This window comes from Haliotis rufescens, unplaced genomic scaffold (assembly GCF_023055435.1).
Source record: "Haliotis rufescens isolate VD_foot unplaced genomic scaffold, xgHalRufe1.0.p SCAF_51, whole genome shotgun sequence".
Classification (NCBI taxonomy): Eukaryota; Metazoa; Mollusca; class Gastropoda; order Lepetellida; family Haliotidae; genus Haliotis; species Haliotis rufescens.
The window spans coordinates 1,696,168-1,818,063 of NW_025964235.1; the positions used below are offsets into that span (position 1 = coordinate 1,696,168).

General features: G+C 43.4%; 6 protein-coding genes across 18 annotated transcripts; 3 read left to right on the plus strand and 3 right to left on the minus strand.

Moving 5' to 3' along the window:
- Positions 1 to 1,704: 1,704 nt before the first annotated feature.
- LOC124140724 (acid phosphatase type 7-like) lies at positions 1,705 to 31,104 on the minus strand. Of its 7 annotated transcripts, none has more exons than XM_048384893.1 (13): positions 30,968 to 31,104; positions 21,410 to 21,616; positions 16,888 to 17,010; positions 15,361 to 15,432; positions 13,213 to 13,395; positions 11,989 to 12,014; positions 10,203 to 10,300; positions 6,585 to 6,650; positions 5,529 to 5,757; positions 5,035 to 5,160; positions 4,674 to 4,745; positions 2,523 to 2,660; positions 1,705 to 1,977 (listed from the first exon to the last, which is right to left on the minus strand). In XM_048384893.1, exons 2-13 carry the CDS (start codon positions 21,528 to 21,530, stop codon positions 1,894 to 1,896), a joined length of 1,338 nt encoding a protein of 445 aa, XP_048240850.1. In that variant the 5' UTR covers positions 21,531 to 21,616; positions 30,968 to 31,104; the 3' UTR covers positions 1,705 to 1,893. The 7 variants fall into 7 exon arrangements, with proteins under 7 accessions (XP_048240850.1, XP_048240851.1, XP_048240849.1 ...); XM_048384894.1 differs by lacking the exon at positions 15,361 to 15,432 and adding an exon at positions 16,504 to 16,575; XM_048384892.1 differs by lacking the exon at positions 15,361 to 15,432 and having other exon boundaries at positions 16,816 to 17,010.
- Positions 31,090 to 41,288, plus strand: LOC124140628 (translin-associated protein X-like). The gene is made up of 4 exons (XM_048384903.1): positions 31,090 to 31,219; positions 34,585 to 34,768; positions 37,549 to 37,682; positions 40,562 to 41,288. Exons 1-4 carry the CDS (start codon positions 31,204 to 31,206, stop codon positions 41,074 to 41,076), a joined length of 849 nt encoding a protein of 282 aa, XP_048240860.1. The 5' UTR covers positions 31,090 to 31,203; the 3' UTR covers positions 41,077 to 41,288.
- A 9,912-nt stretch (positions 41,289 to 51,200) lies between these two features.
- Positions 51,201 to 55,678, minus strand: LOC124140620 (suppressor of cytokine signaling 5-like). Its single transcript, XM_046508277.2, has 2 exons — positions 55,593 to 55,678; positions 51,201 to 53,946 (listed from the first exon to the last, which is right to left on the minus strand). Exons 1-2 carry the CDS (start codon positions 55,600 to 55,602, stop codon positions 52,475 to 52,477), a joined length of 1,482 nt encoding a protein of 493 aa, XP_046364233.1. The 5' UTR covers positions 55,603 to 55,678; the 3' UTR covers positions 51,201 to 52,474.
- On the plus strand, positions 55,049 to 93,358 carry LOC124140619 (WD repeat and HMG-box DNA-binding protein 1-like). Of its 5 annotated transcripts, none has more exons than XM_048384820.1 (27): positions 56,420 to 56,592; positions 57,544 to 57,655; positions 58,323 to 58,474; positions 59,004 to 59,112; positions 61,015 to 61,115; positions 61,258 to 61,303; positions 61,478 to 61,567; positions 65,849 to 65,955; positions 66,509 to 66,593; positions 67,266 to 67,304; positions 74,009 to 74,225; positions 74,348 to 74,517; positions 76,670 to 76,854; positions 80,343 to 80,424; positions 81,351 to 81,516; positions 83,260 to 83,377; positions 84,368 to 84,476; positions 86,097 to 86,158; positions 87,871 to 87,985; positions 88,186 to 88,302; positions 88,577 to 88,767; positions 90,237 to 90,355; positions 90,904 to 90,986; positions 91,159 to 91,302; positions 91,671 to 91,777; positions 92,633 to 92,768; positions 92,976 to 93,358. In XM_048384820.1, the coding sequence occupies exons 1-27, from the start codon at positions 56,528 to 56,530 to the stop codon at positions 93,150 to 93,152; spliced, it is 3,204 nt and encodes a 1,067-aa protein (XP_048240777.1). In that variant the 5' UTR covers positions 56,420 to 56,527; the 3' UTR covers positions 93,153 to 93,358. The 5 variants fall into 5 exon arrangements, with proteins under 5 accessions (XP_048240779.1, XP_048240777.1, XP_048240778.1 ...); XM_048384821.1 differs by having other exon boundaries at positions 74,027 to 74,225; XM_048384822.1 differs by lacking the exons at positions 56,420 to 56,592; positions 57,544 to 57,655 and adding an exon at positions 55,049 to 55,156.
- A 3,132-nt stretch (positions 93,359 to 96,490) lies between these two features.
- On the plus strand, positions 96,491 to 110,890 carry LOC124140625 (ras-related protein Rab-4B). Its single transcript, XM_046508282.2, has 7 exons — positions 96,491 to 96,747; positions 99,282 to 99,362; positions 102,041 to 102,155; positions 103,300 to 103,362; positions 106,823 to 106,977; positions 107,266 to 107,361; positions 107,983 to 110,890. Exons 1-7 carry the CDS (start codon positions 96,732 to 96,734, stop codon positions 108,090 to 108,092), a joined length of 636 nt encoding a protein of 211 aa, XP_046364238.1. The 5' UTR covers positions 96,491 to 96,731; the 3' UTR covers positions 108,093 to 110,890.
- Positions 110,891 to 111,029: 139 nt separating this feature from the next.
- Positions 111,030 to 121,685, minus strand: LOC124140617 (centriole, cilia and spindle-associated protein-like). 3 transcript variants are annotated; one of them, XM_046508268.2, is made up of 5 exons: positions 121,448 to 121,685; positions 114,602 to 114,774; positions 113,765 to 114,165; positions 112,578 to 112,879; positions 111,030 to 111,865 (listed from the first exon to the last, which is right to left on the minus strand). In XM_046508268.2, the coding sequence occupies exons 3-5, from the start codon at positions 114,150 to 114,152 to the stop codon at positions 111,608 to 111,610; spliced, it is 948 nt and encodes a 315-aa protein (XP_046364224.2). In that variant the 5' UTR covers positions 114,153 to 114,165; positions 114,602 to 114,774; positions 121,448 to 121,685; the 3' UTR covers positions 111,030 to 111,607. The 3 variants fall into 3 exon arrangements, with proteins under 3 accessions (XP_046364224.2, XP_046364225.2, XP_046364226.2); XM_046508269.2 differs by lacking the exon at positions 121,448 to 121,685 and adding an exon at positions 116,570 to 116,587; XM_046508270.2 differs by lacking the exon at positions 114,602 to 114,774.
- Between the last annotated feature and the right edge of the window lie 211 nt (positions 121,686 to 121,896).

Here is a 121,896-nt window from a genome sequence, read left to right on the forward strand (position 1 = left end):
GTTAGGTGAATATAGACGACATACAGAGGTCCGTCAGGGTTAGGTGAATATAAACGACATACAGAGGTCCACCAGCGTAAGGTGGATATAGACGACATACAGAGGTCTACCAGCGTTAAGTGGATATAAGCGACATACAGAGGTCCGTCAGGGTTAGGTGGATATAAACGACATACAGAGGTCCACCAGCGTAAGGTGGATATAAACGACATACAGAGGTCCGTCAGGGTTAGGTGAATATAAACGACATACAGAGGTCCACCAGCGTTAGGTGGATATAGACGACATACAGAGGTCCGTCAGGGTTAGGTGAATATAGACGACATACAGAGGTCTACCAGCGTTAGGTGGATATAGACGACATACAGAGGTCTACCAGCGTTAGGTGGATATAAACGACATACAGAGGTCCGTCAGGGTTAGGTGAATATAGACGACATACAGAGGTCCGTCAGGGTTAGATGAATATAGACGACATACAGAGGTCCGTCAGGGTTAGGTGAATATAGACGACATACAGAGGTCCGTCAGGGTTAGGTGAATATAGACGACATACAGAGGTCCGTCAGGGCTAGGTGAATGTGGACAACATACAGGATTATGTAAATATGGTCAGATAGGAGTTTAAGACATATGCCATTCTGCGTAAATGTTTATTTCCTATCTACAAAGTTTCTCCATATCATCACGTGTTTACAGCGAATCGTGGCGTCTCAGACGACTGGGCCACCTGTATCCCCGTATATCATACAGCTGCATCATACTGTATATCCTATAGATGCTGCATGGTAATGTATATCCTATAGCTGCTGCATGGTACTGTATATCCTATAGCTGCTGCATGGTACTGTATATACTATAGCTGCTGCATGGTACTGTATATCCTATAGCTGCTGCATGGTAGTGTATATCCTATAGCTGCTGCATGGTACTGTATATCCTATAGCTGCTGCATGGTACTGTATAGTATATAGCTGCTGCATGGTACTGTATAGTATATAGCTGCTGCATGGTACTGTATATTATATAGCTGCTGCATTGTACTGTATATAATATAGCTGCTGCATGGTACTGTATATCCTATAGCTGCTGCATGGTAGTGTATATCCTATAGCTGCTGCATGGTACTGTATATCCTATAGCTGCTGCATGGTACTGTATAGTATATAGCTGCTGCATGGTACTGTATATCCTATAGCTGCTGCATGGTACTGTATAGTATATAGCTGCTGCATGGTACTGTATATTATATAGCTGCTGCATGGTACTGTATATAATATAGCTGCTGCATGATACTGTATATTATATAGCTGCTGCATGGTACTAAATATCATATAGCTGCTGCATGGTACTATATATCATATAGCTGCTGCATGGTACTGTATATCCTATAGCTGCTGCATGGTACTATAAATCATATAGCTGCTGTATGGTACTGTATATTATATATCTGCTGCATTATACTGTATATTATATAGCTGCTGCATGGTACTGTATATTATATAGCTGCTGCATTATACTGTATATTATATAGTTGCTGCATGGTACTGTATATTATTTAGCTGCTGCATGGTACTGTATAGTATATGGCTGCTGCATGGTACTGTATATCATATAGCTACATAGTTATGCGAGTGTTATTTTAACTGGTGTGGTCTGGTTTCTCTACCGCTATGTTCTGAATCCAAACAATCACAGAAAAGAAAAGATTCATTATTTATTGATCATTTAAAATACATTGCACCATTATCAAAATTGTAAAGCGAATATATACAATAAATTGTGTCACATGATATAATAAAATTAAGTTATCGTCGCCTCGTGTCGCCTGGGTGTATCACTGGAGTACAGATTCTTGATTTCTTCCGAAGACTTGGAGAGACCTCCGCGCGGCTACCTGGGAACCGCCTGACAGTTGAACTGGCCGGCCGAGTGAGAGTCACGTACTATCCACGCCTTATCAATAACAGCACCCTTCTGCAAGAAAAAAAACACAACTTGAATCAACTTCTTCACATTTCTGACGGCCAACCAAGTAATACCCGCCAAGTTAAATCCACCCGACTGAAAACTTGTTGTCGTCATGCAAATGCATATATTACACAACCGCCTGACTGTCTGACGGACAGTATAAAGTCCTTTTCAGAGATCACGTGTTGGGCAATATATGTACACGTGTGTCATAGATCACGTATTGGGCAATATATGGACACGTGTTTGTCATAGATCACGTCCTGGGCAATATATGACTCCTACATGTACTTTTCAGAGATCACGTGCTGGGCAATATATGACTCCTACATATACTTTTCAGAGATCATGTGCTGGGCAATATATGACTCCTACATGTACTTTTCAGAGATCATGTGTTGGGCAACATATGACTCCTACATGTACTTTTCAGAGATCACGTGTTGGGCAATATATGACTCCTACATATACTTTTCAGAGATCATGTGTTTGGCAATATATGTACACGTGTTTTTCAGAGATCATGTGCAGTGATTCCTGACGGGACAGACCTTGTCAACCGACATTTCCTCCAGGTAGAGATGTGTTGTATTCTGCACTGTCATCCGGGTGTACCCATAGTCGTCTGTGTGGAAAGCGGTCCAGGGGAACAGTGTATGTTCAAATTTGGTCTGTCCTTCTCTGTCACCCTGAAAAATAACAGTCATGTAATTATGTCACATCCCTTAATCTACATATGCCATTTCCCCATATTACATATATCATTGCCCCCTTATTACATATATTATTGCCCCCAGTATTACATATATCATAGGCCCCCATATTACATATATCATTGCCCCCTTATTACATATGCAATTTCCCCATATTACATATATCATTGCCCGCAGTATTACATATATCATTGCCCCCTTATTACATATATCATTGTCCCCAGTATTACATATATCATTGTCCCCTAATTACATATATCATTGTCCCCAGTATTACATATATCATTGACCCCTTATTACATATATCATTGACCCCTTATTACATATATCATTGTCCCCAGTATGATATATATCATTGCCCCCTTATTACATATATCATTGTCCCCCTTATTACATATATCATTGTTCCCAGTATGACATATATCATTGCCCCCTTATTACATATATCATTGTCCCCAGTATTACATTTATCATTGCCCCCTTATTACATATATCATTGTCTCCAGTATTACATATATCATTGCCCCCTTATAACATATATCATTGTCCCCAGTATTACATATATCATTGCCCCCTGTTTACATATATCATTGTCCCCAGTATTACATATATCATTGCCCCCTTTTTACATATATCATTGTCCCCAGTATTACATATATCATTGTCCCCAGTATTACATATATCATTTCCCCCTTATTACATATATCATTGTCCGCAGTATTACATATATCATTGCCCCCTTATTACATATATCATTGTCCCCAGTATTACATATATCATTGTCCCCTTATTACATATATGATTGTCTCCAGTATTACATATATCATTGCCCCCTTATTACATATATGATTGTCTCCAGTATTACATATATAATTGCCCCCTTATTACATATATCATTGTCCCCAGTATTACATATACCATTGTCTCTAGTATTACATATATCATTGTCCCCTTATTACATATATCATTGTCCCCAGTATTACATATATCATTGACCCCTTATTACATATATGATTGTCTCCAGTATTATATATATCATTGTCTCTAGTATTACATATATCATTGACCCCTTATTACATATATGATTGCCCCCAGTATTACATATATGATTGCCCCCAGTATTACATATATCATTGTCTCTAGTATTACATATATCATTGTCTCCAGTATTACATATATCATTGTCTCTAGTATTACATATATCATTGCCCCCTTATTACATATCATTGTCTCCAGTATTACATATATCATTGACCTAACATTACATATATCATGGCCTCCGTATTACATATATCATTGACCTAATATAATATATATCATTGCCTCCGTATTGCTCATATCATTGCCCTAATATTACACATACCATTGCCCTAATATTACATATATCATTGCCTCCGTATTACACATATAATTGCCCTAATATTACATATACCATTGCCCCCTTATTACATATATCATTGCCTCCGCATTACTTATATCATTGCCTCCGTATTATATATATCATTGCCTCCGTATTACTTATATCATTGCCTCCGTGTTACATATAGCATTGGTCCCCCATATTACACATATCATTGCCCTAATATTACATATACCATTGCCCCCTTATTACATATATCATTGCCTCCTTATTACTTATATCATTGCCTCCGTATTATATATACCATTACCTCCGTATTACTTATATCATTGCCTCCGTGTTACATATAGAATTTGTCCCCCATATTACATATATCATTGCCCCCATATTACATATACCTCATCTATCTAAACCTTTATTTCATCTGCATTGAAATGTAACAACATTTATATCTTTCAAGTGTTTCGTGTTGATTGAAGTGTTTCATCTGCATTGAAATTTGGCGACATTTATATCTATCAGTTGTTTCATCTTCTAAGACATCTGGCAACATTTATATCTATCAATAGTTTCATATACATTGAAACCTTGCAACATGTATATCTATCACATATTTCCCCTGGACTCACGGCAGATCCAGTAACAATGTGCACGGGCGCCTGAGGGTTGACGTAGGGCTTGTCAATGCTGCCGTTGCAAATCTGAAAAATATACCACGCAAATAATTTGTACATCGTCCTATCATGTAATATTCCAAACCATTTCAAAATAACCTCACTAAAAATCGCCGACTTCCAACATTAATATCTGAATAAGAACAAATAGTTGAATTGAGTTGATCGCATGTCACATGCCACTAGGGGGCGCTGCTCAGTGAGCCGGATGTAGAATGATTGTATGGACGTCCAGAGATGGGAATGTCCTGTGCAGGATGTGGACATGCTAGGTTTGTGGATGTAGGCAGGTTCGCGATGCAGACAGTGTACCCACCTTGGTCTTGTACACTGGCCACAGCCGCTCGTACGAATGTTCATGGGCATAGAACTCCAGGTCAACGCCATACTTGTAGAACAACTCCTCCAGACTAGCAGGGTAGTACTTGTTTCCATTTCTGATCTGTGAACAGACATATATCTCAAACTAGAGCGTCAAAGTACGGCTTGGCCTTACTGCAAAATTCGATTGCAATTATTTGGTCACTTCTCGCAAATGATCGTGATATAGTCGGAATTGTACAATTGGTAGACCTTTCTTATGAAGATGGAAACGATTTTTCGCTTTTATTTTATGAAACCACCATCGACGTGTAGTAAATACGTCATTAACAAATAAAAAACTCTGACGATCATCACAATGTCGGGAAATGTTAATTCACTGAAGATGAAATTCAATCAAATCCGTTTGGGGTCGCTTTCATTTGTTACAATTTGATGATGACGGTGGTCGATGATGACGGTGGTCGATGATCACGGTGGTCGACGTACCGGGTTGTTGACGTTGTCACACAGGTTCTCTGCATCCTTGTTGGAGCAGTACATGGGTTTGTGGCCCATCACGATGATCCATGGCCGAGCTGCTCTGTTGCCCGGTAGGTTGGCCGCCTGGAGGTCCTTCTCCAGCCACTCGTACTGGGCGCGGATGCTCTCTGTACTCACGCCGTAGTAGTACACCTCAGTGGAGAAGCTGATGATGTGGGCGGGGCCGATGTTCCAGCTGCAGATGTGTGGAACACTTGTCAATGTGTGTCTGTGTGACACTTGTCAATGTGTGTCTGTATAACGCTGTGTGTGTATGCTTCACCAGTAAATGTGTGTCTGTGTAACACTTGTCAATGTGTGTCTGTGTAACACTTGTCAATGTGTGTCTGTGTAACGCTGTGTGTATGCTTCACCAGTAAATGTGTGTCTGTGTAAGACTTGTCCATGTGTCTGTGTAAGACTTGTCAATGTGTCTGTGTAAGCCTTGTCAATGTGTCTGTGTAACACTTGTTAATGTGTCTGTGTAAGACGTGTCCATGTGTGACTGTGTAACGCTGTGTGTGTATGCTTCACCAGTTAATGTGTGTATGTGTAAGACTTGTCAATGTGTCTGTGTAAGACGTGTCCATGTGTGACTGTGTAACGCTCTGTGTGTATGCTTCACCAATAAATGTGTGTCTGTGTAAGACGTGTCCATGTGTGTCTGTGTAACGCTGTGTGTTTATGCTTCACCAGTAAATGTGTGTCTGTGTAACACTTGTCAATGTGTGTCTGTGTAACGCTGTGTGTGTATGCTTCACCAGTAAGTGTGTGTCTGTGTGCATGACTTGTGAGTGTGTTGTGTGCATTACCAGTGAATGTGCTGTGTATGCCTGACTAGATACTCTGATGTTCAATAATATTGCATAAATTGAGAACACATTCACGTTATCTATCTTTTATGAAGATATGTTTGAAGAAATTAATGTGTGATAAGCAATACGGTTACCATGGCATGGTCTTGAATGTATAAATCCTACTAACTACACAAAAGAATGGTTTGTAATGATTAAATATTCCTACCTGAAATACATGCCCTCTCCATCACCGCCAGGCATTGTGAATCTGTTCCTGTAGTTGGAGAAGTTGCTGAAAGAGGAGGCATGTGGTATATGTGAAGATGCTGCAAGTTTAGGAAATTCCGTGTATATCACATTGTTCAACACACGTCCTGTTCACTGCCAACATATCTATTAGTTGTGAGGAAAACCCTATGCATACGTCACTTCTTCAACTAGATACAGATATACTGAGAGGGGCGGACTCTTGATGCAATAGAGGTAGTATTCTTAATTTTATTACAAGGATAACTATTGTTTGATAATTACTTTGAATACATTACCTTTATTACATGATATACCATATACACCAAAGGGACCGGTGGGATCGAGCATCTAGTATAATATATATATATATATATATATATATATATATATATATATATATATATATATATTCCTTTTGTTCCAGATGTGGCATTTTATGACGTCAGTTGTATTGCCTTTTAGTCGTTTTATCGCCCTTCTGACGTCACGTATGACGTCACTATCGGTACATATGCATTTTCCTGTCTTGGGTAGACCATTTTCCCTGTAGTGTGACGTCGACCATGTGATCTCCAGTCCCACGCCTGACGCATCGTTGTAGAGGAGATGCTCTTAGTATTTGAGAGTATGTAAGGTATACCTGGCACAGCATTGTGGCGTCGTAGCCGACAATGTAGTTCTTGGCTGTTGGATGGGGGCGCACGGGTGGCCCAGTTGTAAAGGGTTGCGCGCCAGAAACCTATGATTGTGGGGTTTCCCCAATTATGTTTTTTAGGTTTGTCAGCACCATACCCGTGCCCCTGGGTTTCACTGAAGTGGTAAACGTCTGAGACCTGCATCACTTCGGGCTTTCCTCCCACATTAAGCTGACACGCCATGATGTACCTGGGATACTGTTAAAAGCAGCGTTAACCCCAACTCACTCACTCACTCTGAGCTGGTGGGGGTCGAGTCCTGCTCTCTGGTTATGTTCCTCCAGGCCTAGGACATAACTGAAGCCGGCCTCTGTAGGTTAAATCCCGGAGGGATGTAAGCATACCGAGACATTAGATCCACTTGTCGCACGAAACAAAGACTTGACTTGAGGTTTGGAACGTCTCAGTAGTAGACCAAGCGATATCATCCTTGACGGACTCCAGTCTGCCGTTGAAAAACTTTTGGGCTGTAATAGTCCATGACAGGATGCTCCTGGTATGTGCTGGCATGTCTTCTGCATGAGATGAAGCCTTCCATACCTGCTCTGAGTAGATATCATCTTGCATCTTGCCTATAAGGATATGGTCTGAGGAGCTGTGGACGAAACATGACTGTTCTACGCCCATGCCAAGGGTAGGGATGACATGTCTGGCACCGGCAGCAACTGAGTCTGGCTTGCAGTGAACATGAATCTTGGTCACCAGCTTCCTCACGAGTTTGTGGTAGTCTTCATCGAGGGGCAATCATTCGTCCTCACTGATGGCAGGAAGGCCGAGCCTAAAGCTGTTAGCTCTGGACCTGTTCATTTACGTATCAATCATCTTGGTGACATAGTCGGTAAAGGATGGATTGTATGGGAGCGTTGAATTCTTCAAACTTCGTCACTGGCTCCACATAACCCGCCAACTCAATCAATGGCTTGGTGGGCTGATATTCCGTTACAGTAGGAACGCATACCGGTTTTGGCTTTGAATACGTCCTCTGGGATAGTTTCAACGTAATAGGAAGAGGCAGCTTTAGTGGCAGAATCACACCCCGAGACAAGCTGCATGGCGACAAAGGGTTGTGCTGACTCGGTTTCCTGATCTGAGGCTTGAGCTGCATGAGGCACAGTAACGTTGATAAGGAGATGACGTGACCTCATGTGAGCACTTGGCTGTGTCACGGTATGCAAAGAGATACGTCTGCTGGGCCGGACATCATTTGCAGGAGATTTCTCTCCTCATCTGGAGTCATGCTGATGTCTGTCTACATGCCTATCTACATGCCTGTCTACATGCCATCTGGGATGATACACCCTTGAAGCTTGATCTCTCTCACGATAATCATGGTAAGACGAAGACTTACGAGACTCGTGATGCCTGCTGGTGACTTTTCTATTGTCAGGACTGCACACTGACTCGGCTTGACTGGGTGAATATTGATCCCTGGTATATGATGCCCTGTCATAATCTGATTTATCCGGGAGTTTTGAAGTAATGTCTTATTGCTGAGAGTTGCAAGACGTTTGTCGTTTATTTTTGTTATGGATGAGGTAATGATTTCTGAGAAAGCATTTTGGTTAAAGGAGGCGTGTGGTATCACATGGTACTCTGAGGCTTCTTTACCCTCTTTACCCTGGGGACTCTTTACTCATCAGGTCCAGGCGTACGTCAGTGGCCCAAGGACCAGATTGGTACACCTGCTTGGCATCTATGTTGATGGGCGATGGAGAGTCCATCTCCAACAATATGTTTCAAACTGACTACTTGCGAAAACTATCTTTCTTCTGCCCTAATCTGTGCAATCTGATCTCAGTTTGACTTTCTGGTCATTAAGACGATCACACGAAATTACGGGGTATAATTGCAAACCAAACGTGATCAGGTGTGATCAAAAACATTTTTAGGTTGGGTTTTCCTCACAACTCACAACTAATAGACATGTTTGCAGTGAAGAGGACGTCTGTTGAACATCTAAAGATTTTACTGTGTGGCTGACAGCCAAAACAGGAATTTATGTCTATGACGAAAGAGATCAGCAAGAAGGGTAGCACAATTGGTGCCCATGGGGATGCCTACCTTTTGCCAAAACGTTTTGAAAGTCCAATATTTCAGAATGCATTTGCTTTCATTTTTGACAGGTTGCCCTGAACCTCTGAAGATAGATATGTAACTATATCCATGGTCACCACGTTTAGTAACAAATGCCCCATGGATCAAGGAATGTTTGTTATGTGGGATAGTGCTGTACAAAGTTGGCAAATCAAATATTTTGACAGAATTGATCTGGTTTCATTTCTGAGATTGCGAAAGTTCAAGCAAATTCCACTTGTCTCAAATAGGTTTTGTGAATATAAAGAAAGTCCTTCCTTGGTAGTAGTGTGGATTATGGTGAATCTTTACTTGACAAGGGCTTGGTGGTACATCTCTCTTTGTAGGAATCTTTACGGAGCTTTGGAAGCCAGATTGTCAAATGTACATGACATTGGAAAGTAAACAAGCCCAACTAAGTATAATAGTGCTGATTTATGAAGTAATTGTGTTAACGTAATTAATTAATAGTCACATACTTAATTAAGTTCTTTCTATCTGTTACAGTTAATCTAATGTTTGTTCTTCACAAGAAACGAGAATGGGAATAAAGAATCAAAGAAGTTCGAATTTCATGTTGTTATCAACAATGTATTTTCTGAAAAAACAGTTTCATTGAGGCTGGATAACATCACTCCCGACAGAATTTGCTGTTTGACACAATGAAATATGTATTTTATTCGGATCAAATGTCCAAATGTAATATATAAATATATAAGAAAATATCGTACAACATAAATGAAGATGAGACACGACCCTCAGGTTATCGACAAGATAGTATGTATGAGGCCAGTCATTTGATAATGGCAGATAACGGAAGTACTCACTATGCGTTTTCATGGTTGCCAACACACACCATATACGGCACCATGGCAGCGACGGGCTCCAACTGACGCATGAACTCATCTCCGAGTCGGGCATTATCCTGGAAACAGAACAAGTTATATATTATGTTCCTACAACTCTCCACCTTCTCCCACTACCCACAGACAACACTCCACCTTCCCCCACTACCCACTGACAACACTCCACCTTCCCCCACTACCCACTGACAACACTCCACCTTCCCCCACTACCCACAGACAACTCTCCACCTTCTCCCACAACTCACAGACAACACTCCACCTTCTCCCACAACTCACAGACAACACTCCACCTTCTCCCACAACTCACTGACAACACTCCACCTTCTCCCACAACCCACAGACAACTCTCCACCTTCTCCCACAACTCACAGACAACACTCCACCTTCTCCCACAACTCACAGACAACACTCCACCTTCTCCCACAACCCACTGACAACACTCCACCTTCTCCCACTACCCACTGACAACACTCCACCTTCCCCCACTACCCACTGACAACACTCCACCTTCCCCCACTACCCACAGACAACACTCCACCTTCCCCCACTACCCACTGACAACACTCCACCTTCCCCCACTACCCACTGACAACACTCCACCTTCTCCCACTACCCACTGACAACACTCCACCTTCCCCCACTACCCAGAGACAACACTCCACCTTCTCCCACAACTCACAGACAACACTCCACCTTCTCCCACAACTCACAGACAACTCTCCACCTTCTCCCACTACCCACAGACAACACTCCACCTTCTCCCACTACCCAGAGACAACGCTCCACCTTCCCCCACTACCCACTGACAACACTCCACCCTCTCCCACTACCCACAGACAACACTCCACCTTCTCCCACTACCCACTGACAACCCTCCACCTTCCCCCACTACCCACTGACAACACTCCACCTTCTCCCACTACCCACTGACAACCCTCCACCTTCCCCCACTACCCACAGACAACACTCCACCTTCTCCCACTACCCACTGACACAAAACCTTCTCCCACTACCCACTGACAACACTCCACCTTCTCCCACTACCCACTGACAACACTCCACCTTCCCCCACTACCCACAGACAACACTCCACCTTCCCCCACTACCCAAAGACAACACTCCACCTTCTCCCACTACCCACTGACAACACTCCACCTTCCCCCACTACCCACAGACAACACTCCACCTTCTCCCACTACCCACTGACAACACTCCACCTTCTCCCACTACCCACAGACAACACTCCACCTTCCCAACTACCCACAGACAACACTCCACCTTCTCCCACTACCCACAGACAACACTCTACCTTCCCCCACTACCCACAGACAACACTCCAGCTTCTCCCACTGCCCACAGACAACACTCCACCTTCTCCCACTACCCACAAACAACACTCCACCTTCTCCCACTACCTTCCCCCACTACCCACTGACAACACTCCACCTTCTCCCACTACCAACAGACAAGACTCTTCCCCCACTACCTTTCCCCACTACCCACATACAACACTCCACCTTCTCCCACTACCAACAGACAAGACTCTTCCCCCACTACCTTTCCCCACTACCCACAGACAACACTCCACCTTCTCCCACTACCAACAGACAAGACTCTTCCCCCACTACCTTTCCCCACTACCCACAGACAACACTCCACCTTCTCCCACTACCAACAGACAAGACTCTTCCCCCAAACCCACAGACAAAACGCCACCTGCCCCAACAACCCTTAAGCTGATACTCACGGTGTCAAAGTCATAGGCGAAGTCCCCTGTAAAGAAAAGCACACATTGATGTAAAGGAAGCATGTAAATCCCGGGAACATATAGAGGTAAGTTATGGGAAAACACAAGCACAGGTAACTTACACAGGTGTTGTGAAGTGGGATTTTATTATTTATTGCACTTACGTAGTGCTAATGTGTGTGGATGCTTGTGCACGCACACCCACGTGTATACAGCATACATACGAGGGCTGGTCAAAAAGTTCTAAGCCTGACTAACATTCAACTACGGGCCATAACAAAGTAAACTACATTGTTTGAGTACTTCATTTGGTCATTTCTTTACTTTAGAGAAAAGTATTCCCCAAGAAATTCATTACGGCATGTCAAAAGTGTATGGGGATAAGTGCTTTAGCTATTCCACTGTTAATCGTTGGGCAGCCATGTTTAAGCTGGGAGAACAAGCCTTGATGATGACCCTTGGTCTGGACGTCCCTCAACTTCCATCAATGAAGATTCAATCAAGGTGATAGAAAAACTTATACTGTCAGATAGACGTATTTCCATTGCTGAACTTGAGGAAGACACAGGTCTAAGCCATGGATCCATTGTAACGATTATTCATGAACATTTACAGTTGAATAAGATATCTGCTCGTTTGGTGCCAAAGCTTCTAAATTCTGATCATAAGGAAAAAAGAGTTGACATTGCCAGAGAAAATTTAGAGCTGATTGAGGAGTGACATTAGTAACGGGTGATGAAACTTGGGTCTACCACTATAATCCCCAGTCAAAACGTCAATCCGTGGAATGACACTGTTCCACTCCTCCGACACCAAAGTCTTCAAGATCAGTGAAGAAGGTTATGGCCACTGTATTCAGGGATGCAAATGGTGTGATGACCGGTGACTACTTAAGGATTTGATTTATCGCCTGAGAGATTCTATCAAACAAAAACGCTGAGGAATGTTGACTGCTGGAGGTCTACTACTCCACCTTCGTGGACAGCGCCACGACGACAACGATTACCTCAAAGCTGCCGTGAATGGGTATTTCAGGGTGGCTTCAGAAAACTTCTTCATGACTGGAATTGAAAAGCTTCACGATTGATATGAGAAGTGTATTAAAAAGCAGCGAGATTATGCTGAAAAATAAGATTAAAAAGACTTTCACAATTGTTGGTTTTGTTTGTAAGCCTTAGAACTTATTTATCAGCCCTCGTACAACTACACAAGCTTGTCACGTACCCACGTGCATAATGGCGTCAAAGTGTCCAGCCTCTGCCTCTTCTTGTAGATAAGGCAATGCACGTGGGTTCTCATTGCCAAGGTCACCAAAGACAGCAAGTTGGGGACTCCAGTCACTGCCCCCTTTCATCGCCCTGAAGGTGAAGAGGGAGCTGTAGCCGGCGTCACTCCCGCATCTGTAGGCTGGAACATAGAAGCACGGTCTTGAGCATCTTGTCCACGCATGCGCACGGTAGTCAGGTATCTTAAACAAGTACACGTCTAGAATACATCAATACATCGGTAGACACAGGATCTATATCTACTCACTGTATTGGTGGCCAAGGTTCAGGCCTGACAGTAGTACACGGTGTATGTAGAGTACACGTTTCTCTGTGCCACCATCAGGAGACACGGGATCTATATCTACTCACTGTATTGGTGGCCCAGGTTCAGGCCTGACAGTAGTACACGGTGTATGTAGAGTACTCGCTTCTCTGTGCCACCATCAGTAGACACGGGATCTATATCTACTCACTGTATTGGTGGCCCAGGTTCAGGCCTGACAGTAGTACACGGTGTATGTAGAGTACACGTTTCTCTGTGCCACCATCAGGAGACACGGGATCTATATCTACTCACTGTATTGGTGGCCAAGGTTCAGGCCTGACAGTAGTACACGGTGTATGTAGAGTACACGTTTCTCTGTGCCACCATCAGTAGACACGGGATCTATATCTACTCACTGTATTGGTGGCCCAGGTTCAGGCCTGACAGTAGTACACGGTGTATGTAGAGTACACGTTTCTCTGTGCCACCATCAGGAGACACGGGATCTATATCTACTCACTGTATTGGTGGCCAAGGTTCAGGCCTGACAGTAGTACACGGTGTATGTAGAGTACACGTTTCTCTGTGTCACCATCAGTAGACACGGGATCTATATCTACTCACTGTATTGGTGGCCCTGCCAGTAGTACACGGTGTATGTAGAGTACACGTTTCTCTGTGCCACCATCAGGAGACACGGGATCTATATCTACTCACTGTATTGGTGGCCCAGGTTCAGGCCTGACAGTAGTACACGGTGTATGTAGAGTACACGTTTCTCTGTGCCACCATCAGGAGACACGGGATCTATATCTACTCACTGTATTGGTGGCCCAGGTTCAGGCCTGACAGTAGTACACGGTGTATGTAGAGTACACGTTTCTCTGTGTCACCATCAGTAGACACGGGATCTATATCTACTCACTGTATTGGTGGCCCTGCCAGTAGTACACGGTGTATGTAGAGTACACGTTTCTCTGTGCCACCATCAGTAGACACGGGATCTATATCTACTCACTGTATTGGTGGCCCAGGTTCAGGCCTGACAGTAGTACACGGTGTATGTAGAGTACACGTTTCTCTGTGCCACCATCAGGAGACACGGGATCTATATCTACTCACTGTATTGGTGGCCCAGGTTCAGGCCTGACAGTAGTACACGGTGTATGTAGAGTACACGTTTCTCTGTGCCACCATCAGGAGACACGGGATCTATATCTACTCACTGTATTGGTGGCCCAGGTTCAGGCCTGACAGTAGTACACGGTGTATGTAGAGTACACGTTTCTCTGTGCCACCATCAGGAGACACTGGATCTATATCTACTCACTGTATTGGTGGCCCAGGTTCAGGCCTGACAGTAGTACACGGTGTATGTAGAGTACACGTTTCTCTGTGCCACCATCAGTAGACACGGGATCTATATCTACTCACTGTATTGGTGGCCCAGGTTCAGGCCTGACAGTAGTACACGGTGTATGTAGAGTACACGTTTCTCTGTGCCACCATCAGGAGACACGGGATCTATATCTACTCACTGTATTGGTGGCCCAGCTTCAGGCCTGACAGTAGTACACGGTGTATGTAGAGTACACGTTTCTCTGTGCCACCATCAGGAGACACGGGATCTATATCTACTCACTGTATTGGTGGCCCAGGTTCAGGCCTGACAGTAGTACACGGTGTATGTAGAGTACACGTTTCTCTGTGTCACCATCAGTAGACACGGGATCTATATCTACTCACTGTATTGGTGGCCCTGCCAGTAGTACACGGTGTATGTAGAGTACACGTTTCTCTGTGCCACCATCAGGAGACACGGGATCTATATCTACTCACTGTATTGGTGGCCCAGCTTCAGGCCTGACAGTAGTACACGGTGTATGTAGAGTACACGTTTCTCTGTGCCACCATCAGGAGACACGGGATCTATATCTACTCACTGTATTGGTGGCCCAGGTTCAGGCCTGACAGTAGTACACGGTGTATGTAGAGTACACGTTTCTCTGTGCCACCATCAGGAGACACGGGATCTATATCTACTCACTGTATTGGTGGCCCAGGTTCAGGCCTGACAGTAGTACACGGTGTATGTAGAGTACACGTTTCTCTGTGCCACCATCAGGAGACACTGGATCTATATCTACTCACTGTATTGGTGGCCAAGGTTCAGGCCTGACAGTAGTACACGGTGTATGTAGAGTACACGTTTCTCTGTGCCACCATCAGTAGACACGGGATCTATATCTACTCACTGTATTGGTGGCCCAGGTTCAGGCCTGACAGTAGTACACGGTGTATGTAGAGTACACGTTTCTCTGTGCCACCATCAGGAGACACGGGATCTATATCTACTCACTGTATTGGTGGCCCAGGTTCAGGCCTGACAGTAGTACACGGTGTATGTAGAGTACACGTTTCTCTGTGCCACCATCAGGAGACACGGGATCTATATCTACTCACTGTATTGGTGGCCCAGGTTCAGGCCTGACAGTAGTACACGGTGTATGTAGAGTACACGTTTCTCTGTGCCACCATCAGTAGACACGGGATCTATATCTACTCACTGTATTGGTGGCCCAGGTTCAGGCCTGACAGTAGTACACGGTGTATGTAGAGTACACGTTTCTCTGTGCCACCGTCAGTAGACACGGGATCTATATCTACTCACTGTATTGGTGGCCCAGGTTCAGGCCTGACAGTAGTACACGGTGTATGTAGAGTACTCGCCTTCTGTGCCACCATCAGTAGACACGGGATCTATATCTACTCACTGTATTGGTGGCCCAGGTTCAGGCCTGACAGTAGTACACGGTGTATGTAGAGTACACGTTTCTCTGTGCCACCGTCAGTAGACACGGGATCTATATCTACTCACAGTATTGGTGGCCCAGGTTCAGGCCTGACAGTAGTACACGGTGTATGTAGAGTACTCGCTTCTCTGTGCCACCATCAGTAGACACGGGATCTATATCTACTCACTGTATTGGTGGCCAAGCTTCAGGCCTGACAGTAGTACACGGTGTATGTAGAGTACACGTTTCTCTGTGCCACCATCAGGAGACACGGGATCTATATCTATTCACTGTATTGGTGGCCCAGGTTCAGGCCTGACAGTAGTACACGGTGTATGTAGAGTACTCGCTTCTCTGTGCCACCATCAGTAGACACGGGATCTATATCTACTCAATGTATTGGTGGCCCAGGTTCAGGCCTGACAGTAGTACACGGTGTATGTAGAGTACTCGCTTCTCTGTGCCACCATCACTAGACACGGGATCTATATCTACTCACTGTATTGGTGGCCCAGGTTCAGGCCTGACAGTAGTACACGGTGTATGTAGAGTACACGTTTCTCTGTGCCACCATCAGTGAACACGGTGGTTTTTCCGTACTGGGTCTGGTCGAGTTTCCCCTCGCCGTAGTTGACGGTGGCGGTGCTGGCCTCGTCGAGTGTCACCCACGTCACCACCATCTGGTCGGGAGCGGCTACAATATCAAAATCTACATGAGCAATATCCTACATTCAAAGTTACATATGTAAATTTAGTTGTGCGATTGTCTAAAGACGTGTGTGTATAGTCGCATACTTGTATTGCGTATCCTTGCCATTTTAGGAGAAGTCGTATGTTGGTTGTGTAACATTGACAGGTTTAGGAGAAGTCATATGTTTGTAGTGTAACATTGACAGCTTTAGGAGAAGTCATATGTTTGTTCTGTAACATTGACAGGTTTAGGAAACGTCATATGTTTGTTGTGTAACATTGACAGGTTAAGGAGAAGTCATATGTTTGTTGTGTAACATTGACAGGTTAAGGAGAAGTCATATGTTTGTTGTGTAACAATGACAGGTTAAGGAGAAGTCATATGTTTGTTGTGTAACATTGATAGGTTTAGGAGAAGTCGTATGTTGGTTGTGTAACATTGACAGGTTTAGGAGAAGTCGTATGTTGGTTGTGTAACATTGACAGGTTTAGGAGAAGTCGTATGTTTGTTGTGTAACATTGACAGGTTTAGGAGAAATCGTATGTTGGTTGTGTAACATTGACAGGTTTAGGAGAAGTCATATGTTTGTTGTGTAACATTGACAGGTTTAGGAGACGTCATATGTTTGTTGTGTAACATTGACAGGTTTAGGAGAAGTCGTATGTTGGTTGTGTAACATTGACAGGTTTAGGAGAAGTCGTATGTTGGTTGTGTAACATTGACAGGTTTAGGAGAAGTCATATGTTTCTTGTGTTACTGTCCCAGGAGGAAATGAGGATATTTTCGGACACATTCTGATCCGAATAGTTTTAATATCCCGCTACGAAGTGGGACGTGGATATAGACATGACGTGGGTGTTACGTTTCCGTTACGTTTCGTTTCCGGAGCATAACTAGGAAACCGTTTCATGCTTTATTACCGAACTTTTCAAAGGTATCAAACACATTCTCAAGTGGTTACTTTTGATGTTTCCTTAGCAACATACCGGAATTAGACTCCTGTACCCGTAGTGTTCGTTTCCGGAGCTTGACACATGTTGAACTGGTGCCCTTTGCTGTTTCCTTGACAACAAGTTGGACTTTAAAACCCAAATACCGGCCGCTATCACTACCAGAGTGTAAGTTAAAAACAGATCGGTTGTTGTGTTCATTTCTGGACCATATATTCAATATTTAAAAAATATAATCCATGAAACTTTATACCCATATTAACAGAGTACTGACATTTTCATTTTATTTTGGATTTTCTATAAAAAGATTAAAGCAGGGGGGTCTGATTACCTAATTGTGATGTTGAACACTTGCCAAGGAACTTGTACAAGGTATATGGTGAAGTGGAAAAAACACAAACCACAGTTTACAGGAGGCGCCCGAACCAGCCAACTTCCTCGCAGTCAGTTTAGTCCTTTCCAAACATATCCAGTGAACTTGTCAAGTCTGAGTTAACAAAGTGCTGCCGTAAATTATTTCATTGTTGTTGTTGTTGTTGTTGTTGTTGTTACCACAACTACGATGGCTGATTAAAAAGTTCTTAGCCTGACTAACTTTCAACTATGGACCACAACAAAGTAAACTAGTCAATGTAGTACATTGTTCGAGTACTTCATTGCAAGTGTATTTGGTCTGTGGGGGCCATTTGTATATTAGTGATAGGGGTCCGAATGATATTGTTTATCTGTATGTGTATATGGGCCAATGGCCTTGCATACAATAAAGATTGATTGATTGATTGAATGGACAGAGAAACAGAAAAGAATGAGTACCGAGCTGTCAAGTTTTTGACTTTAGAGAAAAGTACTCCTCCAAAAGTTCATGACCGCATGTGACAAATGTATGGGGATGAGTGTTTTAGCTATTCCACTGTTAAGCGTTGGGCAGCTATATTTAAGGCTGGGAGAACAAGCCTTGATGATGACCCTAGGTCTGGACGTCCCTCAACAGGTCTAAGCCATGGATACATTGAAACTATTATTCATGAGCATTTACAGATTAATAAGATGTCTGCTTGTTTGGGTTAATTGAGGAGGATTTCGTCAAGCTAAAAAGAGATTAGTAACGGGTGATGAAACATGGGTAACTATGATCCCGAGTCAAAACGTCAATCCATGGAATGACACGATGCCACTTCTCCGACAACAAATATATTTAAGTCTTCAAGATCAATGAAGAACGTTAAGGTCACTGTAATCTGGGGTGAAAAGGGTGTGATCCTTGTTGATTACTTAGAAAGTCAAAAGATGCCTATTATGCTGAATGACTTCATCGCCTGAGATTCTATCAAAGAAAAGCTGCGAGGAATGTTGACTGCTGGAGATCTACTATTTCATGACAATGCCTCTTCTCACACCTCTCGACTTGCAAAGGCTGCTGTCCAACAATGTGCTTTCGAAGAGCTTCCTCATCCTCCATAGTCGCCAGACCTAGCACCAAGTGTTTTCCCCTGTTTCCTAAACTGAAAGAACATCTTCATGGAAAGCGCCATGACGACAACAATGACCTCAAAGCTGCCATGAATGGGTTTTACAGAGTGGCTTCAGAAAACTTCTTACTGACTGGAATTGAAAAGCTTCACTCTCGATATGAGAAGTGTATTGGAAATCAGGGAGATCATGTTTAAAAAAATAAAGACACCTTCACAATTATTAGTGGAGGATTTGTGTTTTGTGTTCATGTGGAGCAAACAATAAATTCAGACGTGAAAATGACGTCACAGCGCCCAACTAAAGACACAAAGTGCGGATCACCCTGCATGACGGGCTCTCAATGGCACGTGCACCTTCCCGCAAGTCCGGATGTACTGTCGGTCGATGAGATGATGTGTGGAGCTCTGATGGACAGCTGTCAACGAGATATCATTGTGATATCGCCTGCTGCGGCCACTGTTACAGATGTCAGTTACCCTTTGGTTACACATACGATGTCATAGATTACATCTGTTTGGAATACACTCACATCTACCTCCATTGTTTTTCTGTCATCGTTTCTATATCTGTATTGAAACTGTTCGAGGCAGGAAAAGTAATTCACAAACAGAGACACCCTCCACATGGAAACACCCTTCACATAAGGACTATCTCTATATAGAGGCACTCTCAACGCTGACACTTTGCATGTCACCCCCTCATCTAAAGACCCCATCTATATAGAGACACTCTTCTTATAGAGACACCCTGCAGATAAGGACCACCTTCATATAGAGACACCCTGCAGACAAAGACCAACTTCATATAGTCACCCTGCAGATAACGACCACCTTCATATAGACACCCTGCAGATAAGGACCACCTTCATATAGACACCCTGCAGTGAAGGACCACCTTCATATATAGACACCCTGCAGATAAGGACCAACTTCATACAGAGACACCCTGCAGAGAAGGACCACCTTCATATCGAGATATCCTGCAGATAAGGATAAATTCTCGGATAATATGTCAATGATGACTGTTAAAGGCTCTGTCTGTGTGAGTGTGTTGTATCTGTGTTTGGCTTACTGTATAAAAGTCCATTCACATAATCAGACACGTGGAAGTCATGATATTGGTCTGAGTAACTCTCAATATCTTCCTGCAACATTATGTCCACGAAAACAGAATATATGATGGTCACAACATGTTACAAATAAATAGAATGGATTGAATAGAAACATTGCTGAAAGGCCTGGTTTTATTGTGAGTCAACTACACTGAAATAGTTTGGAATCAGCAATAAAAGCAAGCGAGTTTAGTTTGTTCACATGACTGAAAACGTCTGTAGATCGGATCAGATCAGGATTACGAAAAGTCATTTCTACCATCTGCCCATGCAAAGGTAAAGAGATATTTAGGAGATAAACAGTCCGTGTTTTCAACATAGAGATATGTCACCTGTCGGTCGATTTGTTACCTGTTCTTTTGAAGACTTTTAGGGTGCCTGCTTCATGTTTGCTTACAAAGTAGTCGTTTATAAATGTGAGGGGGGTGTTGTGCAGGTGACAAAACGATATGTGTATATATACGACATACTTTGTTTAAAGTCGATTACCGACGATTCCATAATTGAAAACGACAATCTATCCCAAAAAATGTCCGACTCATCTCATGCAACGTCCTTCAAGGACACCATAATGTTCACGTTAGATTTCGTCATGGATGGAGACACATACTTGTTTTGAATGCATCGTCAATGATGCAGGGCGTTTAAGCGCTATGCTGGCAAGTCCGCGATATACTAGCCCGTCAGTATGGACCATGTGTGTTCTGTTCTAACCTGCATAGCTGTATACTGAGTTTGTTCATTCATCGAATAATGCACATTAATGTATGTCAACAGCAGACCACTTGATCGATCAAGTCATGTGACCGTGTGACGGTGTGTCAGATTCCTGCAGGAAGCACACGTATACAACCTATTTAAAACATACCTCCGTACGACAGATGGATCTGCTCTGGTTGTGGGTAGACGGTTCTATGGTCCAGGATCCCCTGTGTGGCGAGGATGAGCGCGGGGAAAACAACCCCGCAGACGACACAACTCCCCTTCATGTTTCTTGTTCCTGTCAGCTCCAACACTCGCTGGCAACTAACTGTCTCCGCGCGGCTCAGTAACTATCTAACCCTGGTGAGGTCACCTGTTCAGAGATAAACACACGTGATCCCAACTTCCCAATGATAATAGCATGTATCATATAGAGAGAGAGCATGTGAGGTGTTTCTAACGCGCTAATACAGGAGAACACTGACCCCAGGGTCGGATGTTTGTCATTAGTAGGTGAACTGTGAGGCGTTAGACATTGATATATTGATATATTGATATTGCGACGAGTTCCTGCCATGCTGCTCACTGGCACTGTACGTACAGGAAATGTCCGAGCAACTCTCCATTTCTTAAAGCTGAGACCCACTTTTTTTTTAAGGAATGGGAAGTTATGAGAATTTTACAATTCAGGTACAACAACATATTGAGTTTGTTCATATAGAGAAGGGCCATGCCGAGATATAACGTGTGCTGTCACACAGTAGTTCAACATTCTCACTCAAATGTTCCTCGTGAGCTTCGGCACCTCAGGTACTCGAGTTTATGCTTCATCGCTGCAGCAAGGTGTCGTCATTCAATTGCATTGTACCAATACAAAGTTGTATCAAGTTATTGCGGCCCCGTGAAAATAGGTTTAGCAACCCTTGCTTGGCGTAAGAGGCGACTATGCTTGTGGTAAGAGGCGACTAACGGGATCGGGTGGTCAAGCTCACTGACTTGGTTGAAGCATATCATCTTTTCCAAATTGCGTGGATCGATGCTCATGACATCAATCACTGGACTGCATGGTCCAGACTCGATTATTGACAGATCGCCATCATATAGCTGGAATATTGCGCGGCTGGAGTGCGGCGTTAAACAAGTAACAAACAAACAAACATTTTATTGAGAAGCCAATGTACTCGTTGTTAATACTGAAAGTGATCCTGGTAATTTGTGATCATGCCTATATACCAGCGGGGGGACAGTAACTGTACTTCAAGTGCTGTAAATGTTATGCCGCTCAAAATAATAAAATGAAATGATCACTATTTTATCATCACAAATTCATTGACAAAACCCATTCCTGGTAACAGGAGACAGGGCGACACGCCCTAAAAGAGGGGTGGTGTAGCAATCTAATAAACAATCTCACTATTGGGGGTGACACCAGATGATTGAAAACAGCCTGGAGGATGTTGTTCCAAATGTCAACCAAAGATTGGTCCATCTGAGTTAGCATTACCAACTGGTTCTGGTTCGGTCGTAGGCGTCATTCCATCTCATCCCAGACATGTTTTATGGCGAATAGGTCTGGAGAAACAGCCAGCCATGGCAGTATATAAGGTGAAAACTTCCACATCAAACTGACGGCGATGAGTAACGTAACGTTTTCCTGGACGCCTTCCAACCCTGCACGGCTATCAGAGTTGTCCAGTATTAGATCGTGTAAGCCACAGTGTTAGATCGTGTAAGCCACAGTATTAGATCGTGTAAGCCACAGTGTTAGATCGTGTAAGCCACAGTGTTAGATCGTGTAAGCCACAGCGTTAGATCGTGTAAGCCACAGTGTTAGATCGTGTAAGCCACAGTGTTAGACAGCGTTAGATCGTGTAAGCCACAGTGTTAGATCGTGTAAGCCACAGTGTTAGATCGTGTAAGCCACAGCGTTAGATCGTGTAAGCCACAGCGTTAGATCGTGTAAGCCACAGCGTTAGATCGTGTAAGCCACAGCGTTAGATCGTGTAAGCCACAGTGTTAGATCGTGTAAGCCACAGTGTTAGATCGTGTAAGCCACAGTGTTAGATCGTGTAAGCCACAGTGTTAGATCGTGTACGCCACAGCGTTAGATCGTGTAAGCCACAGTGTTAGATCGTGTAAGCCACAGTGTTAGATCGTGTAAGCCACAGTGTTAGATCGTGTAAGCCACAGCGTTAGATCGTGTAAGCCACAGCGTTAGATCGTGTAAGCCACAGTGTTAGATCGTGTAAGCCACAGCGTTAGATCGTGTAAGCCACAGCGTTAGATCGTGTAAGCCACAGCGTTAGATCGTGTAAGCCACAGTGTTAGATCGTGTAAGCCACAGTGTTAGATCGTGTAAGCCACAGTGTTAGATCGTGTAAGCCACAGTGTTAGATCGTGTAAGCCACAGCGTTAGATCGTGTAGGCCACAGCGTTAGATCATGTAAGCCACCGTGTTAGATCGTGTAAGCCACAGCTTTAGATCGTGTAAGCCACAGTGTTAGATCGTATACATCAAATATTTCATGCTGACTGTAGAACTTTGCCCAAGTCTACAAAACGTCTCTCCAATAGACATGGGTTATCGACATGATCATGCAGAATGATTTGAGCTCCTTCATTGAACATTTGTGAAAATGGAAAATATGATATTTTGGCTGTTGTTTTATAGATAGCTCTTTTCAGAAATGGCAATTTTAAAGAATCATTAAAAACAATGAGATCTACCATCCGTAAGCCAACTTCTCCATACAGCCTAATTAAATCTATCCTCTTCATTTCATCAGGTTTGTCATTTCAGATGAAAATATTATTCAGCGTTTTTATGTAACTTTCTGGCGGATTCTGCAATGACGTAAAAATATGCACTATTGTTGTCAATGCGCGTGTTTTGATTGGCGTAATTTTACAAATTTATCTCAAATTTCCTCCCCTCCAGCTCGCTAAAATTCTTTTAATATTTTCAAGTCTTTTTCTGGTGTTAATGAGCGTAAGGTCCTCTAGTTATGGGTTTAAGCTAATCCTTACTACGTCAAAATTGCCGCAAACTGGTATATGCCAATCTAACTGGGTGATTTTCACACAACCGCACATTGCTATTTGTCCTTGTGCCAATTTACATTGCTTTAGTTTTATACACATTAATCTTGAGACACGACAATATCTGTTAATAAGTCAAGAGTATCTGAAGCAGCTTTGAGGCTTGATTCTGTTCCATCTAACATTACGTCATCATCAGCATACTGTCCAATTGTATTTTCAGTATTATTGATATTTTATCACTCTTATAAGTTTAAAGGAAGAGATATGGATAGAGTGTCATCGCGCCTCTTTCATTTTGAAAAGATGTGGATAAATGCTCATTTTGAATTTCACATCGCTTTGAGTTACTTATCAAAATATTGATCAATTTTTCCAAGAACAGGGCTGATACCATACTTTCCAAGTACTAACATTATAAAATCTTTCGATACATTATCAACCGCTTTTTCAAAAATCAGTCAAAATAAGACGTCCATGATTATTTTGTTTCCTTGTTTCAGATAAAATCATCAGTAATATTATCGCTTTTCCTCCTTCCTGCTATAAAACCAATCTGATTCCCATGTATCAACACGCGAAGAGTCTCCTTAGTTCTGTTAGTAACACGTGTGCTAATTATTTTGTACAGCGTGTTAAAAAGCGATAGGGGGTGCCAATTTTTGTCATCGGTGCCTGTCTTTATTAGGCTTTCAAACACAAGTAATCATTGAATTCTTTATATATGTTTCCTTAATAAACCTGCAAATCCAAATTCCAATATATTTTCAAACATATTTGAAGACTAAATACAACTGTTTTAATGTCATCCATACTAATGGGTTCGTCTAATCTTGTGAGCGGTTGCCTCATCTAATTATAAAAAGGAGTATCTATATCTTCGAGGATATTTCGACCCATCCATTATGGTGTTTGTTCGACGAATATATGGAGGCATATATAAAATTCTCTATGTTTGTCCAAGATCAATTATTCTTCTATTATTTCGTTTCCACCATCAGTAATGATTTTGTTTATATGACTATTCGTAAAGTTCCTGTTTTCCAAATGACAAAAATATTGTCTTGCTTTTTCTCCTTCATACCATTTAATTCGATTTCTAACAAATATTTCTTTAATTTCTTCTTTCTTTATGTTATGTATATGCTTGTAATTTTCTAAATCAACATCGGGGTGCAGAGCTAAGTTCCAGTCTCAACAGGCTACTAGAGATTCGGTATCGAAATCTTGAATAGTGGAAGCAAAATTGGGCGTATCGCTTGACGTGGGGACCGGATGGTGTGCTCCCTCAACCGGTTGCGTACGGTTCGGCCACTAATTGGAATTGTCCGAGGTATTAATGTGTATCGATTCTGTAGATGCACGTGGTGGCACGTGGTCCTGTGCACAGCGCACAGATCACAATTCAGGTGAAGTTAAGCAACGTCGGTCTCGGAGAGTAGTTGGATGGGTGACCACGTTCAGCAGCTTCAGTTTGTAGGGCTTCGGTCCTGCCCCACAATGAAGCACATGTACCACATGGTGTCTCCTTAGGCAAGTGACTTTGATCGAAATGTATCTCTGTTCACCCAGCAGTGAGTGGGTACCCGGTAGGATAAAGATGGCTGTTAACCTTCTAGCGCCTCACAGGCAGCATGGGTTGTATACTCCCCAGGGAGCTGAGAATGAAAATCGAGTGCTCACTGATCCATTGATAATAATAGTGTAGCGCTATGAGCATCCACTCGGTGAATGGAGTCTGGCGCATTATAAATGCAATTATTATTATTATTATTATTACCATCATCATCATCATTATTATTATAATTATTATTCACCAACTGAAAAGTGTTGTCTTCGTGACCAAACGTCACACGTGGGCGACCGGGCCGTTGCAAATCAAGAGTGTTGCCCTGTTGTAGATGTCGTCTCCAAAGAGATGATATTCTGTTTCGATGAAAATTCAAACGTCTCAAAACTTTGTTTTTGCGCCATTCCTGTATGCAGCATACGCATGGCGTGTTGTTTCTTAGCAAGCCGTGGTATTGCGTTAGCGGTATTAACGTTAAACAAAAGTGTTTTATGAGCACCTGATAGCTAAACAAACACTGTGTCCTGTTAAAAACCACGTGTGTGAGTAATATGCTCCCAACAAACACGCAAACACCCAAAGTGTGACTTGTTTGATAGGCATTACTTAGAAGTTGGCGGATGACAAGATAGACACAATTATATGGATAACAACTTCTTTAATAATGTAAATGAAAATGAACGTGCAAACTGTGAATCACGACCTTGAAGTCGAGGAGATGTCTTCATGAATATGTATTAAAAGTTGCATTATTTAATTTTAGAATAAATATTTTTTTATTGAACTGTATATGAGTTACAGTTACTATTTGTCCGTGGGTATGTATCATCAAAACAGTACAGCGGAAGAGCCAACAACAACAAAAATACTATAATGTGGACAACAATTGAGATCAGTTTCGATTATATCCTCATGAGCACATGCTCCAGATGTCAACAATGTCTTGTTGTGTGCACAGAAGTATTTGAAATGGGAACTGTACCCAGGGAAAATAAATGGGTTCAGGTCCTCCAAATTTGTGTACGGATCATCTAGATTTATGTACGGCCCCTCCAGATATTTTGTGTAGGGGCGGTGGGGTAGTCGAGTGGTTAAAGCGTTCGCTCGTCACGCCAAAGACCCGGGTTCGATTCCCCACATGGGCACAATGTGTGAAGCCCATTTCTAGTGTCCCCCACCGTGATGTTGCTGGAATATTGCTAAAAGCGGCATAAAACCATACTCACTCACTCCAGATTTGTGTATTGATCATCTAGATTTGTGTTCAAGTCCGCCACATAAAGTGCGAAAACTCCAAATCTTGTACGGACCGGACGGGAATTTTAGGTACGGGTTACACAGTTTCGGTCGGCAGGGTAGGGATCGTTTAGTATCCTTTGAAATTATACTTATACTAATTTCAAGACAGATCGCGTTCATGACATGACATATCTTTTCAGTCTTAATTGTAAAAATAATACGTCAACGCTAGATATAAATCAGTCTCGATTTTTTACCGAAATGGATTCCAAGGGGCTGATGAATGGATCACTAACACACACCGCCCCAGCCATCCATAGAACTTGTCTTTCTTCAACAATAACTATGACTTCCTCATTTGTTTAACAAATCCACTGAGATAGCAGTGATTAGTCAACATACCCACCACTCAGTTAATCAATACCTTACACGCTGCCGTTACGCGCAAGGGACATCTGTATCCCACCCACATATTCTAAAAGACCTAATATAATTAAATTTAAAAGACTTTTCACTTGTAAAGAGATATCTGTATTAAAAAACCTTAGTAAATTCTGTAAATATGTAATGCAAATTGTAAAATCTTCCGGCTTACCACATATCCGCTATTATAATGTGTATTTTGCTGTCATTTTGTACCTCATATGCCGAGGATCTCGGCCTGAGCGTAATAAAGCTCTGTTCTGTTCTGTAATAGCTCTGTTAAAAGTCTGTAGGGGCATGGCATTTACGGGTAATTGTATAGAAAATTCATTCATTTCTAATTTTGTCTGCAATTGTCTGTGACAATTCAGTTTTGGTATATGTGTTTTAGACATTTCGTTATGTTTTAGTCGTTCGGGTTGTTTTTTTAACCAAACCCATAAAGTCATAAAATCTGCTAGAAATTGTGTCTTTATAATGAAAGGGAGACCCATGACCTGAACTGTCTACTGTGCTGATTCCACGGAGTTTAAGAAGTAAGATTCAGCATGAAGGAAGAAATGGCCATCTTGTGTACGATTGTTGTTATACACCATTTCATATTTTCTTTCGATGTTCAGGCAGAGATTAGATGACTGTGGAAATATAAGTACTGTCGGAAATGCTAGAAAACTGATTTTCTGGCTTCTTTTAATAAATACGAGTCATAGGACTATAAAAAGAGCATATATCAAGATTACGCAAATTGCCCTAATCTAGCCTGTCCTAACTGACACTGTGATTAGGCTTAAAATGTACTCTACAGGTAAAATGATGATCAACAGAAAATATTCGTGTGTTGTCATGCATGTATGAAATGGCCTATAACCTGAGGTAATCACCTAACACCTGTTCCGAGGTGGTTACCTCACACCGTCCCGTGCATTCTCACAGGTGCAAATGTCACCGAGTTGGGGGTGGTCTCAAAATATTGCTGTTATTGTGCTTAATGTGCCTTGATGGGGTAGCAATTTAGGATATGTACTGCATTATATTTGCTTGGAAACATGATGGACTTGTTAAGAGCTATGAAACGGGATGAGTATTAGAAGGTAGCGGTTTTGGAATCCAGAAGTATTTGTTGTTCTACAGATGATTTCTTGAGGTAGCATTTATCTCCGCTGATGACGTATATGAATCTGTACTTTTGAATGTTGTGTTATGTCTTGCTATGAACCCTTTACACTTAGCCAAGATGGGCACAACAGGGTTGAGCTCACAATGTCTGACTGGCGTACGTAACACAACGTAACCGTGTTGTGCCGCCATCACATATGTCCTGTTCTAATTCAGCCGAATTTTCTACATGAGTCGAACTTTCGTTTTATATGGTCTGAAGTCGACAATGCCATATATTCCTGTAGGGTCGCCTTCAGACTACTCATGGTTTGGGCGACAGTATCTGATTTCCTGGCGTTATCCATGACAATGATACTGACGTTGTTTAAAAAAACCCAGCTGAAGTTCCAACCAGTCTATGAATACATCACATCCTATAATCTCCTTATGAAAATCACCAGTTTTCTTTTTCGGCTCGAAAACTAGCACACACCCATAAATAAGCCCCATATCATGGGCTGTAGCATGCAAACCAAGGACACGATTACCTTTACCTGATGGTACAATGGGTGTTTTTTGTCCATCTGCCGATAGTCACATGTAGTCAGTGAAATGATTCATCAAGGTAAATTATCTGGACGCCCTTACTGTGATAGTTATGAATGGTTCGGAGATAATGTGGCCTGATAGACAGGATGGAATATTTTCCCCTGAAAAGTACTCGGTCATCGCCACGCGCGGTGTATCGAAATCCCATCTCTTGGAGAGCAATAGTTAGTGCAGTTGACAATAATTGTATCTTTAATTCCTCCCTATTTCTACTACAAGTCAGGGTTACCTTCTGCTCATAAAGTTTGTACACTATACGCCTGATCACCCTGTATCAAAGCTGTCTAATATCCTTTTACTTCCCCGTTTCGTTTTTGAGACCACCCCTATACCTGTTTTGTTTTATTTATCATACCGTAGAGTTGATGGTATGAATTGAAAACCCAATAGTTAGGGCAGTTCGGTAATTCACCCTATCTAAATTAATAAATGGTTTCCCTCTATCTCTCTAAAGTGTAAAGAACTTGTATACATTTCCCAGTACAGACTCCATGTCGTGTACCATGGTTATGGCTATGCAATTGTAATGTATGCATCATGGGAGCAATGTTAACAAAACAAACGCAGCGTCATTTTGTCATTTTAGAAGATGCACATCTTGAATTTCCTCAAAATGGTTTTTGTGTGTGGATTAGATGTTTTATGAAGACTACATTATTATCATTAGAACGGAGTCACGTGCGCATATTTCTATGGTCTGTTTCAGACTGCTACCATTGGACTTAGAATCAATGTAAACTTCCTGTTTTCTTTCGAATTTGTTGCCTGTAAACTTGTTGATAGGACTCCTTGTGACTGAAATACTTCAAACCACAGATAGGGCGATCGGTAGTTACTCGATATTTCAATAACACCAGTCCGTGAAAAAATATATCCTTTCTTAACAGGCAAAAAGCAGTTTTCTAGCATTTCCGACAGTACTTTATTATATTAATAATTCAAAACGACTTGAGCATTATAAGAATATTGAATCATTGCTGACTGTTGAATATTACCTTACAAATATCAATGTTCAGGAAGTAAGAAGATACATATGTTTGTAGAGTTTGCATGAACGGCCGTTGCGTTGTGATATCAGATGTAAAGAAGCTTTAACTGATGAGCAGGATTTGTAAGACTAATAACATTGAAGATACCCCATTTCATATTTGATTGCGAGGCACATGTATCGTTGAGAAAAACATGTGAGTACATACCGAAATGGGATATTTCATCAAATAGTTTATCAAATAGTCTAATGAATTACTGACTTCTAATGGTGTGTCATTCCTAAACAAATCAGCTAAGTTCGTTAAAGAAGCTCTGAAATGTAAATCTGCTCTTGATAGTTAGTATTATTATACTAGTATATAGCTAAGTTCCCGCCTGAAAAGTCAAATACAATGTAGTCAACTACGCTCATTTACTGTGGAAAGAAATTGTTTATCAAATTCAAGGGAGGTTATCAAAAACAGGGTTTAAGATGTAAAACAGGAAATGAACTGAAACCGATATCGTTCATATTGTCTTAACATGTCTATGTTGATTAAATACTTTGAGAAATTATTTTATTGTAATTATGATTTGACGAATAAAATGTTACCGGAGTGTTGATGCATCGCATCAAAAGTTTTCTTGTAGACCTATTCTTATGGTTTTATACTAAGTCCTGTCAGGACTTATTCTAACAACGGTCTTGCCCTAGATATAAGAACCTGGTCACCTGGATCTGCAGGTTATGGGTTCAAATCCCAGAATCGCACTTACCATACATCAATGGTTTGTCGGTACCCTACCCGTGGTGATGGACTTCGCCCAAGTGGTAAACGTCTACGACTGGAGCCACGTCGACTGTGCGAAACCATCATCTTGACGCGACATCCTTTTCCTCTGACCTGTTTACCAGTATAAACATATGGTCCTGGAACAACGACCATTCGCATAAACGCAAGCTCACGGCCAACGGTGTAGGGAGTTCTCGCCAGGGGCACGATGTAAACAACATGGCGTCTCCAGAAGGTGTGTGTTCCAACAGTTACCGAATATGTCCTGGAAATTTGGACGTGTAACATTTATTGTGATATTATCAGTATGTATACCTTCGGTGGGTGAAATGTATATTGATACAGAACTAATGGTCAAGAGCGGAACATTATGTTGTCGGTACATTACTGAAGAAAGCATATTTTTTTACTAAACATAATATTATTATTAGTGTCTTTTCATGTGAATATTTTGGTTGAGCACGGAGAGGTTTCGTTTGGTCCTTTTCCAAATAGAAATGCTCTGAAACCTCGTCGTCTCCATTACATCATCCCAACCTCATATTATTCACACGATTTCTCACGGTACAACCGCGTTACTGAAGGAGGATGATAATACATTCAAGCACACCTTGTTGTGAAAGTGGAGATATTTCCTCAAAATGTTGATGTTGAGGGACATAGATAGGACGAGTGAGATTTTCTGTACCTGTCTGGGAGAGAGAACACCTTCACTTCACTGAAGAGTGATGACCACTCCTAGCATGAACTAGGTCTGATGCATGAACTAAAGTACGCACGGAAATGAAAAAAAACTGTTTTTTTCGATCTCAGATTTTCAATAAATGCAGTTAATATACAAAATGTATAAATATTCAAACAACTCAATTAGTACTAATTGGGCCTTGGCGCAAATACACCGTATCAAAGGTTTTTTATGTCTTTTTACACGTGAAAGTGTGTAAAAATATGAACAAAACAGACTATTGTGAAACTGAGCATAACCAGGTGTTAGTAGATCAAGGTGAATGTCCATGACCTATGACACCTTGACGACAGGTGAAAACAGGTGCTTGAAACCCACGTGCATGTGATTTGTCAGTGGTTAGTGATTTGTCAGTGGCATTGTGGGATAGTGAATCATCGTCAAAATATCAGAACGTAAAAGTAACATATTCCCTTCTCAAACAACAACTTAAATGTCATTATTATTATGTACATAAACGTAGCTGTTATTTTTATTGTTATTTTGATAACTGTTTTCCAGGCTAATTTGCATAATGCCTATCAATGCCTATAGCCTGTTTCTGCCATGTCAATTTGGACTTAGTTTTATTTTTGAATGTTGAAAGTGCCTACAATTTACCTCCTGTAAAGTACATTTTGTATTGAGCACTGAGATAAAACTAGCAAATCAAGACTAGTACTTTTCCAGTTGTTTTGTTATTTCTTATTTACACCTACGTAATGCTTTGTGTCGATTATTAAATCCAGCAAAACAGGGTTTTTTCATTTCCATGTGTACTTTAGTCCACTCCTGATGCATGAACTAGTCCACTCCTGATGTATAAACTAGGTCTGAGCATGAACTAGTCCTCACCTGATGGGGGGCACGGGTGGCCCAGTCGTCTTAGGCGCCGCGATTCGCTGTGCAGAGTTGCGTCCCTTGGCTATGCCAGAAACCTATGATTGTGGGTTCGAATCCCGGTTCGCCCCGATTATGTTTCTAGGTTTGTCAGCACCATACCCGTGCTCGTGGGTTTCACCGAAGTGGTAAACGTCTGAAACCTGCATCACTTCGGGCTTTCCTCCCACATTAAGCTGGCACGCCGTGATATAACTGGAATACTGTTAAAAGCGGCGTTAAACCCAATTCACTCACTCACCCCACTCCTGATGTATGAACTAGTCTACTCCTGATGCATGAACTAGGTCTGATGCATGAACTGGTCCACTCCTGATGTATGAACTAGCCCACTCCTGATGCATGAACTAGGTCTGATGCATGAACTAGTCCGCTCCTGATGTATGAACTAGTCCACTCCTGATGTATGACCTAGTCCACTCCTGATGTATGAACTAGTCCACTCCTGATGTATGAACTAGTCCACTCCTGATGTATGAACTAGGTCTGATGCATGAACTAGTCCGCTCCTGATGTATGAACTAGTCCACTCCTGATGAATGAACTAGTCCAATCCTGATGCATGAACTAGTCCACTCCTGATGAATGAACTAGTCCACTCCTGATGCATGAACTAGTCCACTCCTGATGCATGAACTAGTCCACTCCTGATGCATGAACAAGTCCACTCCTGATGTATGAACTAGTCCACTCCTGATGTATGAACTAGGTCTGATAAATGAACTAGTCCACTCCTGATGCATGAACTAGTCCACTCCTGATGTATGAACTAGTCAACTCCTGATGTATGAACTAGTCAACTCCTGATGTATGACCTAGTCCACTCCTGATGCATGAACTAGTCCACTCCTGATGTATGAACTAGTCCACTCCTGATGTATGAACTAGTCCACTCCTGATGTATGACCTAGTCCACTCCTGATGTATGAACTAGTCCACTCCTGATGTATGAACTAGTCCACTCCTGATGTATGAACTAGGTCTGATGCATGAACTAGTCCGCTCCTGATGTATGAACTAGTCCACTCCTGATGAATGAACTAGTCCAATCCTGATGCATGAACTAGTCCACTCCTGATGAATGAACTAGTCCACTCCTGATGCATGAACTAGTCCACTCCTGATGCATGAACTAGTCCACTCCTGATGCATGAACAAGTCCACTCCTGATGTATGAACTAGTCCACTCCTGATGTATGAACTAGGTCTGATGCATGAACTAGTCCACTCCTGATGCATGAACTAGTCCACTCCTGATGTATGAACTAGTCCACTCCTGATGCATGAACTAGTCCACTCCTGATGCATGAAGTAGTCCACTCCTGATGTATGAACTAGTCCGCTCCTGATGCATGAACTAGTCCACTCCTGATGCATGAACTAGTCCACTCCTGATGCATGAACTATTCCACTCCTGATGTATGAACTAGTCCACTCCTGATGCATGAACTAGTCCACTCCTGATGTATGAACTAGTCCACTCCTGATGCATGATCTAGGTCTCTCCCACCCACACCAATTTCAAGCTCTCTCCCTTGCTCCACCTCTCCTTACCTCCCCTTGATGTGTGTCCTTGTACAACCATGATGATCAGATGACTGAGACGATGTGACACTTACCTCCCCTTGATGTGTGTCCTTGTACAACCATGATGATCAGATGACTGAGACGATGTGACACTTACCTCCCCTTGATGTGTGTCCTTGTACAACCATGATGATCAGATGACTGAGACGATGTGACACTTACCTCCCCTTGATGTGTGTCCTTGTACAACCATGATGATCAGATGACTGAGACGATGTGACACTTACCTCCCCTTGATGTGTGTCCTTGTACAACCATGATGATCAGATGACTGAGACGATGTGACACTTACCTCCCCTTGATGTGTGTCCTTGTACAACCATGATGATCAGATGACTGAGACGATGTGACATCATGTGAAGTTCTATTTCCCTGATCTTTCATTTCAGGAAAACAAGTGCGGAAAAGAAAAACTACAGATGTAGATGAAGACAGTTTAGTGATCAGAGCTTTCCGAGAGTTTCAAGTCCAGCTGGACAAAAGGCACGATAAATATGAGCGATTAGTCAAGCTGAGCAGAGATGTCACCATCGAAAGCAAGAGGACCATCTTCATGTTGCACAGAGTTACAGGGTATGCTTGATACATTCCTGTTGTACAGAGTTACAGGGTATGCTTGATACATTCCTGTTGTACAGAGTTACAGGGTATGCTTGATACATTTGTGTTGTACAGAGTTACAGGGTATGCTTGATACATTTGTGTTGTACAGAGTTACAGGGTATGCTTGATACATTTGTGTTGTACAGAGTTACAGGGTATGCTTGATACATTCCTGTTGTACAGAGTTACAGGGTATGCTTGATACATTCCTGTTGTACAGAGTTACAGGGTATGCTTGATACATTTGTGTTGTACAGAGTTACAGGGTATGCTTGATACATTTGTGTTGTACAGAGTTACAGGGTATGCTTGATACATTTGTGTTGTACAGAGTTACAGGGTATGCTTGATACATTTGTGTTGTACAGAGTTACAGGGTATGCTTGATACATTCCTGTTGTTCAGAGTTACAGGGTATGCTTGATACATTCGTGTTGTACAGAGTTACAGGGTATGCTTGATACATTTGTGTTGTACAGAGTTACAGGGTATGCTTGATACATTTGTGTTGTACAGAGTTACAGGGTATGCTTGATACATTTGTGTTGTTCAGAGTTACAGGGTATGCTTGATACATTTGTGTTGTACAGAGTTACAGGGTATGCTTGATACATTTGTGTTGTACAGAGTTACAGGGTATGCTTGATACATTCCTGTTGTTCAGAGTTACAGGGTATGCTTGATACATTCGTGTTGTACAGAGTTACAGGGTATGCTTGATACATTTGTGTTGTACAGAGTTACAGGGTATGCTTGATACATTTGTGTTGTACAGAGTTACAGGGTATGCTTGATACATTTGTGTTGTACAGAGTTACAGGGTATGCTTGATACATTCCTGTTGTTCAGAGTTACAGGGTATGCTTGATACATTCGTGTTGTACAGAGTTACAGGGTATGCTTGATACATTTGTGTTGTACAGAGTTACAGGGTATGCTTGATACATTCCTGTTGTACAGAGTTACAGGGTATGCTTGATACATTTGTGTTGTTCAGAGTTACAGGGTATGCTTGATACATTTGTGTTGTACAGAGTTACAGGGTATGCTTGATACATTCCTGTTGTTCAGAGTTACAGGGTATGCTTGATACATTCGTGTTGTACAGAGTTACAGGGTATGCTTGATACATTTGTGTTGTACAGAGTTACAGGGTATGCTTGATACATTTGTGTTGTTCAGAGTTACAGGGTATGCTTGATACATTTGTGTTGTACAGAGTTACAGGGTATGCTTGATACATTTGTGTTGTACAGAGTTACAGGGTATGCTTGATACATTTGTGTTGTACAGAGTTACAGGGTATGCTTGATACATTTGTGTTGTACAGAGTTACAGGGTATGCTTGATACATTCCTGTTGTTCAGAGTTACAGGGTATGCTTGATACATTCGTGTTGTACAGAGTTACAGGGTATGCTTGATACATTCCTGTTGTACAGAGTTACAGGGTATGCTTGATACATTTGTGTTGTACAGAGTTACAGGGTATGCTTGATACATTTGTGTTGTACAGAGTTACAGGGTATGCTTGATACATTCCTGTTGTTCAGAGTTACAGGGTATGCTTGATACATTCGTGTTGTACAGAGTTACAGGGTATGCTTGATACATTTGTGTTGTACAGAGTTACAGGGTATGCTTGATACATTCCTGTTGTACAGAGTTACAGGGTATGCTTGATACATTTGTGTTGTACAGAGTTACAGGGTATGCTTGATACATTTGTGTTGTACAGAGTTACAGGGTATGCTTGATACATTTGTGTTGTACAGAGTTACAGGGTATGCTTGATACATTTGTGTTGTACAGAGTTACAGGGTATGCTTGATACATTCGTGTTGTTCAGAGTTACAGGGTATGCTTGATACATTCCTGTTGTACAGAGTTACAGGGTATGCTTGATGCATTCATGTTGTACAGAGTTACAGGGTATGCTTGATACATTCGTGTTGTTCAGAGTTACAGGGTATGCTTGATACATTCGTGTTGTACAGAGTTACAGGGTATGCTTGAAAACATTAATGTTACACATTCAAAGGGGATGCCAATCTCATTAAAATCAGATCTGAGTTCTCGCTATCGCTTAGCAAAGATCTGAGGACATCCCATTACAGGTCACGTCAGAACGACCTTTCATCCGATAAATCAAAGCGTCGCTTGCCAGATCATGAAAGTGACAGTCGGAATGTGTTTTCTGATCATGCAACCTCGAAAAATTTAACACAGGGTATTCGGAACGACAGTTACGGCCCATACGACTGATACCGTCAAAATTATCGTCTATCTCTCGCTTCCGTCGGATAAACATTTGAATGAAGGAGGCGTTGCACAGTATTAGGGAAGCACTGCCATACAATCACAACCATACATTAGACACTCAGGCGATCACAACAATATATGGAAGGAATTCATACTCGTGAAACAATTACAAAATGTCGAGAAGTGTTTAACATATTGAAAGGTATTTCAGGTGATGGGTTGTATGTTGTAAATTGTGCCTAACACATTCCCCCTGTTTATCTGGTTAGGGTGACCTTCTGTATTAGTTCTCCTGTGATATATTAATTTGCTTGATTTTTTCAAAAGGAAAATATAATCATTTTTTGTTCTTGCAAGGGACATATGCACATATTATGAGAAATGAAATTTGTCGAGTAGGTTCGGAGAAAGCTGATGTAGGACTTGCACACTTGACACGGAACGCTTCTGATTGTCTATAGTTGGTGTTTTCTCTGTTGTTGTCCACAGAAATGAGGACTCTGAGAGTCTCCTCTCTCAAACTCTTGAAAAACTGAACAATATTAAGCTGATAAAGATGATGAAGATATCGGAGGAGTTAGAAGGAGAAGACCCATACCAGTTCCTACGTGCTTACTCCCCAGGTGAGGACACGCCCGCTGCAGCTTAACTTGACCTGCAACTATACTTGAGTATCACACACCTGCAGGTAGAGCTATTCTTGAAATATAACACACCTGCAGGCATGACTGTACTTGAGATATAACACACCTGCAGGCATGACTGTACTTGAGATATAACACACCTGCAGGCATGACTGTACTTGAGATGTCACACACCTGCAGGTAGAGCTATTCTTGAAATATCACACACCTGCAGGTAGAGCTATTCTTGAAATATAACACACCTGCAGGCATGACTGTATTTGAGATATCACACACCTGCAGGTAGAGCTATTCTTGAAATATCACACACCTGCAGGCATGACTGTACTTGAGATAACACACACCTGCAGGTAGAGCTATTCTTGAAATATCACACACCTGCAGGTAGAGCTATTCTTGAAATATCACACACCTGCAGGCATAAATGTACTTCAGATATCACACACCTGTAGGTAGAGCTATTCTTGAAATATCACACACCTGCAGGCATGACTGTACTTGAGATATCACACACCTGTAGGTAGAGCTATTCTTGAAATATCACACACCTGCAGGCATGACTGTACTTGAGATATCACACACCTGCAGGTAGAGCTATTCTTGAAATATCACACACCTGCAGGCATGACTGTACTTGAGATATCACACACCTGCAGGTAGAGCTATTCTTGAAATATCACACACCTGCAGGTAGAGCTATTCTTGAAATATCACACACCTGCAGGCATAAATGTACTTCAGATATCACACACCTGTAGGTAGAGCTATTCTTGAAATATCACACACCTGCAGGCAGTGAATGAAACTCCTTATTGGCCAGTACATTTCAAAAACTGTAGGCCCAGTGGAAAAAACTGTAGGCCCCGTGGGGAAAAAAACTGTAGGCCCAGTGGAAAAAACTGTAGGCACTGGGGAAAAAACTGTAGGCAAAGTGGAAAAAAAACTGTAGGCCCCGTGGAAAAAGCTGTAGGCCTATTGGAAAAAACTGGTGCCCTAAACATTTTAGCTGAAGCAGGGAGACATACTCTTACAATATAAATTACAAAACACAACCAGTCAACCAGACATTTCTTAGAGACTGTGGTGATAGATGAAGCCTACATTTATCAGGAAATTATCAGCTTGCAAAACATCTTTGCGACTACATGTCACACACCTTTTGAAAGGTCTGATCCTATTTTGAACACTGCCTGCTGTTAGATATGTACTTGAAATATCACCTGCCTGCAGGCATGGCCATGCTTCAAATATCACACATCTGCAGTTAGAACTATAATTGAGATATTTTACCTGTGGTATGATTTAAGCTTTATTCATTGGTAACACTGATTCTGTTTTTGTCACCATATTTCCACACAGCTCTGATATCATAGTGATTCCATTTCTGTCACTTTATTTCCACCATATTTCAGCGCAGCACTATGTCATTGTCGTCCATGATTGTCACAGAACAATGTCACATGTCTTTCACAGCATTTCACTCCCACTGTGTCCAACTGTCATGGAAGATGGACAGGTTAGAAACAATGATGCATAAACAACCTCGGGCAGGAAATCCTTGAAGTTCAGAAAATATATCTGTTAAAACATGAAATACACCTTATATATGATTCAAGCTTATCTTACTGTGAATGGAGAACTGAGATAAATTATAGAAAACCATTATACATGTATTCCATAGTAGTACTTCAAAGTCCAATGTCCATGGCTTCTTCAGAATCAGTAATCCAAACAAGCATTGCATGATTGTTACCGGTACATCCGCCAGACTGGTCCGAGTCAAGGAGTTTCTGTTGTGCATCTTCAACAATGCTGGAGCCAGACTTGTAGATGTTCTCTACCACAGTACTGACTGTTCCTTTACCTCAAATGTAGAATAATTAATTGCTCTGCTACAATGCAGGGAAACCGCAGGTAAGCTCGTAACTGTACTTGTAACAGCAATGATTACAGGTAGCAGCTTATAAAGTCCACAGAACAGTTACACTCATTTGTTGAAACAACAATATTAAATAATAGCACATTGTCTTAACTCACAATCAAATAGATTAATTATAATATGTAGTAATATTTTTTGTATTATCATTATTTACTGTTTTAAATAAAAATGCAGCAAAAAATCATGTCGTTTAAGATACTGTTTTGTGCCAAAGTTGGGCATCCACTGACAATGTGTTGGACAAGCAACACATGCTTGCTGTAAAAAGCAACTATGCTTGTCGTAAGAGGCATCTAACGGGATCGGGTGGTCAGGCTTGCTGACTTGGTTGATGCATGTCATTGTATCCCAATTTTGGGATCGATGATCATAATGTCAATCACTGATTTGTCTAGTCTAGACTTGATTATTTACAGACTGTCGTCATACAGCTGGAATATTGCTGAGTGCGGCGTTAAACAACAAACAAAGAAAAAAAGAAAAAAAAAGAGTCTGTGATTGTTCCTGGGACCTAGATTACAGTATTTAGGTCTGTGATCGTTCCTGGGACCTAGATTACAGTATTTAGGTCTGTGATTGTTCCTGGGACCTAGATTACACTATTTAGGTCTGTGATTGTTCCTGGGACCCAGATTACACTATTTAGGTCTGTGATCGTTCCTTGGACATAGATTACATTATTTAGGTCTGTGATTACAGTATATCGCAGTGTATATATTGTTTAAAGACAGATGTAGCATCGATTTTGAAGGTTTGTACAGGGGAGGCACCTTATACGTGAGGTTGCTTTATAGGTCTTTGATTATGCCAAGTGAGTTCTTTGCACTATTTTCAACATTTACAGTGAGGCTAGGAATTGATGTAAACAGTGTGTTGATCATGTTGGGATGTATTCAACCAGAGTTTGTGCTGTTTGCAGGTCTTCAGGAGTTCATTGAAGCTGTGACCTTCTACCACTACCTGCACAGTGGATCCCTGGTCAGTCTTCAACAGATTCAGGACAACCTGACCTTCGCCCCTCCTGATCCAGCCGCGGCACAAGTGGCAGATCCGCTGACAGCCCCGAATGTGAGAAGGGAGGTAACTGTGCGAGTCCACGTACCTCCCCTGGAGTACATGCTGGGTGTGGCAGACCTGACCGGGGAACTCATGAGGCTGACTATAAATAGTGTCGGAGCTGGTGACTTGCAGCTGCCATTCAAAGTTTGTGCTTTTATGCGACGCATACACGATGCGTTTCTCTCCTACGGGAATGTTTCCCGGGAACTTAATAGAAAAATGTCCACGCTCAGACAGAGCTTGCACAAAGTTGAGAATGCGTGTTACACCATTCAAGTGCGTGGCTCAGAGATCCCGAAACATCTGATCGCTGATGTCCTCAGTGGGACCTCCGAGTGCAGCAGTAGGTTTCAGGATGAAGCTTGTGATGTATAGTGTCCATTTTGTAATAAATACATCAATAAATTCATCATATGTAATTCACATGAATAAACTGTCCCTGTAAACATCAGCTGCAAATCACATTGGAAATAATTCACTTTCTCAGATGGACGTATATTCCAGCCATATGATGGTGGTCTGTAGATGGTTGTGAGATTTGATGAAATAATAAAGTATTTGACATCACTGAGCTCTCTGCCACTAAAGCATATTGTCTGTAGTTTTTACACAGAAGACACTGCTTATTACTGATTACAAGATGAAAAAGATGGAAGAATGAATTTGGATGATAAACAGAATCTCACCTGTCTTCCAAGCTCAATTATATCAAGCCTTGAATATTTTTAACTTTTATCTATGTCTTTGGCCTCACAAGACATTCTCTATATATACCATGAAGAAAGGAAGGCCTAACAGAATGATGGAATGATGCTCTAACAGATTGATGAGACGAAGTTCTAACATATTGATTGAATGATGGTCTTACAGATTGGTTCAAGGAAGGTCTAACAGACTGATGGAAGAATGGTCTTATATCTTGGTGGCAGATTGATGGAAGAAAACAAGGTCTAACAGAATGATGGAATGATGCTCTAACAGATTGATGAGACGAAGTTCTAACATATTAATAGAACGATGGTCTTACAGTTTGGTTCAAGGAAGGTCTAACAGACTGATGGAAGAATGGTCTTATATCTTGGTGTCAGATCGATGGAAGAAAACAAGGTCTAACAGACCGAGGGAAGAATGGTCTTATATCTTGGTGTCAGATTGATGGAAGAAAACAAGGTCTAACAGACCGAGGGAATAAAGGAGTGTGTGAGTGAGTGAGTATGGTTTTATGCCGCTTTTAGCAATATTCCAGCAATATCATGGCGGCAGGCACTGGGAAATGGGCTTCACACACTGTACCCATGAGGGGAATCAAACCCGGGCCTTCATTGTGACGAGCTCGCACTTTAACCACCAGGCTACCCCACCGAATGAACGCAGGTCTAACATTTAATGAAGAAAGAATGGAAGGTCTAACAGATTGATGAAAGAGTGAGTGAGTTGGGTTTAACACTGCTTTTAACAGTATTCCAGTTATATCACAACGTGTCAGCATAATGTGGGAGGAGAGCCTGAAGTGATGCAGGTCTCAGACGTTTACCACTTCGGTGAAACCCACGAGCACGGGTATGGTGCTGACAAACCTAGAAACATAATCGGGGCAAACCAGGATTCGAACCCACAATCATAGGTTTCTGGCTTGCCCAAGGGATGCAACTCTGCACTTAGACGACTGGGACACCCATGGGCGGATACAGAGGGGGGGTGCGCACCCCCCCTTTTTATTTCGAAAAAAATCTTTATTTCTGTATAAATTACCACCAAAGACAATAAATAGATCTTAGTTGTGCACCCCCCCCTTTTCAGAAGAGCTGTATCCGCCTCTGACACCTGTGTCCTGATTGATGAAAGAAGAATGGAAGGTCTAACAGATGGACAGACAGACAGGCGCTGGGCTATTGCAGTGGCTGAGTAGCTCTTCAACCCGCCAAGCTCAACATGGAATGTAAGATCTACTTATGTTCTCCAACAGATACTGGAACATGAGCAGAATCTGTCCCATACATTCATCTCTTAAAAGGTGTTACTTCACAACTGGATGATCAACTTTGAACTTTGCACATTGTACATATATAGCTACCGTGCACGGTAACACATCCAGGTTACTGCCATGTGCCAATGAACGTCACAAAATGGTTCATTGATCAGATACAAAGAAGGAAAAAGTCTTCCCAAAGTGTACATGACAGAAATTGAAAACTTGTGCGCAATAGGATTGAAATTGGCCAATCACAGAATTGCCAGACACTGAGGTAAATCTAAAAGTGTGATATGATTGAAGGATATCGGCAAACGAGTAGGGTTAAGAATAGGGCGGGTACAGGAAGGCCAGTGGTTCATCCCATTTGCCCAGGCTGTACGTCAGAGTTCCAGGATGACAGCGCACATCCTCACGGAGCTCGTGTTGCAGTCGACTGTCTGAGGCAGAAAGGTGTCACGACATTGCCCCAGCCATCTAAATGTCCAAACATGTCCCTCATTGGACACCTTTGAGATGTTCTGGCCCTAAAGATTCTCAACCGACCTCACCATTCCCAGAATTTGCAACAGCTTAGGCAGACCTTACAAGAAGAATGGGAAAGGATACCACGGCAGACAATCCGGCTTTGATATCCAGGATGGCCAAAAGATGTCATGCCTGCATCGATGCTCACTGGAATGGACCAGATACTGACTTTACTATGAAGATTTGGATTCCGCCACATCAGTTCTTTACGCACCATTTCTGACTACTTGTCGGAAGAGGCGACTAACAGGATTGGGTGGTCGACTCGCTGACTTAGTTGATGCATGGCATCGTATCCCAGTTGCTTGGATCGATGCTCATGATGTCAATGACTGGATTGTCTGGTCCAGACTTGATTATTTACAGACCGCCGTCATATAGCTGAAATATTGCTGAGTGAGGTGTTAAACAACAAACAAAACAGAAAAAATGAATAAATATCGGCATCCCCTTAAATATCGTTCCTAGTATACGTTTATTTCAACGATCAACATGAATATTTAACTAAGTAGTTCATCATCCCCATGTCTAACCGGACATGGCACAGCAAAGGAGTTGTGTGGAGAGAGAGAGAGAGAGGGGACTTCCTCAATGATAACATCTACTAAGACTTGGGGGCAAGGCATGAATTAGAATTTCAGCTCGGATGGTCTGTCAAAATATGGGTGCTTTTTGACCAAGAAGTTTAACTTCAACTTCAGGTACATCGATTACCTAATATCATTCAATAACCATCAACAATTTCACCTCCAGAGATTTACCTATCTGAACTCGAAATAAAAAAGGGGACCTGCGAGATATTATCATCTGTTTCAGATTTAGATCTATGCATAAATATTCAGAATGACAAAACACTCTCCACAAGACTGACAAGTGAGATGACTTCAAATTTCCATTAACGCTCCCTTTATAAATGCTCCTGTCTTTGGTGCTGACATTTCACGACTTTTGAGGTACAATTGAGCATGCTATGAGGATATCAAACAGCATCATGTGACTCTTGCTCAAAAGTTGTTTGATCAAGGTTGAAGCTTTCAAAAGGTTTTATGGTAGACATGTGGAGGGCATCTCCATTTGACATCAGTGGCAAAATCATGTCAGATGCAATTCCCTATTTTGACTTATTTATTATCATCATACTTGATAGTGACTCGTAAACACATACTCATGATATAGTCGGCATAGTACAATGGACTCTGCTTTTAGCAAGATTTCTTATGAATATGGAAATAATTTTGTCGCATTGATCATTGTTATTTTTTTATACAGATGTACATGAGATCGAGCATTCATTTACACTTGCACCTTCATCATGACATTCATTTACACTTGCACCTTCATCATGACATTCATTTACACTTGTACCTTCATCAAGCCATTCATTTACATTTCAACCCTCATCATAGCATTAATTTACGCTTGCACCTTCATCATAGCATTCCGCTGTGCAGAGTTGCGTCCCTTGTGCACGCCAGAAACCTATGATTGTGGGTTCGAATCCCGGTTCGCTCTGATTATGTTTCTAGGTTTGTCAGCACCATACCCGTGCTCGTGGGTTTCACCGAAGTGGTAAACGTCTGAGACCTGCATCACTTCGGGCTTTCCTCCCACATTAAGCTGACACGCCGCGATATAACTGGAATATTGTTAAAAGCGGCGTTAAACCCAACTCACTCACTCACTCACTCATCATAGCATTCATTTACACTCGTACCTTCATCAAGCCATTCATTTACACTTCCACCTTCATCATAGCATTCATTTACACTTGTACCTTGCACCTTCATCATAGCATTCATTTACACTAGTACCTTCATCATAGCATTCATTTACACTTGCACCTTCATCATGACATTCGTTTACACTTGCACCTTCATCATGGCATTCATTTACACTTCCACCTTCATCATGACATTCATTTACACTTGTACCTTGCACCTTCATCATAGCATTCATTTACACTTGCACCTTCATCTCAGCATTCATTTACACTTGCACCTTCATCATGACATTCATTTACACTTGTACCTTGCACCTTCATCATAGCATTCATTTACACTTGCACCTTCATCTCAGCATTCATTTACACTTCCACCTTCATCATAGCATTCATTTACACTTGCACCTTCATCTCAGCATTCATTTACACTACCACCTTCATCATAGCATTCATTTACACTTGCAACTTCATCATAGCATTCATTTACACTTCCACCGTCTTCATGGCATTCATTTACACTTGCACCTTCATCATAGCATTCATTTACACTTCCACCTTCATCATGGCATTCATTTACACTTGCACCTTCATCATAGCATTCATTTACACTTGCACCTTCATCTCAGCATTCATTTACACTTGCACCTTCATCTCAGCATTCGTTTACACTTGCACCTTCATCATAGCATTCATTTACACTTCCACCTTCATCTCAGCATTCATTTACACTTGCACCTTCATCATGACATTCATTTACACTTGCACCTTCATCATAGCATTCATTTACACTTGCACCTTCATCATAGCATTCATTTACACTTCCACCGTCACCATAGCATTCATTTACACTTGCACCTTCATCATAGCATTCATTTACACTTGCACCTTCATCTCAGCATTCATTTACACTTGCACCTTCATCATAGCATTCATTTACACTTGCACCTTCATCATAGCATTCATTTACACTTGCACCTTCATCTCAGCATTCATTTACACTTGCACCTTCATCATAGCAATCATTTACACTTGCACCTTCATCTCAGCATTCATTTACACTTGCACCTTCATCATAGCAATCATTTACACTTGTACCTTCATCATAGCATTCATTTACACTTGTACCTTGCACCTTCATGATGGCATTCATTTACACTTGTACCTTGCACCTTCATGATGGCATTCATTTACACTTGTACCTTGCACCTTCATCTCAGCATTCATTTACACTTGTACCTTCATCATAGCATTCATTTACACTTGCACCTTCATCTCAGCATTCATTTACACTTGCACCTTCATCATAGCAATCATTTACACTTGCACCTTCATCTCAGCATTCATTTACACTTGCACCTTCATCATAGCAATCATTTACACTTGTACCTTCATCATAGCATTCATTTACACTTGTACCTTGCACCTTCATGATGGCATTCATTTACACTTGTACCTTGCACCTTCATGATGGCATTCATTTACACTTGTACCTTGCACCTTCATCTCAGCATTCATTTACACTTGTACCTTCATCATAGCATTCATTTACACTTGTACCTTCATCATGACATTCATTTACACTTGCACCTTCATCATAGCATTCATTTACACTTGCACCTTTATCGCAATATTCATTTACACTTGCACCTTCATCATGGCATTCATTTACACTTGCACCTTCAACATGACATTCATTTACACTTGCACCTTCATCATGGCATTCATTTACACTTGCACATTCATCTCAGCATTCATTTACACTTGCACCTTCATCATAGCATTCATTTACACTTGTACCTTCATCATGGCATTCATTTACACTTGCACCTTCATCGCAATATTCATTTACACTTGCACCTTCATCATAGCATTCATTTACACTTGCACCTTCATCTCAGCATTCATTTACACTTGCAACTATAACATGGCATTCATTTACACTTGCACCTATAACATGGCATTCATTTACACTTGTACCTTCATCATAGCATTCATTTACACTTGTACCTTCATCTCAGCATTCATTTACACTTGCACCTTCATCATAGCATTCATTTACACTTGCACCTTCATCATAGCATTCATTTACACTTGCACCTTCATCTCAGCATTCATTTACACTTGCACCTTCATCATAGCATTCATTTACACTTGTACCTTCATCTCAGCATTCATTTACACTTGAACCTTCATCATGGCATTCATTTACACTTGCACCTTCATCATGGCATTCATTTACACTTGCACCTTCATCATGGCATTCATTTACACTTGCACCTTCATCATGGCATTCATTTACACTTGCACGTTCATCATAGCATTCATTTACACTTGCACCTTCATCTCAGCATTCATTTACACTTGCACCTTCATCATGGCATTCATTTACACTTGTACCTTCATCATGGCATCCATTTACACTTGCACCTTCATCATGGCATTCATTTACACTTGCACCTTCATCATGGCATTCATTTACACTTGCACCTTCTTCTCAGCATTCATTTACACTTGTACCTTCATCATGGCATCCATTTACACTTGCACCTTCATCATGGCATTCATTTACACTTGCACCTTCATCATGGCATTCATTTACACTTGCACCTTCATCTCAGCATTCATTTACACTTGCACCTTCATCTCAGCATTCATTTACACTTGCACCTTCATCTCAGCATTCATTTACACTTGCACCTTCATCTCAGCATTCATTTACACTTGCACCTTCATCTCAGCATTCATTTACACTTGCACCTTCATCTCAGCATTCATTTACACTTGCACCTTCATCTCAGCATTCATTTACACTTGCACCTTCATCATAGCATTCATTTACACTTGCACCTTCATCTCAGCATTCATTTACACTTGCACCTTCATCTCAGCATTCATTTACACTTGCACCTTCATCATGGCATTCATTTACACTTGCACCTTCATCATGGCATCCATTTACACTTGCACCTTCATCATGGCATTCATTTACACTTGCACCTTCATCATGGCATTCATTTACACTTGCACCTTCATCTCAGCATTCATTTACACTTGTACCTTCATCATGGCATCCATTTACACTTGCACCTTCATCATGGCATTCATTTACACTTGCACCTTCATCATGGCATTCATTTACACTTGCACCTTCATCTCAGCATTCATTTACACTTGCACCTTCATCTCAGCATTCATTTACACTTGCACCTTCATCTCAGCATTCATTTACACTTGCACCTTCATCTCAGCATTCATTTACACTTGCACGTTCATCACAGCATTCATTTACACTTGCACCTTCATCTCAGCATTCATTTACACTTGCACCTTCATCTCAGCATTCATTTACACTTGCACCTTCATCTCAGCATTCATTTACACTTGCACCTTCATCTCAGCATTCATTTACACTTGCACCTTCATCTCAGCATTCATTTACACTTGTACCTTCATCATGGCATCCATTTACACTTGCACCTTCATCATGGCATTCATTTACACTTGCACCTTCATCATGGCATTCATTTACACTTGCACCTTCATCTCAGCATTCATTTACACTTGCACCTTCATCTCAGCATTCATTTACACTTGCACCTTCATCTCAGCATTCATTTACACTTGCACCTTCATCTCAGAATTCATTTACACTTGTACCTTCATCTCAGCATTCATTTACACTTGCACGTTCATCACAGCATTCATTTACACTTGCACCTTCATCTCAGCATTCATTTACACTTGCACCTTCATCTCAGCATTCATTTACACTTGCACGTTCATCACAGCATTCATTTACACTTGCACCTTCATCTCAGCATTCATTTACACTTGCACCTTCATCTCAGCATTCATTTACACTTGCACCTTCATCTTAGCATTCATTTACACTTGTACCTTCATCTCAGCATTCATTTACACTTGTACCTTCATCTCAGCATTCATTTACACTTGTACCTTCATCTCAGCATTCATTTACACTTGCACCTTCATCATGGCATCCATTTACACTTGCACCTTCATCATGGCATTCATTTACACTTGTACCTTCATCTCAGCATTCATTTACACTTGTACCTTCATCTCAGCATTCATTTACACTTGCACCTTCATCTCAGCATTCATTTACACTTGTACCTTCATCATAGCATTCATTTACACTTGTACCTTCATCTCAGCATTCATTTACACTTGCACCTTCATCTCAGCATTCATTTTCACTTGTACCTTCATCTCAGCATTCATTTACACTTGTACCTTCATCTCAGCATTCATTTACACTTGTACCTTCATCTCAGCATTCATTTACACTTGTACCTTCATCTCAGCATTCATTTACACTTGCACCTTCATCTCAGCATTCATTTACACTTGCACCTTCATCTCAGCATTCATTTACACTTGCACCTTCATCTCAGCATTCATTTACACTTGCACCTTCATCTCAGCCTTCATTTACACTTGCACCTTCATCATAGCATTCATTTACACTTGCACCTTCATCTCAGCATTCATTTACACTTGCACCTTCATCATGGCATTCATTTACACTTGCACCTTCATCATGGCATTCATTTTCACTTGCACCTTCATCATGGCATTCATTTACACTTGCACCTTCATCTCAGCATTCATTTACACTTGCACCTTCATCTCAGCATTCATTTACACTTGCACCTTCATCTCAGCATTCATTTACACTTGCACCTTCATCTCAGCATTCATTTACACTTGCACCTTCATCATAGCATTCATTTACACTTGCACCTTCATCTCAGCATTCATTTACACTTGCACCTTCATCATGGCATTCATTTACACTTGCACCTTCATCTCAGCATTCATTTACACTTGCACCTTCATCTCAGCATTCATTTACACTTGCACCTTCATCTCAGCATTCATTTACACTTGTACCTTCATCTCAGCATTCATTTACACTTGCACCTTCATCATGGCATTCATTTACACTTGCACCTTCATCTCAGCATTCATTTACACTTGCACCTTCATCATGGCATTCATTTACACTTGTACCTTCATCTCAGCATTCATTTACACTTGCACCTTCATCTCAGCCTTCATTTACACTTGCACCTTTATCTCAGCATTCATTTACACTTGCACCTTCGTTATGTCATTGGAGGAATGTGTGGCCCAGTCGCCTTGGGCATGGCTAATTCACCTTTCATATTTGTGTCCCTTGGGCACACCAAGAACCTGTTAGTATGGGTTCAATTCCCAGTTCCTCCCGATTATGTTTCTAGGCTTGTCAGCACCCTACCATGCTTCAGTGTTTCACAAAAGAAGTAAATGTCTAAGACCTACATCACTTCAGGCTTTCCTTCAACATGAAGTGGACACACAGTGATTAATTGAAAACTGTTCAAAGTGGAGTTTAACCCAACTCACTCACTCATCATGCTCATGACGGCATTCATTTTCACCGAGTGTCCCACATAGCTATGTTTCACGTCTTTGAACAGTAGTTTGGTTATTTCACTGCACTGTCAGCTAAATGTGGGAGGAAAGCCTGAATCGATGACATTACCACTTTGTTAAAACCCACAAGCACAGGTTCTCCTTGCCAGTGACGTGACATTCACACCATAATGTCAGTTTGATAGGGTACCATATGACTTTTGTTTGTTTGTTTTGCCACATTCAGCAATATTCCAGCTATATGGCAGCGGTTTGTAATTAATAGAGTCTGGACCAGACAATCCAGTGATTAATATCATGATCATCGATCCACGCAATTGGGATCGATGACATGCATCAACCAAGTCAGCAAGCCTGACCACCCGATCCCGTCAGTCGCCTCTTACGACAAGCATAGTCGCCTTTCACGGCAAGCATGGGTTGCTGAAGACTTTTTCTACCCCTGGGCACCATGTGATGATATGCATGCAGAATCATGTGGCTGATCCCAATTACCATCAAAGTTTTTACTTATGTCAAATATATGTCCTTAGTATTGTATGAGAAACATTTCAACATGTTCAATACCAAACAGTACAGCAGAGTTTAAAAAAATATCTCCTTCAGTAAACTAAACTGAGACAAATGCATTAAGATCCTGGTGAAGTTGCTCAGTCATCTTGATATATATATAATAGAACTTCAATATTTCATTGTAGGAATATACTACGTGATAATATGATCACTTCTCTCAGCCAAATTGTGCAAGTCTACAGAAGGTATTGTGTATTGAGCTGGCACAATCATACAATCACATTTCGGACATTCTCGTTAATCTCCAGCAATGACAACAGCATGAACAGTCAAACAACTTTATCTGTGCTAGATAACATAACCACAACATGTTGCAGGAGATACATGTACGGCAGTTTGTTTCACTCACTGAATCATTTATATACATTCTGACATTCTGAACACATGTCCAAGTAGTTCATGGTAGAAACAGATTAACATGTCCAAGAAGTTCCTTGAAGAAACAGATTAACATGTCCAAGAAGTTCCTCGAAGAAACAGACCAATATGTCCACGTACTGGTCATTCATTGTAGAAAAAAACTAACATGTCCCAGTCATTCCTCGTAGAAACAGACCAATATGTCCACGTACTCATGGTTCATGGTAGAAACAGGCAAACATTGTTCAAATAGTGCACTGTAGGAATTCTGACATGACAAGTTTTTCATCGTAGCAACTGGGTAACAGAGAACAGTTCATTGTAGTCCACCCTGGGCCTAGGTAACAGAGAACAGTTCATTGTAGTACACCCTGGGCCTAGGTCACAGAGAACAGTTCATTGTAGTACACCCTGGGCCTAGGTCACAGAGAACAGTTCATTGTAGTACACCCTGGGCCTAGGTCACAGAGAACAGTTCATTTGTAGTCCACCCTGGGCCTAGGTCACAGAGAACAGTTCACTGTAGTCCACCATGGGCCTAGGTCACAGAGAACAGTTCATTGTAGTCCACCCTGGGCCTAGGTCACAGAGAACAGTTCATTGTAGTCCACCCTGGGCCTAGGTCACAGAGAACAGTTCACTGTAGTCCACCCTGGGCCTAGGTCACAGAGAACAGTTCACTGTAGTACACCCTGGGCCTAGGTAACAGAGAACAGTTCACTGTAGTCCACCCTGGGCCTAGGTCACAGAGAACAGTTCACTGTAGTCCACCCTGGGCCTAGGTAACAGAGAACAGTTCACTGTAGTCCACCCTGGGCCTAGGTGACAGAGAACAGTTCACTGTAGTCCACCCTGGGCCTAGGTCACAGAGAACAGTTCCCTGTAGTACACCCTGGGCCTAGGTCACAGAGAACAGTTCATTGTAGTCCACCCTGGGCCTAGGTAACAGAGAACAGTTCATTGTAGTCCACCCTGGGCCTAGGTCAGAGAGAACAGTTCATTGTAGTCCACCCTGGGCCTAGGTAACAGAGAACAGTTCATTGTAGTCCACCCTGGGCCTAGGTCACAGAGAACAGTTCACTGTAGTACACCATGGGCCTAGGTCACAGAGAACAGTTCCCTGTAGTACACCCTGGGCCTAGGTCACAGAGAACAGTTAATTGTAGTCCACCCTGGGCCTAGGGGATATCCAGCCTCTTCACTCGCACCTTCTGCTTGTAATGATAGTACTTGAGATACTCCTTGAGGGAGGACGGCAGTGGCAGCACATTCACATCATCATACGAGATGTTGTTGCATATCTGCGAACGACAGAGATGCTTCAGCGGAAAGCAAGATGTGCGATTCAAAGGAAGGGTTAACATAGGCTCAAAAAACATGCAACATTCGGGATCCTTATAGTGTTCAATCAATCCAACTACACTGTCACAGGCAAATACGGCAGGATCATGTGCATCAAAACTGAACAAGTGGTTCCATTGTTCAATACGAGCATGAAGTGAACGGTTATAGCGTCTAAAACTAACTGAAAACAGGAAGTCTTCTTGTGCACTATCTCTTAGTAGGAACGTGCCCTCTGGCTTGTTCTCAAGCAGCGCCTCAGCCTCATAGCGGTCCATCACCCCCCAGTAGAAGCTGCAGCAGCTGATGTTGACGAGGTCGGGGACGAGGCAGTGAATGTATTCCACCTGACTGTGGGCAGCAGGGTGCACGGGCTGCTGACTAACTGAAGCTGGAGGCTGCAGGACGGCAGGCAGATGGTTTGCTAGTGCCTGAAGACACAGCACTGAACTGTCACCATACACGGACTCCTCGTAATCTGATGATGACGGTGTCAGACTTGCGAAAGGAGGGAACGATACAGAGCTGAGTGAGTGATGGCGGGTTGAGACATTCATCCTCCCTCTATGCTGACTGGGGCCTGAACGTGTAACAACACTGAACAAATTCACTGGCCAATGTTGGGGACTAATTTCAATTCCGTGTTCGATTTCTTTAGCTCTTTCTTCTCGGCGAATCTCATCCATGTCTTGAGTGGGATAAAGAGCGTCAAAATTAACCCTAGCTATGTCAATGAGGGGTACAGCAGCATTCTGTCCTACTCTCAATCCAGACAACATTGCTCCCAGATGTCCAGAGGTTCGCAGTGTACCTTGAGATGTCAAGTCTTCGTGGCCCAAGCACGGCATGGTCCCACGTTTCCTGTGAGAAGAACACAGACAACTCATCTGATGTTGGCACACATCATTTCGAGCATGGGGCCCAACAAACCTGCTTCCAAGTTTGCCACGTAAACTCCAAAACTTTTTCTTTGATTTATTTTGTTGCAATTTCTCAGACCTTTTCCCTCTCAGGCTCGTTCTCCTGCAGCCACTGGAGCTGCCATCCGTCTTTACTCCTGCCGACATTGGCACCAGGGTAGTTTCAGATGTCAGGGATGACGACGCAGTAGAAGGACCAAGATCGAGTGAGTCCACAAGGCTAACAAGGGAAACTTCACTACCACAACAAAAAAACGGCCGCACTGTTGACCGGTGAAGGCGATGCCTCACAGGGGCCACAGCCTCATCGATGTTCACAATCCCTCGGCACTGGTTCTCCTCCATGATGACAGAGTCCAGGTGCTGGATGGCATCAGGGTCACTTGTATCTGCAACCACACAAACAAATCAATGAACATTTTCTTAACTACAGAATATGCAGATATTCCCAGACTTTAACCATAAAGTGAATGGAATCTCATTAAAATCAGATCTTAGTTCTCGCTACCGCTAAACAAACATCTGAAGACATCCCATTAGGGGTCACGTCAGAACGACCTTTCATCTGACCAATCAATGCGTCGCTTACCAGATTATGAAAGTGACAGTCGGAATGTGATTTCTCATAATGCAATATTGAAAACTTTAACATGGGGTATTCCGAACGATAGTTACGGGTTTAACGACTGAATCCTTACAATCTAGACCATCTATTAGTCATTCCAGAATGTTTTTTTGTTCAGGTTTCAAATTTGTTATCGCGAATTTTTCAAAATATGCTTTCGAAGCGTAGTCACTAATTTGAAATTTGTGCCGTAAAGCACGACAAAGCTGCCTTCTGATTGGTCATTCAATTGGTCGGTCAAAGTTCTTGCAAGGTCGGTCTGACGTGACCCGTAATGGGATGTCCTCAGATTTTTGTTTAGCGGTAGCGAGAACTAAGATCTGATTTTAATGACATTGAAAGTGAATGTAGAAGGTGCAGCACATAGAGCCAAGTCACAATTAGAAATTTACATTCATTTTTACTTGTCAGCAAACATGATCTGACAGAGTTGCCATCTACCTAATGGTACAAGTGGTTGACCACATGGAAATGTCACTGGTCCTTCTGACTTGGCTCGTACTAACAGACTTATGGTAATTTCAAACCCAGGAAGTAAGTGTTGTTTACTGCCACAGTTAGCAATATTCCAGCCATATCACAATAGCCAGTAAATAATACAGCCTTGACCAGACAAACAAGTGCCTGAAAAGCAGGAGAAATATCCCACACAATCAGAATACAGTTCCCTGAAACAAGAACATATCTGCTTATATGTTCAGATGACAATCTCATGATGAGTCAATGACATTCATTCCAAGTCCCAGTCCCTCACTATGATACTGTTGGAATATTGCTCAAAGTGGCGTAGAACCATACTTATTCACCTATGGAAGGACTAAAGACGTGTTTTAGTGATCATGATGATATGGATGTATTTCAGGTACATGCTAACTGGTGGGACAGATGGGGATGTCAGGGTGTGGCAGGGCATCGATGATGATGATGCAGTCTCCCACAGAGTTGGAGAGAAAGTATATGCTGTTGCTTTTAAGGTAAAAGGAGATGTTTTCAAGAACTTTGATCATTGCTGTCACTCATATAATCAGACACAATCAGACCACGATTTAAATTTAATTCTTAAAATTAGAACTTTGTGTTTGATGGCAAAGATTATGTATCTAGACATCCTCACTTTTACCTAAGATCGTTTCTACAACAGCAAGGTAAGCTTTTGACATAGAGTACGGTATGTACATGGTATACAATGACATACGGTTCCGGAGAATGGTCAATCCCAGATTTCAACTTCTCAACTTTTCACATCCTGTCCCAAGCCAAAATAGACCCTCAATGAGTTTTTATGTTCAAGTTAGTAAGCAAGTCCGATCGTTTATGTGTACTGATATAATGATAAGGTAGAAACACAGTTCACCATTTAGAAGAGCAAATACATTTGATCTACACAACACAGACTAGACAATATCCTACCGGACTCCATTCCGCTGAGTGTCTCGCCTGCTTGTGTACGCGATGACTGACTGACAGACAGCCTCACCCAGTGACTTCCGGCAACAGGAAATGTTAGATTGGTGTATTTGTGCGATTCGCTTCAGATATCGTTTATCAATACACAGGCCGCTGAAACTACATCATGGCTGCTAAATATTTATATTTAACAAATATCCACATCTGAAGTCAAATCTCACGACGTTTCCTACATGTCGTTTGATTGAAATTAAAAAAAACAATCTCGGACTTGATCCTCATAAATATTACAGTATATATATTTAGAAACGCTTTCTTATAAAAACTGTCTATATGATGGGCAAGGTTCAATATACATGTATATTACACAATCAACACGGTTGTCGGCCAATCTATAAATAAACGAAACGTGTACAGTATGTGTATGAATTTAAACAGAGACCATCAAATATTTTGTTTATTGTCTCCGATTTAAATTATTGAAATTCTACTAACTGGTTTCTTGGGGAGAAATGTGATTAAAATAATATGGAGGATTGCTTTACAGTATACACTATCTCATACATGTAAAGCTGTAGGTCCGTTACGTTTTGTAGTAGCAGAAATGTAGTATTTATAGATAGAATCGCGAATAGTGTTCTTGCCATAAACGTTCTCGGAATCCTAAATCTTTTATAAAACGCAGCCGCGTAGGCGTAATAATACATATAAACGTTGTAACAACCTTACGCATGTTTTATATTAAGTTATGTAACATACAAACGAAAGAATCAAAATCGGTAGTAATGTGAATTTTATTATAAGAAAAGAAAACACTTTGTGTATTTACCGCGAGATTACTTTAACCGCGGGAAATTCAATTATTGCGGGAAACTTTGTGCCGTCACATTCGTGCGAAGCCTGAAAAGAAATTGTGTGGTTGACATTGTCTTTCAGAAATGAAACCTATGAGATATGCTCACAGCGACGGACACACCGTCCTGTGTTTTGATGATTCTGGAAGGTATATTCCTCAGATTTTAGTCATAAACGCTACATACAGTCAGATCTGTGTTACTTGTTGTATTCCGGAACACGTCAGGTTCATCGGAAATATCCATACCAACAATGAGCAAAAAGACACATCTTTGATACACATATAACCCGTGCACATCTGATAGCCTATAGACTCAAGCGAGAGGAGTAATGAGCATGTTAATTGAATTTCCTATGTAAACAAAATAAACAATCAAGTCATCTTTATCAACAACACTTTATCGTTGCGCATTCATGTCATCTGTTTGTTTTTGTTTTTTAATAAAATTGTACGCTATTGTAATTTAATGTTCTCTTCAGAGTTTACGGAAACTAATATCGCCAATTCTTTCATGAGTATTGCTTTAAGAGCTGTCACACCATTATTTGGAAGTTTCTTTTATTTCCATGTATCTGATGGTCAATAATAATTAATTATATTCATATTAATTTTATCTACTTTGGATTACTTTAAGGTATCATAACGACTAGTAGAAATTTGCCATTTTCAAGTGTTTTGCTATTTGTTATCATTATAAGGCCTAAGGGGCTAAAAATGTTAGTGTCTATCACTGTTGACTGCTTCTACAAATCAATTTAAATTAAAAGTCACATCAAAATGACAGACAAGGTGATAAACTCGGCAAGAAATACCAAACACATCACGACTAAATAGTCAAGTGTCACCACATGATAGAGTGGTGTATTGGTGTGATATGTTTCCACTATCATAAAAACACAGTTCCCTGAAACAAGATCATGTCTGCTGATATGTTCAGTTGACAATCTCATGATGAGTCAATGACATTCATTCCAAGTCCCAGTCCCTCGCTATGAAACTGTTGGAATATTGCTCAAAGTGGCGTAGAACCATACTTATTCACCAATGGAAGGACTAAAGACGTGTTTTAGTGATCATGATGATATTGATGTATTTCAGGTACATGCTAACTGGTGGGACAGATGGGGATGTCAGGGTGTGGCAGGGCATCGACGATGATGATGCAGTCTCCCACAGAGTTGGAGAGAAAGTATATGCTGTTGCTTTTAAGGTAAAAGGAGATGTTTTCAAGATCTTTGATCATTGTTGTCATTCATACAAACCTTTAAAGTCACATTTCATGGAGAATTATCACATTTTAGATTTGTTTAAGTATACAGTAGTAGAGGGTTATCATGGTTATTCTCTCTGAAATGCTACAAGTGGATCTTAATGAGATAAAAGTGTAGACAAACTGTTTACATTGGTTTAGTGGTAATGATTTCTTAATTTGCAAATATATAACAGATTTTAGGCAGAAGTAATGATTCTGACTAACGAATGAATGATATAGGTATCTACAATATTTTTGTTATGATCCGCTTTTGAAATGGCATCTCAGAGAGAAGAATTCTTTCCTTAAACCCTCCCTTCATTGCCATGGTAACAACATGGGTGGGACAGAAATCAGCATGTAGTGGCCCTCCATGTTATGTAACCCCCGCCTGTTTATTATGAGTGCAATATGCAGTCCATCCGCAAACCAAATGCCCAGACACCATGCAAGTTATGGAAATATGAACCGTTGAGGCCGGTCAATAATTCTTCAGCCCGTTCACAGATTCAAGCAGGAATGTTATGTCCAGGTTCTGTATTTCATAAATCAGGATCCAGCCCAATCCAACACTACGCTACTGAGATGTCAAATTGAATGAAATGCACATACATTGTATTGACAGAATAATCGTTTCTACACGGCATCAGAGGCCAACTCTGTACAGACACATACCTTTCCTGATGGTTCCCCTGATGGCATCGTGACGCGCTTCACAGGCGCCGTGTCACACATGTGCCTCAACAAGTCTGGCAGTGTGATGGTGGCCGCATCAAGGTATGTAGCATGTCACATGTAACTCACTTCATGCCCATGTCTCACACATGAAGATTCCGGGGTAGAATAGGTCTTCAGCAACCCATGCCTGCCGTATGAGGCGACTATGCTTGTCGTAAGAAGCGACTAACAGGATCGGGTGGTCAGGCTTGCTGACTTGGTTGATGTATGTCATCGTATCCCAATTGTGTAGATCAATGCTCATGATGTCAATCACTGATTTGTCTGGTCCAGACTCGATTATCTACAGACCGCTGTCATATAGCTGGAATATTGCTGAGTACGGTGTTAAATAACAAATACAACACGGTCCCAGTATCACACATGTGCTTCAACAAGTCTGGCAGTGTGATGGTGGCCCGATCAAGGTATGTAGCACGTCAGATGTAACTCACTTCATTAAAAAGAATGAAAGTGTAACACCTTCATCTGACTTTAAATTAATCATGAAAACACTTAAAAAATACACATAAAATTCCATTGATGTTTGTTGAATGGACACTAAATCTATGCAGATTGGCTGTTTCAGTGACTTCACTGTGAAACATGTTGAGGTTGAGACCAGTAACCAGAAGGTGTTCCACGGTCACCAGGCCCCAGTCCTCAGTGTGTCTCTCCACCCCCAGGAGGAACTACTGGTAGGTGTCCATCATGTTCCTCAGTGTGTCTCTCCATCCCCAGGGGGAACTACTGGTAGGTGTCCATCATGTTCCTCAGTGTCTCTCCACCCCCAGGAGGAACTACTGGTAGGTGTCTATCATGTTCCTCAGTGTGTCTCTCCATCCCAAGGGGGAACTACTGGTAGGTGTCCATCATGTTCCCAAGTGTGTCTCTCCATCCCAAGGTGGGAACTACTGGTAGGTGTCTCTCATGTTCCTTAGTGTCTCTCCACCCCCAGGAGGAACTACTGGTAGGTGTCCATCATGTTCCTCAGTGTGTCTCTCCACCCCCAGGAGGAACTACTGGTAGGTGTCCATCATGTTCCTCAGTGTGTCTCTCCACCCCCAGGAGGAACTACTGGTAGGTGTCCATCATGTTCCTCAGTGTCTCTCCACCCCCAGGGGGAACTACTGGTAGGTGTCCATCATGTTCCTCAGTGTCTCTCCACCCCCAGGGGGAACTACTGGTAGGTGTCCATCATGTTCCTCAGTGTGTCTCTCCATCCTCAGGGGGAACTACTGGTAGGTGTCCATCATGTTCCTCAGTGTGTCTCTCCACCCCCAGGAGGAACTACTGGTAGGTGTCCATCATGTTCCTCAGTGTCTCTCCACCCCCAGGGGGAACTACTGGTAGGTGTCCATCATGTTCCTCAGTGTGTCTCTCCATCCTCAGGGGGAACTACTGGTAGGTGTCCATCATGTTCCTCAGTGTGTTTTCCACCCCCAGGAGGAACTACTGGTAGGTGTCCATCATGTTCCTCAGTGTGTCTCTCCATCCCAAGGGGGAACTACTGGTAGGTGTCCATCATGTTCCTCAGTGTGTCTCTCCACCCTCAGGAGGAACTACTGGTAGGTCTTAACTTGTTCCTCTGTGTGTCTCTCCACCCCCAGGAGGAACTACTGGTAGGTGTCCATCATGTTCCTCAGTGTCTCTCCACCCCCAGGAGGAACTACTGGTAGGTGTCCATCATGTTCCTCAGTGTCTCTCCATCCCCAGGAGGAACTACTGGTAGGTGTCTATTATGTTCCTCAGTGTGTCTCTCCACCCCCAGGACCAACCACTGGTAGGTGTCCATCATGTTCCTCAGTGTGTCTCTCCATCCCCAGGAGGAACTACTGGTAGGTCTTATCTTGTTCTTTAGTGTGTCTCTCCACCCCCAGGAGGAACTACTGGTAGGTGTCCATCATGTTCCTCAGTGTCTCTCCATCCCCAGGAGGAACTACTGGTAGGTGTCTATTATGTTCCTCAGTGTGTCTCTCCACCTCCCAGGAGGAACTACTGGTAGGTGTCTATCATGTTCCTCAGTGTGTCTCTCCACCCCTAGGAGGAACTACTGGTAGGTCTTAACTTGTTCCTCAGTGTGTCTCTCCACCCCTAGGAGGGATGGTAGGTCATAACTTGCTAGTCTTCCCTGATGGAAATGCCTTTGGTTGCCCAATGTCTACGAAGCTTCAATACATTGTGCCATTATGTTGTTGAGGACAGCAGACACCCTATGATTGAGCTTTAAATCCCCAGTTCAGATTCACCTTCATTAAGATTCTTGGTTTGTCAGGACCATGCCTTTGTTTCGAAGTTTGCAACGTCCATCTCTTCAGGCTTTCCTCCCTCATTGAGCCGTGATAGAAGTAAACTACTGCTCCGTGTTGATCAGTCCACCGGGGAGCAGAGCCAGCTGAAGAGTTACCCTCCTGAAGGCAGTGTGATCTCCTGAAGGCAATGTGATCTCCTGAAGGCAGTGTGATCTCCTGAAGGCAGTGTGATCTCCTGAAGGCAGTGTGATCTCCTGAAGGCAGTGTGATCTCCTGAAGGCAGTGTGATCTCCTGAAGGCAATGTGATCTCCTGAAGGCAGTGTGATCTCCTGATCTCTCTCTTTCAGGCCTCCTCCAGCTGTGATGGCAGTGTTAAAGTGTGGAAGGTGGCAGACCAATCTTGTGTCAAGTCTTTGGAGGATAGCATACCGAAGTGTTCAGACATCAGGTGAGTTCACGCCAACACATCCGGACATGAGACTTATTATTTTGATAATGATGCTTAAGGGATAATGACATCTGAAATGAGGAGTCAGTGGGTTACTGGAATGCTACCACAGGACCTGACTCCATGTCTGCTTCTCTTTCAGTCTCTCCAAGACGCTGTGTCGCTTGACCTGGTCGCCGGACGGCAAGGTGAGTCAGTAGGTCTGTACACGTTGTTTGTATGGTGCAGTGAATGTAGTCTGTGCATATATATAGATAGGTGATTGTAAACACTGTTATAGATAATTATTCAAAATTAATTAATTTAAAGAAAATACAGGTTGTATTCTACGAATCATTTGCCACCTTTCTTATATTCCTCAGAACCTACTGGTGCCGAGAGAAAAGGAAATAGCCATCTACGAAAACAACACGTGGCAGAAAAGTGTCATCACTCACGAGGCTCTCACTGGGGTATGTACTTTAGATTGTAGGGGCCTGGGGCCGTTGTTCATAACAACCTTAGTGCTACGACTGTCGCAAGTCTATTTTAGGGTATGGGAGTTATCGTCTTAGTCTAAGATCGCATTGTACAATTGCACCCAGGGTCAGAATAGGTCCCTGGCATCCCATTACTTTTCAGAAAGATGTGTCATCAAGTTCATCAGGTGGTAAAGTAACTCTGTAATGTCTGGCTGATGATGTGTCGGTGTGCCCTGATGATGTGTCAGTGTGCCCTGATGATGTGTCAGTGTGCCCTGATGATGTGTCAGTGTGCCCTGATGATGTGTCAGTGTGCCCTGATGATGTGTCGGTGTGCCCTGATGATGTGTCGGTGTGCCCTGATGATGTGTCGGTGTGACCTGATGATGTGTCGGTGTGCCCTGATGATGTGTCAGTGTGCCCTGATGATGTGTCAGTGTGCCCTGATGATGTGTCGGTGTGCCCTGATGATGTGTCGGTGTGCCGTGATGATGTGTCAGTGTGCCCTGATGATGTGTCAGTGTGCCCTGATGTGTCGGTGTGCCCTGATGTGTCGGTGTCCCCTGATGATGTGTCGGTGTGCCCTGATGTGTCGGTGTGCCCTGATGATGTGTCGGTGTGCCCTGATGATGTGTCGGTGTGCCCTGATGATGTGTCGGTGTGACCTGATGATGTGTCGGTGTGCCCTGATGATGTGTCAGTGTGCCCTGATGATGTGTCAGTGTGCCCTGATGTGTCGGTGTGCCCTGATGTGTCGGTGTGCCCTGATGATGTGTCGGTGTGCCCTGATGATGTGTCGGTGTGCCCTGATGATGTGTCGGTGTGACCTGATGATGTGTCGGTGTGCCCTGATGATGTGTCAGTGTGCCCTGATGTGTCGGTGTGCCCTGATGATGTGTCAGTGTGCCCTGATGATGTGTTGGTGTGTCCTTATGATGTGTTGGTGTGCCCTGATGATGTGTCAGTGTGCCCTGATGATGTGTCGGTGTGCCCTGATGTGTCGGTGTGCCCTGATGATGTGTCGGTGTGCCCTGATGATGTGTCGGTGTGCCCTTATGATGTGTCGGTGTGCCCTGATGATGTGTCAGTGTGCCCTGATGATGTGTCGATGTGCCCTGATGATGTGTCAGTTTGCCCTGATGATGTGTCAGTGTGCCCTGATGATGTGTCAGTGTGCCCTGATGATGTGTCAGTGTGCCCTGATGATGTGTCAGTGTGCCCTGATGATGTGTCACTATGCCCTGATGATCTGTTGGTGTGCCCTGATGATGTGTCAGTGTGCCCTGATGATGTGTCAGTGTGCCCTGATGATGTGTCGGTGTGCCCTGATGATGTGTCAGTGTGCCCTGATGATGTGTCAGTGTGCCCTGATGATGTGTCGGTGTGCCCTGATGATGTGTCAGTGTGCCCTGATGATGTGTCAGTGTGCCCTGATGATGTGTCGGTGTGCCCTGATGATGTGTCGGTGTGCCGTGATGATGTGTCAGTGTGCCCTGATGATGTGTCAGTGTGCCCTGATGTGTCGGTGTGCCCTGATGTGTCGGTGTGCCCTGATGATGTGTCGGTGTGCCCTGATGATGTGTCAGTGTGCCCTGATGATGTGTCGGTGTGCCCTGATGTGTCGGTGTGCCCCGATGATGTGTCGGTGTGCCCTGATGATGTGTCGGTGTGCCCTGATGATGTGTCGGTGTGACCTGATGATGTGTCGGTGTGCCCTGATGATGTGTCAGTGTGCCCTGATGATGTGTCAGTGTGCCCTGATGTGTCGGTGTGCCCTGATGTGTCGGTGTGCCCTGATGATGTGTCGGTGTGCCCTGATGATGTGTCGGTGTGCCCTGATGATGTGTCGGTGTGACCTGATGATGTGTCGGTGTGCCCTGATGATGTGTCAGTGTGCCCTGATGTGTCGGTGTGCCCTGATGATGTGTCAGTGTGCCCTGATGATGTGTTGGTGTGTCCTTATGATGTGTTGGTGTGCCCTGATGATGTGTCAGTGTGCCCTGATGATGTGTCGGTGTGCCCTGATGTGTCGGTGTGCCCTGATGATGTGTCGGTGTGCCCTGATGATGTGTCGGTGTGCCCTTATGATGTGTCGGTGTGCCCTGATGATGTGTCAGTGTGCCCTGATGATGTGTAGATGTGCCCTGATGATGTGTCAGTTTGCCCTGATGATGTGTCAGTGTGCCCTGATGATGTGTTGGTGTGCCCTGATGATGTGTCAGTGTGCCCTGATGATGTGTCAGTGTGCCCTGATGATGTGTCACTATGCCCTGATGATCTGTTGGTGTGCCCTGATGATGTGTCAGTGTGCCCTGATGAGGTGTCAGTGTGCCCTGATGATGTGTCGGTGTGCCCTTATGATGTGTCGGTGTGCCCTGATGATGTGTCAGTGTGCCCTGATGATGTGTCGATGTGCCCTGATGATGTGTCAGTTTGCCCTGATGATGTGTCAGTGTGCCCTGATGATGTGTCAGTGTGCCCTGAAGATGTGTCAGTGTGCCCTGATGATGTGTCACTATGCCCTGATGATCTGTTGGTGTGCCCTGATGATGTGTCAGTGTGCCCTGATGAGGTGTCAGTGTGCCCTGATGATGTGTCGGTGTGCCCTGATGATGTGTCAGTGTGCCCTGATGATGTGTCAGTGTGCCCTGATGATGTGTCGGTGTGCCCTGATGATGTGTCAGTGTGCCCTGATGATGTGTCAGTGTGCCCTGATGATGTGTCGGTGTGCCCTGATGATGTGTCGGTGTGCCGTGATGATGTGTCAGTGTGCCCTGATGATGTGTCAGTGTGCCCTGATGTGTCGGTGTGCCCTGATGATGTGTCGGTGTGCCCTGATGATGTGTCAGTGTGCCCTGATGATGTGTCGGTGTGCCCTGATGTGTCGGTGTGCCCTGATGATGTGTCGGTGTGCCCTGATGATGTGTCGGTGTGCCCTGATGATGTGTCGGTGTGACCTGATGATGTGTCGGTGTGCCCTGATGATGTGTCAGTGTGCCCTGATGATGTGTCAGTGTGCCCTGATGTGTCGGTGTGCCCTGATGTGTCGGTGTGCCCTGATGATGTGTCGGTGTGCCCTGATGATGTGTCGGTGTGCCCTGATGATGTGTCGGTGTGACCTGATGATGTGTCGGTGTGCCCTGATGATGTGTCAGTGTGCCCTGATGTGTCGGTGTGCCCTGATGATGTGTCAGTGTGCCCTGATGATGTGTTGGTGTGTCCTTATGATGTGTTGGTGTGCCCTGATGATGTGTCAGTGTGCCCTGATGATGTGTCGGTGTGCCCTGATGTGTCGGTGTGCCCTGATGATGTGTCGGTGTGCCCTGATGATGTGTCGGTGTGCCCTGATGATGTGTCGGTGTGCCCTGATGATGTGTCAGTGTGCCCTGATGATGTGTCGATGTGCCCTGATGATGTGTCAGTTTGCCCTGATGATGTGTCAGTGTGCCCTGATGATGTGTCAGTGTGCCCTGATGATGTGTCAGTGTGCCCTGATGATGTGTCAGTGTGCCCTGATGATGTGTCAGTGTGCCCTGATGATGTGTCACTATGCCCTGATGATCTGTTGGTGTGCCCTGATGATGTGTCAGTGTGCCCTGATGAGGTGTCAGTGTGCCCTGATGATGTGTCGGTGTGCCCTGATGATGTGTCAGTGTGCCCTGATGATGTGTCAGTGTGCCCTGATGAGGTGTCAGTGTGCCCTGATGATGTGTCAGTGTGCCCTGATGATGTGTCGGGTGCTCTGATGATGTGTCAGTGAGCCCTGGTCATTCTCCTGTTGTCCTTCAGACTGTGTCCATCTTAACATTCTACCGTTGTCCTTCAGACTGTGTCCATCTTAACATTCTCCCATTGTCCTTCAGACTGTGTCCATCTTAACATTCTCCCGTTGTCCTTCAGACTGTGTCCATCTTAACATTCTCCCATTGTCCTTCAAACTGTGTCCATCTTAACATTCTCCCCTGTTGTCCTTCAGACTGTGTCCATCTTAACATTCTCCCGTTGTCCTTAAGACTATGTCCATTTTAACATTCTCCCGTTTTCCTTCAGACTGTGTCCATCTTAACATTCTCCCGTTGTCCTTCAGACTGTGTCCATCTTAACATTCTCCCGTTGTCCTTCAGACTGTGTACATCTAAACATTCTCCCGTTGTCCTTCAGACTGTGTCCATCTTAACATTCTCCCGTTGTCCTTCAGACTGTGTCCATCTAAACATTCTCCCGTTGTCCTTCAGACTGTGTCCATCTTAACATTCTCCCGTTGTCCTTCAGACTGTGTCCATCTTAACATTTTCGCCTCCCGGGAACCTGCTGGCTGCTGCATGCTGTGATGGGTCTATCGTTGTCTTCGATTGGAACACACGCAAGTGTGTAGAAAAGTAAGTACATCGCAGTTATTTACTTCATGCTTACAGCGTCACACTGAAGGCCCTGGTTCCATTCCCCAAATGGGTACAATGTGTGAATCCCATTTCTGGTGTCCCCTGCTGTGATATTGGTGGAATACTCTTAAAAGCAGCATAAAACCATACTCACTCACTCACTCACTCACTCACTCACTCACTCACTCACTCTTACAGGCCTACATATTCCGTATGTGACATCATGTGATTCTACTTCAGTGAAACGGATACTTTCATGTCTTTGATAAGTATGCAGATTGACAAATGTTGAAACTATTGACACAACTTGAAGTGGGTTTATCTATTGAGGGTTTAAGCTCCCCAGCATGGCATGTCTGTCGATGCTCCAGATGACAGTGATGCCTCTACTGTGTTGACTGTCGACTGTGGATGTATAGTACCCAGGGCATGGCATCAGAGAAACTGTCCAGTGTTGTGAATGTATTTCCAAACTAACAGGGTTTCAATAGATTGCATTGTTGTGAGATTCGGCACATTCGACACGACTTCTATCTCCGTCTTCTTCCAGGCAGCGGCATGACAAGGGTCTGAACATCTGTGCTCTAGCCTGGAACCCTAGCAACTCCTCCCAGCTCGCGCTCTGTGATACGGAGGTAGGTGTTGTACCTCGCTCGCAGGTGTATGTTCACCCAGGAGGTGAGAACATGGCTGTTTCAGAGGTCTCAATTTTTCTATAGGGCAGTTTTCCACAGCAGTTGGCCCTAGAATCAAATATAATATATTGGATGCTGTGAATATGCAGCGATTGACATGGACAAGAAGTTGACAAGTTAGCCTCCATTCTGAAGATATAAATCTGATGTCATTCATTAAAATCTGATAATCTTAAGAGTCAGTAGTTTGAAAAAACAAGTGTGGCGAGTGGCGAGATACGGACCCACTGGTTCCTGCCATGTTAGGGTGACAAGTACATTCCCAGTATTGAGGCATAAGTATTGTAATCTTTATGTAAATCATCATTGTACATGAATGGACCCTTGCAATTTCACTCAGTAAGACCTTAGCAATGCATGTTGGGTAACGTTGTCAGATGCTTGTTATGGCGGACATTTTCATCGATGCTCTAAAGTAAACAATTATGTGGAACTACAAGATAAGTCTGATCTCAGGATACCACAATAAGAATGCATATTTACAGCTGCATGTTTTGCTGCATTTATTCCAGTCTGTAGTATGTCCCAGTGCCTCGGTACTTCATACGACCAGTGTTGAGTGTTGGTATTGTTGGGGCACTCTCTCACACACTGACGTTTTCTGTTACACAGGGACAGCTAGGGGTGCTTGACCTGGCAACGACAGATAAGGTAAGCTTTTTTTTCTTCTTTTTTTTGGTCTGTTGTTTAATGCCGCACGCAGCAATATTCCAGCTCTATGACGGTGGTCTGTAAATAGTCGTTTGACAATCCATTATTTGATATCATGAGCATCGATCCAAGCAATTTGGAAACAATGACATGCATCAACCAAGTCAGCAAGCATGACCACCGTTAGTTGCCTCTTACGACAAGGATAGTCGCCTTTTATGGCAAGCAGAGGTTGCTGAAGACCTTTTCTGACCCTTGAAAACCGGGATCGAATAGGTCGGCCTCGTTCAGGTGATGTAGTCAGCACAACATGCCCACGTAACATAGGAGTCAGCGTCACAATGTTTCACCCACTTCGTGTCGGTCACCTGTATGTTAGGAACTGCTCGATGATCCCAGAAATGGTGACAGTTGATAATGCATGCAAAATTCTGATCTAACAAAATGGTCGCTACAACAGCCATGTTGAAAAGTAAAGAAAGTTAATATAGTTTATGTAAACATTAAAGTTTAATTTTTTTGGGTGATGACATTTTCTGTCAATGTTTATGTTTCCCTTGCCTATGTTTATTGTTATTTTTTTGACAGCTTAATGAACTTGCAGGGATGATGAAACTGTGTTGTGTTCTGTCTCTTGGTGCAGCCTTCATAGCCCAGTGTGTTCTGTCTGTTGGTGCACCCTTCATAGCCCAGTGTGTTCTGTCTCTTGGTGCAGCCTTCATAGCCCAGTGTGTCATGTCTCTTGGTGCACCCTTCATAGCCCAGTGTGTCATGTCTCTTGGTGCAGCCTTCATAGCCCAGTGTGTCATGTCTCTTGGTGCACCCTTCATAGCCCAGTGTGTCATGTCTCTTGGTGCACCCTTCATAGCCCAGTGTGTCATGTCTGTTGGTGCAGCCTTCATAGCCCAGTGTGTCATGTCTCTTGGTGCAGCCTTCATAGCCCAGTGTGTTCTGTCTCTTGGTGCCCCCTTCATAGCCCAGTGTGTCATGTCTCTTGGTGCACCCTTCATAGCCCAGTGTGTCATGTCTCTTGGTGCACCCTTCATAGCCCAGTATGTTCTGTCTCTTGGTGCAGCCTTCATAGCCCAGTGTGTTCTGTCTCTTGGTGCAGCCTTCATAGCCCAGTGTGTCATGTCTCTTGGTGCAGCCTTCATAGCCCAGTGTGTCATGTCTCTTGGTGCACCCTTCATAGCCCAGTGTGTCATGTCTCTTGGTGCACCCTTCATAGCCCAGTGTGTTCTGTCTCTTGGTGCCCCCTTCATAGCCCAGTGTGTCATGTCTCTTGGTGCACCCTTCATAGCCCAGTGTGTCATGTCTCTTGGTGCACCCTTCATAGCCCAGTGTGTTCTGTCTGTTGGTGCAGCCTTCATAGCCCAGTGTGTTCTGTCTCTTCGTGCACCCTTCTTAGCCCAGTGTGTTCTGTCTCTTGGTGCACCCTTCATAGCCCAGTGTGTCATGTCTCTTGGTGCAGCCTTCATAGCCCAGTGTGTCATGTCTCTTGGTGCACCCTTCATAGCCCAGTGTGTCATGTCTCTTGGTGCACCCTTCATAGCCCAGTATGTTCTGTCTCTTGGTGCAGCCTTCATAGCCCAGTGTGTTCTGTCTCTTGGTGCAGCCTTCATAGCCCAGTGTGTCATGTCTCTTGGTGCAGCCTTCATAGCCCAGTGTGTCATGTCTCTTGGTGCACCCTTCATAGCCCAGTGTGTCATGTCTCTTGGTGCACCCTTCATAGCCCAGTGTGTTCTGTCTCTTGGTGCCCCCTTCATAGCCCAGTGTGTCATGTCTCTTGGTGCACCCTTCATAGCCCAGTGTGTCATGTCTCTTGGTGCACCCTTCATAGCCCAGTGTGTTCTGTCTGTTGGTGCAGCCTTCATAGCCCAGTGTGTTCTGTCTCTTCGTGCACCCTTCTTAGCCCAGTGTGTTCTGTCTCTTGGTGCACCCTTCATAGCCCAGTGTGTCATGTCTCTTGGTGCAGCCTTCATAGCCCAGTGTGTCATGTCTCTTGGTGCACCCTTCATAGCCCAGTGTGTCATGTCTCTTGGTGCACCCTTCATAGCCCAGTGTGTCATGTCTCTTGGTGCACCCTTCATAGCCCAGTGTGTTCTGTCTCTTGGTGCAGCCTTCATAGTCCAGTGTGTCATGTCTCTTGGTGCACCCTTCATAGCCCAGTGTGTCATGTCTCTTGGTGCACCCTTCATAGCCCAGTGTGTTCTGTCTCTTGGTGCAGCCTTCATAGCCCAGTGTGTTCTGTCTCTTGGTGCAGCCTTCATAGCCCAGTGTGTCATGTCTCTTGGTGCACCCTTCATAGCCCAGTGTGTCATGTCTCTTGGTGCACCCTTCATAGCCCAGTGTGTCATGTCTCTTGGTGCACCCTTCATAGCCCAGTGTGTCATGTCTCTTGGTGCAGCCTTCATAGCCCAGTGTGTTCTGTCTCTTGGTGCAGCCTTCATAGCCCAGTGTGTTCTGTCTCTTGGTGCAGCCTTCATAGCCCAGTGTGTCATGTCTCTTGGTGCACCCTTCATAGCCCAGTGTGTCATGTCTCTTGGTGCACCCTTCATAGCCCAGTGTGTTCTGTCTCTTGGTGCACCCTTCATAGCCCAGTGTGTCATGTCTCTTGGTGCACCCTTCATAGCCCAGTGTGTTTTGTCTCTTGGTGCAGCCTTCATAGTCCAGTGTGTCTTGTCTCTTGGTGCAGCCTTCATAGCCCAGTGTGTCATGTCTCTTGGTGCAGCCTTCATAGCCCAGTGTGTCATGTCTCTTGGTGCAGCCTTCATAGCCCAGTGTGTTCTGTCTCTTGGTGCAGCCTTCATAGCCCAGTGTGTCATGTCTCTTGGTGCACCCTTCATAGCCCAGTGTGTTCTGACTCTTGGTGCCCCCTTCATAGCCCAGTGTGTCATGTCTCTTGGTGCAGCCTTCATAGCCCAGTGTGTTCTGTCTCTTGGTGCAGCCTTCATAGCCCAGTGTGTCATGTCTCTTGGTGCACCCTTCATAGCCCAGTGTGTCATGTCTCTTGGTGCACCCTTCATAGCCCAGTGTGTCATGTCTCTTGGTGCAGCCTTCATAGCCCAGTGTGTTCTGTCTCTTGGTGCAGCCTTCATAGCCCAGTGTGTCATGTCTCTTGGTGCACCCTTCATAGCCCAGTGTGTCATGTCTCTTGGTGCAGCCTTCATAGCCCAGTGTGTTCTGTCTCTTGGTGCAGCCTTCATAGCCCAGTGTGTTCTGACTCTTGGTGCACCCTTCATAGCCCAGTGTGTTCTGTCTCTTGGTGCACCCTTCATAGCCCAGTGTGTCATGTCTCTTGGTGCAGCCTTCATAGCCCAGTGTGTCATGTCTCTTGGTGCACCCTTCATAGCCCAGTGTGTCATGTCTCTTGGTGCACCCTTCATAGCCCAGTGTGTCATGTCTCTTGGTGCACCCTTCATAGCCCAGTGTGTTCTGTCTCTTGGTGCAGCCTTCATAGTCCAGTGTGTCATGTCTCTTGGTGCACCCTTCATAGCCCAGTGTGTCATGTCTCTTGGTGCACCCTTCATAGCCCAGTGTGTTCTGTCTCTTGGTGCAGCCTTCATAGCCCAGTGTGTTCTGTCTCTTGGTGCAGCCTTCATAGCCCAGTGTGTCATGTCTCTTGGTGCACCCTTCATAGCCCAGTGTGTCATGTCTCTTGGTGCACCCTTCATAGCCCAGTGTGTCATGTCTCTTGGTGCACCCTTCATAGCCCAGTGTGTCATGTCTCTTGGTGCAGCCTTCATAGCCCAGTGTGTTCTGTCTCTTGGTGCAGCCTTCATAGCCCAGTGTGTTCTGTCTCTTGGTGCACCCTTCATAGCCCAGTGTGTCATGTCTCTTGGTGCACCCTTCATAGCCCAGTGTGTTCTATCTCTTGGTGCACCCTTCATAGCCCAGTGTGTCATGTCTCTTGGTGCACCCTTCATAGCCCAGTGTGTTCTGTCTCTTGGTGCAGCCTTCATAGTCCAGTGTGTCTTGTCTCTTGGTGCAGCCTTCATAGCCCAGTGTGTCATGTCTCTTGGTGCACCCTTCATAGCCCAGTGTGTCATGTCTCTTGGTGCACCCTTCATAGCCCAGTGTGTTCTGTCTCTTGGTGCAGCCTTCATAGCCCAGTGTGTCATGTCTCTTGGTGCACCCTTCATAGCCCAGTGTGTTCTGACTCTTGGTGCCCCCTTCATAGCCCAGTGTGTCATGTCTCTTGGTGCAGCCTTCATAGCCCAGTGTGTTCTGTCTCTTGGTGCAGCCTTCATAGCCCAGTGTGTCATGTCTCTTGGTGCACCCTTCGTAGCCCAGTGTGTCATGTCTCTTGGTGCACCCTTCATAGCCCAGTGTGTTCTGTCTCTTGGTGCAGCCTTCATAGCCCAGTGTGTTCTGTCTCTTGGTGCAGCCTTCATAGCCCAGTGTGTCATGTCTCTTGGTGCACCCTTCATAGCCCAGTGTGTCATGTCTCTTGGTGCAGCCTTCATAGCCCAGTGTGTTCTGTCTCTTGGTGCACCCTTCATAGCCCAGTGTGTCATGTCTCTTGGTGCACCCTTCATAGCCCAGTGTGTCATGTCTCTTGGTGCCCCCTTCATAGCCCAGTGTGTCATGTCTCTTGGTGCACCCTTCATAGCCCAGTGTGTTCTGTCTCTTGGTGCACCCTTCATAGCCCAGTGTGTCATGTCTCTTGGTGCACCCTTCATAGCCCAGTGTGTCATGTCTCTTGGTGCACCCTTCATAGCCCAGTGTGTCATGTCTCTTGGTGCAGCCTTCATAGCCCAGTGTGTTCTGTCTGTTGGTGCAGCCTTCATAGCCCAGTGTGTCATGTCTCTTGGTGCACCCTTCATAGCCCAGTGTGTCATGTCTCTTGGTGCAGCCTTCATAGCCCAGTGTGTTCTGTCTCTTGGTGCACCCTTCATAGCCCAGTGTGTCATGTCTCTTGGTGCACCCTTCATAGCCCAGTGTGTCATGTCTCTTGGTGCCCCCTTCATAGCCCAGTGTGTCATGTCTCTTGGTGCACCCTTCATAGCCCAGTGTGTTCTGTCTCTTGGTGCACCCTTCATAGCCCAGTGTGTCATGTCTCTTGGTGCACCCTTCATAGCCCAGTGTGTCATGTCTCTTGGTGCCCCCTTCATAGCCCAGTGTGTCATGTCTCTTGGTGCACCCTTCATAGCCCAGTGTGTCATGTCTCTTGGTGCACCCTTCATAGCCCAGTGTGTCATGTCTCTTGGTGCACCCTTCATAGCCCAGTGTGTCATGTCTCTTGGTGCCCCCTTCATAGCCCAGTGTGTCATGTCTCTTGGTGCACCCTTCATAGCCCAGTGTGTCATGTCTCTTGGTGCACCCTTCATAGCCCAGTGTGTCATGTCTCTTGGTGCACCCTTCATAGCCCAGTGTGTCATGTCTCTTGGTGCAGCCTTCATAGCCCAGTGTGTCATGTCTCTTGGTGCAGCCTTCATAGCCCAGTGTGTTCTGACTCTTGGTGCCCCCTTCATAGCCCAGTGTGTCATGTCTCTTGGTGCACCCTTCATAGCCCAGTGTGTCATGTCTCTTGGTGCAGCCTTCATAGCCCAGTGTGTTCTGACTCTTGGTGCCCCCTTCATAGCCCAGTGTGTCATGTCTCTTGGTGCACCCTTCATAGCCCAGTGTGTCATGTCTCTTGGTGCAGCCTTCATAGCCCAGTGTGTTCTGTCTCTTGGTGCAGCCTTCATAGCCCAGTGTGTTCTGACTCTTGGTGCACCCTTCATAGCCCAGTGTGTCATGTCTCTTGGTGCCCCCTTCATAGCCCAGTGGGTCATGTCTCTTGGTGCAGCCTTCATAGCCCAGTGTGTTATGACTCTTGGTGCCCCCTTCATAGCCCAGTGTGTCATGTCTCTTGGTGCACCCTTCATAGCCCAGTGTGTCATGTCTCTTGGTGCAGCCTTCATAGCCCAGTGTGTTCTGTCTCTTGGTGCCCCCTTCATAGCCCAGTGTGTCATGTCTCTTGGTGCAGCCTTCATAGCCCAGTGTGTCATGTCTCTTGGTGCAGCCTTCATAGCCCAGTGTGTCATGTCTCTTGGTGCCCCCTTCATAGCCCAGTGTGTCATGTCTCTTGGTGCCCCCTTCATAGCCCAGTGTGTCATGTCTCTTGGTGCAGCCTTCATAGCCCAGTGTGTTCTGTCTCTTGGTGCACCCTTCATAGCCCAGTGTGTTCTGTCTCCCGTGGTATTCTGATGAACACCCTGGACCCATCACTGCCATCACCATCTTTCTAAGCACAAAATATTTCTCCTTGACCTTGAAATCAACAACCAATCATAATCTCTCTTCTGTCATTCGGGGTAGATCTTACAGACAAGCCCTTGACATATTGAATCAGAAGGTACTTCTGGATGAAGTCTCAGCTGAATGAGGAGGTCGCCTGACTGGTGATACTGGATCGGGGATGTTCTGCCTTGTGGGATTTTACAAGAATTACGTTGTATTTGAGCACTGGGGATAGAAAGAACTCAGTAATTTAGACATCTATTCTTACCATAATTCAAACAAAGCTATGAAGGCAAATGGATCCAGTGTATTTATCACAATACTTTGAAATTCACACTAGTACACCTGCCTGAGACTACTAAATTAAGTAAATATATGATTGCATTTGAGAGCTGTAATTCTGAAACAATTCTCAATGCTTCAATTTCTGAGGCTGTAGATGTAAATACACTGGGTAGCTGATGCTTGATGTAGTGTAGCCTGCTTGTCTTCCACAGCCTGATGGGGACGAGCAGATGAATGCAGGGCAGTTTGCTGGAGTTTTTGATGATGATGATGATCTGCTCCTGGAAGCCAGTAATGTTGGCCCTGGCAACGATGACGAGGGAACACCCGATCCTGCGGAAGGGGAGACGCCAAGCACAAAGAAAAGCCAGCCACTGATAGATGATGATGATGAGGACGATGATGATGGAGGTACAAATAATCCTTTATTGTGACTTAAATTGTGCTGGGAATGCTGCTAACTTGATATCAACAAGCTTTGTTTATAAATACTTCATTATTAAGTCATCTATATAACCTCTACTTATATCTAGACTTCCTGAAAGACATCAAGCTCTTACCGAAGGACGATGATGCCAGCAGTATTGCAGACAGTTTACCACCGCCTGCCACCATTGTGCCGACCAACACCTTCAAGCCAACTCCCATGCAGAGGCCTTTCCAGCCTGGGTCCACACCATCACACCTGTCGAGCAGGTACATGGTAGGTCATCACACCTGTCCAGCAGGTACACTACCTGGTAGGTCATCACACCTGTCGAGCAGGTACATGGTAGGTCATCACACCTGTCGCGCAGGTACATGGTAGGTCATCACACCTGTCGAGCAGGTACATGGTAGGTCATCACACCTGTCGAGCAGGTACATGGTAGGTCATCACACCTGTCGCGCAGGTACATGGTAGGTCATCACACCTGTCGAGCAGGTACATGGTAGATCGTCACACCTGTCGAGCAGATACATGGTAGATCGTTACACCTGTCGAGCAGATACATGGTAGGTCATCACACCTGTCGGGCAGGTACATGGTAGATCGTCACACCTGTCGAGCAGGTACATGGTTGATCGTCACACCTGCCGAGCAGGTACATGGTAGATCGTCACACCTGTCGAGCAGGTACATGGTAGGTCATCACACCTGTCGAGCAGGTACATGGTAGGTCGTCACACCTGTCGAGCAGGTACATGGTAGATCGTCACACCTGTCGAGCAGGTACATGGTAGATCGTCACACCTGTCGAGCAGGTACATGGTAGATCGTCACACCTGTCGAGCAGGTACATGGTAGATCGTCACACCTGTCGAGCAGGTACATGGTAGATCGTCACACCTGTCGAGCAGGTACATGGTAGATCGTCACACCTGTCGAGCAGGTACATGGTAGATCGTCACACCTGTCGAGCAGATACATGGTAGATCGTCACACCTGTCCAGCAGGTACATGGTAGATCGTCACACCTGTCGAGCAGGTACATGGTAGATCGTCACACCTGTGCAGCAGGTACATGGTAGATCGTTACACCTGTCGAGCAGGTACATGGTAGATCGTCACACCTGTCGAGCAGGTACATGGTAGATCGTCACACCTGTCGAGCAGGTACATCGTAGATCGTCACACCTGTCGAGCAGGTACATGGTAGATCGTCACACCTGTCGAGCAGGTACATGGTAGATCGTCACACCTGTCGAGCAGGTACATGGTAGATCGTCACACCTGTCGAGCAGGTACATGGTAGATCGTCACACCTGTCGAGCAGGTACATGGTAGATCGTTACACCTGTCGAGCAGGTACATGGTAGATCGTCACACCTGTCGAGCAGGTACATGGTAGGTCATCACACCTGTCAAGCTGGTACATGGTAGATTGTCACACCTGTCGAGCAGGTACATGGTAGATCGTCACACCTGTCGAGCAGGTACATGGTAGATCGTCACACCTGTCGAGCAGGTACATGGTAGATCGTCACACCTGTCGAGCAGGTACATGGTTGATCGTCACACCTGTCCAGCAGGTACATGGTAGATCGTCACACCTGTCGAGCAGGTACATGGTAGATCGTCACACCTGTCGAGCAGGTACATGGTAGGTCATCACACCAGTTCAGATTTCATGCATTTAGTTGAAGAAAAAAGTGAATGATCATTTGATGTTTTCTTGGTATTTCTACCCCAGTGATGTGCCCTAAATTCAAAATGATTTCAGGCATGAATTTTGTAATCAAGTGCCAAACATGTACTTCATACTTGATGTAGTTGATAGATGAACAAAGTCGGTATGAAAGGCCCCATGTTGATCTGTATGAAAGGCCCCATGTTGATCGGTATGAAAGGCCCTTTGTTGATCGGTATGAAAGGCCCTTTGTTGATTGGTATGAAAGGCCCTCTGTTGATTGGTATGAAAGGCCCCATGTTGATCGGTATGAAAGGCCTTTTGTTGATCGGTATGAAAGGCCCCATGTTGATCGGTATGAAAGGCCCCATGTTGATCGGTATGAAAGGCCCCATGTTGTTCGGTATGAAAGGCCTTTTGTTGATCGGTATGAAAGGCCCCATGTTGATCGGTATGAAAGGCCCCATGTTGATCTGTATGAAAGGCCCCGTGTTGATCGGTATGAAAGGCCCCATGTTGATCTGTATGAAAGGCCCCATATTGATCTGTATGAAAGGCCCCGTGTTGATCAGTATGTAAGGCCCCATGTTGATCTGTATGAAAGGCCCCATTTTGATCGGTATGAAAGGCCCTTTGTTGATCTGTATGAAAGGCCCCGTGTTGATCTGTATGAAAGGCCCCATGTTGATCTGTATGAAAGGCCCCGTGTTGTTCTGTATGAAAGGCCCTGCTGTCTGCCGGCAGGTGTGGAATGATGTGGGCATCGTGAAGCAATACGTGAGTGATGAGGAGAACTCCATTGATGTGGAGTTCCACAGCACGGCCACGCACCATGCCATGCACCTGACAAACAGCCTGGACTGTCACCTGGCCACACTCACTTCCACGGCACTGGTGCTGGCCTGCTCAGCTGAAGACGACGTCCCCAGGTACGTGTTATGAGTATATTCTCAGAAACCTCATTCTCTGTCTATTCCATGTTTCAATAAGGTGATGTCATATTCCATGTTTTTCAGTAGGGGGATGTGCTGTCTATTCCATGTTTCAGTAAGGTGATGTCTATTCCATGTTTCAGTAAGGTGATGTCTATTCCATGTTTCAGTAAGGTGCTGTCTCTTCCATGTTCCAGTAAGGTGATGTCTATTCTGTGTTTCAGTAAGGTGATGTCTCTTTCATGTTTCAGTAAGGTGCTGTCTCTTCCATGTTTCAGTAAGGTGATGTCATATTCCATGTTTTTCAGTAAGGTGATGTCTCTTCCATGTTTCAGTAAGGTGATGTCTATTCCATGTTTCAGTAAGGTGATGTCTATTCCATGTTTCAGTAAGGTGCTGTCTCTTCCATGTTTCAGTAAGGTGCTGTCTCTTCCATGTTTCAGTAAGGTGATGTCTATTCTGTGTTTCAGTAAGGTGATGTCTCTTTCATGTTTCAGTAAGGTGCTGTCTCTTCCATGTTTCAGTAAGGTGATGTCATATTCCACGTTTTTCAGTAAGGTGATGTCTATTCCTTGTTTCAGTAAGGTGATGTCATATTCCATTGTTTTTCAGTAAGGTGATGTCTATTCCATGTTTTTCAGTTGGGGGATGTGCTGTCTCTTCCATGTTTCAGTAATGTGCTGTCTATTCCATGTTTCAGTAAGGTGATGTCTATTCCATGTTTCAGTAAGGTCATGTCATATTCCATGTTTTTCAGTAAGGTGATGTCTATTCCATGTTTTTCAGTTGGGGGATGTGCTGTCTCTTCCATGTTTCAGTAATGTGCTGTCTATTCCATGTTTCAGTAAGGTGATGTCTATTCCATGTTTCAGTAATGTGCTGTCTCTTCCATGTTTCAGTAAGGTGATGTCATATTCCATTTTTTAAGTAAGGTGATGTCTCTTCCATGTTTCAGTAAGGTGCTGTCTCTTCCATGTTTCAGTAAGGTGATGTCTCTTCCATGTTTTTCAGTAAGGTGATGTCTCTTCCATGTTTCAGTAAGATGATGTCTATTCTGTGTTTCAGTAAGGTAATGTCTTTTTCATGTTTCAGTAAGGTGCTGTCTCTTCCATGTTTCAGTAAGGTGATGTCATATTCCATGTTTCATTAAGGTGATGTCATATTCCATGTTTTTCAGTAAGGTAATGTCTATACCATGTGTTTCAGTAAGGTGATGTCTATTCCATGTTTCAGTAATGTGCTGTCTCTTCCATGTTTCAGTAAGGTGATGTCATATTCCATGTTTTTCAGTAAGGTGATGTCTATTCCATGTTTAAGTAAGGTGATGTCTCTTCCATGTTTCAGTAAGGTGATGTCATATTCCATGTTTTTCAGTAAGGTGATGTCTATTCCATGTTTTTCAGTTGGGGGATGTGCTGTCTCTTCCATGTTTCAGTAATGTGCTGTCTATTCCATGTTTCAGTAAGGTGATGTCTATTCCATGTTTCAGTAAGGTGATGTCTATTCCATGTTTCAGTAAGGTGATGTATATTCCATGTTTCAGTAAGGTGATGTCATCTTCCATGTTTTTCTGTAAGGTGATGTCTATTCCATGTTTTTCAGTTTGGGGATGTGCTGTCTCTTCCATGTTTCAGTAATGTGCTGTCTATTCCATGTTTCAGTAAGGTGATGTCTATTCTGTGTTTCAGTAAGGTAATGTCATATTACATGTTTTTCAGTAAGGTGATGTCTATTCCATGTTTTTCAGTTGGGGGATGTGCTGTCTCTTCCATGTTTCAGTAAGGTGATGTCTATTCCATGTTTCAGTAATGTGCTGTCTATTCCATGTTTCAGTAAGGTGCTGTCTATTCCATGTTTCAGTAAGGTGATGTCTCTTCCATGTTTCAGTAAGGTGATGTCATATTCCATTTTTTAAGTAAGGTGATGTCTATTCCATGTTTCAGTAAGGTGATGTCTATTCCATGTTTCAGTAAGGTGATGTCATATTCCATGTTTTTCAGTAAGGTGATGTCTATTCCATGTTTTTTAGTTGGGGGATGTGCTGTCTCTTCCATGTTTCAGTAATGTGCTGTCTATTCCATGTTTCAGTAAGGTGATGACTATTCCATGTTTCAGTAAGGTGATGTCTATTCCATGTTTCAGTAAGGTAATGTCTATTCCATGTTTCAGTAATGTGCTGTCTATTCCATGTTTCAGTAAGGTGATGTATATTCCATGTTTCAGTAAGGTGATGTCATATTCCATTGTTTTTCAGTCAGGTGATGTCTATTCCATGTTTTTCAGTTGGGGGATGTGCTGTCTCTTCCATGTTTCAGTAATGTGCTGTCTATTCCATGTTTCAGTAAGGTGATGTCTATTCCATGTTTCAGTAAGGTGATGTCTATTCCATGTTTCAGTAATGTGCTGTCTATTCCATGTTTCAGTAAGGTGATGTCTATTCTGTGTTTCAGTAAGGTGCTGTCTCTTTCATGTTTCAGTAAGGTGATGTCATATTCCATGTTTTTCAGTTGGGGGATGTGCTGTCTCTTCCATGTTTCAGTAATGTGCTGTCTATTCCATGTTTCAGTAAGGTGATGTCTATTCCATGTTTCAGTAAGGTGATGTCTCTTCCATGTTTCAGTAAGGTGATGTCATATTCCATATTTTAAGTAAGGTGATGTCTATTCCATGTTTCAGTAAGGTGCTGTCTCTTCCATGTTTCAGTAAGGTGATGTCATATTCCATGTTTTTCAGTAAGGTGTTGTCTATTCCATGTTTCAGTAAGGTGATGTCTATTCCATGTTTCAGTAAGGTGGTGTCATATTCCACGTTCAGTATGGTGATGTGCATTGTATTCAATGTTTCAGTAAGGTGATGTGCTGTCTATTCCATGTTTTAGTAATGTGCTGCCTATTCCGTTTCAGTAAGGTGCTGTCTATTCTATGTTTCAGTAAGGTGATGTCTATTCCATGTTTCAGTAAGGTGATGTAATATTCCACGTTCATTACGGTGATGTGCATTGTATTCAGTAAGGTGTTTCAGTAAGGTGATGTGCTGTCCAATCCATGTTTCAGTAAGGTGATGTGCTGTCCAATCGATGTTTCATTTAGGTGATGTCATGTTCCATGTTTCAGTAAGGTGATGTCATATTCCATGTTTCTATAAGGTGATGTGCATTGTATCCCATGTTTCAGTAAGGTGATGTGCATTGTATTCCATGTTTCAGTGAGGTGATGTGCATTGTATTCCGTTTCAGTAAGGTGATGTGCATTGTATTCCATGTTTCAGTAAGGTGATGTGCATTGTATTCCATGTTTCAGTAAGGTGATGTGCATTGTATTCCATGTTTCAGTAAGGTAATGTGCATTGTATTCCATGTTTCAGTAAGGTAATGTGCAATGTATTCCGTTTCAGTAAGGTGATGTGCATTGTATTCCGTTTCAGTAAGGTGATGTGCATTGTATTCCGTTTCAGTAAGGTTATGAGCATTGTATTCCGTGTTCCAGTAAGGTGATGTGCATGCATTTTGGGTCATGGGACAGCAGCAAGGAATGGACGGTATGTCTGCCCGAGGGAGAAGAGGCCCAGGTCAGTGTTTTCTACTCAGTGAACTTGATGAACCGAACAATTTGTCCCTGTAACAAGTCCCACATTGTGTACTCTAGCATCCAGTTCACAATAAGCAGGTGTTTCAGTCAATCTCATTAAAATCAGATCTTAGTTCTCGCTGCCGCTAAACAAAGATCTGAGGAGATCCCATTACCGGTCAGGTCAGACGGACCTTGTGCGAACTTTGACCGACCAATGGAATGACCAATAAGAAGGCAGCCTTCTCGTGCTTTACGGCACAAATTTTAAATTGGCGACTACGCTTCGAAACATATTTTGACATATTCTCGATTACAAATTTGAAACCTGAACAAAAAAACATTCTGGAATGGCTAATAGATGGTCTAGATTGTAAGGATTCAGTCGTTAGACCCGTAACTATCGTTCGGAATACCCCATGTTAAAGTTTTCGCGATTGCATGATTAGAAATCACATTCCAACTGTCACTTTCATAATCTGGTAAGCGACGCACGGATTGGTCGGATGAAAGGTCGTTCTGACGTGACCTCTAATGGGATGTCTTCAGATGTTTGTTTAGCGGTAGCGAGAACTAAGGTCTGATTTTAATGAGATTGGTGTTTCAGTATGTGACCATGATGACTGCACCATTATTCCCCAGCAGTGTGCCTTGTTCAGGGCGTCACTGTATGCTTGCTGTCAACAGGCATCTGTTTAATGTATCTCTAACACAGTAGCTCTAACACAGTAGCTCTAACATCAAGACTGATACAGTTGTACCAATGTTGACTGTGATACTAGTACTGACAATAGCCTTCTGTAATATTGCTAACTACGGCCAGACTTTGTGAAATACAATGTAGCTGTATTATTGATTTCTACTGCTGTCATAGTGCTGATATGAAAGAACTGACTTGGGCACTAAACCTGCCAATTCTCTCCATAGGCGGTCACGGCTGGTGCTGGCTGGGTTGCCGTAGCTACTGATGCCAGGAATCTGAGGATATTCAGTGAAGCTGGCGTCCAGCAGGATCTCTTCTCCATCCCTGGCCCAGTTGTCTCCCTTGCAGGCCACGACAGTACGCTCCTGATAACATACCACGCTGGCATGGGTAAGTTTATGACAATGCTTCTGACAATGTACTACACTGCCATCTCCGCTCCGTCGACCCAGTGCAACATCAGAAGACAAGGCTTTCAGTGATATGGAAATATTGTATTTTTTCCTATGACAAATTACACATACGTATCACCAACAACTGTGCAAGTCAGTTCTTTCAAATAGATTTGTTATTCTTAACTGCATCTCGTCATGTTATTTATTACATTTTATGCCAAAGAGAATATCTTTATTTTTCAGTTGAAACCCTGAATTTTTAATAGATCTACAATTACAGTGATCGCTCGCTATTGCGCTACCAATGGGGTCCAAATAATTGGTGGGCGTTATAGACGATGAGCCATTTAACCGAGGCCGAGGCGGGGGAGCGCGCTCGGCAAATCTCAAATCATCAATAGGCCTATGTGTTTATCTCACGTCACGTCAAAATAGTATATATTTTGTCCTAGATCTACCTGTAATATCATTCATTTATTAAATCTGTCATATTTCACAATGTCTGAAATACGTATTCCATTCTAATTTATCATTTTTTATCAATAAATTACAAAATTATTCACTATTTCCCGCGATGTTATTGAAAATAAAATTCTCGGACACACATTTCGACAACGGGTCCGCATCGAACATGTCAAAGAGCAAAATAAAGACTATTTTAAGCAAATCTTTAAATATATTATACAAAGTGATAAATAAAATCAACAAAAATATATCTAAAAGTAATCAAACTTACATCTAAGTTATTATTTCCATCGTTTCGTGCGATCGCGTGTAATGTAAGTCAAATGACATCTCGGCTTTCGTCGCCTTGAATTCTCGGCTCGGACACAACGTTTAATGCAAAAATATATGCATGAAAAATCTTTGTCACAGCTCGTAACCTAGCACGATACATTCGCAAAGTTCCATATTTTTAATATATATCGTGATTTCCTGCTTAAAACGTTCAGAATAACACGATTTAACAAAAAATCTTTCGCTAACTTCTGAAATTTATCAAACACGAGCTTTGTATCACAGCTTGATTGGCTGCCTGAGGTCACGTGCTCAAAATTGACCAATCACGAAACTTGTAGCAGATTTCGGCAAGAAAGCGTCATTAGAAACAAATTTTAATCCAATGAAATCGCTTGTTATAACTACGGGGAAAAAACAGGCGATGTTACGAAAGCGCGATTACGAAATGAATGACCGCCGTGTTGTGACAGCAACTACATGTGTGTGACAGTTTAGCCTTAAATTGGATTGCCCACTAATTAAGAATATAAACTTCACTTGTGGTTCTCTTTTATTGCATGCATGCGCTTCTAAGATCAAAGGATGTATAGTGTGAAAAGTTAACTAGTAGAACAATCGTATTTCCGGGACCTGCCGCGGATGTTTTCAAACAGATTATTAGAACTCCATTCAGCGATAAACCGTTGATTATGCAATGAGAAGCGTTATGTGCAAATAAACAACGAACAACAATACAATCATGTCTGTGTAAAACTCTCAGTATTAAAAGTGTACATAAATTTTGGGAGCCATGCGTTGCCGCGCGTAATAACCGAAGTAGCGCTTTATCGAAGAGCGCAATAGCGAGCGATCACTGTAGTTGTCAAGAAAACTATCAAACAGCAAATAGTATCTACAGTTTTTACCAACTGACCATACCGATATATTTTTACCTTTGACTTGGTGCTTTCTCATTGATATTTAGTTGCACACAAGATGACAGAATGATCTCTTGTAGGAATTCCTGGAGACCAGTTTTTGGGTGTTATAATCACAGAAGTTGGGAGTCAAAAGAAAACTTTGCTGAATGGAAGCCCACTCTCCATGTCGCCCAAATCTACACTGCAGTGGCTAGGGTGAGTACAGATATAGGCCTTCAGGTCTACACTGGGTGAGTACAGATATAGGCCTTCAGGTCTACACTGCAGTGGCTAGGGTGAGTACAGATATAGGCCTTCAGATCTACACTGGGTGAGTACAGATATAGGCCTTCAGGTCTACACTGGGTGAGTACAGATATAGGCCTTCAGGTCTACACTGGGTGAGTACAGATATAGGCCTTCAGGTCTACACTAGGTGAGTACAGATATAGGCCTTCAGGTCTACACTGGGTGAGTACAGATATAGGCCTTCCAATCTACACTGGGTGAGTACAGATATAGGCCTTCAGGTCTACACTAGGTGAGTACAGATATAGGCCTTCAGGTCTACACTGGGTGAGTACAGATATAGGCCTTCAGATCTACACTGGGTGAGTACAGATATAGGCCTTCAGGTCTACACAGGGTGAGTACAGATATAGGCCTTCAGGTCTACACTGGGTGAGTACAGATATAGGCCTTCAGGTCTACACTAGGTGAGTACAGATATAGGCCTTCAGGTCTACACTGGGTGAGTACAGATATAAGCCTACAGGTCCACACTGGGTAAGTACAGATATAAGCCTACAGGTCCACACTGGGTGAGTGCAGATATAGGCCTTCAGGTCCACACTGGGTGAGTACAGATATAGGCCTTCAGATCTACACTGGGTGAGTACAGATATAGGCCTTCAGGTCTACACTGGGTGAGTACAGATATAGGCCTTCAGGTCTACACTGCAGTGGCTAGGGTGAGTACAGATATAGGCCTTCAGGTCTACACTGCAGTGGCTAGGGTGAGTACAGATATAGGCCTTCAGGTCTACACTGCAGTGGCTAGGGTGAGTACAGATATAGGCCTTCAGGTCAACACTGCACTCTATGTTAAGTACAGATAATGCAGTGGTTTTGGAGAGTAAAAAAATAAGGCCTTGCTCTCAGTTCATTTATGAAACTGGTTCTTCAGTTGAGTTGATGATGTTGCAGATTCTCATCCGAGGGCACACCCTTCTCCATGGACTCCGCTGGCATAGTGCGGAGAATGAGTTCCACAGGGAGTCCGACATGGATCCAGGTGGCCGACACACAGGAACATGTGAGTATGTCTGATCACAATATGAGGCTATAGCGGGGTCTGACATGGATCCAGGTGGCTGACACACAGGAACAAGTGAGTATGTCTGATCACAATACGAGGCTATAGCGGGGTCTGACATGGATCCAGGTGGCTGACACACAGGAACATGTGAGTATGTCTGATCACAATACGAGGCTATAGCGGGGTCCGACAAAGGTCCAGGTGGCCGACACACGGGAACATGTGAGTATGTCTGATCACAATACGAGGCTATAGCGGGGTCCGACAAAGGTCCAGGTGGCCGACACACAGGAACAAGTGAGTATGTCTGATCACAATACGAGGCTATAGCGGGGTCTGACATGGATCCAGGTGGCTGACACACAGGAACATGTGAGTATATCTGATCACAATACGAGGCTATAGCGGGGTCCGACATGGATCCAGGTGGCCGACACACGGGAACAGGCTGAGGCTGAGGCTGAGGCTGAGGCTGAGGGCTGGCCACGGTAGAACACGGATGTTGTGTTGTTGCAGAAAGGCCATGGTAGCTCTGGCAACATGGGGACGAGCGTTGTCCTGCTGGAAAATGGGTTGTTGATGTTGTGCAAAATATGGAACAACGTGGGGTCTGATCACTTGGTCGATATACCGCGGAGCAGTGATACCGTGTCCCCGACCTTGACCAACATTCAGAAAGCACATGGGTCCAAGTCTCGCATTAAGTCCAGTCCCTGCCCATATCATGACGCTAGGTCCACCCCATGGATCTCCTTCCACAACATTTCTGTCAGCGAAACAATCACCTCGACGCCGCCAAATTCTGACTCTTCCGTTTCCATGGGAGACACAAAAGCGACTTTTATCAGAGAAGATGACACGCCTTCACTCACGATGATGCCAATTGTAATGACCCTGTGCCAACTGAAGTCATGCTTGTCGATGCCGTGGTTTGAGAACAGGAAGACATGCTGGTCGTTGACATCTGAGGTTGTTGGAACGGAGACGTCGGATCACAGTGTCCCGGCTAATGTGTCGATTATGTGTTCCTATGGTCTGTCGAGCACTTTCACATGCAGTTAGGAATGGTGTTGATGGGTAATCTGCCAATCTTGTCGAGGTGTGGTGACCCTAGGACGACCGCTCTGAGGAAGGTCATCTGTGGTCTGTGTAGCATTGTATCGATGCAGGAGACGGTAAATTGTGGTTATGTTAACGTTGAAATGACGGGCAACATCTTGGACAGACTCTTCCAGCTTCCAAACGTCCAATAGCCTGGTTTCTCTGAATTTGAGTTAGGCGTGGCATTGTTGACCAAGGAGTGGTAGGTCCAAGAATCGGCCACAGTTTTATACCCACTACAGTTCGTGACAGTTTGTGCATTTTCGATTTCGTGAGAAATGGGTGCATGATACCCACATATTTATTGAAATGGTGCCTTTTGGCGATTCGTTTTTTATGTTGCGTTTTACTCGGGGGCTTCCAAAATGCAACCAAAAATATTGATAACACCATCAGGCTTCACTACATGCTAAAACTCATTACAATATATGGTTCCGTGTTTGTTACCTATTTGCTTTAAACCACTTGTGTTTCTTTTGCGTGTGAGTATACATGTGTGTGTTCACCTGTTTGCAGGCAAAGGGCAAGTCGGATCATTACTGGATTGTGGGAGTGGGGGAACACCCACAGCAACTCAGGTAAATCTCCCTCCTGCCGCCAGTGAACAGTGCTCCCGGTGTTCACTCACTGGCGGACTCGATGCAATGTGCAGCCACTCTGTCAGCAATCAGTGGGTCACATGACCTGGTACTAACTAGTGAGAGACCAGGGTGTGTGTGATTCAGCTCATGTTCAAAAGACAACTTGCTGTGAATGATGACAACATTTCTGATGCTGCTTTAAGCTACACTCACTCTCACTCACTCACTCACTCACTCACTCACCATGTCGGGGTTAATTGTTGCACCTGCTGTTGTCGGGGTTAATTGTTGCACCCGCTGTTGTGTGGGTTAATTGTTGCACCTGCTGTTGTGGGGGTTAATTGTTGCACCTGCTGTTGTCGGGGTTAATTGTTGCACCCGCTGTTGTCGGGGTTAATTGTTGCACCCGCTGTTGTCGGGGTTAATTGTTGTTCTGCTGTTGTGGGGGTTAATTGTTGCACCTGCTGTTGTCGGGGTTTATTGTTGCACCCGCTGTTGTCAGGGTTAATTGTTGCACCTGCTGTTGTGGGGGTTAATTGTTGCACCTGCTGTTGTCGGGTTTAATTGTTGCACCTGCTGTTGTCGGGGTTTATTGTTGCACCTGCTGTTGTCGGGGTTAATTGTTGCACCCGCTGTTGTCGGGGTTAATTGTTGCACCTGCTGTTGTCGGGGTTAATTGTTGCACCCGCTGTTGTGTGGGTTAATTGTTGCACCTGCTGTTGTCGGGGTTAATTGTTGCACCTGCTGTTGTCGGGGTTATTGTTGCACCCGCTGTTGTCAGGGTTAATTGTTGCACCTGCTGTTGTCAGGGTTAATTGTTGCACCTGCTGTTGTCGGGTTTAATTGTTGCAGCCGCTGTTGTCGGGGTTAATTGTTGTTCTGCTGTTGTGGGGGTTAATTGTTGCACCTGCTGTTGTCGGGATTAATTGTTGCACCTGCTGTTGTGGGGGTTAATTGTTGCACCTGCTGTTGTCGGGGTTAATTGTTGCACCTGCTGTTGTCGGGGTTAATTGTTGCACCTGCTGTTGTCGGGTTTAATTGTTGCACCCGCTGTTGTCGGGGTTAATTGTTGCACCTGCTGTTGTCGGGGTTAATTGTTGCACCTGCTGTTGTGTGGGTTAATTGTTGCACCTGCTGTTGTGGGGGTTAATTGTTGCACCCGCTGTTGTGGGGGTTAATTGTTGTTCTGCCGTTGTGGGGGTTAATTGTTGCACCTGCTGTTGTCGGGTTTAATTGTTGCACCTGCTGTTGTCGGGGTTAATTGTTGCACCTGCTGTTGTGGGGGTTAATTGTTGCACCTGCTGTTGTGGGGGTTAATTGTTGCACCCGCTGTTGTCAGGGTTAATTGTTGCAGCTGCTGTTGTGGGGGTTAATTGTTGCAGCTGCTGTTGTCGGGGTTAATTGTTGCACCTGCTGTTGTCGGGTTTAATTGTTGCACCCGCTGTTCTGTGGGTTAATTGTTGCACCGGCTGTTGTGGGGGTTAATTGTTGCACCTGCTGTTGTAGGGGTTAATTGTTGCACCTGCTGTTGTCGGGGTTAATTGTTGTTCTGCTGTTGTGGGGGTTAATTGTTGCACCTGCTGTTGTCGGGATGAATTGTTGCACCTGCTGTTGTGGGGGTTAATTGTTGCACCTGCTGTTGTCGGGGTTAATTGTTGCACCTGCTGTTGTCGGGGTTAATTGTTGCACCTGCTGTGTTGTGTGTCCAGGTGTATCCCTTGCAAGGGAGCCAGATATCCTCCCACCCTGCCACGCCCAGCTGTGTCAGTCATCCCCTTCAGGCTGCCGATGTGTGAGATGAACACAGAGAAAAGCCAGTACGAGGTAAGGTTAAAATCTTAAAGCAACAAATATCATCTTGTATATATTATCCTGGAAAATCCAGATCTTGGGGAATCTCCCCCATAATCAATCTTTGTGAGGGTGAAAAAAGAGTTGAGGCTGTATGCAGTGGTTTATGATGAAAGTCGTGATAAGGGGGCGAAATTTCCAGTGTTTTGACTAAGTGGTTGTTTGTTTGACAGGAAACTTTCCTAAGGACCTGCCTGTTTGCTTCGTCACTGAGGGTGCCAGGGGCAGACAACTCTGACCTGCAGGAGGCTCTGCGCCCAGCACAGGAGGCTCTCATCAAGCTGTTTGCCGTAAGTTCCTTCATCCTGGTACTGCAGCTGATGCAGCTGTCTCTTGCCAATGTCTCTTGTCCAACTTGCCAATGTCAACTTTCTGCAATACAATGTAATGATGTTTCTCATTGCAGCTGTTGGCCAGTTCAGGCCGGGAGGCATGAGGTCTCTGTTAGTGTTTGAGTTGATTCACATACATGTTTCACATTGCAGCTGTTGGCCAGTTCAGGCCGGGAGGCATGAGGTCTCTGTTAGTGTTTGAGTTGATTCACATACATGTTTCACATTGCAGCTGTCAGCCAGGTCCGACCGGGAAGCGCGGGCTCTCGAGGTGTGCGAGATGATGCAGGAGGAGCACACGATGCAGCTGGCCATCAAGTACGCCAGTCGCCTCAAACACATGCAGCTGGCCCAACGCATCAGTGAGCTGGCACAGAGACGAGCTGAAGAAGAAGACGAAGAGGAGGAGGTAGTTGAAGAAAGGTAGAGGAGAGCTGTGTATGAAGGCGATGTCACAGTATCTAGTTTCGTCCACAACCTGGGCCGTGTATCGAGGTGACGTGACAGCATCTAGTTTAAGGCACAACCTGGGCCGTGTATCGAGGTGACGTCACAGCATCTAGTTTAATGCACAACCTGGGCCGTGTATCGAGGTGACGTCACAGCATCTAGTTTAAGGCACAGCCTGGGCCGTGTATCGAGGTGACGTCACAGCATCTAGTTTAAGGCACAGCCTGGGCCGTGTATCGAGGTGACGTCACAGCATCTAGTTTAAGGCACAGCCTGGGCCGTGTATCGAGGTGACGTTACAGCATCTAGTTTAAGGCACAACCTGGGCCGTGTATCGAGGTTACGGCACAGCATCTAGTTTAATGCACAACCTGGGCCGTGTATCGAGGTGACGTTACAGCATCTAGTTTAAGGCACAACCTGGGCCGTGTATCGGGGTTACGGCACAGCATGTGCTGTGAGTCCAGGCTTGGGGGGCTCATTACTGAATTTATTCACTTGTTAGGTTGTTTGTTACTTCCTATACACCAGCAGGGCTTTGAGGGTAGTACTGGTCCCAAGTCACCTGTACACCAGTGGGGCTTTGAGGGCAGTACTGGTCCCCAGTCACCGTACACCAGTGGGGCTTCCAGGGTAGTACTGGTCCCCAGTTACCGTACACCAGCGGGGCTTCCAGGGTAGTACTGGTCCCCAGTCACCGTACACCAGCGGGGCTTCCAGGGTAGTACTGGTCCCCAGTCACCGTACACCAGCGGGGCTTCCAGGGTAGTACTGGTCCCAAGTCACCTGTACACCAGCGGGGCTTCCAGGGTAGTACTGGTCCCCAGTCACCGTACACCAGCGGGGCTTCCAGGGGAGTACTGGTCCCCAGTCACCGTACACCAGCGGGGCTTCCAGGGTAGTACTGGTCCCAAGTCACCTGTACACCAGCGGGGCTTCCAGGGTAGTACTGGTCCCCAGTCACCGTACACCAGCGGGGCTTCCAGGGTAGTACTGGTCCCCAGTCACCGTACACCAGCGGGGCTTCCAGGGTAGTACTGGTCCCCAGTCACCGTACACCAGCGGGGCTTCCAGGGGAGTACTGGTCCCCAGTCACCGTACACCAGCGGGGCTTCCAGGGGAGTACTGGTCCCCAGTCACCGTACACCAGCGGGGCTTCCAGGGGAGTACTGGTCCCCAGTCACCGTACACCAGCGGGGCTTCCGGGGTAGTACTGGTCCCCAGTCACCTATGCTTGTCGTACAAGACGGCTACATGGATGTGTGGTCAGATTGGTTGATGGCAGGTCATCTCAACGTGACTGCATGGATCTAAGATATCAAGCACTGGATTGACTGTTCCAGACTTCATTATTCACCGACTGACATTGTATAGCTGGAATATTGCTGATTGCGATGTCAAGGATCAAACAAGCCAAACTAACTACTGGCTCTGTTATGTAGTGAGGACATTGCCTGCTCTCGAAGGAACGGAAGTGTGGCGCAGCATGATGAGGAAAACATGGAAGAAGAAGACGAAGAGGCTGATGTTGAGGAGGAAGATGATACAGATCACAGTACTGGTTCGTACAGCCACACTTCAGTCCTGAATACACTCTGTTACGGTTATACCGATAGTATTAGAGGTGTTGGCTGATATACCAACAGTAGTTTTCTAAACATTACTGTCAGTGTATTATCCGATATATATATTGAGGAAGGAATGAGTGATACTAACTCACACCCTCTCTGGGCAACAGGTAGACATGTCAGATATTTCAGTATGAGAAGAGTATGGAGGTGTGTTGAGTTGTAGTGGGACGACAAACCGATGCATTGTTGGATCACAATTTTTCACTTCTCGATAGAAGTATTGCACACTAAGTAAAAAAATTTGATTCTTACCTTAAATGATTGGTTTTATAAACACTTAGTAGTGAAAATTAGTAGTGAAAACGTACATTTTTTTATCCGTTTGCACCATACTTGACACTGCTAACTGTAAATCGTGTGCCAGGAATTTGGCGAACCTGTGTATGAACACTGGGGCTTTCGCACCACAGATAAGAGCACGTGCAAGTATTGTTATACATATCGGTGTCTCACGTGGAACAATACTGGTCATTTCCAGGACCCAAACTGAACCTGCAGCCCCGAGAAGTTCAGGCCAAGACAGCCAGCAAGTCCGTTCTGGCTCGTTCTAACCCTTTCAAGGTACGTCCCCTTCCTCATCTCGATACATCACACTCTCATGAAGATATGTTGTCTTACCATGAAGATTCAGTGTTGAATATTGCACTGGCTGTATGACACTATGAGTGAGTATCGTGTGTTTCATGTAGGAGGTATGGTAATTGTTATGACCTCTGACACAATGTGGTTGCAGGTTTCCAGTCAGCGTTCTATTGGTCATCCCACCAAGGGGAGTCAAGTGTTTGACAAACTCTCCTCGAAGACCGACAAGTCGGACAAGCCGATTGTGCCTCTTCCTGTCACTATCCGAACCAGCAAGTCAGGCGGCAGCAAGAAGGTATGACACAACAACAGAACACTGGCACACCTCCCACCTAACACCACACACACAACACACACCTCACACCACACCACAACCTCACACCATACCACAACCTCACACCATACCACAACCTCACACCACACCACAACCTCACACCATACCACAACCTCACTCCACACCACAACCTCACTCCACACCACAACCTCACTCCACACCACTCATCTCCACACATACCTCACAAGCAACACAACACACACTACACAAGACACCTCACACACACACACACACACACACACACCTCACACACAAGTGATAAATGTCACCAATCTTCCTCCTTCGAGTCATCAGGTGACATCTACTTCTTACCTTCATCCGTGTTTCAGACGAAGACGATTTCCAACATGTTCAGCAAGAACAACAGTGCTGACAGCAATGCCTCCAGCCACGCTGCAGAACCCAAGGCAGACCCAGAAACCCAGAACAGCAAGCCGTACGTGCAGTCTGATACTTCCTCAACACTAATTACAGGCAGCAAGCCACACGTCTGTAGATCAGTGAGCTGTAAGGTCTGACCCTAAAAAAGCAGGATGTTGGTTTTATGGAATGTTTGTCAGACCCAATCCTTCAGGGGACACGTGGCCCATATATTGAGGCTGGAGACTCTTGTAGTGCCCAGTTGCAGTCCATGTTCTGTCATGGTTTGAATTCCAGACTGCCCACATTAGACCAGTCTTTGATCTGTCCGTGCTGTGTATATTCTTCACAAAGGTGGATCATCTCTGACATATGTCACTTGGGGCGTCAATCTCATTAAAATCAGATCTTAGTTCTCGCTACCGCTAAACAAAGATCTGAGGACATCCCATTACTGGTCTCGTCAGACCGACCTTGCGCGAACATTGACTGACCAATGGATTGACCAATCAGAAGGGAGCTTTTTTTGTGCTTTACGGCACCAATTTCAAATTGTCGACTACGCTTCGAAACATGTTTTGACAAATTCTCGATCAATTTTGAAACCTGAACAAAAGAACATTCTGGAATGGCTAATAGATGTTCTAGATTGTATGGATTCAGTCATTAAACCCGTAAGTATCGTTCTGAATACCCCGTGTTTTGCATTTCGAGGTAGAAATCACATTCCGACTTTCATGATCTGGTAAGCGACGCTCTGATTAGTCGGATGAAAGGTTGTTCTGACGCAACCCCTTATGGGATGTCTTCAGATCTTTGTTCAGCGGAAGTGAGAATTAAGGTCTGGTTTTAATGAGATTGCTCGGGGCGTTTTTGGCACATTAAGCTGCTGATTGTTGCTGCAGTCTCATCATTTGTTGTCTGCTGTCAGGTCGGTCAGTGGCTTCCAGTTATGGCTGGAGGAGAACCGTGAGGAACTGGAGGAGGAGAGACCGGACCTCAGTCACGAAGACTTGAGTCAGGTGGCAGCCGAGAGGTTCCGTGCTCTCCCTAAGGAAGAGAGACAGGTGTGTATACATAGAATAGACTAAGGGGTGACAGGTTTGTATACATAGTACATTGCTACACCATAGACAAGGGGAATGGTGGACAGGTGTGTATACGAAGACTAGTGGGGGGACTTGGGACATAGAGGAGAGGCAGGTATATACTTTACAGAAAGTCTAGTCTAGTTATTGTATGCCAGTAGATTAACACAGATGTTTGTTTCCTAGACCTGGTCACAGAAAGCCAAGTCAAAATCAGCTGCCACTACAAGTCCTGATGGCCGCAAGCGGAAGCGCGTGGAGGAAGACAGCAGTGAGAAGCCAAGCAAAAAGTCCACCGTGAGGCCTCCTCTGTCACAGTCAACCAACACAAAACTGAGTAGCTTCGCCTTCTCGAAAGACTGAGTGCAAAGCTTTCTATTGGCAAGTCAGTTTGAAGCTGGCCATGTGAAGCTTTCCTCCCTTCAGACACAGCTGTGGACAGTAGCTTCAGACACAGATCTAGACACAGCCACTGGAGCAGCAAGGAGTCCGGGCTTGTGATTCCCAACAGTCATGAACACGATGTATGGGGTGTATATAATATATAATGTATAAATTGTAACATACAACATGTGTTCTTTGTTTTTCCAGTTATATATTGGTTTTGGTTTATCCAGATTGGGGTGTATATTTACATTCTAGTTAGCTGTAGCAGGGCACCTGAAGGCATGTGGTACACTCACACAGTAAGGCCAGTATTGAACTTGGAATCAGCTGCCTAAACCAGTCTCGGTGGCCACAAGACGACGCAGGAACACACTACTTGCTGTGCCTGAACAGTGGCTCAAATCTAAACCCTCTGATATTTATGTTCCAAAGCAGGGAATAAAACTTAAAAGTTTCTGAAGAAGCCACTCTGTAAACCCTATTTTCTTTCATGAGCAGCATGTATTCATTCCTAGGTGCAGGGAGTATATCTCTTATATGGACTCCCTGACAAGAGAGTCACAATCTCTCACCCAGGCACATGGAGTCCATCTCATTTATTGACTCCCTGACAGGAGAGTCGTGATATCTCAACCAGGAGCAGGCGTAATATATCTCTTATATTGACTCCCTGACAGGAGAGTCCTGATCTCTCACCCGGGACAGACAAGAATGTCACTCATTAACTCACTCACCAGCATCTCACAGTATGAACTACATATGGCAATTGAAAGTCTATTGTATTTCTCCAGTCTATCTCTATCTCTAAGGTCTTCCTGGAGAGTGGATGTTCGGGGTTCGATCCCCAGCAGCATCATACCAAGAGACATGAAAAGTTGGTGCTTGTTGTTACCCTGCCTGGGGCTCAGCATTAAAGGACTAAAACAAGGACTGGGTATTCATGTTAAACTGCGGCATGGTATCTCCGTAGGTGGGCTGGCACTATAAAATCAGCATTAGTCTGGACTAGTGCAAGTTTTCAGCAATACTGAAGCTATATGATGTCGGTCTGTATATAATCGAGTATGGACCAGACTATCAAGTGATTGACAACATGAGCATCGATTTACGCCATTGGGATAAGATGACATGCACCAACCAAGTCAGGGAGCCTGACAACCTGATCCCTGTTATTTTCCTCTTATGACAAGCATGGGTTGGTTGCTGAAAATCAATTTTCTACCAAGATCTTCAGGGGTAATTGGTACAAGCAGACACACACACACACACACACACACACACACACATATGCACATCTATAGAAGTGCTATGATCTTGAAAGGGACCTTAAGCCCCATTCACCTCAACTCTCCTGCAGGAATAAGTTCAAATTTCGATGGCGCAGTCTACCGATACTAACTACCAGTTAGGACTTGCGTGTAAGAAAAAAACCCGCACGGCCTAAAATAGGGCGATAACGTAGGCCTCGTGGGAAGAGCGCTCGGAGACTACGTTTAACGTTGCAATGTTTAAACCCTTATTTTGTAGAAGTTGTTGAATATATGACACATGGTCACTGCTGGTGCTCGCATTTTCCCTCGTCAGGTACAAGCGTGCAGACCACCTCCGTGGTCTAGTGGATAGAGCGTCTGCCCGGAGAACGGAAGATCGGTGGTTCATTCCCAAGGCCGCGTCATACCAAAGAACCTTAAAAGATGGCACTTCCTGTCTGGTGCTCTGTATTAAGGGGATAAAACTGGGACTGGGCGGCTCGGAGTCAGTATACTGTTCCTAAGTGATGTTAAACTGCGGTTTAGTATCTTAGTGGGCTGGCACTATAACATCAGCATCAGTTCGGACTAGTACAGGCAGCACGCACGACTTGGCTGTACAATAAACCCTATTTCACCTCATGCAGCAAAGCTAGGTACAGTTCTTGGGATCATCGAATGATCGATCTATCGAGTAGTTATTATATGTAGTTGAGACAAGCCTGCTGTAGACAGCTACTCGGTGTGGTTGTGTAAGCCGGCTTGCTGGCCAGAATATGTGCCATCGTACCCTGTGTGGAGTATTGGTTCCTCTCCGGTCCAGGCGCTTGAATGTCCGTCGTGATAAAATTGCTGTCTTGGACTCGATTGACTGGTAGACTTTATAGCCGCTCACAATAGACCGCATCGACCCAGAGAGACATTTCAAACGAACGAGCAATCTTATATACCTAGGTGCCAAGGATGAAACCGAACCACGGTGAGGCTCGCAAAGCACCTTGAACTGAACACATGTTTGGGTGCTTTTAGATTATATTGTTTGAACCATTAGGTTGTTGTTGTTTTTTATTAAATGTAATCTTGAAACAATACGAGTGAGTGAGTGAGTGTAGTTTAACGCCGCTTTGGTCAGTATTCTGGACAGTTATATCACGGCGTGACAGCTTGATGTGGGAGGAACTCCTGAAGTAATGCAAGTCTTAGACGATTGCCACGAGACTCACGAGCACGGGTATGGTGCTGGCAAACCTAGAAACAATCGGTTCGAACCCACGGTCATGGGTTTCTGGTGTGCCCAAGGGACGCAACTCTGCACAGTCTAGATATCTATACCAGGGAGATTATGCAAAGATACCTGTCTGTACACAAGCCTAAAGGTTATGCCGACCTTGGACGCTGATGTGTGTATGTGACTGCAGTGGAGGAGGTGGTCAGTCCAGTGCGGTACTGAGCGGTATACAAAGCCAGCTGACGACTAGTCACTATATGCGAGTTAATGACGTTATTGCTGGGATCATCTACAATTAATCTTAGCTGAAATAAACCAAGTGATTTAATAGGTATCGAAAAAGTAGTTTTTAAACTCACAAACTAGTAAATGCCAAAGCCGGTCTACAGCCGATGGGCTGAGATATCTTAGAGGCGCCATGAATCTGAGAAACACAGAAACTTGTTATTGGTCAGCAACTAAAATATATAAAGGGGGTATATATTTTAGTTACTGACCAATAACGAGTCCCCGTGCTAAGAAACTTCTGGTTTGAACTACTAAATTATGGTTGTATGTACTTGATAGCTGTCATAGTATTGATGCTTCGTAAAATACTTGCTAACACACGCTACGATCTGTACAGTAGTTGAACAATAACACACGTAGAAAGTGAACTGTTCCGTGACTTCCCTTTCATGATCTCTAGTCAGTGTCACATTAACATCTAAAGATGAGAAAAATAATGTCTTTCTTTCGAAAATCTATGTAGTCAATAGAACGTTTGTGTATGGACCAGGTACACCGAGTCATCGCCAAAATACAACAGTAGGAAGCGCTTCTATACCAATACTGTTGTGAGTTCGGTATATGATGTCATTTTATGTTAGACATAAAGCGAGTTTTCTTTATTTTTCGTACTTTGACTTTTCCCAACAACTTTAACGCACTGAACAAAGCTTGGTTATTGCTGATAGTCTGGAGATATCAAAAGTCGGTTACCGCACTGACGAGATTTGATTTGGAAGCGACAGCCATTTTGGAGGAAGTAGTCTCAAAATATACCGTCACAGACACTGACGTATAGGAATAATCAAAATGTCAGAATCTTATGGTAAGTTTTTGGTCATTGTTCATGCAAGGAAGACGACTATTCCCACAGTGAAACATTTTTTTTGCACGAAGTGACTTATTCTTCAGCTGATGTACTGTGAACAGTGATGTGATCAGTTGTGAAGGATGATGAATGGGTCGGGTCGTTTATTTTCTTGACAGCTGAGAATCGAGAAATTGTTTACACATGAATCTCTATTAAAGATTGCACTTTCGCCTTGTGTGGATAACAGAAATAATGTTTTGGTTGGGTGTGTGACCTATAGCTGTGAAGGTCCATGGTAATATAAGGGTTCATATAAATCTCACTGGGCTGTGTCAGGTAAAAGATCCAGGTTGCCAGAACATGGCACACTAGTGTTTATTATATATGCAACCAGTAATAGATGTACTTAGTGCATCGTGTGATTTACATAATAAGCCAGATATTGAATGGGGTATATCATTCTCATTGAAAGAGAGCAATCTTTCTGAACTACGACTGCTTTTTATCTAGCTCATTATGAAATTATATTCATTGTGTTTGAAGATATGAAACCAGCAATTTCATAATAGCTATCTGGTTGGAACTGTTATGATTGATTGACTTGTTATTCCATGTTTTAAACATATCTTGATTATCAACAAGTGTTGAAATGTTTTATATCAAAAGACATGATTGTGAGATTCTGTTTATTCTCCAACTTTGTCAGTTTCTAAATAACAATAAACAGTGTCTTGATTGTACCAGCTTCGGTGGTAGATAGATTAGTGAAGTCATTTGATTGTGATGTCATGGTAACCGCGATGTGACAATGGTCTGCAAAGCACTGTGTTGTAATTTCATTGCAGGGATGTCTTCTAGGAAACAAGGAGATATTGCTTCATCTCACCCAAGCGATATCTCCTTAGGAAACCAGTTTTGGAGTTAAATTCCCAAGGGCACACGTAACATCTTTACCCCCCAATAGCCCAGGCTAGCAGTGTCCAGTTCATCCTGAGAAATTTGTTGTTATTTTAAGACTAGTCCAGAACAGTGTGTGAAATAGCCGCCTGCCCGCTAGCCAATGGCTAGCAACATTTCGGTTAGGCAATAGATTGTGAAATGTCCCTAGCCTGACTGGCTACTGAAATTTTAACAATGATATTTTATACACAGCTTTTAGTTGATCAAAATTTAAAAAAGTTCTCCCGTTTCTGTAGATCATAATAATCATAACAAATTGAGGTTTTGAGATTACCCCATTCTTAATATTTGACTCAAGTTTTGCAATTTTGGTTTATTTTATTGATGCCTTCAGATAATTTCTGGAAATATAAACTATCGCATATTTAAGCTTGTGAAATTTGAAACTGGTTAGTAACTTTTAAGACGGCAGTATTTTGAGACTGTTTCACATGCTGGTCCAGAGTACAAGTGTAAACCTTATTTCACTAGTCGTCAGTCTGTAGCAAGTCCTGCTTGAACCCGACAAAAATGTTTACTATGTTTGCATTTTATGTTAATTTTATTCAGTTCCAATTTGTAGCAAAATGAAACATTGAGAACTGGTTCAGAATTATATTCCGAATAAGGAAGATGTCCATCATTGGAGATTTTCTTGTCCCCAGCACAATGTATCAGTCCCTGGCTACTGGACTAGTGTGAAGTTTGAGGGCCGTGAGTGACATCCTTGGGTAGTGACGTTCTGGTCTTTGATTGCACCTGCACAGCACATGTGTTTTCAGAAACATGATATGTCATGAGACTGGAAGTGATCTCATTGGAATATAATTGTATATGTGTTTCATATTTGACATGTGACATTGACATGCTTATCAAAATTGGGATTGTGAATAATAACAGATGTCATATGCAGAGAAAAGTCCACAAGATACCCAACAGTGTTACGCTCTTATCATGACCCTGCTGCTAGTACCAGTTACCATGATGACAGGTGGGGTTCTGTGTAAATGAGGAGTAAATTAGGCTACTAACACTATATTACCTGTTCTACACTTACCTAGTGTATATTACCTGTTCTACACTTACCTAGTGTATATTACCTGTTCTACACGTACCTAGTGTATATTACCTGTTCTACACGTACCTAGTGTATATTACCTGTTCTACACTTACCTAGTGTATATTACCTGTTCTACACGTACCTAGTGTATATTACCTGTTCTACACTTACCTAGTGTATATTACCTGTTCTACACGTACCTAGTGTATATTACCTGTTCTACACGTACCTAGTGTATATTACCTGTTCTACACTTACCTAGTGTATATTACCTGTTCTACACTTACCTAGTGTATATTACCTGTTCTACACGTACCTAGTGTATATTACCTGTTCTACACTTACCTAGTGTATATTACCTGTTCTACACGTACCTAGTGTATATTACCTGTTCTACACGTACCTAGTGTATATTACCTGTTCTACATGTACCTAGTGTATATTACTTGTTCTACACTTACCTAGTGTATGTGACGTGTTCTACACTTACCTCGTGTGTGTTACATGTTCTATGTCATCGTTGCCACAATCCACTAACTTCTGCTTTCAGATTTCTTGTTCAAGTTCCTGGTGATCGGCAGTGCTGGGACTGGCAAGTCCTGCATCCTGCATCAGTTCATAGAGAACAAGTGTAAGTTCGGTTGCTCACGTCCAAGTCACCAAGATCAATATCCCAGGCCACTGGGGTATGATGTCATCAGTAGGCTGTGCATTGGCAAAATATTTTTATTGCAATATATTGCTATACATGTATATGGGTTTATGAGATATATTGGGAGCTAAAGTGTGTCACAGTAATTGACACTGATTGTACATGTAGATCATATTTTCTACATACCGAAGTAAATATGACTCAGACCCGGGAAGATCTGGGGTAGAATAGGTTTTCAGCAACCCATGTTTGCTGTAAAAGGCGACTGACTATACTTGTCGTAAGAGGCGACTCACGGAGTCAGGTGGTCAGGTGGTCAGGTGGTCAGGCTCACTGACTTGGTTAATGCATGTCATCATATCCCAATTGTGTGAATCGATGCTAATGATGTCAGTCACTGGATTGTCTGGTTCAGACTTGATTATTTACAGACCACTGTCATATAAGATGGAATATTGCTGAGTGCAGCGTTAAACAACTATAGTATTTATCACAAAAACAGCATGGTCAGTTGCCACCATTTTGTAGTCATGTACAGAGGGGAGATAACAAACTTGAGAGAAAAATCACTTTTGCATTTCCCCTGTTTTGTCAACATAAGTTTGATTTATGCAGGCCTTACCATCAAAACAGGAAGTTTTCATTTTCTTATGCAACACACAAAAACACTATGTCTGTGTTGTGCCAAGAAACTGAACAAATGGGGACAGGGACCCTTTCAGCATTAATACATGGGGTCATTTTCATACTGTACATAGGGCACTTGGAGAGACCCTACAAAACTTACAACCCTATATGCAGGTCAACGATGCAGAATCACCGTCCACAAGTAATGTTGGCGCTACATGCAATGTTTTGTATAGCATGTTTTGCAGATGTGCAGCAACAACATCCAAAGTCAAATATTTAGCCTCAATAGCTCGTTTGTGAACTCTGCTGTTAATATGTCTTATCAAAGTACTCATTCTAAAACTAGAATTTAGCTTTAACATTGAATTAGATTTCACATGATTACTACAAAGCTGACATGTTGTAATATTTCTTTCTGCATTATGCTACAACCACATGTAGTCACAAAGCCAGGTTCATTGAAATTTTCTACCTTTCTCAGTTTCTCTACCTTTCCTCAGTCTGTCACCATGGTCACTCTCAGATGAGCCATGCAAAAGATTCTGTGTATCGCTATCATAACTTCTGGACGGTGATTCTGCAACATCTTTGCCATTATCGGAACTAGGACTACAATATTTGAAAAAATGTGTAAGCTCTCTTCTGATTGGACCACTTGTGACTTCAGTTAAATAAAGGCGCTGTTGGTAAATTAAAACGTTTAACATGTTTAATGGAACAGAAATTGAGAACCTTTAGGATGATATACAGAATATTATCTGTTTCAGTGAAGTGTAGATATCCCATATTGAGAACCTTCAGGATAATATAATACAGAATATTATCTGTTTCAGAGAAGTGTAGATATCCCATATTGAGAACCTTCAGGATGATATACAGAATATGACCTGTTTCAGTGAAGTGTAGATCTAGATATTGAGAACCTTCAGGATAATATACAGAATATTATCTGTTTCAGTGAAGTGTAGATATCCCATATTGAGAACTTTCAGGATGATGTACAGAATATTACCCGTTTCAGTGAAGTGTAGATATCCCATATTGAGAACCTTCAGGATGATATACAGAATATAATCTGTTTCAGAGAAGTGTAGATATCCCATATTGAGAACTTTCAGGATGATATACAGAATATTACCCGTTTCAGTGAAGTGTAGATATCCCATATTGAGAACTTTCAGGATGATATACAGAATATTACCCGTTTCAGTGAAGTGTAGATATCCCATATTGAGAACTTTCAGGATGATATACAGAATATTACCCGTTTCAGTGAAGTGTAGATATCCCATATTGAGAACCTTCAGGATGATATACAGAATATTACCTGTTTCAGAGAAGTGAAGATCTCTATATTGAGAACCTTCAGGATAATATACAGAATATTATCTGGTTCAGTGAAGTGTAGATATCCCATTTTGAGAACTTTCAGGATAATATACAGAATATTATCTGGTTCAGTGAAGTGTAGATATCCCATATTGAGAACTTTCAGGATAATATACAGAATATTATCTGTTTCAGTGAAGTGTAGATATCCCATATTGAGAACCTTCAGGATGATATACAGAATATTACCTGTTTCAGTGAAGTGTAGATATCCCATATTGAGAACCTTCAGGATGATATACAGAATATTATCTTGTTCAGTGAAGAGTAGATATCCCATTTTGAGAACCTTCAGGATAATATACAGAATATTACCGGTTTCAGTGAAGTGTAGATATCCCATATTGAGAACTTTCAGGATGATATACAGAATATTACCCGTTTCAGTGAAGTGTAGATATCCCATATTGAGAACTTTCAGGATGATATACAGAATATTACCCGTTTCAGTGAAGTGTAGATATCCCATATTGAGAACTTTCAGGATGATATACAGAATATTACCCGTTTCAGTGAAGTGTAGATATCCCATATTGAGAACCTTCAGGATGATATACAGAATATTACCTGTTTCAGTGAAGTGTAGATCTAGATATTGAGAACCTTCAGGATAATATACAGAATATTACCTGTTTCAGTCAAGCAGGACTCGAACCACACGATTGGAGTTGAGTTTGGAAGCAAGGTGGTCAATGTTGGTGGAAAAGCAGTCAAGCTCCAGATCTGGGACACAGCTGGGCAGGAAAGATTTAGGTTGGTCAGTCTGCCTGTGTCAGTACTGGACCCGTGAAGATCTGGGTTAGAATTGATCTTCAGCAACCCATGTTCGTCAGAAGAGGCGACAAATGGGATCGGGTGGTCAGGCTCACTGATTTGGTTTTTTTATCCCAATTGTGTGGATCGATGCTCATGAAATCTATCACTGGATTGTCTGGTCCAGACTCGATTATTTACAGACCGCCGTCATAGAGCTGGAATATTGCTGAGTGCGGCGTGAAACAACAAACAAAAGAGAAAAGAAGGGTCAGGACTGTAGGAGGAAGTTGCCGCAATATCTAGTGGAGTCTGGTGGAGTCAGATACCACACTGTCTGGTGGAGTCAGATACCACACAGTCTGGTGGAGTCAGATACCACACTGTCTGGTGCAGTCAGATACCACACTGTCTGGTGCAGTCAGATACCACACTGTCTGGTGCAGTCAGATACCACACTGTCTGGTGGAGCCAGATACCACACTGTCTGGTGGAGTCAGATACCACACTGTCTGGTGGAGTCAGATACCACACTGTCTGGTGCAGTTAGATACCACACTGTCTGGTGCAGTCAGATACCACACTGTCTGGTGCAGTCAGATAACACACTGTCTGGTGCAGTCAGATACCACACTGTCTGGTGCAGTCAGATAACACACTGTCTGGTGCAGTCAGATACCACACTGTCTGGTGCAGTCAGATAACACACTGTCTGGTGGAGTCAGATACCACACTGTCTGGTGCAGTCAGATACCACACTGTCTGGTGCAGTCAGATACCACACTGTCTGGTGGAGTCAGATACCACACTGTCTGGTGCAGTCAGATACCACACTGTCTGGTGCAGTCAGATACCACACTGTCTGGTGGAGTCAGATACCACACTGTCTGGTGCAGTCAGATACCACACTGTCTGGTGGAGTCAGATACCACACTGTCTGACGGAGTCAGATACCACACTGTCTGGTGCACTCAGATACCACACTGTCTGGTGCAGTCAGATACCACACTGTCTGGTGCAGTCAGATACCACACTGTCTGGTGGAGTCAGATACCACACTGTCTGGTGCAATCAGATACCACACTGTTTGTTACTGCAATACCAGGTACTATGGTTTCAAAGTGCGACATATTTTGTTTTGCAGGTCAGTAACCCGCAGTTACTACCGAGGGGCTGCTGGTGCTCTGCTGGTGTATGACATAACCAGGTGAGTTTCCTTACGAAGAATACGTAACAGTCACTGTCACAAACATCCGGTAGCAGGTTCTCTGTCACACATAAGGAGATCACTTCCTTACATGTCAGACACAGAATGTGTTTGTTGAAGCAGTGAGATGTACAGTGATGTGTGCTTGTTGTAGCTGTCAGATGTACAGTGACATGTGTTTGTTGAAGGTGTGAGACGTTCAGTGATGTGTGTTTGTTGAAGCTGTGAGACATACAGTGACTTGTTGGTTGAAGCAGTGAGATGTACAGTGATGTGTGCTTGTTGTAGCTGTCAGATGTACAGTGACATGTGTTTGTTGAAGCTGTGAGACGTACAGTGATGTGTGTCTGTTGTAGCTGTGAGACATACAGTGACTTGTTGGTTGTAGCCTAAGACGTACAGTGATGTGTTGGTTGTAGCTGTGAGACGTACAGTGATGTGTTGGTTGTAGCCGTGAGACGTACAGTGATGTGTGTGTTGTAGCCGTGATACTACAGTGATGTGTGTTTGTTGTAGCCATGAGACGTACAGTGATGTGTGTTTATTGAAGCAGTGAGACATACAGTGACTTGTTGGTTGTAGCCGTGAGATGTACAGTGATGTGTTTGTTGTAGCTGTGAGACGTACAGTGTTGTGTTTGTTGTAGCCATGAGACATACAGTGATGTGTTGGTTGTAGCCGTGAGACATACAGTGTTGTGTTTTTTGTAGCCTAAGACGTACAGTGATGTGTTTGTTGTAGCTGTGAGACATACAGTGATGTGTTGGTTGTAGCCGTGAGACGTACAGTGATGTGTGTGTTGTAGCCGTGAGACATACAGTGATGTGTTGGTTGTAGCCGTGAGACATACAGTGTTGTGTTTTTTGTAGCCTAAGACGTACAGTGATGTGTTTGTTGTAGCTGTGAGACGTACAGTGATGTGTTGGTTGTAGCCTAAGACGTACAGTGATGTGTTTGTTGTAGCCGTGAGACATACAGTGATGTGTTGGTTGTAGCCGTGAGACATACAGTGTTGTGTTTTTTGTAGCCTAAGACGTACAGTGATCTGTTTGTTGTAGCTGTGAGACATACAGTGATGTGTTGGTTGTAGCCGTGAGACATACAGTGTTGTGTTTTTTGTAGCCTAAGACGTACAGTGATGTGTTTGTTGTAGCTGTGAGACTTACAGTGATGTGTTGGTTGTAGCCTTGAGACGTACAGTGATGTGTTTGTTGTAGCCTTGAGACGTACAGTGATGTGTTTGTTGTAGCTGTGAGACTTACAGTGATGTGTTGGTTGTAGCCTAAGACGTACAGTGATGTGTTGGTTGTAGCTGTGAGACGTACAGTGATGTGTTGGTTGTAGCCGTGAGACGTACAGTGATGTGTGTGTTGTATCCGTGAGACTACAGTGATGTGTGTTTGTTGTAGCCGTGAGACGTACAGTGATGTGTGTTTATTGAAGCAGTGAGACATACAGTGACTTGTTGGTTGTAGCCGTGAGATGTACAGTGATGTGTTTGTTGTAGCTGTGAGACGTACAGTGATGTGTTGGTTGTAGCCGTGAGACATACAGTGTTGTGTTTTTTGTAGCCTAAGACGTACAGTGATGTGTGTGTTGTAGCCGTGAGACATACAGTGACATGTGTTTGTTGTAGCCGTGAGACATACAGTGACATGTGTTTGTTGTTTGTTGTGTTTGTAAGACATACAGTGACATGTGTTTGTTGTAGCCGTGAGACATACAGTGACTTGTTGGTTGTAGCCGTGAGATGTACAGTGATGTGTTTGTTGTAGCTGTGAGAAGTACAGTGTTGTGTTTGTTGTACTCATGAGACATACAGTGATGTGTTGGTTGTAGCCGTGAGACATACAGTGTTGTGTTTTTTGTAGCCTAAGACGTACAGTGATGTGTTTGTTGTAGCTGTGAGACGTACAGTGATGTGTTGGTTGTAGCCGTGAGACGTACAGTGATGTGTGTGTTGTAGCCGTGAGACTACAGTGATGTGTTGGTTGTAGCCGTGAGACATACAGTGTTGTTTTTTTTGTAGCCTAAGACGTACAGTGATGTGTTTGTTGTAGCCGAGACATACAGTGATGTGTTGGTTGTAGCCGTGAGACATACAGTGATGTGTGTTGGTTGTAGCCTAAGACGTACAGTGATGTGTTGGTTGTAGCTGTGAGACGTACAGTGATGTGTTGGTTGTAGCCGTGAGACGTACAGTGATGTGTGTGTTGTATCCGTGAGACTACAGTGATGTGTGTTTGTTGTAGCTGTGAGACGTACAGTGATGTGTGTTTATTGAAGCAGTGAGACATACAGTGACTTGTTGGTTGTAGCCGTGAGATGTACAGTGATGTGTTTGTTGTAGCTGTGAGACGTACAGTGTTGTGTTTGTTGTAGCCATGAGACATACAGTGATGTGTTGGTTGTAGCCGTGAGACATACAGTGTTGTGTTTTTTGTAGCCTAAGACGTACAGTGATGTGTGTGTTGTAGCCGTGAGACATACAGTGACATGTGTTTGTTGTAGCCGTGAGACATACAGTGACATGTGTTTGTTGTTTGTTGTGTTTGTAAGACATACAGTGACATGTGTTTGTTGTAGCCGTGAGACATACAGTGACTTGTTGGTTGTAGCCGTGAGATGTACAGTGATGTGTTTGTTGTAGCTGTGAGAAGTACAGTGTTGTGTTTGTTGTACTCATGAGACATACAGTGATGTGTTGGTTGTAGCCGTGAGACATACAGTGTTGTGTTTTTTGTAGCCTAAGACGTACAGTGATGTGTTTGTTGTAGCTGTGAGACATACAGTGATGTGTTGGTTGTAGCCGTGAGACGTACAGTGATGTGTGTGTTGTAGCCGTGAGACTACAGTGATGTGTTGGTTGTAGCCGTGAGACATACAGTGTTGTTTTTTTTGTAGCCTAAGACGTACAGTGATGTGTTTGTTGTAGCCGAGACATACAGTGATGTGTTGGTTGTAGCCGTGAGACATACAGTGTTGTGTTTTTTGTAGCCTAAGACGTACAGTGATGTGTTTGTTGTAGCTGTGAGACGTACAGTGATGTGTTGGTTGTAGCCGTGAGATGTACAGTGATGTGTGTGTTGTAGCTGTGAGACTACAGTGATGTGTGTTTGTTGTAGCCGTGAGACATACAGTGATGTGTGTTTGTTGTAGCCGTGAGACATACAGTGACATGTGTTTGTTGTAGCTGAGACATACAGTGACATGTGTTTGTTGTAGCCGTGAGACATACAGTGACATGTGTTTGTTGTAGCTGTGAGACGTAGTGACGTTTGTTGTAGCTGTGAGACATACAGTGACATGTGTTTGTTGTTTGTTGTGTTTGTAAGACATACAGTGACGTGTTTGTTGTAGCCGTGAGACATACAGTGACATGTGTTTGTTGTAGCCGTGAGATGTACAGTGACATGTTTGTTGTAGCCGTGAGACGTACAGTGACATGTGTTTGTTGTAGCCGTGAGACGTACAACGCTCTGACCAACTGGCTGACTGATGCCCGCACCCTGGCCAGTCCCAACATCGTCATCATCCTGGTCGGCAACAAGAAGGACCTGGAGGCAGACCGTGAAGTCACATTCTTGGAAGCTAGCCGCTTTGCACAGGAGAATGGTGAGCAAATTTGGGGACTACTTTTTTCAAAATATGCTATTCAGCTTTAGATGGGGATGTTCCTATGATTTCATTTAACACAAAGCTGATTACTGATATGCCTCACAAAGCATGGTCAATTTACTCTATATTTATAAGATGTTTAGGGACTTGGGTCTGTATTTACTTCCTTAAAAATGCCCTTTTGTGTTGAGGGTGTCCGGTGATATTTGATCAAATAAAAGCATGATTGGTGTTGTTGGCCTCCATTACCTACAGGTGTATGATTGAATTACGTTTTTTTTTCAGAACTTATGTTTTTGGAAACGAGTGCTCTAACGGGAGAAAATGTGGAGGAGACTTTCCTGAAGTGTGCACGCTCTATCCTCACCAAGATAGAGTCAGGTAGGTCCACTCTCATGCAGCCAAATTAGATAGATTCATACTTGTCTTGGGTGCTTTAGGAATCTACCCACAAACCCAACCCTACCACCCACTTGTGTTGTACCCAGTGCCACGCCCTCTACCCTACTACCCCTCTGTGTTTTACTCAGTGCCCCACTCTTTCACCCACCTGTGTTGTACCCAGTGCCCCTACCCTACTTCCCACCTGTTGTGCCACGCCCCTACACTACTACCCCAGCTGTACCCAGTGTCAAGCCCCCTACCCTACTACCTGCCTGTGTTGTGCCCAGCGACATCCCCCCCTACCCTACTACCCGCCTGTGTTGTGCCCAGCGACACCCCCCCCCCCCCCCCCCCCCCCCCCCCCTACCCACCTGTGTTGTACCCAGTGACACGCCCCTACCCTACTACCTGCCTGTGTTGTACCCAGTGACACACCCCCTACCCTACTACCTGCCTGTGTTGTACCCAGTGACACGCCCCTACCCGCCTGTGTTGTACCCAGTGACACACACCCTACCACCTGCCTGTGTTGTACCCAGTGACCGGCCCCCTAATCTACTACCCACCTGTTGTACCTTCCTTCTGTGGAGACATCTGTACAAGCCTTATCTTCATCAGGGGAGCTGGATCCGGAGCGTATGGGATCTGGAATTCAATACGGGGACGCCTCCCTGCGGCGACTACACCGACAGCAACAAGCCACCAAACGACCTGACTGTGCCTGCTAGTCCCCCCTCACTACTACCTACTCCAACCCGAGGAAGCAGCCCCAAACGGGGAGTGGTACTTTGAGGTGATGTCAGCCGCCATACAAGCTCATTCCATCTGTCCTCAGACTGTGTGTGTGTGAGTAAGCGCAAGTGTGAATGTGTGGTTGTGCCAGCGTGAATGTGCCAGCGTGAATGTGTTTGTATGAATATGTCTGAATGGGGTGAAGTAGAACGCATGACAGTCTCCATGAAGGAATAGGTTGTTCTTGGCACAGTGGAAGAGAGTGTTGCTGTGCCCCAGTAGGTCCGACTCATGTTATTTTAAGCCTCCAAAGGCACACTCTTCTCGGCTGTTGCGGTGAAATGGGCCGCTGTTGTAACCACATTCCAGGAAAACAAGGCAGGAGGCAGGAAATGATGGCCTGGACTCATCTCTTGGAATCTCGTAAATGTCAATGTTTGTTATCTCATGAATGGCTGTGAATATTTGTACTCATGCAACTCTATCTCTAATGTATCTCAGTCTCTGATATGTCATCAGTGGACGGCTCGTAGCTGCCCCCAGTGGACGCTTGACCAGAGATCTATCACAAGGAACTACCACAATCCGTGGTCATCTCTTTTCTGACTGTCGTTATCAAAACCTTCTCAGTCACCAGCTGATCAGTTCAGTAGTGAAGGACAGCCTGAAATACTTATTTCACCCAAATATTTCATTGGCACATTTGTCTCTTGTACATTGTCATGGTTTTAATTGTTTGTTCTCAGAAGGGAAAATCATAACTTGTTGGTGAGCATGGTAGCCATGTCTGTGATCCATGGTTAACCGGATCCATAGCAGCTGTTAGGTAGTCATAGGGCTTAGGGGTTGACAGCAGGGTAGGGATGGGAGTTGGGGTTATAGGGTGGGGTTTAGAGGGTATAGGGCAGGGAGGTTATAGGATAGGATAGAGGTGGGGGTTAGAGGTTACAGGGTAGGGGTGGGGTGTAGATGTCAACACCACTGATAGAGTATAGGGAGTTAGAGTTAGATATTCATTTCTCAATACAGATTATGATTTAGGTGGCTGGTAAGGCTTCAGGAACAGGTAGACATAGAAAAAAGGTTACTTTGAGAAAAAACATATCAACTGGAGACTTGGTCTATGAAACAGGAAGGAAACATGGCTTGCAGAATGTGACAATTTAAAACTAGTATTTGACAAGCCCTTGTTTTCCCATTGTAAAAAGGTAATCTATTTATGCTGTGATCCATGCTGGTGTATGCGACTGTTGTAGAACAAAGAGTGAGTGTCTGCTTGTGACGACCCTCCCTGTCCTCAGTAGTGTACAGATATATACAGGACTATCCTACCGTTGAGCTTAAGTGATGTTGTTCAAGTGCTACTTATTATGTAAATACCCTGTACATTGTGTTGTGCTGCCTGCAATGTCCGCCAGCTTGTAGTGGGTGGATGCCAGACCCTTGCTGGGACAGGTTTGGAGAAATCAAGTGAAAATGAATTGCAGTTCAGTTGTTGAATCTGTTAAACTGTGTCAGTTGATGTTGGATATGTCGAGTACATGAGCTAGTGCCAGTTTCAACATGTATTACATTGTTACTTGTAGTCTAGTTGATAAAGACAATTTTGGAATTCTAAGACATGTCTAAGTTTCAAAGCTTTATCCAAAATATAGGCAAACTGGGGGCTAAATTAATTGTGTTATTTTGTTGTTGATGTAACCATGGTAACTGTCTATTACCAATGTTACCAGCTATTATTCTATTTCATAAGATTTATAAAAATTTGGCTCTCAATATGTTCACTTATACTTTGACTTTTTGTGATTTTAAAGGCTAGGGATAACCATGAATAAGAGTGACATCTCTGAATAAATCTCTCTTGTGGCTTGCCGGGAAGTGACACATCACCCTTGTTCAGTTGAGTTTAGGAACCTGATGGGATGCCATCTGTTGTTGTTAGAGATGTGTGTTCCTTATTGCCAGGTTCATTTGTGTGCAGACAGAATGTAGGTCTCAGTGGGTTCTGAATAATATAATACACCAAGGCTGAATAAGGTCTTTACAAACATTATTATGACCTTATACACTCTGAAAATGGCATATACGAACATGTTAGTAAACTGATTCTTTACAGACTTCCCCTCTAATACAGTTAGCTTTGATACATGCTTGAATTTTCGTGAAATAATTCCCCTTCGTGAATGGGTAGTGAACATTGCATGGTATTATTAAGCTTGCTACCAATTTGGCCACTGGGAGTCTTACGGATAATCGGACATGTTAGGAGCTATTACCTAGACATGCTAGAGCAGGATGTAACATGGTAGTGTCATGTTTTTGTAAAGTGATTATGAATTGAAATGTGCAATTAGTAGAAGGCTGAATCCTTGGTTCTGCCTGGGATTGTAAGCATGGTAACCCAGAAGAAGCTCAGGAGCAGCATATCGGGCTTCACCTCTGTCATGTTCCCATCGCATGCATTACCATGGAGTAGTGACTATATCCGCGACAGCCTCCACGCTGTTGAGACACAGATCTGGCACAATGGCAGTCTCCCGACATGGTAGAAAACAGAAGAGGCTGGGAAATATTTGAGTAACCCTCGTACAGGCTGTGCACTGTGTCCCAGTGCTAGCTTCTTTCATGTACACTCATCAGTAAGACAAATGTACAACTCTTGCTTGCTACATCTTGTACATAGACCTAGTGTACTGCAGTTTTGTATAGCATGTGAACATTTTGTATTGCATGTTGTCTCGATAAGACAACGGCATCTGTAAATACACTGGAATAAATTCAATATATAAATAAGTAAAGGTGTTAGTATTTGACCGACGAGTTATAGCTTCTACAATAACAGCACGGTTTGTTGTTCATTGTTGGTCTGAACAAACACTCCTGCCATGTGACCAATGTTTGGTTGTCGTTATGTCCACAAGTAGTAAGAAATGTTGGATTTATTCTTATTTAATATAAAAGTAACATTTTGCAAAAATTTGCAAGTGATATTATAAACATATACAAAATAACAGAAGAATTTAATAAAATATATGTACAAAAAATAGCTTTCAGAAAGAAATGCATAAGCCAGGCTACGGGACTGGTGAATCACAGTGTTGTGTAGGACATGTTAGCAAATGTTGTCTTAGCCCCCGTGTCACCATACTCACAAAGCCTGTTTTATCAGATAAGTTCATGCAGGGTCACCAGGCCCCCTTCAATCCATACCTGTGAAGTGTCTCCATAACTACACAGGGCCAAGATCTACAGCCATAGGCTCTATGTTCAAGGGAGACAATTCCCACAATGCACATGCCACTTGGTGAGTGCTGTACTCTGTGCGTATCATTGTGTACCTTTATCAACACAACACAAAAGATGTTTCCAATCTCCTGGTAGAACAGTCTATTGAATAATATGACTATCAATGTTGCTTGTGCCATTGACTAAGATATGTGTGATTACAAACTAGAGTCTTGAGCATCGGAACAGGAGAAAATACACGGCCTATTCTACCAGCATTGTGTGATCACGACACATAGACGACACGACACAGTTTCCTGTCATGGGCTCGGGCAGAGAGACTCCGACTGTACTCCCCAACACTGTAGGCAGGGTACTGCTGCCGGTACTCCGATGTCCACTCAATCTCATGCTTAGCTCTCTCGTTAGCAGCAGAATTCAAGAGTGCCTGCACGCGATCCTCCTTCATCTGTATAGCCGATGCCACTCTCTGTTGTGCTGCGGTCGCCCTCCTGGAGTGTGCTCTGAGGGCAGCAGGGTAAACCTGGAACAAAGTCATCATATCATCAACTACTGCTCAAGGATTAGTAGAGCTTCAGATAACTTTTTGAGCAATTGAGTTTTTACTTAAGGGTTTCTATTTTAATTGGGTTATTACATTTTTCATTGGGGAACCAATATTTTTTCACTCATCTATTAATCACTCTATTGGGTTTTCCCCCAAGTTAGTGAACATTTTAAGATTTCCAAAAAATGAAATAATGATTTCGATGTATATAACTGTTCTAAATATTTAGGTTTGACGCAGAATGTAAATTAGCTTGTAATTGTGTTTCGGAAATTAGCTCTGTTGTATGCATGTTGAAAAAAAATTATTTGGTATTTACGCATGCTGGTTTTTTATACATTTGAGTTTTTCATTTAATGCATGCGTTTCTGTACGCAAGTTAATTGAAAGTAACTGGGTTTTGAATATTTTGGGGGAGTATTTTACGCAAATATGCAGCTTATCTGAAGCTCTGGATTAGTGTTAAAAACATCCCAACTTCACTATGGTGTTACACTATTGTGTAAAGAGAACTTACATTTAACGAAAGTTGCTTGTTTGATGCTTCAATGAAGGTAAAAGAGGCTTACAAATGTGATCAGGTATCAAAACGGTCATGATACAATCAGCTGAGCTTAAAAAACAACTTCAGGAAAATGGGATAGCAACCCTGTCAACATTAACTGCCTGGTAACATTGATTTGCTCACATCTGCTGTTGCTCGAATGTTGAAGGTCTTATGTTGAGACAAGTTGCGCCCAGCACCTGCCCAGCCATAGGACAAGAATGGTGCTGGATGCTCAACTTCTGGTTGTGCTGCAGGTGTTCTTGATCTCAACCTCGATGAAGGGGAAGCTGCTGACCTCAGGCCAGTGGATGTAGTTGACCTCTTGGAGCTCTTTACTTGCGGTTGCTTCTTTCCCGACACGGGAGTGTGTAGTTTACTGACAGGGCAAGGAATCTTCTGTCTTCTGTCAGGTCGCCTCTGCTTCCTCATCCTTGAATCAGTACCTAAATAATAACAAAGTGTTTTGCTCTTAACATTTTAAGCACATTTTAAGACTGTTAGTCATCAACATATGACTGAAACCACCCATGTAAAGGCAGAATGCAACAAAGATTCTCTGGCTCCACAAAGTGATTCGAGCATATTCAAACAGGATGCAGTCCACTGTTGATCCAGACATAGCCCGAAGTCATGCCATATGCTTCGGGACAGAATGGTTATTGTCTACCCATCTTGCTGGGACCCATGGAAATACTGAGGAATGTTTGTAACTTATCAATTTAACTTGTAATTTTTGTACACAATATTTTTACAAGTAGTGCTACATAACCTCCCTACGGAAGCCTTTTAGGGCCATTTGTTTAAAAAAAATAATTTGATACTAAGTTGAAATTTCAAGATACTAAGTTGAAATTTCAAGATAATAAGTTAACATCCTAAGACATAAATGTATGTTTGAAGTGAATAATCTTGAAATATCAAGATCCTACAGAAGCCCCTAAAAGGTCATTTGGTTTTTTCCGATACTATCTTGAAATGTCAACTTAGTATCTTGAAATTTCAAGATAGTATCGAAAAACAAAACAAATGGCCCTAAAAGGCTTCTGTACCTCCCAATACACCCTCCATTTTTATGATTACATAAACAAATGGCGTCAATTTGCACGACATACATGCAGGTTAATTTAAAACAATAAGGCCTGCAACTATGTCTTGCCTATTATTTAACATACATAACCTAAAATATATCCTTTACCATTTACTCCATACAATGACTATATCTATCCATTCCGAGTTACCTAAAAGTCAAGTTACCAGTAAATTTAAATCTGCCGTTCAGCCATCCATATTGCATTGTGTCTAGGTTCAACATAATTAATATCAAATACCATTTACATCCACTGTCGGCGTCGTTGGTAGATGTTCTCTTTCTGCGGAAACAGGTGAGCTGCTTGCCTGCTCGTCATGGACCGCGAGGGATTCTGGGGGCTCATCATCATCATCACTACATTCCTCTCTCCCGGCTTCAAGTCTTTTCTTCATCCCACTTTTCAACTGTTGACTGTCACTGTTCATATCTGATCCACTGTCAGCCTCCCTGTCACTGTCAACGCTTTCATCATCGTTTTTATCCTCCGTGTACCAGGAGAGAGGTGTGTGGGCATACTCCCTATCTCGGCGAGCTGTACGAAAGGCCACATTCTCATAGTAGAGAGGCAGACTCTTCCTCAGTGCCGACACCTTGAAGTGCTTCTGATATTCCGATCTCATTCCCATGGTAACCACTTCTCTGCAAATACAGGACACAAATTATACAGAATAACAGCCAACTGTATCCGAACAGTGGTGTACACGTCTGAATGTTAGGCTAAATGCCTAGCCAACTTGCTTTTTATCCGAAATACACATCCTTTGTGAATCACAATATTTGTTTTATGATCTGGCTAATGTTATATCTAGCATTTTGCGTCCATGTTTTTGTGCTTTTATCACGGTTTGGAGGCGAGAATGTTTTTTTGAATTTTCAATAAGATGTTTTCATGACACGGCGAGGCCGGTTCAGACAAGTGTTGTTCCAAGCGCGAGCCGCTATACCTGCTCGATGCAAAGGACACTTTAACAAAATACGCAGTGCATACTAGCTTTGGAACATACGTCTGCAATGACCAGTGCACGCGTTTAGTGCTACGAACACATCAATGTCCACTAAAATAAAATTTACATACCGTGCACACTAAACAGACCAGCTTCAGTGTGAATATGGTTGTTTACAATTTACAGTTTGCTAGGCAGCAGCGCCCTCTTGTGTAAGGAGCAGATAACTCTCGTGGATCCTCGCGCGTACTTAAAATCACTTCTCAGAAGACGATATAGTTCACACATACCGAAAAGGAAGTATCTGTGGTAACAAAGAAAACGGTTGCTAGTTCCCGAAAAATTGAATTTTATAAACAAAATTATTTTTCTTAGAGTGAACTTGTAAAAAGATAACCTTGCTCACTTGTGTTTTCAATATATAGGCAGTGTAAGGGAACTAGGCTAATTAGTGCCGTGTTTGAAACTGATACATTGTCTATCTGTAATTAGGGTTTTATTATTTGGCTAAATTGATTTAGAGCGTACAAATAGGGTTTGCAGACGTTTAACGTATTGTTTGAATGCAGATTAGTCCCACCCTAAACGCTATTTAACCATCAATTCATTATTAATTAACTTATTTACAGTGAATCAGTAATTATACATTTTCTGAAATTGTAAAACCCCGAAATTTCGAAACAACTGATCGAAATAAAAATCATATACAATATTTATTTTAGATTTTGAACAGGTTTGGAAATATCACCGTGAAACTGCGTCGAAATACGGCATTGGTGGTGAGTGACACAGGCGTACATTCAGGGAAGGGTGCACTTCATCAATGACCGCGTTATAAAGCTGTGATAGAAAATACATTGTATAGATATACGTAGAGGCAGATAGACACTCCGTCCTTACAAATGTCGAGGTTGACTGTGATGTCAACAGATGGACCGTGACGTAGCGCCATTGTTGGGACTTGTTACTTACATATAAGAAACACGAACTTTTGAATAAGGTTAAATAAAAAACATTCATCAAAGGAACCCCAAGTCTCGTAATTTTGGACTATGGCTGAAAAGGGATAAATATAAGCTCCTAGGGCTGAAAAGGGATGAATATAAGCTCCTAGAGCTGAAAAGGGATGACTATGAGCTCATAGAGCTGAGCAGGGATGAATATAACCTCCTAGAGCTGAGAAGGGATGAATATAAGCACATAGAGCTGAGAAAGGGATGAATATAGGCTGCGACATCTGAGAAAGGGACGACCGCGGAATTGGGGTGAATCTTTTATAACATACATGCCCTAGGTTCTGTAAGAGAGACTATCACCGGATTCAGCTGTGCGACCAAACCTGTCCGCTCTGTTCCGGGCCCGTATGTAACTGTAATGGCATCGAACACACAATGCCCTTTAGAAAGTGGTCATATGTAACAAGTGTTATGTTTGGGATAACACTTTCTCAGTAATGTACAGATTCTTGTACTTTTTGGGGTTGAGTCCCGCCCGAACTAACCCACCCAGCCAGAGAGGCTTCCACAAAAATGAAAGTCCGACACCTGGTAGTCTAGATCACGTACTTTGTGTACCCCTCTGATAAGTGTAAAGTGGCACGGCTCTCATGGCCGAAAGCTATGAACACACAATACCATTTAGAAAGTGGTCAAATGTTATATTTGGGATAACACTTTCTCAGTAAACTACAGATTCTCGTTATTTTTTGCATCGCTCATCGGCATTTTGTTCATTGAGCTGGGACAGATACAATTTTAGATACATTTACATACACCTTGCAATGGTCTTTATAGTACAGACGAAATACAGGCAAACCAAAGTACACAACCAGGCAATATGAAGCCCCGGGAAGACATTAAAATCTCTTTAACATATAACTTCCTCAAACTAAATATCTACTGACGTTATGCATTTGCCGTCTCTTGGACTTACATCTGCGTCAAGACAAAAGTACATGCAAGTCCTATTCATCATCATCAGAGCTATTGTCGCGACACTTCCTGTGCGCATGCCCATGCCACTTTGTCGTCTGCAGAACTCGTTCAGACAGGGCTATAGAAACCTCGTTTTAATAACAGAGAATAGAGGGACTGGCTTACCTAAGTCGAACACTAGTCCCTATGCCGTCAGTACTGGCCGCTGACGTGTCAGCGTGCAGCTATTACAGCAACAAGCTCTCCTGCCGTGTTCACTGCTGAAAGCTTGATTGCCTCTGACGTCAAGTGATTGTTGACGTAATCGCTCTGTGATGTCAACAGTTTTGGGAATACAATAGGTCGTGACGTAGCTCCATTGTCGACGTCACCAGTTCTGCTGGGCGACCAAATCGGTCCGTTCTCAGCCGTTTCCCGACCCGTATATAACTCGAATGGCAATTCCCATCAGCGGTCTGGTCATTGAGCTTGGAAGAATACCATTTTAGATCATTTACATCCTGCCCTGCTTGCAATGTCTTTATAGTACAGAAGGCTATCAAAATACAGGCAAACCAAAGTACGCAACTCCAATCAAGCCTTACCAGCCAATATGAAGCCCCGTAGACACTGAAATCTCTTAACATTTAACTTCCTCAAACTAAATATCTACTGATATTAGGCATTTGCCGTCTCTTGGACGTATATCTGCGTCAAGACAAAAGTACATACAAGTCCTATTCATAATCAACAGAGCTATATGTCCTTTATATATTTATTTAAAACTTTATCTTTTTCAACACATATGTATAATGCTATCCGAACATACGAAATACATAAATAAATATGAATATATACTCTTCAAAAAAAAAGAAACTTGACATAGATATAAAACCATTTTTTGCCAAATATCTAAATTAATTACATTAAATGAGAACCAAATAAGTCAAACAGAAAGATGATGTGTCTATAATTCGCGAAAACACATGCAAAGCACATAAACGTAGCATTTGGGGATCAATTTTACAGCGTCATCCAAACGCAACCGCCTGTAAAAAACGTGCAGCACAGGATCCTGCATTTAGGCATGCAGGCCCCCCTGCTGAATGGGTATAAAAATCCACATCAACGGCTGTTCATACAGAATGCCAAGACTGAATGCAGCTCAACGGAACAACGCCATTGGGAGATTACAAGCTGGAGCAACTCAGCAAGAAGTGGCCAGGCACTTTGGCGTATCCAGACAGACAATCTCCGCACTGTGGACCCGATACAACAACACCAACAGAGTTGACGACAGACCAAGGTCAGGAAGACCAAGGGTGACAACCCAAGCACAAGATCGATAGATCCGGCTGCGACACCTCCGAGACCGCACTACCACAGCCACGTCTACAACCACACAGATCCCTGGGGTACGCAGAATATCAGATCAAACGGTACGCAACAGACTGAGGGAGGCTGGACTTTTTGCACGAAGACCTGTTCGATGTCATGTATTGACCCCACGTCATCTGGCGGACCGTCTGCTTTGGTACCAACAGAGGGTTAGATGGGCACGTGCAATGTACTGTTAACTGACGAGTCCCGTTTCCTACTCATACGTGCTGATGGGCGCGCACGTGTCTACAGACGTCGGGGTGAACGTTACGCCCCAAACTGTGTGCAGCAGGTTGTCCCATTTGGCGGCGGGAGTGTCATGGTATGGGCCGGAATTCATCACGGTGGTAGGACGCCTCTCGTGCATGTGGCAGGTGCATTGACAGGTGTGCGTTACAGAGACTTGATCCTACAGCCTTACGTTCTTCCTCATGTCAACGTTCATGGCGGACAGTTCCAGCAGGACAGCGCTCGACCGCATATTGCACGTGTTTGTCAGGACTTCTTACAGCACAACAACATCCCGCATATTGCACGTGTTTGTCAGGACTTCTTACAGCACAACAACATCCAGACATTACCTTGGCCAGCCCGGTCACCAGATTTGTCCCCGATTGAGCATCTGTGGGACGAGTTGGATCGACGCGTTCGCAGAAGGAATCCACCGCCCCAAACACTTCCGGCGCTTCTTGATGCACTTCAGCATGAATGGCAGCACATCCAACAGCGTGTTATTGACAACTTGATTGCATCTATGGGTCGTCGGTGTCAAGCGTTGATTGATGCACGTGGTGGGCACAACCGATACTGACATTTTCTGTACCCCTGTGACATTAACTGTATCGTGTACGTGTGTCTGTCTAGGTGACACGATTAATGTTTGGAACATTGTGTACATTGATCTTCAAACAGTGTTTCAATTATGGTTTCTGTGTCCTATTTTGAAACAATCGCATTATATTACATTTTGAAAGTCAGTGTCAAGTTTCTTTTTTTGAAGACTATATTTGTTAAAACATTCCAAACTGTAAATTGTTACACTAAACATGTTTGTCTTATTCGGCAGAATCATAAGAGGGAGCCACACCCTGGCCTCGACTGGTTTACCTACCCCAGAGCGCTTGTGCTTCTCGCCTGCTGGCGCTAGGGTGCGAAGGGCGTGGTACTAGTCTAGATCTATCCGATCTTTTTCCCTATACATCAGTTAAACGTTGACCTATTTACACGAAGCGGGTCTGTCTGTCGAGAGACTGGGGAACAGGCCTACAGCATTTCGCTGCGGTGAAACACTGACCCATTTCCGTGTAGCGGGTCTTTGGCCTGTCTCTCGAGAGACTGAGCGACCGGCCTACAGCATAAGGCTATGCGGGAAACGTTGACCCATTTCCGTGTAGCGAGATACTAGCACTTTTTGACAGTGTATCTTATTTACTTGAAAGGGCAGTAAATACAGCATTCGTTAGCATCGATGCTAGTGTCAAATATATCACTGAAGCCTTATGTATGGCTGCATCAGATATGATGAGAAAAGTTTGCATCGTCAGTGGCATGATAGTTGCTGTGAGTTATTAAGAGAAAGATGTAGATGTCATGATGACAGTGGTGATGACTTTGTTTCTGGATTTGAAGATGACAATATAACATATGATGATATCGAATTATCACGAGACATCCTTGAGACTCCGATTTCGAGTGATGAAAGCATTTCTCATCTTAAAAATGGTAAATCAGCTGGATATGACAAACATATTTCAGAGTGTTTTAACATTCTACAGATATCCTTGTACCATATCTAGAGTTGATTTTTAATATTATGCTGGAAACATCATATTATCCTGAAGACTGGGCGTTTGGTATAATTGTCACTCTCCATAAACAGGATTCAGTGAATACAAATAACTACCAAGGACATTAATGAGATGTTGTATTGTTCTATAAGTACCTAGGTGTATATTTTACAAATAGATTGTCATGGAAGATGCATGCTAACCAAGCTGCTGTACAAGCTAAGAATATCCCAATTGGAATTCTTCAACATATGAAAGTTCTTATCCTATAATACATTCTTTAAGATTTTCGATACAAAAATAAGCCCACTTTTGTTATATGGAACAGAGGTTTGGGGATTTGAAATGATTGATAAAGTACATTTATATGCATGCAAAAGATTCCTTGGTGTGAAACCTAGCACGTCTAATCTAATGGTCTATGGAGAATGTGGACGATACCCATTAACTATGTTTGCAAAGTTAAAGACGATAAAATACTGGATTAAATTAGTTAAAATGCCTGCAACAAGATATCCAAAGAAATGTTATAGCATGTTATTACTCTATGATCAACAAGGACACACTGACTGGGCATCTTCTGTTAAGCATCAACTTTATTCATGTGGTTATGTTAATATATGGACAGAACAGGGTACGTATATACCTGCATTTCATAGATGCTTGCACTCAGACCTGAAAGATATGTACATTCAAAATTGGCATTTTTCCTTATCAGTATCCAAGCAACTATCAAGTTCTTCCCTTTTTAAAAACAGCTTCTGTGGAGAGTCATACTTATTAGATGTGACACTAAAAACATTTCGAATTGCACTTGCAAGATCTTTATCGAGACGGGAAGATATATGGGGATCGTGAGAGAACACAGAAGTGAATTCCATTTCTAACTACTTTGTCCGTTGTATGCTGAATTCAGAAAACAGTTCATTGAATTTTTTTTTATCCGTTATCTAAGTCTACAGAAATTTGTTACATTAATGTCAAGTAAGAATGTTGTAATAACGAAAAAGCTGTCAATGTACATATTGCATGCTATGAGGCTAAGAAGCTCCAAATGTGTTACTTTATAAATATATATACACCCATTACTATATAACATGTACTATAGGCCTATGGCCTCTCAGCATTATGAATACACAGATATACGATATACGACAGTGTGAATAATTGACGTGTCAGGCTACAGGAGAAAAACATATTTACATTATCTAGGTAAATCTCCTAGAGAAGTATGAATGATGGTATTAAAAAGTGCAGTCACTGTGTTGCATGTCTCCACTGATCTACTTCATTAATAAGATAATATAACAATGTTGCTCTTACTTTGAAAGGATAGATAATATAAATATCAATAACTTTACCACTATAGATATATCATTGTCAGTATCACGTATACCAGTATAATTGTGTCAACTTAATAACCCTTGTTCCTTGAAAACCATATTAACAAATGTTTCAGGAAGTCATTGCTGTGAAAACATATTCCTAGTTTTGTTTTCATAGTATGTTTGTTTTCTACTTTTAGGTAGCTATGGTACAACATTTCTTTGCGCCGTGTTGATCAAAGGGATCTTGTATCTTTATATTATTTGACTGGCTGTGGGAACATTAACACTTGTCAGATGGTGACACAGCCTGATCCTGTAATCCCTTGCTACAAAATCCAATGTAGGCACAGTGAGGGTTAACCACCATACGTACAACCAGCATAGTTGTCTTCCAACAAAGTGACACAATAAACCACGTGGTGTGGAGAATCACATGACAAAGACAACGGTACATGACGAACGACGGGCACAGACTCGGGGCAGAGGAACACCTCACTTCTCCACAGATGATAAAGTGATCGTTTGAACCAATACATCTGCGGACACCTTTCAGAATTTTACGAACGCACCATTCACTATAACCGTGTCGTTGGCCCTACCGCCTCAATGTTGGGAGGATCTCATTACGGCTGTCGGACAACATGGCTGTGCGGAGCAAGATGAAAGTTCATGTTTTCCCCATTACTTCCACCACGTTTACGCCGGGTCCTTGTGAGACAAAGTGTCTTCTCCGTGCTACCCCGTCCTGGTTGCCAGGGTCGTGGCGCCGAGCCTGAAGTATGTGCCACACGCACCCCTCTCACAATAATCCCCACCACGCACCTGTCACGTGACGCAAGGCACACCGCCCGGATGTATGGTAGTAGGTCTGTACCTTGGCTGCCATGGCAGTAGGTCTGATAGTGTACCTTGGTTACCATAGCAAGAGGTCTGATAGTGTACATTTGTTACCATGGCAGTAGGTCTGATAGTGTACCTTGGTTTACTACTACCATGGCAGTAGGTCTGAGAATGTACC

Excerpts from the sequence above, each read along its gene's own strand:
- LOC124140724 (XM_048384893.1), bottom strand. The coding sequence starts at position 21,530 with ATGAAGGGGAGTTGTGTCGTCTGCGGGGTTGTTTTCCCCGCGCTCATC. Across the intron at positions 5,758-6,584 it reads GGAGAGGGCATGTATTTCAG|CTGGAACATCGGCCCCGCCC; the intron begins GTAGGAATATTT and ends ACACATCTGCAG. Across the intron at positions 4,746-5,034 it reads GGCCAGTGTACAAGACCAAG|ATTTGCAACGGCAGCATTGA; the intron begins GTGGGTACACTG and ends TATATTTTTCAG.
- LOC124140619 (XM_048384820.1), top strand. The coding sequence starts at position 56,528 with ATGAAACCTATGAGATATGCTCACAGCGACGGACACACCGTCCTGTGT. Across the intron at positions 65,956-66,508 it reads ACACGCAAGTGTGTAGAAAA|GCAGCGGCATGACAAGGGTC; the intron begins GTAAGTACATCG and ends GTCTTCTTCCAG. Across the intron at positions 84,477-86,096 it reads TGGCCGACACACAGGAACAT|GCAAAGGGCAAGTCGGATCA; the intron begins GTGAGTATGTCT and ends ACCTGTTTGCAG.
- LOC124140625 (XM_046508282.2), top strand. Across the intron at positions 99,363-102,040 it reads TCAGTTCATAGAGAACAAGT|TCAAGCAGGACTCGAACCAC; the intron begins GTAAGTTCGGTT and ends TACCTGTTTCAG. Across the intron at positions 107,362-107,982 it reads CCTCACCAAGATAGAGTCAG|GGGAGCTGGATCCGGAGCGT; the intron begins GTAGGTCCACTC and ends TATCTTCATCAG.
- LOC124140617 (XM_046508270.2), bottom strand. The coding sequence starts at position 114,152 with ATGGGAATGAGATCGGAATATCAGAAGCACTTCAAGGTGTCGGCACTG. Across the intron at positions 112,880-113,764 it reads GCCGACAGTGGATGTAAATG|GTACTGATTCAAGGATGAGG; the intron begins GTATTTGATATT and ends GTTATTATTTAG. Across the intron at positions 111,866-112,577 it reads ACATTCGAGCAACAGCAGAT|GTTTACCCTGCTGCCCTCAG; the intron begins GTGAGCAAATCA and ends ACTTTGTTCCAG.
- LOC124140628 (XM_048384903.1), top strand. Across the intron at positions 34,769-37,548 it reads ATGTTGCACAGAGTTACAGG|AAATGAGGACTCTGAGAGTC; the intron begins GTATGCTTGATA and ends TGTTGTCCACAG. Across the intron at positions 37,683-40,561 it reads CCTACGTGCTTACTCCCCAG|GTCTTCAGGAGTTCATTGAA; the intron begins GTGAGGACACGC and ends TGCTGTTTGCAG.